The following is a 144,179-nucleotide window of genomic DNA, read 5'->3' on the forward strand; positions in this document are numbered from 1 at the left end:
ATTGTTTTTATTTGGTGTCTATTGATTAATGATACTTACACCTGGAAAAACTCCCCTATGCATGTTTACTAGGTCTGTGTTATCTGAGCCAGACCTGAGTTCTATTCAAAACAAGATGATCGGATTTTGATCCATAACTGAATATGATCTGGATTGAATTAATCTGATTCAAATTGATGCTGAACGGAAGTCTCATCACTTGAAATATAATGTGAATCGAGTTTACCTTTAAGACAACCATGTCTATTGAGAAATTTGATTTTCTTTATATTATGGCTTGGGTCTATGTGGAGGTGGTAATTGAGCTGAGTTGAGCACGAGTTGAGTTAAACTCGACTCTAATCGAAATGGGTTTGGCTTAAGAACTTGTTTATGCACAGTCCCTCATTCTCATTTGACTCGGTAATATGCAATGAAGCCAAGTCATCCTGACCTTGACTGTAACTTTAGCCTATTGTATCTCTTTCTATTGCTAATATATTCACCTTCTCACTCTAGTACGTCTAGTAAGTAGTATTTAGATCTTAGAGTTACTCATAAGTGTTATGCTGCTCAACATTTGCCTCTTCTGCAATATAGTTGTCTGTGCAACTTTCTCTTTATAAAGCATAACACCAATTTTTGTCCTGTGAAGGCAAGGTGTTGGTTCTTCTGACAAGTCCTCTTCAACTCACCTTAACAAAGAGGCAGGGAGTTCATCTATTCAAGATGATGGCGATGAGTTAGATGAGCAACCATTGGTTAGGAATAGGTCAAGGCGTAGGTCTTCTGCAACAGCTAGGGCTTACAGGGAAGTAGAAGAATCAGAAGATATTCCCACTGTTGATCCTCCTCAACCAACTGTTGCTAGTCAGACTCATCTCAATGGAAATGTTTTTCCTTCTGACGAGGTAATAATATATCTTCAAAACATATCAATTTTGATTTTCCTTAATTTTTTTTTCCTTGGAAATAAATGGAAGGAACTAAATTGGAATTTCCACTAGAGACTAGACGTAAAAATAAAATAATAAAGAGTGGAATTTAAAAAGCTTTCGATTTTGCCGTCATCAAATACTGAACCCTATTGTTGTAGTGGGGAGGTATCTCCTCTGAGGAGCATGATGAAGCAGTTATGCTGGAGGCTGCCATGTTTGGTGGAGTCCCTGAGAGTGGATATCGTGCTCCATATGCTCCTCATCCGATGATTCACCCTGGGCTTGATACAGCTTGGAGAATGCCTCGTCCTCCCTCACCTGGTCTTGTTGCTCAGCGTGCTATTAGGGAACAACAAGTAAGTCTTCGGTTTCTCAATATGTTTGTTGCTTTTGATTTTGTACTGATTCTTTCCGACTTGGTCCATACAGGATGATGAGTACTTTGCTGCATTGCAAGCTGACAGGGAAAGGGAATTGAAGACTATGGAAGAAGAAAAAGCTGCTAGGGAAGCAGCAATGGAAGAGCAGAGGAAAAAGGAGGAAGAATCGCAGAGGAAACTAGAGGAGGAACAGGTGACACTGCATTTCCTTGCACGTCTTAAGAAGTTAGAATAGTTATTTTAGCATGTATTGCATATAGAAGCTATATTCTCCCAGTGAATGGTGTTATTCTGTACAGAGCTTCTGTTTACTGGCTAGAGTTTGTTCTCTTCATGTCTGTACTTCATGATAACGGTCTGATTGACGTTAAGCTCTTATCAGTTTCCATCTTAAAGATTCTCTTCGTGGATCTTTAAGCTAACAACCAAATGTTTCTGAGATGCTTGTGCCAAGGTTGGGGTTAGCAGGCTGGGTTGAGACAGGAGAGTAATATTTTTGGGAATTTTTTGCAATCAGAGGATATAATCTTGTGTTGTGACCCTTTGTTTTTCTTATTTTCTGCTCTTATCTCACGAACAACCTTTTTAAGAATCTCTATCAAGGGTAAGGGAATTACTTCCCTTCCTGATCTTGGCAGCCGCAAGATATAACTAAGTACTTGTCGGTTCCTGTGTTCTTATTTCTGGCAATGGTTGCATTAGGGAGTAAAAAAGGCCATTATAAAATAAACTTGGAGCTTTCTGTGATTAATTCCTAATATCTCACCAGCCTTAATGGTTAAGGCTTGTTACATTGGTTGGCATTGATGTTAAACTATGTGAATTTTTTTTTGATGGAATTATTATGCCAATTAGTGTTTACTCTGGCTCTGTCTCTCTCTTGCTTCCTTTTTTTATACTCTAGTGTTTTTTTTTTTTTTTTTTTATAACTTGAAGTACGCAGTGTCATTCATTTGTCCAGTGCATACTAGTATAGTTATCATTTTTCATTTTCTCCCCATGCATGACCTTTCTTAGCAATTACTCCCTTTTTTAGTTGTATCATTTCAAAATAGCACAAGAGGAGGGTGACTGGTGAGATAGGCAGTGAAAAGACAATATTGCATTCTTGATCACTCACCCTCATCCTTCTTCCCTCCTTGCCAGACTCCACCTCTCTCTCTTCCCTACATGACTACATCCATATCTCCAATATGAAACTTAATGGTCTAACCACCACCATTTCAACCAGCCCTCACTTTCAACAGAAAAAACAGCATAACCACCACCGCCCTCACCCAACCCACCGAGAAAGCATATACCCAGCAGCTATCGTCAATCATACTTATCCAACCCCCACAACCACCTTAACTGACACCAACATCTTATAGTGATTATGATGACTTGCCGGTTATTTTTTGATCCAAGTGGTTGTGACGGTGGAGGTGATGAGATAGCCAAGTGGTGGAGAAAGAAAAAAGGGTAGAGAAGAGTTGGTGGTGTTGGGCATTGGGGGGGGGGGTTAATGTCTGTACTCATGAGAGAGGGAGGGAGGGAGGGGGAGGGGGAGGGAGAGGGAGAGGGAGAGGGAGAGGGTAATCAAATGTCTTAGGGATTGGATCATAGCACTTTTTCTTAGGGATTGGATCATAGCACTTTTTTGTAAGTAATCTGAAACATGTCAGAATGTAATATGTTGCAACTAAAACAAAAGTGGAGAAGTATTTGATGATGATGAAAAAATGACATTATTGCTGGAGATTATCGCATCAGGAATTTTTATGGTCAATTTCTGAGTTACAGTTGTGAACATGAATAATAAAGTTTTCCACTGCTAGGAGCTTGAGAGGCAACTGGCTGCAAAAGAGGCTTCTCTTCCCGAGGAACCATCATCGGATAGTGGGAATGCTATTACTCTTCTTGTTAAAATGCCTGACGGCAGTCGACGTGGTCGCCGGTTCCTTAAGTCTGATAAATTACAGGTAAATTTTGCTTCTGTTTCGATATGATCGACACTAATAATCTAGTAAAAAGCTAACTGACGTTGGTCGTGCAGTCTCTCTTCGACTTCATTGATATTGGGAAAGCAGTCAAACCTGGCACCTATAGAGTGGTAATTGTCACTTCTCAGTTTATATCATAAATCAATTGAAGTGCTCTTAAGAGGAGTTTTAGTATTATAGTGACAGACATACTGCTATTATTAATTCATTTGTTTATACTCTGTTATAATAGAGACTAGAGTTCAGTTCAATAACTCGAAAGCTAGGAGCTTTGAGAATAACATAACTTTTCCGGTAACATTAAAAATGTGGAACTCGAAACTATCATAGCAGCATCAACTTTTTCAAGGGATTTTTTCTATGATGTCTGCATGTCGATTATATTCGTCTTTGGTGAATCTCACTTCAACGAATTCTATGTGGCATTGACAGGTAAGGCCATATCCTCGTCAAGCGTTCAGCAGTGGGGAGAGCAATTTAAGCTTGAACGAGCTTGGGCTGACAAGCAAGCAGGAAGCTTTGTTTTTGGAATTGGTTTAGAGATGAAAAACCGAAGCTTGTAGAAATTATAATGTGCAATTCCATTTCGTAATTGTTATTATATATGATCTACATGCACATGGAAGTTTATATGCTGAATCTTTTGACTAGCTGTTTCTGGTACAAGTAACTCCCATGTGTTGGAGTAGGAAATGGAAAATCATGGTCATAGGCAATTTGGTTGTGCCATTTTTTATTTGCTTGGGTTTATGAAATTGTTACTTGGTTGTTGTTGTGTTTACTGTTTACTGCATTGTGCTGTTTCTGAAATTAGGAAGGTTATTTAGGTTGTCAGTACTCAGTAGGGTACAACTTTTTTGGCAGCAAAAGTTGTTTGTCTTCGTAACCCTTTATAAAACGATGGGATGCACCATGCAACACATGCCAATGCCATGAAATATCCGATTATTCTTGTGAGGAATCAAAATTGTCAGGACTGGCATGGATCCATTAAGCTTTAAAAGAAGTTGCAGTAGAAGTTAAGCCTAAACTTACCAAACTTGATTTTGAGTAACACAATCTTAAGTTACATGACATAAATCTCAGAAGTCTCACTTCAGATTTTATGCGCCTTTTTTCCTTGCCAAAGTCCACTTATGTGGGTAAATTGTGTTTATATTTGACTATGTTCGCACTGAGTTTCAAATTAGTTGATACATTTCTTTTTCATAGTTTTTAAGATACAATTTTTACTAATAATATCTTTGATCACACATTAATATATACAGTTGGTCTTGCAAGAGATTGTCTACTTTTAATTTAAAAGTAGGCGCGGCTCGAGCCCAATATTAAGAAGAGAATGGACCATCTTTCTTAATATAGTGACTACTTTAATCTATTTAGTGATTATTTTAAACTATTTTGTGACCAGCTTAATCTATTCATTAATAACATTTTTTAAATTCATTTAGTGACTAATTTAATCCATTTAGTGACTAGTTTAATTCATTTCGTACGACTGTCAAGACTATTTTTAAAAATTGTTTGTTCTAATTCGAGATTCAAATGGAAACAAAGGAACGAGAAGAGAATGGACGACTAGGATGGTGCAACTGTGCAAAATACCTAAAAATAGTATTAGGTTAGAGAGAAATTGAATGAGCTTCTTAGAAGAATGTAGGCTTGAATTGTCTAATTTTATGTTAAAATTAGACCGTCTATTATAATAATTTGTGTAATATATATCATAAGAAAATTGATACATATAAAGTAGATTTTGTTATGAATCATACAAGATGTTACATGATAATACTTTGGTCAAGGCTTGGCTTTGAAAGACAAAATTTACCCTAACAATTAAATTGGAATGGAGAGTCCAAATCAATGATTGTGTAATAAGAAAAATAAAAAGGGTATATGATATCAACATAAGTGAATTAAGTATTAGGTTTGTGCGTACAAATGAATACCAAGAGGTTTTTGGTATATTAAAAAGATGCATATATATACCTCTATAGTCCATATACATTACAAGCTAAGCTCTCAAAAATATCGGTACTAGTATTTTTTTTTATGGTAAGGACTAAGGAGAATAGTCTTATTAGATCGAAACGTTGTACAGGTTAATCTAGATTACGAGATATAAATTTTACCATTAGATCAAGTACTAAGTAAAATTGTTACTAAATTGAGAAACATGAAAAAAGAATAAGAACACATTAAAACTCACAAGAGACAACTTCAAGTTATGAGATGAACCCATAAAAAATATACGATATGAGACGAACAAAACAGCTGAAGTTAAGGCTCGAGAAACTGGAGCCACAGGCCCACAAACAAAAGTACGCTACAACTTAGTCCACATTCAACTGAGTTTCATTCTCCAGTCAAATTAACAAAAAACTAAACCATGGATGTCTTGACCTATTGGTTAAGATTGAGGTGTTGTGAACTATATATCATATGTTCAAATCCCCCCTCGCCTTCTTTGTAATGTCTTTGTGGCTCATATAGATAAAAAAAGAAAAAAAAATCGAGTTGGATGTTGTTAAAGGATAACTTGCAAGTTGCATCAATTTATGGGTACTGCTGTATTATGGATTCAGTAGATGTTCTGATATTGATATTGACATATTGTTAAATATGATTCTAATAATAGTGAATCTGACATTTATCTCTATTATATAAGGAAAGGGGGAGGAAGATGGTATCTCCATTTAAAAATACTAAATTATCCTTAATGATCTAATGGAATAAAAAAAATACAAAAGAAAACAATTTAAGAATACTTTTCCATTTCAACTTTGCATTTTAGGTGGATATAAAACACTATTTTAAAATTGATGCACGCAAATCGCATACATATAAGGCTAGTCAATAATCAGTATATATGTGAGTTCCCTTACTAACATTTATCAAATAATCAATTGTTTATCCTTCTCATGAGAGTCAATCATATAATTAATATACGCATTTGATCTATTGTGTTGGTGAAAAGTGAAATTGTACAACAAAATGTTTTACATGAGATTATGTAAAGTAATATGATTTATGACAAAAAAGGAGCTTATTTTAGGAACATCCTAGTAATAAAAGGAATAATTGGCTCATGAGACCAACTTTAATTTTGGTGTATCATACAATACCAACTAGAGAACGTGTGTAAAGAGAAATAAACTATAATGATAGGACTTGAGACTTGAGAGTGTATATAGGGTAGCACCAACTTAATTGATGCACTATATTAACATTATAATTAGTGATATCCTGTACACTCACTTTATCAATTAAGTTGCTATTCGTACTAAAATCATAATTAGTACTCTTTTTATATTTTTTTAGTTTGCCCATTTGAAATCTTGACATTATTCACAATTAGAGAAAATCTTCTAAATTTTTCTCAAATATATAAGAAAAAAAAAAATATAGTCATATGAGAACTTGTTTGATTCTTGTACTTTATTAAGGCTCTTTGAAAGGTAAATGAATGCTTATCCTGTGGATGCGGCATTGGCGGTCTTAGCATTTTCCTGTTACAGAATCGACTCTGAACACTGTTCATGGCGCGGTTAGCGGTGAAAAAGAATATCAACATTCAATTATTATAATTTTTACTTAATACTCCCCCTGTTTCAGAAAATATAAGGCACGCACGATTTTTGAGGTCGAACTTTGACCGTTAATTACTCTCAATTTACGTAGATAAATTTTTTTAAAAATTAATGTTTTTTTTATAAAGGTAAGGAGAAAGTAGGTTAGGAGACCATTTCTCGATTTGTGTGTGTCATCCTTGCGCAAAATTTTTATGTTATAATAGTATTTTTTATGATGAATCCAACGGTATAATTTTTATAATTTTTATTTACCATATTATGAGAGATATTTGTAGTCAAAACAAATTTTCGTAAAGCGAGAATGCCTTATATTTTGAAACATTTTATAATAAAAGACATTTAAAATCTAAAAAGTACATTGATAAACGCGTACAATCAAAATTCTAGCAAAACATAAGATGGTGCATATTATAAGAAAATTAATTCTAGGTAAGCGCACTAAACACCAAATCTATTTCTCCAAACAGAAAATTCCCCACCACACATAAAAATACAACTTCTAGCAAAAAAAAAACACATTTCTAGCAAAAACAAATTACCTACTACATGAAGAAAAAAACAAAGGAAAATCCAACGGTCACATACACGGGTGTGCAATCATAAGAAGACAACCACGTGCACTCCTCGTGACTAGTGTGAAACTCCTAGAAAAAGCATCCTTAACCTCCACAATCTTCAACTCCCAAGTGTACGTACACTACTTCCATGTTTTCTCAACGGTCATATTTCACCGACATTATCCCAACGGCTATATTTTCATTTCCCACCTAAATCTCAACCGTTTGATCTTAATCTAACGTCCATAATCACTCTTTTCTTCCACTATTAACCATCATTTTCCATCCTTCACCACATAAAAAGCATTGGTCAACAAAGTAGCTTTGATAGGGACAGCTATGGAACTAGAAGTTGCAGAGTAGAAGAAGAACAACAACAACATAATATAGAAAGATAGAAAGAAAAAAGAAAGAAAGTTAGCATCTTTTTCTTCCTTTTTCTTTCATTATATAAAAACTAGAATTGTGTAGATTTTATGGCTTTTTTGGGAAGAATGTTGTGTTTTGTTCTTCAATTTTACTCATTTTTTATGAATTAATAATAGGTGGGTGGTTTTTATTTTGTGGGATTTTCTGCTGCTATGGAATTCATGGTGTATGATTCAACAACATCTGAATTGGGTTCTTTTCTTCATCTGAGTTTCTGCTGCCAATTTGATGAACAAGTATGTTTCTTCACTTCACTTATTTCAATTTTGTTTGCAAATCAAAGACTTTTCAAAATTAATTTATACTGATAATCTTGGAATCCGATGATTTCTTCATTCTTTGGGTTTTAGATTTTGATTAATATTGTTTATATTTCTGATCAATTCTTTCATATGTTGTAGTTCTGATTTATTTGTAGGTAGAAATTCATTCATTCATTTATTGCACATATATATTATTTGATTGTAGAAACACACAATTGAATTTTCACTCAATTTTTTTTAACTTCTTTCAAATTCATCGGATTCCCCTTTGATTTTTTTTTTTGGAATTCTCACACACCCACAAATAGATATCTTTGAATTTGAGAAATTTGTTCATATATAATCATATAGAGCAAAGTATATTATTGCTACAATTGCATATTGCATGCTTTGAGATTTACAACAGAGATATCAGAAGAAAAAAAAAACAGAGTGTGAGAGAAAACAGAGAGAAAAACAGGGGAAAAAAAAGAGGGAAGAAGAAAAGATTAGAAGAAGAAAAAGGTTGGTTAGTGGAGAAGAATGTTGGCTGGGTGTTCTTCCACATTGTTGTCACCAAGGCATAGATTGAGGAGTGAAGCATCAGCACAGTTTCAAGCTTGTCATTATCCATTACCTTCAATGAGCACACAGAGATTGGATTTACCCTGCAACTTTCCAAGAAAAGAAGTTAATCGGCCGCAATCGATCCGATCACCGGTGGGTCTGTCCGTAGAGAAACCGATCGAAACGAAGACATTGAAGCAAAGTATCAAGGTGCCGCCATCGCCGGAGGGGAGGAGAGAGGTGAAGGGAGAGTTTTGGAGGGAGAAAGGGAAGAAGAGTTTAAAGAGGAGGTTTAGAGAACAAGGGTCTTTTGATGATGATGATGAGGAGGAAAATGATGATTCTTGTGTTGGGAGAGCTAAAAGGAAGAAGGGTAGTTTTGAGTTTGGAGAATCTGAGTGTTTTTCTCCAGAAGGTAAAGATCACTTGAGTTTAAGTCATTTGGGTAGTGGTGAGAATTTCTGGATTCAGCAACCTGGTTTTGGGGTTGTTAATTTCCCTCAAGTTCCATTTTCTATCACTTGTTCAAGTGAAGAAGAAAGGGTGTGTTTTGCTCCTACTGATGTGGTTTCACCACCACCTTTGCCACCATTGTCACACACTCCTTGGGTTGAATCTGATGTTACTGAGATCCCTGAATATGGTGGTGATAAAGAGGGCGAGCCTAGTCATGGGCCTGTTACGACAACATCGGGTTCTAGCTCTTCTTCTGAGAGCCATAGCTTCGGGCTTAGGCTTAGTGAGAATGTTTCTGAGCGTGAATTTGGGAATGGGGCTATGAATCCTAACCCTGGTGATGGTTCTAGGGCTGTTCGGAACCACAACAATGATGATCAGACTGAGCAACAAGGGTTTGAGCTCATCAGTTTTCTTATGGGCTGTGTTGAAGCTATTACATCGAGGAATATTCCAGCTGTCAATCATTTTATTGCAAAGTTGGGAGAACAAGCTTCTCCAAGGGGCCGGTCCACTATTAGTCGTCTCACAGCTTACTTCACTGAAGCTTTAGCCTTGAGGGTGACCAGGTTATGGCCTCGTATGTTTCACATAAGTGTTCCTAGGGAGCTTGATCGTTTTGATGATGAGTCTGGTGCAGCTGCATTTAGGCTTTTGAATCAGATTAGTCCTATCCCAAAGTTCATTCACTTCACCGCTAATGAGATGTTGCTGAGAGCCTTTGAAGGCAAAGATAAGGTGCACATCATAGACTTTGATATCAAGCAAGGGCTTCAATGGCCTGGCTTTTTTCAAAGCTTAGCCTCGAGGCATAACCCTCCTAGTCATGTAAGGATCACTGGAATAGGGGAGTCGAAGCAAGAATTAATTGAGACAGGAGAGAGGTTGGCTAGCTTTGCTGAGGCATTTAATCTGCCTTTTGAGTTCCATCCGGTTGTTGATCGTTTGGAGGATGTTAGGCTATGGATGCTCCACGTGAAGGAAGGAGAAAGTGTGGCAGTGAACTGCATATTACAGCTTCACAAGACTCTATATGATACTACGAATGCTTCATTTAGGGACTTCATGGGTTTAATCCGAAGCACTAACCCTATAGCTTTTGTTATGGCTGAGCAAGAAGCTGATCACAACGAACCCAACATGGAAATGCGGGTTTGTAGTTCACTTAGATACTACTCAGCCATATTTGATTCAATTGATTCTAGCCTTCCTTATGATATCCCAGCGAGGGTGAAGATTGAGGAGATGTTTGGCCGTGAAATTAGAAACATAGTTGCTTGTGAAGGGAGTGATAGGATTGAAAGGCATGAGAAGTTTGGGAATTGGAAAAGGCGAATGGAGCAAGTAGGATTTTGGTGTGTGAAAAGGAACGAGAGAGAGGTATTTCAAAGCCAGATGCTGCTGAAGATGTACTCTAATGAAAGCTATAATGTGGAACAACAAGGGGATGACGCCATTACATTGAGGTGGATGGATCAACCACTCTATACTGTCTCTCTGTGGGCTTCTGTTGATGCCACTGCAGGGAGTTCTTCCAGCTTTTCTCAGCCAATGTGATTCAGCGCTGATGGATTTTGCTCAGAGTGTAGAAAATACTACAGACAGGAGATCAAATTCTTTGTAGGTGTAGAGGAATTCTTTGATTCTTTCATGCAGATATAATTATTTTTTCTTACTTTTTGGTGATCAGCCAGGATTCAATTCTACAGGATACAGTTAGCTTTTCTTTTCTCAATACAGATTTGGGTTTGTTTTCTTTCTTTATAGGCCATACATATTGGTTCTAGCTAGATGTGAAGGATAGTTTATTCATGTTTATTCTTCAAATTCTTTTCTGTAATGAATTCTTTGTAGGTTATTTTCAAGACTATATGTCTATTCATTTGTTATTCAAGATCACGTGGAATAAGATTTATTCATTTTGAGGTTGTTTTAGCATAATGTTTCCTGGTTTATGAAATTCTGGTACACATAGGCTCTTATCTCATTATCGACTATATTTCTGAATGCTAGAACGGTGTTACATCACCTGCTCTAGAATCTGAAATGCTCTTCATTTACTTTGGAGAAAACCGTTCTAAGCAATGTAGTTCTCCTCTTTGGGGGTTTTCAAGCAATATGAGCAAGAAACAAACTGAAGCGCATGAGGAGTTTGGTGGTCAGATAAGGAGGAACATGAACGAAGTTGTCCTGAAGATTTTGCATACCATTTTAGCTTATATGATGGCATTTGAATCTCCCAATGGTTTGCGATTGACCAACTAGCAATCTAGTTTCATAAATATGAAAGGTACGGTTCTTGAACTTCTTCATGCCGCTCCTTGTTTTGTATTATATACGTTTTTTGCAAGGTCCAGCTTGAATTGGGACTTTTACATTTAACTTCATTGGTGAAACTGAAACAACACTAATCATAAGTAATGTAACAGATCTATAAAAGTTACATCGACGAGTAATAACCACTAACCAGAACATGACACTTCTTTTTTTTTGGGATTGATTAAGGGAGAGCTGTGAGAACCTATAAAATATAAGGAGGCAAGGAGCTACATGGGTGTGGCACAATCAGAACTGGAAAAAATAACAGAGAGAGAGAGCAATAAACGCAGTTCTTCCAAGATGAGCTTCCTATTGCTTTCTCTACTCATGCTTCCTGCACAACAGATAGAGGCATACTCGTACTGGACTACAGGAGCAGTGGCAGCCTGGCAGGATTCTCTGTGTGTTATGTCATCGTTCTCAATATTTACAAAAAGCAGAATGGCAAAAATCAGCCACCTATACCAGTTAAGATCACCAATCATATCGGAAAACCTGTGATCATGTGCTGCTCTTCTAAGAAGAGCAATCAAAGTACTCAGAATTACCACTTTTACAATCTTCTTGTTTCTTCTGTTTTTAAATTACTAGAAAATTACTTAGGGTGCCTCTTACCTCTTCTAGGACCATTAACTTTCAAGGTTTACTGCGTGTGGGTTATTTCTTATAGAGTAGGAGATCAATTCTGTAACAGACATATATATTGGTCCGTTATCTTACATATATAGGTCATACAATTGGATAAGTGGTCCTAGCTAGACTGCAGGAAGCACAGTTTATCATGTTTGATTTTGTTACGATGAAAGCAACAACTAACAGAATGAACAAATAATCAACAAACAAATCCACTTGGTAGGTGATCACATTAGTGCACTTTGCTCTCGCTTTGGCTGTAGAATTGATTTACCTTGCCCCCTTTCAGTTTCCAGTGTGTTGCTGCTTGTAGAACTTTTATTCATCCTAAGTTTATAGTTCTATAACTGTGTTGTATAAGGAGGTTGTATAACTTAATAGGTCTCTTGTTTATGCTTTTCACAGTAGCATGTATTTTAGAGATCTACCTATGTAAGTGTGAAGTTTAGCCGCTTCAAGAGCTATTGGGCAAGCTTTGATACACTTATGAATAGATATGGACACAAGGCTTTATGTGTCGGTTTATAATGAGTTTAAGTAAACGTTATCTTGTGTGTATTGTATCTTCGGGTTTCCATTATGTATTGAAATTGGTTCAATCGTTATCGACACCAATTGGATACGGATACTTGGAATGTGTACTTTACTATATGAAAGTTCAAGTTTTATACACTTTCATTTACGCATGAGATGTTTGTTTTGATGGTGTTCAGTGCTTATTATCTTTTAGAATACTCTAAATGGGAGGATTGTTGTATAATTTAGAGTATTTGGTTGATTGAGTTCATGTAACGTATAACTTGAATAACTTGTTAAGGTGTCGTTGTTCAGTTACGTTAAATATACACGTAGATTGTTTATGGTGTAGTAAACAATAAGATTTGAAGGAATAAAGAAACCGCAAACAAGTACAAAATGTTACTAGAATCAATATGTATAATACATATTATGCTTGGTGGTTATAGCTAAGCATGGTGCAGCAAATTCGTACGAGCAGTAGCATAGTATACTCGCACAAGCAGCAGGCAGTAGGCTGAAGGCTGAATGCGTCACGATGCTCGTCGCAAGCAGCAGGCATGGGCTGAAAGCTTCGCGACTCGCGAAGGCTGAGTCGCGACTCGCGACAGGCTCGCTCGCGACTCGCGAGCTCTGTCGCGGCTCGCGACGAGAGCCTGTCTTTTGCGTGGCTCTTTGTGCAACGAATGGTTTTGACGGTTATCTTTGTGTACGTGCATAAAGTGGTTTTACCACAGATGAAAGGAGATAGATTCATATTATATTTTTCTCTAAAAAGCACTCTTTCTCAAGTCTAAGAGAAGATTAATGATCAAACACTAAAACATAAATCTTATTCTCATTTTTGACAAGATTCATACGAGCGTGACTCTTGTTGTTCTTCTTTGTATCTCGAAATTGAATTCCGTGCAACCCGTGCTTCGTATAGGGTCGGAATATCACTTTTGGGAAAGTGTCTACACACGCCTAGAAGATTCGTCATTCATAGTATTCATCTTCTTCACCCTTTATCTAGTTCTAACACTGCTTCTGTTGATGCTGGCTGAATTGGTAATAATGAAATCTAACTTATCGAAAACAATTCCTGAATGATAAGAATTTGGTTCCATGTACTGTTTAATAGCCAGATATGCTGTAAGAAATGAATTCAAGGTGTTAAAACATATTTGGCATCAAATATCTTTGTTGACGATTCCTCCTTTATTCTTTTCAATAATTGAACTTTCCACGTGCGTGCAGGAAACTATCGAGTATACAAATATAAAGGGAGAGAGTAGACAATGTCCAAGTATCATAAAATTTATTGTATGATAGTATTTAGCAACATCGCAGTATTGATTAAGAAATAAAAATAAGCAATTGTCTCATACATGACTTCTTCTGACTTCTATTGTGATCCAGAGAGGCAGATGCTAGGTATCTGATGTAAGTAGAAAGACAAAGATGGCCAAATTATGCACGGTCAAGTGTGGCTTAATACAAGGAAAGAATGCCTAAATAATTACTGTCATGTTGATTGTCTGAACATGTGTGAAACTGAATGTCCAGAATTTTATCCATATAAAGGGAAGTTGATGTAGTATGTGTTAAGAAAGAAGCCAACAAGCTAGCTCTTGAATCCCACTTCAGTTGTTGTCAGTTTGTGTAAAGCCAACGCCTAGGCTCCTGAGTGTAAGATACGTGAAGTACATTTAAAGCTTAAATGAACTGTGCAACTTGAAGATGAAAGTGCATTCAATGTCACATTAAGAAAGAATAACTGGGAAAGAATAACTTGAAGATACATTGATGAAAAATGAACCATAATTGGTGAACACCCTCCCCCTTCTTTTATGGGCTAAAAAAATATAACGTATTCCTTACAGATGACGAAGGGGAAATGGGGAATTCATATAATATTGGTTTCTTATAAATTGTATTGGTTGTAGCTAATCGCATGAAGTCATGAACCACAACTTAGTCAAGTTTTATTCTTCAATCATTCAGTACTAAATGTCACATAGGGGTAGATGAGGGTGTGCAACGAGCCTAACAGCACATGGCCCCAAAAATTATAAAGGCCTCAAAATATATTATTTTGAAAATTTTACTTTATAATTGAAGAAATCACCCTTGTTTCCCACCCTTAATAAATTTGTCAATGATTTATCTTTAGATTTTTCAACTTTCCATCTTTAGAACTCTAACCTTCCATCTTTATTTTCTATAAATTTAGGGGCCCAATTTCCATGTTAGAACCGGGGCTCCAAAATTTTCAAGACGGCCCTGCTAAATGAACTATATTTAGTTGATAGTACTTTGATGATCAAAGCTCCAAATCAGAAAGGAAAAACAGGGGGATTTAAATGGCCAGGTTCAGAAAGGGAAAAATTAGCAAATTCATAACGGTGAGAATTTCACATATACATATCTCTATTATATAAGGCAACACATGGGGGACACCAAAAAATAAAAAAAAGGAATAAAAGAAGAAGAAAAGAAGATAACTAACTGTTTCATTTGAATGGAAAAGGGGAAGTAAAACATTTAAATTGAACATTAGTTTTTTGAGAAAGAAAAATATAAAAACAGTTTTTTACGCAATTAATTTTATTTTTACTTCATTTGTTATCACACATGATCCATGTAAGACTAGTATTATATAATGGTATTGCTTGATGTAATAGTTCGAATAAGTGACTCTGGCTCCAACTCTTTTCACAGAGTTGCTCCACAAATAAAAATGAGTTGGACGCGTGAATCTCTAAAATGGAGCTATCTGCTTCTTTCTCTGCTCATGATCACTGCACAACTTACAGAGGCAATGACGTACTGGACCATAGGTGCGTTTGCGCTTATGTCGTCAACATATATTACTATTTTCACGGTTATGAAAGTACAGTATTACAAAAGAATGAAAAGAATGAAAAGGAAACTTCAGATTACCACCCTTGATGTGGAAGATACTACTCTTCAATCACCTACATGGTGCAGCAATTCAAGTGGGAACAGAAGCTTGGAAGCATAGTTTTGGAAGGGTGGATAGATCAATAATAACTATCGCATCATAGTTGGGCCTTTTTTTGGTTTTTACACCTATGACGGTATGACCTATAATAGTATATAGGAGGACCTTCTTCATATACTATTACGGGTGCTTTACATCCATCATTTAACTTATAAGCTAATCAATGAAGTGTTTATCAATATTTATACATCCAAAATGTGACGAATCAGCGAGTGTCTTCAACAAGGAAGTTCCGACTTCAATTTATGGTGTAACAAAAGAACTGAATATACAATTGTCAAGCTATATTCCCAATAGCGCTAATGACAGGGGTTACAACCCCAGGCATCAAATTTAAAGTCTGTAAATTCAATAACGGAAACCGTACAATACTCCAACAAAGACAACAGACAAGTACTTAAGGAGTAGGACTTTGTGTATAGAAGTCTGGTAATAACAAAAGGTTAGCTATTTCTTGTAATCTTTGCACTGTTGTTGGTACTAGAGGATTAATTAACCTGTAGGCTCTAGCTGTCTAGCAGATGAAAATTTTTCAATTTCAATGTATTGTCTTTCCCAAGTCCTTTCTCTTTCTCACTGAATCACAGAGTCAGTTACTAGGTTGCAAATATCAATTTAAAGAAACGTCGATCTTCTTCATAAATGTATATAGCTGTTTTCACTTTATTCATTATATATGTAGGCTTGTTTTATTTTTGCCAGATAACAAAATGCTAGACCTGGTGGAAATCTAGATGATATTGTTGGGGTTGGGGTTGGGGTTGGGGTTAGGGGGTGCAAGCGGAAGCAAATAGTTATAATGAGAAAAATAAGGTAAAAGATGGACAAGAAAAGTAGAAATGAACCCACACAATTTAACGTGGGAAAAACTCTCAAAAAAGGTAAAAAAAAAACCCACCACAACAAGCACTAATTATCCAATATATAAAAAAGGGTATGAAAGTACAACCCCGAAGGATAACAAGAGTATGGTATGACTCTCTAACTAATATTGGATCTAAGAGTTAAGCATAAAAGAGAGTACTAAACTTTGCAAAAAATTGTAGTTTACTCATCCAAGTTGTAAAAGTTGCACTTTGCTCACTCAAAGTACATCTCTTTAACTTTTCCGTTAATTTCAAATAAAAATCAATAAAAAAAAGGCTGATTTGGCATAGAAAACGAGAATAACAATCTTTCTCTCTCCTCCTCTCAAAACCAAATCACCTCTTTACATCCACCACTCCACCTTCTGTCATTATTTTTCTAGGATATTGTTTCTTTAACAACCACCCTGAATTTTCTTTGTAAATTTTCTCGCTCCTCTCTTCAATTAACCATGAATTCAGACGGAAAAAAAGTATGTAAACTCAACCCTTTATGCTACTAATTCAGACAACAAAGAAGGAGACTCGCATGGAAAATAACCTCACCAACCTCGTCGGTCAACGCCGCCATGAACTCCTCTTCCTCTGTCTATTCTACCTTTCTCTCCTTCGTCGCGGGATCGACTCCTCTCGCCGCCATCTTCTCCCTTAATCAAGCCCTCGCATCTCGACGAAACCGACTCCTTTCCCCTGCTCGAATTTCTAGTTTGCTCGATGTGTGCTACTTCTAATTTTCTTATTTTTGTCGTTGAAGATTATTTGTTGTTAAAGATGATTTCTGGGGTTGGAGTTTGATTTTTCTGGATTTTGGGATTTTGGTTCATTTTGGTGGTTGGAGGGGTTGGGATGTTCGAATTCTTTTGTGACTTTCTTAGATCTGATGTTGGGGTTTTGGGGTTGGAATGCTCGAATTCTAATGTTTTCGATTGGTCCTTAGATCTGATTTTGGAGTTTGGTTTGATTTTTTCTGGGTGGTTTTTTATTTCGTTTGTGGTGATTGGTGGTGGTAGGTGTGGTGGACGGTGGGGAAGATGGTGGTCGGCGATGAAGGTGGTGGTTGGTGGGTTGGTGACCTAGTCGGGGGGAAGGATAGAGGAAGACATAATATTTTTTTTTGGAAAAAGAAATGAAGATTTTATGCACAACTAATTTTTTATTAGTATTTTATTAAAGTTAATAATAAAAGTAACATAATTTGGGTTTGAGTATCCAAATTGAAACTTTTACAACTAGGATGGGTAAACTGCAACTTTGGGCTGGGTACCCTCTTTTATGCCTAACTCTTCGATTTAATTCTCGAAGAGAGTTGGTAATCTCTTGAAGGAGATGTATATGTGTATTCTAATTAATATGTGCATATGGTGCTTTTGGTACACTTGGTACAAATTGTAAGTTTATGCTAAGTGGAATTTATAGTACACGCAAGCTTGAAGGCCAAGCATATTAACCTTGGAGCCCAAGGACATCATACTTGGAGGTCAGTATATGGTATGTATGAATTTCCTCCGGCTTACAAAGCAAACTTGAATTAATTAATGTGGGACTTGTGATACAAACCCAACAGATATCTATACATCCAATTGTGATTAGGGAAGCAAAAATTTTAATGCATATTCTTAAAAGTTTTAGGCCTCGTTTGGTTCACATGAGAAAGAATTTCCCATGAGAATTTACATTTCATTGGAAATGATTTCCCTTGTTAATTTCCTAGGAATTAGACAAAATTGTTTGGTTGACACCATAGGAAATTGCATTTCCTAGGAAATTACTCACCAAGGGGGGGCTTGGTGAGTGATTTCCTATGTTTCATGGGAAATTCTATTTGCCTTGGAATTTGTATTTCCTATACTTCTCCCATTTCCCTCCAACCAAACACAACACCCATAATGTATTTCCTAGGAATTTGTATTTCCAAGGGAAATAGCTTCCAACCAAACAACACCTTACCATATTAGTATCATCAAAGAACAACAACATTCAATATGTTTGATGGTGTATAAGAATGAGCTATATATGGTAGGTTATATGTTTGACGGTGTATGTATATAGGCTATATGTATTATATGTATTAATGTATATGCTTTAGTAAAAAAAACCATTCACTAAAGGCCCGTTCTTTATCGTTTTTCATTTTCAGTTTTCAGTTTTTTTTGGAAACTAAAAACCAAAAACAGAAACTAGAAAAAGCGGTTTTCACTTTTTAGTTGTCAGTTTCAAAATCATCATGTTCCTAATAAATTTCACTAATTTTTGATTCATTATAAGACATACATCACATGACTTTGAAAATCAAAAAACCAAAAAAAAAAAACAGAAAACCACAGTAATACCGAACGGGCCCTAAAATATTGTAAAACACCAAGATGTTTTTATAGAGCTCAATAGCTCATAAACAAGTAGAGACGCCAGTATATATATTTTGTTCTTTCTCCGGCCTCTAGGACGTGGCAAGTGGTAGTATGCCATTTATCAAAGCCAAGGGTTGCAAATGCAGCTTGTTGCCTCAATTCTAATTGTACGCTTTTTGTCCATATCAATATATCATACCCTTAGCAGTCATTAGTTAACGGCTTAGCTTCTTCCAAAATCTTAATTTTATCCAACAATCTGTTTGGATATTGTGCTATTGAGAGTACATTGTGTTAGTAAAAACAGTAGTAGTGAGGGAGGGAGTTACAGCTTCTGCCATCAATGATTCTTCATACGCCGACGATAGATTTTAGAAGCATTATTTATTTATATCCAATCCTCAAAGGTAACAGCACAGGGAGGTAAAAAAAAAGTCATGTAGAAGAAAGTCTATTAGGTGCATTTTTAAGATGGCTAAACCAAATTATTCAAAACTGGGAATCTTGTTTCTTATTTTGATCCTAATGAACGCACAGCTTACAAAAGCAGCTAGCTGGTGGACAGTAGGTGCAGCCGCAGCTTTTTGCTTATTTGGAGCCACCCTTCTTTTTATAGAGAAGCGGAAAACCAAAAAATTAAGAGATCGCAGAATTCACCGCCCTCATTCGATCAATATGCCCTTCTTAGTGAGCTATAATTCTACTTTTGGTAAAGGGAGCTACTGTCTGTATGCTGGAGAAGAACAGACGTTTGTTTCTCCAAGTTCACCTACTTTGAGTGGAAGAATGGTTTTAATAAGACAGTAAGCTGTGGCTTGGTAGCTCATCGTCGTCGTCCCAAGGTGTTCTTGTTGCTGCATTTCATTATCATTAGATACTACTAATTCATATCCTTTGTCCCCAAAATACATTAAATGTCGGAAACCTCATGTTTATGTAGCGTTAATCTGATCTCATAAAACTCCTAGCTTATGAGATGAGGTGTTTTTGTTGCTTGCTTGTATTGATAGATAAATCGTAATTCAAACATTGTTCGAACTGATGAAACAAGGTAAAGCTTCCACATATTATACTACTTCCTCCGTTTTTTTTACATGTAACTACTTTTCTTCCCGAAATTGGTAAGTTTTGACCGACCTATTAAATTACTAACTTACCCTTACTTATAACAATTAACCAAAATTAAACCTACTTAATTTTTAACCTAAGTTCACAATTAACCACCACCCCTCTTCCACCCACCCTAATAACCCAACACCATACCCACCACCGCAGCAGCCCCCCTCCCCACCACTACATCAGCCCCCTTCCGCACCACCGCACCCCACCCAACTCGTTGAAACACCACCCCACTCGCCAAAAACCCACCCCATCCGCCGGAAACCCCATCCAGCCTCCAAAAACCCCACTCCACCCCCCGAAAACCCCAACCCACTCGCCCGAAAACCCCAACCCAACCAGCCGCGAAAACCCCACCTACCCCTAGAAAACCCTACCACAGTTTTGAAAACACCACCCCACCCGCCGAAAACTCAGTCGCGCGATAGCAAGAGAAGGAGAAGGGGAGGGGGTTGCGCGTTCAGCAGTGGAAGGGGAGGGTGTCAGTGGTCGATTTTAGTAGTGTCGGTGGTCGATTTGGTGGTGTCGGTGGTCGATTGGTGGTGTTAATTGGTTGTGGCGGTCGCAGCGGTGGCTCACTAGTGTTCCCCACTCCCTTTAATTCCTTTTCCTTTTATATATATAAAGGAATTAGAAATCATATGATAAAGAAAAAGATAGAAAATGGTTAATTCCAAAAGTAGTATTGCAGTAATTAGATATTACCGTAGAACATAAGTATTCAAGTAAAAGTAATCCGACAAAATATGAATGTATGATATATATTGTGTCCAAAAAGACAAATTGTATATTAATGTGACATACATCACTTATGTGGTCGGCCACATCTGTAGCTTTCGTGTGGTCGGCCCATATATAAGCCCAAACACAGAAACATAACCCCTTTCCCTATTATGTGTTCCTCTTTTCCTCCTCTCTTCTCCAATCTCATCCTTTCCCCCCTCTCTCCTCTACTGCACTTGTTTCAACTCACCAAATCACTAGGGGAAAAAAAAAGAAGGGCTGCGCAGGAAGGGCTGCGCGTTTCCTAAAAGCGCAGCCCTACTAGTGAAGGGCTGCGCTTTTTTAAAAAAGCGCAGCCCTACATAACAGAAGGGCTGCGTTTTTAAAAAAAAACGCAGCCCTTCACTTAGTAGGGCTGCGCTTGTAGAAAAAGCGCAGCCCTTCCTACATTCAGAAGGGCTGCGCTTTTTCTACAAGCGCAGCCCTTTACTAATAGGGCTGCGCTAGTAAAAAAAAGCGCAGCCCTTTATGGGCTTTTTATTAAAAAGAAACATCAGTCATTTAATTCGCGCGCTCAATATCACCAGTCCAAACCCTCAACCCTAAGTTCTCTCTCCTCCCTCTTCCTTCTCCAATTTTCAAAACCCTAAGTTCTCTCTCCTCCCTCTCCCTCTCCCTCAGCCGTCCTCATCCTCCCTCTCCCTCATTCTCTTCTTTATCTCCTCTCTTTTTTTCGAGAAAGCCTTCGAACTCTCCATCTGTGCATTCAAAGCACCCAATACCGACATTCAAAGCACCCAATACCGGCATTCAAAGCACCGTCGATATACCGGCATTCAAAGCACCCAATACTGGTATTTAAAGCACCGTCGATATACCGGCATTCAAAGCACCGTCGATATACTCTCTCAACCACCGTCGTTCGTCTCGCGAGTTCGTTCAACCACCGTCGTTCGTTCAACCACCGTCGCGAGTTCGTCTCCCTCAACCACCGTCGCGAGTTCGTCTCCCTCAACCACCGTCGCGAGTTCTTGTGTACAAATTCGTTCGTTTCTTCCTCTGTTCGTTGTTAAGTGAAGGGTTAATAGATTATAGATCTATGTTTTTTTTCTTTAATATTGTGAAATTAATTAAGCAATACATATATGTTGTATTCATTTTTGATTTTTTGTTTATACATATATGTTGTATTCATTTCTGTCATTTCGAGTTATAATCTATGTTTTTCTTTTTTTTAAATTCTGATGTAGTTGTTTTTATATATTAATTTCTTTGTTGTATTTTCTGTTTTTATTTGGATGTTTATAATTCTGATTTTTTTTTTTTGCATTATGCAAATCTATGCTTGCTACCATTTCGATGTTTTTTTTTTGTGGATTATGACATAGATTGAACTACCATTTAATATAAAACAATTTGTGTTGTTTAAACAATATCAACATGAGTAGATATATTTAGGAGTAAAAAAAATGCAAAAAAAAAAAAAAAAAAATTTTTTTTTTTTTGGTAGGAAGGGCTGCGCTTTTTAGGTAAAAGCGCAGCCCTTCTAGCTTAGAAGGGCTGCGCTTTTACCTAAAAAGCGCAGCCCTTCTAAGCTAGAAGGGCTGCGCTTTTACCTAAAAAGCGCAGCCCTTCCTACTGAAGGGCTGCGCTTTTCTAGCGCAGCCCTACTTAAAAAGTGAAGGGCTGCTATTGAAAGGGCTGCTGTCAAAAAGCGCAGCCCTACAGGCCTTTTTCAGCGCAGCCCTTCTTCATTTTTCCACTAGTGAAATCATCAAGCTAAAAAATTGGAGTAATTTTGCAAATGGAATCGAACTCCATGAAAATTCAAAGCTTAAAATCCTAACTTCTTTCTCTCCTCTGTAAAATCAATGGTGTCGTTGTTCTTGAAAAGTGTGGAAGATAAGGTGGTTGTAACTTGTTACTTGTACGCGATGATTACTAGAGAAGTGGTGTCTTTAAATACGAGAAGGAAGAAGAGGGAAGTGAAACAACACATCAAAGTTGAAAGGTGTGTTTGTCTTCAGCATAAGAAGAGTGTAAATATGAAAGAGAAAGAGAAATTGAGGGGAGAGAAAAAAAATTTCCCCCACTTTTTTGCTTTTATGCTTCCTGGAATTTTGACTAGAGAGTGAATTGATGTGTGAGTGTATGACCCATACTTTCCCTTCTTATGAGTAACCCCATTTTATTATATGAGTAACCCCATTTTTATCATATGAGTAATCCAATTAATTCATACTAGTAATGTCATTTAATTTATGATGAGTAACCTAATTTAATTGTACGAGTAACCCTAAAGGTTCACAAAAGTAACTGCATTTGCTTATAAGAGTAACCACATTTCTTTATAGGAATGACACCCATTTATTGTTAAAAGTAACTACATACTCATACAAGTAACTCCATTTGATCATAAGAGTAATTCCATATGTTAATAAGAGTAGCTCTATTTGTTTATAATTGTTTGTGCATAATGGTCAACTTCAAAAGGTCATATCTCATAGCACACTTAATATTTTGGGAAGATTCAAGTTGGAGATGAAAATTTGACTCAATAGCTTTCCAACCTCAGGTCAAATGCTCGATTCTAATGAGAAACGAGTGAAATATGACCATTTGAAAATGAGCTGAGGGTTGATAGCGTGTCGTGCGCGCGGCCACACCTGTAATTTCGTGTGTGGCCGGCCACACACAAGACGTGTTGTTATTATAATGGAACTCTGATATGTCTATCTAATATTTGTTACTTTCTACCGACAAAAAATCATAATTCAAGCAAATGTGCAAATAGAAATCAAACCATTAATATTTATAAATATATATATATGTATGTAAAATTTTATTTCTTATGTTTATTTAACGGGTGGATAGATGGGTCGAGTGATTGGGTTGGATGAACCTCCACCATAATTTGACCCGATCCATCCACCACCCGCTTAAGTTCGGGTTTTCGTTAATATATCTTAGAGGTGATCATTTGTTGGGACAGACCAAGGTTCGGGCCAAAAAATCAGCGCCAAAACCCGATATTTCAGGTCGGGTCGAAATTTAGCGTATTTTTCCAAATCTAAGTTGTTCGTGGTCCGAAATTTTAGTCCAATAAATCGAGTCGGGCCGGATCCGACGGCGGGCCAAAAATTCATGCCCAAAACCCACCCATTTTTTTTAGTCGGATCAAGCTCATCTTGGTCACTTCTACTTATATCTTGATGGGATGGATATTTATCCATGGGATTTGGATGAAATTGTCAACCCTAAACGGCTAAACCCATGTCTCTCTCACCAAACCCAAGTACATAATAAATAAAAGTCCCACACATACAAAAGGGGAAGGGGGAACCCAACTGAATTAAACGATGTTCATTATTCAATTCCTTGATGAAAGATGGACACCACACAAGAGGCACAATTCAGTTGACATCCTCCTGCCATTTCTCTCCACGTAAAACCAAGAGATGTCATTAATGATCAATGTTCTTGATCCGGAGAGCCGCTTTGTAATCAAATGGAGACGCTTAATGCTTATCATCGGGATCTTGAGCCTGATTCTTGACCCCTATCTACTGTACATTCCCAATGCTAAAGGCCCTATGTGTTCAGGCATGGATATCCAGGCGGGTATCTTATTAACATTCTTCCGAACATTGATAGATTTGTTTCACCTCCTTAATATTATTATAAAATTTCGTATAGCTCTTCAAGTCCCAGGTCCTAAAGTTTTTAAGAAGAAGAATTTGATCAAGGACCCTTACTTGATTGCGATCAATTACATGAAATCAATGTTCATGATCGATTTGCTAGCTATACAGCCATTTCCCCAGGTATGTATAAATCTGTTAGACCGCATTTAAATTTATGTATATGGAGATCACTGGAGTCATTGGTTACTCGCCATTAGGGATGGAAATGGATCGGGTTCGGGGCGGGTGGAGCATCACCCGCATCCATCACCCGCCTCCATCCACCCCACCCGATCCATCCACCACCCGCCAATTCATCCACCCGAATCCATCCATCCATCACCACAGGGTGAAACGGATGGTTCGGGTGGTAATCGGATGTAAATACTAGTGACAAATTAGCACAAATTCGTGACAGAAAATTGTGAAAAGGGCAGAAATTCGTGATAAAATTAGGGCAGAATATTGTGAAAAAAAGGGGAGAAAATTGGGAACACGGGGCTGCAGAGAATTAGAAGATCTTCCCTCGTCCATATCAACAGATTTCTTGAAAAGCATGAAGACAACAATGTATTAATTAGCGTTCATATACTTCCTTTAACATGATACTAGTAATAGTCTTCCCCCGTTCCCCGCATAGCACATACTTGAAGGTTGAGTTCAAAGGACCTCTGGAAGAAAGAATCTCAGAGGCATCACAATGGGCACTACTAACAACGTCCGACTTAATTTCAGTAGCAGGTCTGCATGGATAATACGTTAACAGTTAACAATGGACGCTTCCCTTGATGCTACCACCGTCAGAAGTGCCGACCACCAGGCGAGCAGTAGGGAGGCAGACTAGAGAGCGTTTTATTGAAATTTTAGGGTTTGAGAATCACTGCTGTGTAGTTAGGAGTGTTGTGTAATACTAGTAAGAGCGTATTCAATTATTCATTTGGACTTGGGCCTAGCCCAGCAATACACGAATTTCAGAAAAAAAAAATTGTTTTTTATATTTTCGGGTTAACGGGTCGGGTGGTGGGTGAAAATTTTCCACCCGAATCCGTTAATCCGTCACCCGCCAATCATCCATTTAAACCGGGTTTTTCATCCGTCCATTAAGTCGGGTGGAGCGGGTTAGCGGGTGATCCACTGGATATTTCCTCTTTCCCTTCTAATCCCAAACCACCAGTTCTCTATGAATATCAAATTCTTATGCTTTTCAAAATAACTCGTATTAGATATCATATATGTATCAGGGCCGTTTTGAAAATTTTGGAGCCCTGGAAACAAGGGTGATTTCTTCAAATATGAAAGTAAAATTTTCAAAATAATATATTTTTAGGCCTTTATAATTTTGGGGGACCTGTGTTGTTGGGCTCCTTGCACACCCTCATCTACCCCTCTATGTATACGGTATTACCTAAGTGCCACTGACTATATTATAAATATTTTCTGGTCGTATCAGATATCAGACATGTATACCCAAGAAACATAGTATCCTCTTTTTCACTTCTCCGTCTACCTAACTGGAAATTCTTTGTCACAACTCACAAGATATGTGTCCAAATCTGTAACCTCTTTTTAATTTAGAGCTGACTTCTTCTCTTTTGTATGTAACAGATGATAATTTGGTCAAAATCTCCTATGGAGGCTAGTTCATTGATACCACTTATTGTGCTAGTACAGTTAGCTCCACGGACAATAGCAATGGTTCCTCGGGATGCCAATTTTATAGAATCTTTCGGCATTGCCACAAAGAACATTTGGTCAGGGGCGGTTCTCAATCTTTCAGTTTTCATTTTGATGGGCCATGTGAGACCTATTATCTTGTCTGATAATTGGAGTATTTTATTTCATCAAAGCCATCAATCTTAACAATTTGTATTATTACCATCTAAACTTCTAAGTTAGTACTCCTACTGCTCGTTTGGTAGTCGTTAATAAATTGCGGTAATGGGAATGAATTTTAAGTGTAGTTTTATTAGGGAAGCATCCCTAAAATCTCCATGGGGAGGTATTTTTTCTTTATGGGCGAGCAATCTCACCTATAAACTTGTGTTTTTGTCTCCAAGGGGAAGCAATTTTCATTACCACTCATTAGTCATTACCACCTACAAGGTGGTATTGGATGAGAATGAAAATTCAAGAAGGAAAGTGGACACTTTAGTATAAATTAGCATTACCATGGGAATGGACAATGATATTCTTCACAAATTTACACACAAATTCATTCACCTTACCACCGTTTATAACCAACTACCAAACGGACCGCTAGTATATGTCTCTCAGCTATTTCCTTTGTTTTGTAAAAGTTTATAGGAGCAATGTACTATCAACTGTATCTGGAACAACTACATCAGTGCTTTGAAAAGGTTGATTTTGTCCACCCTGTTGGCGATGATTGCAGTCAACTACATAAAGACTGCATCAATAGACAAAAGGAACTTAACAATGGGATGCTTTCGGATGCCTTCGCAAATGAAATTGGTTTAAGGAATTTTATCCAAAAAGTGTTCTACTGCTTCGTCTGGGGTGTAAGAAGTTTAAGGTAACTATTTTACTCCCTCTAATTTACTTCCTCCGGTTTATATTAAGGCTCTGTTTGGTAAGGCGTACAACATTTTGCTCGAAAACTGTTTTTCTTATTTTCAATTTTACATTGTTTAGTTTGCAAAGGAGTGTAAAACCGTTTTCCCTACTAGTAGAATTGCTCTCCCAACCAAACGAAGTCTAAGGGTGCGTTCTGTTCAACTTAAAAAATTAAGTTTTAGGTCCAATAAGTTCAGATAAGTTCAGATAAGTTCAGATAAGTTGCAATAAGGTCTAATAAGTGCAATAAGTTCCAATAAGGTCTAATAAGGTCCAATAAGTTCCAATCAGGTGCAATAAGTTCCAATCAGGTGCAATAAGTTCCAATCAGGTCTAATAAAGTCCAATAAGTTCCAATCAGGTCTAATAAGGTCCAATAAGGTCCAAATAGTCAATGTTTAATAAACATTTGTATTATTGTCCACTATTTTGTTATTCATAATTTCATATCACTATTAGCGGATTATGTTATTATTAGAATTTTAATTAAAGTACCACAATGATTATATAGTATTATACTTGTATTAGTGTCTATTATTTTTTTATTTATTTGTATTATGTCTATTATTTTATTATTTATTTGTATTATGTCTATTATTTTATTATTCATATTACTATTAGCTGATTATGTTATTATTAGAATTTTTTATTAAAGTACCACAATGTATAGTATTATACTTTTGCTCATCTTAGATTAGTAACTACTAGTATTTTATAAAATTAATTTTTTGATTTTCTACTAGTGTTTTATAAAATTAGAACAACACTATTAGATATATTAGTGATGAAAGTTATGTATAGGCAAATATATAAATAGTAATTTTTTTGTTAAATTAATTATCATAAGAGATAATTAATAATCATTATTTTTTAAAGGACGAATTATAATAATTATTATTCCGTAAAAAATTTTGAGGGGTAGTATTTACGTTAGTGGTAATATTTGTGTTATTCATGGTCAATGTTTTTGTCTAATAAGGTCAAATAAGTTTCAATCAGGTTCAATAAGGTCTAATAAGTTTCAATCAGGTCCAATAAGGTCTAATAAGTTTCAATCAGGGTCAATAAGTTCCAATAAGGTCCAATAAGGTCAATCAGGTTCAATCAGGTCCAATAAGTTCCAATCAGGTCCAATAAGTTGAATCAGGTCCAATCAGGTTTAATAAGTTCCAATAAGTTCAGTTCAGGTTCAATAAGTTCAGTTCAGATAAGTTCCAATAAGTTCAGGTCCAATAAGTTGAATAGAACGCACCCTAAGAGTGTGTTTAGTTGTTATAACTTAAAATATATTTTCTGCAAACGTGATTTTCCTATTTCTTTTGTTTGGTTTGTAAAGAGTGGAAGACATTTTCTTCCTTCGAGGAATGGAAAATACATTTTTCTCTCTATTATTCACCTCTCTTCCACCCATCCTCCCCTCTTCCTATATATCCTGTTAGGGTATATACTATATACTCTATCACCCCCTCCTTTCAAGTGATGTCGAGCTTTGTGCAAGTGCACGTTAGAAGTTATTCATCTTACCAATTTTTAAAAAATTGAAGGAAGTTAAGGGTACTATGAACCTCAATTTTACATTTATAAACATCTCATTTTTCTGCCTCTCAAATTCTTATTTTTCGTTGCTTCTTTTCTTCCATGTTTATTTTTTATTTGAGATCTACTCCTTTTATTTCATAAAGTTCTTAGTATTTGTGATTTCAAAACTTATGCTTAGTGACTAAGAATTTTATTGTTGCAGCTCCTTGGGCCAAACATTCGAAGCAAGTTTTAATGCGATGGAGACAATGTTCAGTTGTGCGGTAATCATATTCGGGCTCATCTTATTGGCTGACTTAATTGCGCGCATGCAGGTATACTACATTCAATAATCTCCACCCATACTCTCTAGAAATATTTGTCTAGTAACCTGTTTATAGACAAATATTTTCTGTTTACAACTATCTTCTGGCCTCTTTTCGAAGACCAGTGTACAATCTGCAGGGGCTAGAAGAGAAAAGCAGAGGATAAAACAGAGAAGGCTTGAGGAATGGACACATTACCACGACCTCCCTCACGACCTAAAGGGGCTTGTTCGGCAGAGCGTTCAATCAGAATGGCAATGTACTAAAGGAATAGACGATGAAGCCATCTTGAACTCGCTTCCTTTGGACTTACGACGTGATATTCGAACCCACTTGTACAAGGAACGTGTTTGCACTGTGAGTTCTCCCATTTCATCGTCTTCTCTTGCCTTCCTAAATCCTAACTCATTCATTGTATCACTAATGCTTCGTTTGGTTGGATGTAAAATATTTTCAATGTAAAATGATTTTTCATATAAAACATTTTACGATGGAAAATTCAAATGCAAAGCTAATTTTTCTTTGTTTGGTTCAATGTAAAAAAAAGTTATGAAAAAAAGAAAAATAGAAGGGGAAAGGAGAGGATAGATAAGAGGATAGTAAAAGGTTGCTAAGGAAGAGGGACGAAAATGTGTTTTCCCTTCATTTTGAAAGGAAAATGATTTTCACCTAAAGCTCCCTTGATGGAAATCTTGTTTTACACCCCTTATTAAACCAAACAACGAAAAATGAAAGGAAAAGGAAAACTCATTTTCATGGAAAATATTTTAAACCCTACCAAAAGGAGCCTAACTGTTACTCTGTGTCCAGGCAATCCTTACAAGTGAGGCCACTTTGATGAGGGGCCAATTTCAATTCAAGAATTTGAGTTGATATGTTGTTTACCCTTTTCAGATACCTCCCTTCACTAGGATGGATGAACAGCTTCTTAACTTCATCTGCGGACACTTACGAACTTTCACAGGAGCAGAAGGAACATACATAGTGCTACAAGGGGATCCACTTGAACAAGTGGTGTTTGTCTTCAGTGGGTTATTACAGCTTACACATCGTACTGCAGGCCGCTCCAACTCTCGAAAGCTCGAAGCAGGTGACTTCTTTGGGGATGATCTGCTAACATGGGCTTCACAACCAAATTCGTCAACCCAAAATCTTCCACCCTCAAATTTCACAGTCAAGTGTATTAGCAATGTTGAAGCCTTTTGTCTCCCTGCTCAAGATGTTAGACACTTGGTTATTTTTAATTATAGCCAGAAATTTCAGCTTGCTCTTAGAGACCATCATGCTTGAGTTTACCAATACACTTTAAGCTCGTTATAATTTACCATGATAATAATGGATGTAAACTTGTAACTAATAGCTTTATACATTGATAAAGGGACAACTTAATCTTGTCTATGTAACGAGCAATTGAGCATGATTTAATCTTAGAAGGAAATGTTTGTTGCTGAATGTAATTTGGGCCTTTTTGTTTTATGGGTCCAAGTCCAATTACGGAGATGCATGCTGAACGATTTGACCTTTCTACCTCAAAAGTCAAAAGCACTTGTATTCAGAGAAAGAAAAAGTTGATTAAATAAAAAAGAAGTTTTGTCTATGTAGTTAGGGGAAAAAACTCAAAATGGATGGTGAGTCTTTTCACCTGAAATCTAGTGAAACTTAAGTGAACTTTATTGAATTTGATTGAAACTTATTTTAAGAAGTATGAATGTATATGACTTGATGCGGCTTAATCCTAATTTAAGCCAGTATAAACTAGATTATGAAATCCAAAAAATAAACTTTGACCAGAAACACAAGACTCGATATGGGCCCCACTAAAATAGGCTTGACTTGATATGGAGCCTAACTACAACTACAAACAAATCACCCTAGAAACAAAGCACATCGATTTTAATTTAAATGGACCACATCTGAATGGCCCAAATACCACTTATAGACTTACATGTAATTTGTATTTGATATACAAAAAGCCCTTTGTTGTTAAAGCTGTGAAAATTTGATTACTAAGCACACTGCAACTCACTTTACTCTGCCACTAAAAGATGAAATACTTGATAAAGAGCTAACAAAATTTTTGAAGACAATTTTTTGAAGGGAAGGTATAGGTTGCAATTTTTACTAATTCACTACATGTAAACTTCAATTTCCCATTGCACCATTTTTATTTTTGCCCCCTTTGTCTTACATATAGAGCTTCCTGATTTAGAGCTAGAGTAGTAAATAGTTACAAACTAAAAATTTAATTGATAGGTTAAAAGCCAACAGAAAAGAAAAAAAGTTTAATATGGCTAAATGTTGCATGTATTACATTATATACTCTTTTGTTAGTAATTGTTACATGTGTTGTTACTATATTGAAAATACATGTGCGACTCATGATTGTTCAAATGTGAACTCATTTTCCATGCTCTCATAAAAAGTTCAATTTTTTTAATAAGAAATATAAAAGTTGAGATAATCAGAAGTCTACAAAAGTTCGAAACCTAAAAATGAAAATAATTAGTAAAACTCAATTAATTGAGTTGGCTAAATCATAGGGATACCCAAAATATAAATCGTATATAGTTTAGATCATTGCCTTCTATAATTATTTGTAGACAAGAATAGTGAACTTTATTTTCAATGATCAAACGAATCAATGCTAAATCAAGAAGTGAAGACAAAGCAACTAAAAAAGGGAGAGAAAATGGCCTGATATGGGGACAAGAAAGATTTACCTCTAGAAGTCTTGAACTAATATTCCAAAGACCAAGATACGTTCGCACCAAATAACAAGTAGTGCATATACCAAATTACGTGTATATGACCATATGAACACATGACTTCCACACTGTTCAAAGGCCATAAGACCAACCACTTATCAAATATCACGACCTTTGAATTTTGGTCAAATAATACAAACAACTCCACAACACCAATATTTCATCTCTACAATTTTTCATGCTCCAGAAGTTTCTTTGCGCATTCATTGCACCATATAAAGATACGAATATTTTACCATGGCTACAATAAAATTATAGTCATATCGCTTGTCTAATTTAAATCATTTATTTTTAATTTCAAATCTATACCATTTATTAAGTTGACTCTAATAACCAAACTAGAATTAAAACTAACACTTATACATTAACAAATTCAGAATTACTTTCTTTGTCTCAAAATACAGTTCTCATACGTCCCAAAATATAGTTCTCATATCTATATTTAGTTCCACAATTTTTCGTGATTTTTCTTGAAAAATCATGTCCTCATCAATTTGCTTCTTGAATTTTGATTTTTTTTGCTTTGTTTATTCAACCCAAATGTTACAATTAATGCTCTTTCAGCCATTATTCTCAATGTTCTATCCTAAAATCATCTTTTTTCCATACAACATTTATTTAAATAAACAAAAAAATCTTTATTATACCTTTTAGATTCTACTTACCTTAATTCCCGTGAAAAAATAGAATCAGAAACTATATTTTGGGACAAAAGGAGTAATCATTAACATGATTTTGACGATTTTTTTTAATGTTTTAAAAGTCAATGAAATTAATAATACATGTTGAGTCACTAAAAGTAGAGGACTAATACAATAATATTAAGTAATTATAATTGTAGCCACTTAAAAAGCTTCCGAAACATCCAATATATTTCCATCAATTTCTATTTTCCACATAATACAAGTCTTAATCATTATACTTAATTTTCAATTTTATAATTTTTACATAGGGACCCAAGATGTCACTCTTGATGTAAAATTCCACGTCAGCTCTTATCTAATTTATGCTGACTAGTAGCCACATTGATAATTAAGGTTGGACAGATTTCAAGTGTGGGGTTATGGTTTTGAGCAAGTGGTCGTCATGTTATTGCTGACTCACATCCACGTTTATGTCTGAGGTGTACCCTTTTATGTTTATGCAAATTGCATCACCTACACCTACACCTACTTGTAAAAAAATTCAGAAAAGTGCGTATGATTTCAGATAACCTAGTACTACCAACAGCAATGAAAAATACTAACCAACCTTTAAACTTTTATAAAGGCCATAATTCATTGATCTAAATGGGATGAGCATGAGCCCATAGAAAAGGGTCAAAGGGCATAATTTTAAAGGGAGGTTTAGTTATAGCCGTATAGGTCAATGGAGAGAAGAGAGTATATATTAGTAGTATAGTATAGAGGATTGTAAAACAGTAACGATAAAAGGTGGGTAGCTCATTGCTTCAGTCCCAAAGGACTCCATGCTTACCTTTTCTTGGACATCTCGTGCGTAAAGAGTTCAAAACTTCTCCTAGAAAATTACAAAATACTTCCTTTTTTAAATTGCTATATTGTGTATTTCATCAGATTTCAGACAATGTAACTTTTAAGGTTTTTAGAGAATATATAGGGTAAGAATAGGAGTTAGCTCGAGTGGATAAAGCGCTCCCCCTTAGTTCCTGAGATCAGAGGTTCGATCCTTACTCCTAGCATTAGAAAGGATAGTAGTTAGCTCAAGTGGGTAAAAGCGCTCCCCCTTGGTCTATGAGGTCAGGGGTTCGATCCTTACTCCTAGCTAGCATTATGCTGGGGTATTTACTTAGCATCTTGGGCTGACTTAATTTCCTAATAATAAAAAAAGAGTATATAGGGTGTTTCATATGTTTGATAATGAATATTAGTTGTTGCTAATTTAATCAGTTGTTTGTATTGTCTATTTATATATACTCCATTTTTTTTACTTGCTACATTTGATAATGCACAACAATAAAGACAATGTCACTTTCAAACTTTTGGGAGGATACTTTTTGAGCCATTTAATGTAAAATAATGGAGAAAGGTAAAAAAAATAGTATTTTTGGATTGAAAAAGATAAAAACAAATATAATAGTAATACTTTATGGTGGGTCAAGTACCACAAATAAGGAAATGTAGCCCAAATAAGGGAGTATTGATTAGTTGACTACTATAAATTTATTATAAATGCGTTTCGTAGATTTACGGCATGTTCTATTCAACTTATTTTTACTAATCTGAACTTATTAGACCTTATTCTGTAAAAGTGTCAGACCTTATTTCTGTTGAATTAGACTTATTAGATCTTATTTCCTTATTAAACTTTATCTAAACTTATTTGAACTTATTTTTTCGCATTATGTAAAATGAAAGTAATAGTCAAAAGTCAATATCATAAAAGTAGGTAAAATCATATTTTATACTTATGGTTGAAGTTGTTCATGAACCGGTTATATATGCAAGTAAATTCATATTATAATGGCTATTTTTGACATAGACAGAGATATATTTTGCCATGGTTTTCCACACTTAGCTTCTACATTCTTTCTTCTCTCTTGCAAATAGTAATTATGCACACAACTAAATATCAATTAAGATTAGGGTTGGCAAAAACTGACCTAATCTGATAACAAGGCCTGAAACTGACTTGAAATTTTCGGGTTTGGGTTGAGATTTTCAACCTGAAAAAGAAAATGGGTCGATCCAACCCGACCTGAAAATATAATGGGTTAGGTTTAGGTTGACCTTTTGAACCTGAAAATAACCCGAAATGACCTGATTTAAAAATAACTTATATTATATTGGGTTAGCCCTTAGTCGGTTAGGTTATAATATTGGGGGTAAGTCCAATTTTTGGATCTTAGGGCCTGTTCTCCCCAGCTTATTTTCAGTTCAGTTCAGTTCAGCTCTTGACAATACTTTTACACTCACATATCACTATTCATTTCAGTTCAGTTCAATTCAGTTCATTTTAGTTCAGTTCAGTTCAGTTCAATTCAGTTCAATTCAGTTCAGTTCAGTTGTTTTATGCCGAAGAGAACATGCCCTTAAAATATAAAACCCTAGAGTAATTGAGTAAATCACTCCATTGCACGACGTTTTCCTTTTCCACTCCTCCTCTGCTACAGACTACAGAGTATCACTAAATCATCAAATCACTTCAATCAAAACCCTATAGTAATTGAGTAAATCACTCCACGGAGTTTTGATCATTGGATATTTAGATTTTTATTTCAGGTCATTTTGGGTTGGTTTCGGGTCAACCCGAAAAATATATGGTCGGTTTGGGTTGAGGTTTTCGACCTGCAATATAAATCAGGTCGGGTTTGGGTCTGGGGTAAGTGACCTGAAATATAAATCAGGTCAACCTGAAACTGACCCAACCCGACCTGATTGTCGGCCCTAACTAAGATAAATAGATAATCATTTATATTGGTATTTTCGATAGTTTTATTTAATTTGTATATGCTTACTATATAATCATTAATATTAGTTCTTTTATAATTATTAAATGTGGTGACACATGATCGTGTTTGGCAAATAGAATTTTGAGTTTAGTTGTTATAATTTAGAGTTTTACCTTTATGTTTAGCAAATTGACTGGAAATTTTAATTTTTCACATAAATGTGTGTGGTAAAACTTAGTTGATTGCTAAAAGCTGATTACCTTTGTTTATATAAAATGACATTTATGGACATATTAACTGATATGTTAGTATTATAATTATGGCAAAATAGTCATTCATACACTCTCTCGCCTAATCCTATAAAAAAAGCTCCAAAGAAGAGCTTTTTCATTTTGAGAGTTTTCATCCCAAAAATCTCTATTGAAACTCTCTTTATCAAACACCCCCATAGAGTTTCTGACTGGTCAAAAACTCTAAAAGTGGTCCAAAACTTTCTTTTTACCCCAAAATTCTAATTGCCAACCACCCATGACAAACTAGAAGAGTGATGTTCTCAAGGTTTAGATTATACACCCGAACTACAATGCTTTTGTAACAGGAACTTACCTCACTATTGGATGTTAGTTCAACTTATGAATTACAGAGAAAGAAAAACATAATATAGGGAAATGGAGATAGTTTTGAGAGAGAGAGAGAGAGAATTAGAATCAAGTGAGAGGATTAGAGGAAACAAGATTATTGTAACTAATTTGTTTGATGCCTATAACAAATTACAAGAAGTATTTATAAATGAATTTAACAAAACTTAGAATAACAAACTAATAACAACCTTAACTAACTATTTTAACAAACTCCTTAACCTTCTAAACCTCCTATAACAGATTTTAATATGGTAAGATGATTATCCCTTAATTATCAAAAAAAAAAAAAAGATGATTATCCCTTGCATAAATAGCTTTTTATTTTGAACTGTAATTTTTTTTTTACTTTGAACTGTATATTCTTAAGATCAATATATTGTACTCATTCTTCCATGTAAAAAAAACTTGATTTGTGGTGATGATGTTAGGTCCTTTACCCTAAGGCCCCAAGATAATATTACCCACAAAATTGTTTTAACACTACCAATTACGACAAGCCTATTGAAACAGGAGGTATTCGATTATGAACAAGCCAAATTGGAACTTGAGAGGTTAAAAATCAAGAGGTAAACAAAATTTGGAAGGATGTTTATGCCAAAGGAAGCATGTGGTTGAATCACCTTTGACAAATCACAACCATTTGTTCAAGTTCTAAAACAGCTATCTTATAAGACAGTGTGGGGTGTGGCGATCAAAATTATACAGGGAATGATCTTGTGATCTTCCAGGCTCCAGCATAGAGCATATGACATATATATGATATAACACCAAGCCAATAAGTGTAGAAGTACTAGACCTGGGCACGGGCCGGGCCTGTTCACGGGCTCGGTTTGTGGGTTGGGGAAATGACGGGTCGGGCCCGAGCCCGTGAGTGGCGGGCTTGGCCTAAAATTTTCAGATTTTGTCCACGGGGCCGCGGGCCATGCTCGTGCCTCCTGCGGGCTGGTTCGTGTTTTATGTTGTTTTTTTGGAATTTTGACAATTTTAGGCTAAAAACCAAAGGAAAAGAGCGTTCGGCCCACGGGCAATTTAGGCGGGGTTCGTGCCGATGCAGCTCTGAAATAAATTTGTTGATCGTGCCAGCCCCGCGGCCCACGTAGCAAACAACGGGCCGGGTCAGGCCAAAATCGTGACGGTCCGGCCCAACCCATGCCCACCTCTATGTAGAAGCAAGGTAAAATTATTTTTATAAGCCATTATTTGCGTTTATGAGCTCAAATAGGTGTTAAAAATAGTTCGAGTGTTCCTCGTTAATATATACCTCGTGTTTTATGTTGTTTTTTTGGATTTTTGACAATTTTAGGCTAAAAAACTGAACTGAACTGTGAGATCCTGAATCGCATAGAGAAAGTGAAAACTGAACTGAGAGAAACTAAATTGCACAGAAAATTAAACTGAAATTAACTGAATTGAACTAAATTAAATTAAACTGAAAATAAGTCCAAAAAAATAGGATCTTAACTTATGAACGATGATGGTTCTGCTGGACTACAATTACAATAACAATAATAAAGGTTGGATTCAATCTGATAAACACACTACCGACATGATGAATTTATAGTTTTTGGCTTTTCCTTCATCAATAAGGTTAAGTTGCCAGATTGGACCTATGCGAGCGCTAATGAGCATAATTTAAGGTGATCACACTTCAAGTTTCCTCATATACTTCATAATAATGTAATTAATCTGAGTCACAGTCACAGTACAATCTTAAGCTGGCCGATACAGACATACATATGCACGGTTCATATATCATTAGTAATACTATTGTATTTTTGGCATTTATTCATTTAGTACTTCTTCTTTCAGAGTTTGATTGGCTCATATCAGTAGATGATATGTGCAAGGCAAGCCTATGTGTTTGCTGTTAGGTACTCAAAATAGATACTATCACTGATAGATATCGAAGCAAATTTGAGTACATTTGTTATGAAATTGATGGCAGTCATGATTTCATGTGGAGAAAATTGAGGGTGATGAAAAGATTATAAAATGAATTGATGGGATTGGGTTTAAGTGAATTTCACATCAGATCGAATCGATTATTAAACAAAAATGGAAAATGATATACATAGCCCTTAAGCTAATAATTAGATTGGTTTGAAATTACATAAATAATTAGATTACAAAAATTTGAATTAAAAAAAAAAGATATTCACATTGGGAACTCCGATTTTTGGGTGTTTCCATTGATAACCCTCAATTTTTTTAAAAAATTTCATTGGTAACCCTCAATTATTGCATAAATTTCAACAGTGATACTATGAAGCAAAAAAATTTTAATTGTTGTTAAATGTTGAAATTTTTCATTAAAAATTAACGTCACACAAACTAAGATGTTCTCGATTAGTCTTATAGCATGCAAAACGAGATACTTATGGTCATTTTTTCCAATTCCGACGTCAAATTTGATCCTTAAGGACTAAAAGGACTTTCTGAACCTTAACAGAGCTATTTCTGTGACATGCAAACTAAGGCACATCAATCGATGTTTCCTAACGTGCAAAGTGGAGTATATTTGATCGTTTTTTGTAAATTTCGGCCTCAAATTTGAACCTAAATGACCAATGTGACCTCCAAAATCTTAACCGAGTAATTTTTCTGGCACACAAAACAAGGTGACAATTGGGCAAGCAAATTGAGACATTAACTCTAACGAAAAATTAAGTTAACGGTTTTTAGTTTAGAATGTCACATATGATATTAAGACAATAGCTTTGGGTTACCAATGGGATTAAAACTAATCGAGGGTTACTAATGAGAAAACCCTAAAACTAGGAGTTATCAATGGGAAGTTTCATTAAAAAAATAAGCAAATAATAAGATTGTATCTAAAATGTGATAAAATAAATTAATGTGTTCATAATTATATATAAAAATAAAAAAATATGTTAAAAATTTACAAAAATAGAATATTAGATTAATGAAATGAAATTTTGTGCTCTGCCAGTAAAGTTCACTCAGGTAAAGGTCAACTTCAAGTTAAGTTAGGTTCCACTCAAATCAATTTTGTGTTGGTTTCGAAAAAGTATATCGAGCGTAGTTGACTAACTTCGATTTTCCCTTTCTAAATCAGGTATCAAATTGGGTCATTATTATTATGTCAATGGGGTCATGTTAGATTTATTATTTTTTAAAAAAAAATCAATTGCAACGTTAAATATGGGTATACAAATTAAACAAACTATGAAAGAAAAGATAAATACAAAAAAGTTTAACTCATGTAATAAGATAACAATAGAAAGAACTTTTAGTTAAATTTTATCATGTTGAACTTTCATAAATAAGAAACGTCTTCTAAGAAAAAAAATGAGAGTATTTAATTAGTTTTAATCAAGCAAATAGAGTGTGGGAATTCCCATAAATAACCCGAGTTTTCGAGCTTTTTTATTGGTAACCTCAATTTTTTTAAAAATTCCATTAGTAACCTAAGTTATTGTCTTAATGTCAATAACATTCCATTAGAGTTAATGTTTTGATTTGTATGCCCAATTATCTCCTCAAATTTTGTGCCACAAAATTGTTCATCAGTTTATGTTTTGGGATGATTTTGGCGACTATGGATCAAACTTGAGGTGGAAATTTGCACAAAAAGATCAGGTATACGTCGATTTTTATTTAGAAAACATCTTGATTGGCGTGCCTTAGTTTGCATGTCCAAAACATTGCTCGGTTAAGGTTTAGGAGGTCATTTTCGTCTTTTAAGGATCAAATTTTAAGTCGAAATTGACAAAAATGACTACAAAAGCTTTATTTTGCGTATCGCAAAACTTATCGAAAATATGTTGGTTTGCATATCATTAATTTTTTTCGTAATTTTTCAATATTTAGTAGCAACTAACTATTTATTGCTTCATAAATCATTATATCACAAACGACAATAACGCGATAATTAAGAGTTATTAATAAGATTAAATATTACCAATAGAAAAAGACAAAAATTGAAAGTTACCATAGGAATTTTCCAGTTCTTTCAAGTTAAAATCGAATGTATGATAAACACTCGAAGTTCGTAACGAACAGCAGATTCACATATACTTGTTGGTCCTTATCACGTGCAGCTGGAATAAGTTTGTCAAAATCTGCGAACGGCCACCTTAAATTTCTTGTCACTTCATTTTCCGAGGCTTCGAGCAGACATTATCATGTGTGGACTGTGGTATGACAAATCCTAGCTAAAATATATATGTACTTGATAAGTACGAGCCTTTTCTTTTACTCCGAACAATTTTAATTTGCATTGGGACTTTAAAACTTAAATAGTTGTTGAATGTTGCTCAAGCAATATTTCAAATTATTATTAATGTAAATTTAAAATTTTAAATCAAACGTTTGAAAAAAATTGATAGGACTACGATACTACATTTAAGTAACTACATAGTAAATTTTATCAATTTGATCTCTTTCTAAATTTTATACATAGTAATGGTCTGTTATCTTCGGCATAAAACAGCTGAACTGAACTGAATTGAATTAAACCGAACTTAACTCAGCTGAATTGAACTGAACTGAAATGAATAGTGATATGTGAGAGTAAAACAGTTGTATATATACTCTCGCTAATGTATATATATAGTTCTTATTTTTATTTTGGGAGTCAAACTTTGAAAACTTTGACCAAATACTCTCGCTAATGTATATAAAAAAACATACTTATGTGGAGTATTTTTAGATTAGAGACAGTGTATCCATTCATAATATCAACTTTTTATATTCTTTACTAATTCGAAATAAAAGATATCGTAGGTCAAATGTATGTCTTGGAGACTGTGCAAAAAGAAACATAAACTATACTTGGGACAGAGGGAGTATTTACTTGGGGTGAGTTTATCCCTCATACCCAACTCCAAACTGCGCCACATCAGCTTTCCACTACTTTTTAATTTTACAGACTCACTCCAAATTCATTCTGATTCTATACTTTATCCCTCATACTCTCCACAAACTATGTATTAAATTGATTTTTTTTTTTAAAAGATAAAAAAAAAAAGACAAATGTTAACTTTTAAGTGGCTAGAAATTTAACTCCTTACATAGTTATATATCATAGTCTTGGATGGAGTCTTTGATTATCAAACTCACTCCAAGACTCCCATCTTTTTCTTTCAACATTATTACTAAGGCCCTGTTTGGCACTAACGTTTGAGGTAGCGGTTAGCAGTTAGACAAGATTGAAACGCTACTTAAGAAAATTATGAGTGTTTGGTAAGGTAGTGGTTGTAGTAGCGGGTAGCAGTTGGAGTAGATTATGAGTAGCGGTTGTGGAACGTTACTACAAGTAACGTTTCAGATTTAAGGTAGTGGTCTAGCAAATAAACCCTATATATTAGCATAAGGTAGAATTATTAACTAATTTTTTGTATCTTTTACAATTCCAACAGCTACTTTTGTCAAACACTTCTAATTAAACAACTAATTTAATTGCTGACCGCTGACAGCTACTAGTAGACAGCTAGCAGCTACACTCAACAGCTACCGCTACTACAACCGCTAACAGCTACTAGAACCGCTAATTTTGCCAAACATGCTCATAGTCTTTGCTCAAGCCTCTCAAAGTTTTTGCTCAAGACTTCCCTTAAGACTACCAATATTCATACCCTTACAAAGTAATCCTTGTAATGTTCCTTAATTTGTCAACGCACTTCTTCAAACTTCTGAAATGAGTGAGATGTTGGGTGCGCCATATACAGGGGAAGAAATATATGAGGCTTTGTTTCAAATGCATCCGACAAAAGCTCCGGGCCCAGATGGCATGTGTGCGTTATTTTATCAAAAATCGTGGAGTATTGTTGGGGAAGATGTGATAAAAAAGGTGAAGGACCTTTTAAATGATGAGGGTGAAATGAGCTCACTTAATCATACTTACATTGCGCTAATTCCGAAAAAGAAGCAATGTGAGACCCCGGGGGCCGGGATTATAGACCCATTAGCTTATGTAATGTGATCTATAAACTTGCTTCAAAAGTTCTTGCAAATAGATTGAAGAAAGTTCTCCCTCACATCATTCATGAGTCCCAGAGTGGTTTTGTTCCGGGACGGTTAATTACAGACAATATATTGGTGGCCTACGAGTGCTTTCACTATTTGAGAAAGAAGAAAACTGGAAAAGATGGGTTTTTGGGGCTTAAGCTTGATATGAGTAAAGCTTATGATAGGGTGGAATGGTGTTTTCTGGAGGCAATGATGGACAAACTGGGGTTTCCGAGGAATTACATTGATGCGACAATGAGATGTGTTCGTACGGCCTCTTTCTCGATTCTGCTAAATGGGCAACCGTCGAGAAAATTTCTACCCTCTCGTGGTCTCAGACAAGGTGACCCTCTATCTCCGTTTTTGTTTATTATGTGTGCAGAAGGTCTATCGGTTTTACTTAGGGATGCAGAAGTTAAAAAAGAGATTCATGGTGTTAAAATTGGTAAGAAAGTGGAGCCTATATCACATTTGTTTTTTGCTGATGATAGTCTGTTATTTATAAAAGCAAATGATGTAGAAGTGGAGAAAGTGTTGGATATCTTCTCTATCTATGAAGCTGCTTCGGGTCAAAAATTGAATATGGAAAAATCGGAAGTCTCGTTTAGCCGAAATATTGAGCCACAAAAGAAAGAATTGCTTCAGATGAAGTTAAATTTTAAGGCTGTTGACGAACATGATAAGTATCTCGGACTCCCAACTTACATTGGTAGTTCTAAGAAACAAATTTTTCAAAGTATTCAAGAGAGGATCATGAAGAAGCTGAAAGGGTGGAAAGAGGGTTTTCTTTCTCAGGCTGGAAGGGAAGTACTTATAAAAGCGGTCGCACAAGCCATTCCTACTTACTCTATGCAATGCTTCACAATTCATGTGAGTCTACTTAATGAGATGGAACGATTGTGTCGTAACTTTTATTGGGGACAACGTGGGAATGAAAGGAAAACTGCGTGGATTGCTTGGGAAAAACTATATGCTTCGAAAAAAGAGGGTGGCCTTGGAATGAGAAATCTCCAATTTTTTAACCGAGCTCTTTTAGCCAAACAAGCCTGGAGGGTCATGACAAATGCTAATTCGCTGATGGCAAGAACGTTGAAGAATAAATATTTCCCAAATGTGTCTTTTATGGAAGCAAAATTAAGTTCAATGGCTAGTTACACATGGCGTTCTATTCTTTCTGTAAGAGAAATCATTGAGCAGGGGGCGATTAAAGTTGTCGGAGGGGGCCAATCAATTGATGTCTGGAAGGATCCCTGGATTCTGAGACTGCCTAAGTTTAAATTATTTTCGAGCAGGATTTCTCAGGAGGAGCTGCCAAAAACTGTTGCTGAGCTTATTGAGGAAGGGAGATGGAATTCTACGCTGTTGAATTCCATTGTTTCAAGCTGGGAACGAGATGAAATTCAACGTATCCCATTGTCTATGTATCCGGAGGAGGACTCGTGGGCTTGGGCCATAACGAAAGATGGTTCTTTCTCGGTTAAGAGTGCCTACTACACTCAGTTAAAAATCAGTAGAGCTGGGAAATCATCAAGTTCAATTAACCAGGGGATGGAAATCTGGGAGAACGTATGGAAAGCAAAAGTAGCGCCGAAAATCCAAACCTTTGGGTGGAAAGCTTTGCATGACAGTATCCCAGTTCGTGCAAATCTCATGAAGCGGAAGATGTGTGCTGACTGTGTGTGTCCTATGTGTGGTGTAGAAGACGAATCGGTGATGCATGCTCTGGTTACGTGTGAGGAGGGTGCAATGATATGGCGGGTCTCACCTTTACGGATTGATAGCAGTGGTGTGAGAATAGGGAATTTTATGGAGTGGTGCCTGAGTCTGTCGAAGATCTTTAAGGACTCACTATGGTGGAGCTTGTTCTGGAGTTTGCTATGGGGGATTTGGTTGCGAAGAAATGCGTGGACGTTTAACCAACAAAAGATCAACAGCATGACCACTGTTAACAAAGCTGTAAATTTTGTGGGTGAATGGGAGAAAGCGAATGAAGTTGTGACTCAGGAAAACAATGAGACGAGGAGCCTTGTGAAGATTTGGAAGCCTCCTGCTTCTGGCTGGGTAAAAATTAATACAGATGCGGCTCTTTTTGGCGAGCATTTGGTGGGGCTGGGAGGTATTGTGCGTGATAATGTGGGGGATGTGCTGCTCTCAACGTGCGAGAAATGGGAAGGAGACTATAGGGTGGATGAGGTCGAGGCAATGGCAGCGCGCCATGCTCTTCAGATAGCAATGGAGGCGGGTTTTAGCAAGGTGGTCCTGGAAACTGATAACCTTAAGCTCTCTTCTCATTTAAGGAAGGCCTATTGTGAGAATACTAGCTTTGGGAGAATTGTGTCTGACATTCTTAAACTAGCACGCGCTTGTAGATCTTGTCTCTTCTCTCATGTATGTAGAGGAGGGAATGGGGTCGCTCATATTTTGGCTAAGATTAGTAAGAATTATAATGAGATGATGGTGTGGATGGAAGAGGTGCCTAGTGAAGCACACCATGCTGTAATTGCTGATGCTATGATATAATATAAGCTATGTTTCCCTGTCAAAAAAAAAAAAAAACTTTTTATATTCTTTACTAATTCGAAATAAAAGATATCGTAGGTCAAATGTATGTCTTGGAGACTGTGCAAAAAGAAACATAAACTATACTTGGGACAGAGGGAGTATTTACTTGGGGTGAGTTTATCCCTCATACCCAACTCCAAACTGCGCCACATCAGCTTTCCACTACTTTTTAATTTTACAGACTCACTCCAAATTCATTCTGATTCTATACTTTATCCCTCATACTCTCCACAAACTATGTATTAAATTGATTTTTTTTTTTAAAAAGATAAAAAAAAAAAGACAAATGTTAACTTTTAAGTGGCTAGAAATTTAACTCCTTACATAGTTATATATCATAGTCTTGGATGGAGTCTTTGATTATCAAACTCACTCCAAGACTCCCATCTTTTTCTTTCAACATTATTACTAAGGCCCTGTTTGGCACTAACGTTTGAGGTAGCGGTTAGCAGTTAGACAAGATTGAAACGCTACTTAAGAAAATTATGAGTGTTTGGTAAGGTAGTGGTTGTAGTAGCGGGTAGCAGTTGGAGTAGATTATGAGTAGCGGTTGTGGAACGTTACTACAAGTAACGTTTGAGATTTAGAGGTAGTGGTCTAGCAAATAAACCCTATATATTAGCATAAGGTAGAATTATTAACTAATTTTTTGTATCTTTTACAATTCCAACAGCTACTTTTGTCAAACACTTCTAATTAAACAACTAATTTAATTGCTGACCGCTGACAGCTACTAGTAGACAGCTAGCAGCTACACTCAACAGCTACCGCTACTACAACCGCTAACAGCTACTAGAACCGCTAATTTTGCCAAACATGCTCATAGTCTTTGCTCAAGCCTCTCAAATTTTTTGCTCAAGACTTCCCTTAAGACTACCAATATTCATACCCTTACAAAGTAATCCTTGTAATGTTCCTTAATTTGTCAACGCACTTCTTCAAACTTTAATATATTTCATTAAATATCAGTAAAAGTTGTAACGAATGATTTTAATAAAGATATTGGAATTTAGAAGATTGACTCTAATTTTGTACAGTGTCAAATTACAAGTGAACAGACTAAAAATACACTAATTTTTTTATTGAGGGCATACAACCATACACGCTACTATCAACATTAATTTAATGAGTATTAATATATTACGTCTATGTTTAATTGTTTGAAAAAAAAAGATTATTTTTTCTTTACGTAATTTTTTTTTCATGCAAAGACCAATATGATCAGCTTGTAGACTATTTGTTGGTGCATTTTTCAAATGAGAGGTTATGGGTTTGAGTCATAAAATATTTTTTTTATTATTTAATATGTCTCATTTGATTGTGTGGAAAAGTGGAGTAATGTGACAACATGACATGTTTTGTCTTCGGGTATATAGATATAGAGAAAGAGAGAGACTATTTCTTTAATTTGTGTCAAAATATATTTTTTTAAAATGAAATTAGAAGAAATAACAAGGAAGTATATATAGGTAAGGTCAATATAGAGCCATTATACTAGAGTTGTGTTCTCTTCACTTGAATTTTATACAATTGAAATTTTTATTATTGATTATAATAAATATATATTTATTGAACACCCTTATCTTTTTTTGAGCACATAGCACACGCTTATCTAAATATTTCTTCTATTTTTCAAAAAAAAATTACACTATTTTATATTTGACACTATTCATCAACCAACCTTGTCAAGTTATCTCACATTATTATATAAGAAAAAAAAATACAAAAATTGAATTTTATTAGATTCGTCATTTCAAATATCAAATGTTTATAATTATTATTTATACATAATAAAAGATATAAATATTTAAAGAAGTATGTTTACAAAGTGAAAAATAAATGTTAATGGAAAATACCAAATGTTTTTACACGGGTTATATATAACCCATTATTCATATCAAGCCTTATTAAAAGGTCGCGGAAAACCAACAAAAGAATGAAAGAGGTGAAAGAAATACACAGCAAATATCTAGTCATGTTGTACTCATGAGTCATGTCCATTGTTCACAGTAGGCACAAACAGAAAAATAATAGATCCAAAACTTTACAGTTGTCACCTAAAGGTTTTAAAATAAATAATTTTTCTTGTTACATTTCAGTGTCCTCTACCATAATCCATCCTTATCGTACCCCATCATTTTCCAAAAGAATAAAACTAAATTTGTTTCCCATCTCATCTTCAATTTCATCATTTAAGCATTGAAAGGGGGATTTTTTTCTCTTTTCCCTAAATTCAAGAGAGATAGAGATAATATAACATGGGATAAAAAAATGTTGTGTTTGTTTACAAAGGAGCTAGAGATTAAAAAACCCTTATCCTAGTAATTTTATACCTAAAAAGCTAAGAGGAGGGTGGATAATGGCCAATGGGGATGGATAAAAAAAGATACAACTCTATGTTTAATGTAAAGAAAAATGGGAAAATTATTCTAATTTTATGTCCGAATTATATCAAATAAGGAAAAACTAATTTTCAATTTATCTCACTGATAAATTTCGTATCTTTATCCAATGTCCCGTCTTATCTTCATAATCACTATCTTCCATATAAAGGCCTGATACGACTCATATCCATTGAGATAAGAATGACACCTAAATAGCTAAACTTCTTCAGCGAACCCCTTTCCAAACAACAAATCTCACATTAGTAAGCTAATGCTACTTCTTACTTGGATATGTGCACACATCCCTTTTTACTCACACATGTCTCAGTGTTGTCCACACTTCTTTGCTTCGCAAATTAGCTCTATTGAGCAAATAGGCTTGCGAAAACAAACTCACCACAAGCACTATAGGTTTCGCCAGTTGCTTGGGATTTTAGATAATAACTAAAATAAACGTGCTTTTGAAAACCATTAAAATCACGCTTAGCTTCCTCCATATTTAATAAATATATATTATAATAGACAACTCTAAGGATAACATCTAAGAAAATCAAAGTAAAATATTAAGCAAGAATTAAACATTAATATGAAGGGTTACATATATATATATATATATATATATATATATATATATATATATATATATATATATATATATATATATATATATATATAGAAGTGAGTTCATATGAGAATGCATACTTATATGAGAAATGAGAATGAATTTTACACGCTATAAATCTTATGAATAAGGGATGTAACTCTAATGAAGAAGTGATGTAACTCCAAAAACAAAAAATTTGAAAAAAAAAATTAAAAAAAACAAATTTTTTTTTTGAATTCAAAATTTTTTAGAGGGATATAACTCTAATGAATAATTTTTTTTTTTGAATTCAAATTTTTTAGAGGGATATAACTCTAATGAATAAGTGTTGTAACTCTAAACCAATCGTATGGTTGAGATTCATTCTCATTTCTCATGTAAGGAACATTCTCATGTGATCTTGCCCCTATATATATATATATATATATATATATATATATATATATATATATATATATATATATATATATATATATATATACACACTCAATGCTTTTTCTTGGTTGTACTTGTACTTGTACCGTTTCAAAACCGAATATTTTTTAGGTAGGTAATATGATTACATGAATAACCCTATCGAACTGGCACCTAGCTCAGGTTTAATCAGTTAGGTTTACAGGTCAAACTCTTTGGTAAGGTATGAGGGATGGTAAGGGAAACCTCATCTCAAAAAGCCCCTAATGGGATTTTATCCTATGACTTTAAAGTCATGAGGCCAAACCTTTATCATTACTTCCTTTTTCGTTTTCTTTTTCAACTATCAAGAGACTTGATGACCCACTCTCCTTTGTTCTTTATTCTTCTTACAATCATGAGGATGGGTTGGCTGGGTTGGGAAATAAAGCTTGGACCCAAATTATGACATCTATACCGTATATTTGAATATACAACCAATTGCTCATTTTTTGCTCATTTGGTATGGATGAGTAATGACTAATGAGCAAATATATAATTGCCTTCGTTGTAGTATAATTTGCCCGTTCTACATTAATTGCAAAGTTTAAACTTTTTATGCTATTCACGCTCCACTTGGACCATTTATATACTTATTCATTCAACTTCTTTCTTCACTTACTTTGCAGGATCAAAATTGAGCAGAAAGCAGTTGACGATTGACCTTTTTTGGCGGTCCAAAGGCCCAATCACTTGGTTGGTTGAAATAGAACCGGGGAACTGATAGGTTAAGCCTTTTTGAGCTAGTGATTTGAGTTGAGCTAAACCTTTGAGCGATATGCCGAGTACTTTTCCCGAGTTAGCCTTCTCTCTGAGAACCTATACCTCTTTCTAGGAGCGTTGTAACTTGAGTATCGCAATAGAAATACCGATTTCTTCCCTTGCTATGGATTAAGGCGAAGGAACATCCAAACCAAAAACATGACCCAAAAAGCATTGATTTTTGTCAAGGGGTATGTATTTCCATTGCTTTCCCAAGAAGGGCTCTCGTGTTCATACCCCTTTTAGAAGGGGTCTCGGCTTAGAAGAGTCTGTGGCTCGTTTGATTGATTCGACCCGGTTGTTTCAGCCGTGGCTTAGTGGCTAGTCTCTCTTAACAAGCAATCACCATATTGTAGCCCAGCTACTTACTACCTCAGCAGTTTCTCGCTTCTTGCTTTAGAAAGATTGCAGGGGATCGTCGATCTATTCTTTCAAGTGGCTCCGTTCGACTTACACATATAGATAACATTGTTTCATAAAATTTTATTAGATTCAACTTGATATACATTTTAAAATAATTTTTCGTTTATAAAGATGTGAAACTCAATATATAAGACATATTCTCTTCGCCTTATTTTCAATTTAGATAAGGTATGATAAAAAATATACACCCATTGGCCATTACATCATTTCCCCTTTCTATCTCCAAAGCTATACCGTATACGCGTCTACTTACAAAAGCCTCAACGGTGCCACTCCTCTACCTCCCCTAAGAGCACCTCCAATGGCAAATTTTACCCTTCCCATATGGACTCTCTCTCCTCAAATGGGGCTCCCCATGAGTGGGGTTGGTTCCCCATTTAATGAGGATGCTCAAGTTTTAGGGAGGTGCCCAAATGAAGAATAGGTGGTGGGGTATATAATAAATAGATAAAATATTGGTGGGTATGGGAAAGTAGAGAGAAGAAAAGGTGTGTGGAGTATAGGAAATAAGAGAGAGAAGATAAATGGGAGGTAGATGAGTGGAGGTATGTGTTTCAAATTTGAGTAAGGTAAAATGGGGAGGTAGTGGAAAATGAGGTGGACAAATAAGGTGAGGAGAGAGAAAAAATGGGGTGCCCCATGAATGGAGGTGCTCTAATTTGTATTCATCCTCTTTTCTCTCTCTTTAAATATCCCCCCCTCTTTCTTGCACGACCCACTATTTTGTAAATTCACCATTACCAAAGCTTTGATTCAATCTCAAGATTCATTTCACTGAAAAACAACATTAACCCCAGAAACTTTTGAAACTTGTCTTCTCTCTTCTTTCAAGAACTCCTCTGAACTCGGATCTCAACCCACAAGTCAAAATCAAAACTAGATCGAACATTCTCCACAACCCAGAAACTAATTCGGGTTAAAAATCGACCCAGAAAGCGATTTTATTGGATGGGTTCGGCGCTTGCGAAGGAATCTGTAAATGGGTCAAGCCCACAACAGAAGAAAACGGGTTTAGGAGATTTACCCGAGAGTTGTGTGGCATCGGTGTTAATGAATTTGGACCCTAAAGATATTTGTAACTTTGCCAAATTAAATAAAGCTTTTCATGGAGCTTCTTCTGCTGATTTTGTTTGGGAATCAAAATTACCCTCTAATTATCAGCAAATTATTCAGAAAATGGTTGATGAAGATGATAAAAATATCAATAATCCGGTTTATTCGTGTAAAAAGGATATTTATGCCAGTTTATCTCGGTTTAATTCCATTGATGATGGTACAAAGGTGGGTTCATTCTTTCATTTTGCAATCTTTTGTTCTCTAATTTAATTTTCTTTGTAAATTTTGGGGAAAAGATACTTTTTTTTTGGGTTAGGTGGGAAATGAAGAAAATGACTTTTTTTTTTTTTTTTTTTTTTTTTGCCTTTGATATTGAAATGGGGTTTCTTGGATTATTAATATTTTCACATTAAATTGGTGCAGAAGGTATGGCTGGATAAGACCACAGGAGGGATTTGTATGGCAATTTCTGCCAAGGGTTTGTCAATAACAGGGATTGATGATCGAAGATATTGGAACCACATACCTACTGATGAATCTAGGTGAGTAATAATTTGCTATTCTTGATATTTTTAAGGGGATCGAACTTAATTTGTATGTCTGCAATTGTTTTTGCTGTGTTTGTTACCTGAGATTCATGTCTTGTGTTAATCTAAATCTTTAAATTTCAATAGATTGTGAGTATATGTAAAATGTTGAGGTTGGTATTGGATTGTTTCTTTGAATAGCAGGAGCTTGGAGTTGTTCTTAGATGGATTTTTTGACTATTATTTATAATATCTAGTTGAATTGAATGTTTGTTGGTTTTTGCTGTCATGATGTAGAAATATAGGATTTTGGGTGTAACTAGGTTTGTAGAAGTAGCGGAGATTGGAATTTGGAACTAATGTGTGTCCTGTTGGGTTTGGACTCTGTTATGGCTGAAGTTTTATGAGGCACTCGGCCGGTTTCAGTTGATTGTCTTGATGATGATGGGTATATTTGTTCTCTAAATGGAGTTTTATACCACAATATAATGAGGAAACACAGTCCGATTGGTGTGTCTCTTTACCTTCAAAAATAAGTTTCAGGTCTAATCAGGTTCAATTGTAAGGCGAAAACAAGGTTGATGAGGTCTAGTAAGTTGATGTGATGAGAATAAGACGATTAATATCAAGTAGAGTTTGTTTTGATAGAAGAATTAGGAGATATCGGAAGAGAGGGTTAAAAGATTGGATTCATTTTCAGTTGTTTGAATCTAACATGGGGAAGAAAAGAAAATTAGAAGCAATCATTTTCCTTTCTCTCTTAATAAAGTAAATTCTTTCAATGTTGGGAAGAATTTGCAAGCTCAATCTCCCTCCCCTTACGTTTCTTCCTTTCCGCTCTTCCCCCTTTCCTCTCCTTCATCCACTAGCTTTCCTCTATGGTTGCTCTTCAAAGCAACAGTGTTATGCTCTAACCTTGGATTTCTGAGCTTAGAATTTAAGATCATGTTTTCATTTACTGATTTACTGATATACAGTGCCGTTAATCCTAGCTTCTTTCATGTGATATAGACCTCGAGATCTGCATTTGGTTTTTTTACATTGTATCCTAGCGAAACTTATTTATTTTTCATGATTTCTAGCTGCTTATTGTGTATTTATAGTGCTTGTTGGGTTGTCTAGATGTTGCAACATGCACATAACACATGGATGCAGCTCTCCATGGCCTCTTGCTGTCTAGAGGTTGGTTTCCTTGGTTTTCTGTATAGGATTAATACCCTGTATGAATTCCACCTGGATATGAGCTTTTCTTCCCCCCCAATTGTTGTCCACTAGGTTTACATATCAAGCTTACATTTCTGGCAAATCTTGTGGGTTTTCAGATGCTAAACCTTAGTTTTTTTTAGCACCCCCTCCTCGCAGAAAATAGAATTATCAGATTAGTGTTTTTGGTCATTTGTTAACATTTAGTCTAGCTACTCGTGGATTGATTGGGTTTTTATTTTTAATGGCACACAGATTCTCCACAGTGGCTTATCTTCAACAGATCTGGTGGTTTGAGATCAATGGTGAAGTGGATTTCCCATTCCCTGAAGGAACATACAGTGTATTCTTCAGGGTGCAATTGGGTCGGACTATGAAAAAGTTTGGGCGCCGACTTTGCAACACTGAGCAGATTCATGGATGGAACATGAAGCCTGTCCACTTTCAGCTCTCGACTTCAGAAGGACAACGCACCGTCTCCCAATGCTTCCTCGAAGGACCGGGGCAGTGGCTTCACTACCATGTCGGAGACTTTGTGGTGAAAAATTCAGAAGGGCCAACCCAATTGAAGTTCTCGATGATGCAGATAGATTGTACCCACACCAAAGGTGGTCTTTGTGTAGACTCTGTAGTGATATACCCTAGCTGTTTCAAGGAGAGGCTGAAGCGTTTTTGACGGCCTTAGTTCTCTATTTAGCTTTAGGAAGCTCTATTAGATAAGATGTAGATAGATAGTGTAATAGATAGAGAGAGAGAAGCAGAGTGGATGAGTTTTTTTGGTCTTGAGGCTCTGTTATGTGTGTCGGGTCGACGGCGGTAGCCAGTAGGTTGTATATTTTTGTGGTGGAAATGGACAATTGCAGTCATTTGCACCTCTTTTATCATCTATTGTGTCACTCTGCACTTGAGTTTGTGCAGCAGCTTTGTTGATCTAATGATCTTAAGAGGATTTATGAATGTTTTGAACATTTTTTTATTGAATGGATGATGAGATATGTTACTACATATCCATAGTTTGTTCTTCAGGCAATACATCTTGATCTTATCACCTTATCAGTTATAATGTGTAACTAGTTTGTGTAGCCTGTTTCATACATTAGATTGAATCGTGGTACTAACCATTCTTGTCATTAGTTTTATATGTGAAAGAGAATGTGAGAGTGTCATATGACAGGTGTATGCTATATTATTCATTAATGCTTTAAGTTAATAATTTGGATAGGTTATGAAATTGTGGCTGGATATATTTAAATGTTACTCTCTCCGTCCCATAATATAATATTTGCATTTTATTTTGGGTGTTGTGAAATGTTATTCTTGTTTCTGTTTTTTAATTCCACAATTTTTCTTGATTCGTCAAAAAAACCATGCAATTATCATTTAATGCTCTTTCATTCATTATCACCATTCTCTCTCCTAAAATCAACTTTTTTTCTCACAACATTATTTATTTCTCATTTATTTTTCATTTACCTTAATTCTCGTAAAAAAAAAGAAATAAACACTATATTATAAGACGGAGGTTGTATTATATAATAATATCTTGTTGATTTAGGTCATCAAATGGATGATGAGACATTATTTTACCTTTTAATTCATGATTGATTTTATAATAAAGAAATGATTGTTAACTTTGGTTGGATTATTTTTATGATCGAGTGATATAATAATGTTAAGTATAAGCGAACACACTCTTAGTACTTCTAAATCTCTTGTAGCTTTTCAAACAAAAGATATCACTTGATAATACGATTTCATATTAATTAAGCTAAATCCTTATTGGATGGGTATCATTAGTGAGCTAACAACTTATTGTAATTATTAAATCCAAGTCTTCCCAACATAGGGTAAAAGTTACAATCCAAAAAAGTTTCAAACAACTTTATATTTTAAATGTTAAAATGGAATGTGACCTAATTAATTAAGTTACCAAACAAACAGAGAATGAAGTAGCCATGTAAAATTTGTGGTCACTAATCTATACACGAATCAATTTTGGCACTTTATGTACATGGAATTTTGTTGGATATATTCGAATTGAAAATTAAATTTAATATTAAAAAGGACTACCTTTTTGATTGTGATCTCTTACGAAAAACTTTGGTTTGGTAGGACGGTTATGGCGGTGCCTTTTTAGTTTTTACGACCCAATATTCTCATAAAGGGTGTATCCAAATAATCCAATAAAAGAGCATTTTCTTGTTGAAATAATGATATTGTGTCACTGCCTTTTTGCAAAAAGGAACCATGTAATGTTGTAAATACTAAATATTTGTGGGGATGGCAAAGATGAGTTGATCAATTATGCAATTTGAAATTTAGTCAATCTGGATTAGTGTTGAGTATATTGCTAATTAGCTTATAACAATAGATTAATCCACATTTGTATTATCGGAAATAAAAGGTCGATCCAATTTCAATTCAGATCAATAATGAGTCTTGTAATTAAGGATATAATTTGGATTTGGATTGTCAAACTCTACCTATAACAAAACACAAATCATACAGATTTTATAAAACATTAAGGTTCTGTTTTTTTTTAGACTGAATTAATAAAAATTCAGTTAAATTTAGTGTAGTTCGGACAAGTTCAGTTCAGTTCATTTCAGTTAGTTTTTTTTTTTAAGAAGTTGTTCATTTCAGTTAGCCTAACACTACAAACTAATAATAAGAATACATAATCTATTAATAATTTAATTTTTATTTGTATACATGTAAAAATAACGACTTGGGAAAGTAATGGGAACAATTAATTTAGCATCTTATCAAAAGTCGACATTAAATAACAAGTTTGGTTGAACTTGTATAAGGTTTGCTTGGATCAATCAAGTGTTCATCCAATTTTTTTGGTAATCTTGGAGTTTATTCTTGGAGTCTTCAAGTTGGACAATAATAGGTCAATTCAGCGTCTTTAAGGCTAAGTTATAACAATGAGTCAATAATGAGTCTTGTAATAATTAGAATAGTTGGATATTAATCAGTTTTGCCAAGTCTAAATATCGCCTGTTAAAATCTAATTTTATTGCTTGTATCACTCTTCAAAACTAAATGTAAATGCTTTACAAATTACAAGCAGTAAACTAACAAATACAAAAAAAACATGGAGTATTTGTCTATCATGAAAGACACACACATCAAAAGACTAACACAAAACAACTCCAAGGAGTCTCAATATCTGTAATATTTGCTATGAAGTTCCTATAGACTAGACAGGCATAGATTCTAACATTACTCATTACACAATTGTATTAATCCATATATACTGTGTATCAAATGATAATTACTATAGCTCAGCACGTCGGCCGTTGGTAACAAGTAGGCGAGGTGGAGTCATCATCATCAGAAACTGCCTCTTTTTTCACCACACAATTATCAGCAAAGATCTTAGCAGATGAGTTGCTGCTAGATGAGTAGTTATACCCTTTACCCTTGTCCGATATACCACCCAATATATGCGATGTATTAGCTTCCTTCTCGACTGTACCAACCTTTGTCTGTTCAGCAGAATCCACCATTTCAGTCTCTTCAATCAGGTCATACATAAGTCTGCGTTTTCCTCGTCTATTATTGCGGCAATTTCCTTTGATTCTTTGAGTATGCATGATCATCAGAAGATCATTTATCTGATGCTTAATAGTGGGTTGGTTCCGAGAAGAGGATGGACCTAGCGAAATATTTGCTGATGAGTTTAAGTGCTGATAGGGCATTGAGGAAGATGATGGTTTGTTATGGAAGCTTTGATTCAAGTCTGAGGTTATCCTGTGTTCCTCCATCATTGAGTTTTGGTGATAGTTTGGGGAATCAAACATGGCCTGTTGTTGTTCACTAGCATCTGGTGTTTGAGTCATAGATCTGGCCACCTGAAAGTTACTTCTGTCAGCATTTGGTATTTGCTGCATCTGTGCTTGGCACTGCATTTGTTTCTTAACTTTTGCATTAGCAGCTTGTTGATGATACCTTTTCAGGGTTTCTGTGTAGTGATAACACAATTTCTAATAAGTGAGTGGCTGAAAATTTTAAAAAATTGAGATCATAGATCAACTGGAATAACATCTTAAAACATGTAACCTACCAATTGGACTTGAATTGTTGGCTTGGTTGTAAGCCATCAAATCTTTCATGCTATTCAGGACATCAAACATCTGCAAATTTAAGCCAAATATCATCAGAGTGTCACTGAATTCCAGATGAGAGATCATAGAAATAGTAGATAGGAGAATTGGAAAGTTGTAAAGTGAGAAGCTAATAAACATACCTGCACGCATCGAACAAATTGTTTGGGAAAGCCCAAGTCATTGATAAGAGGCAATTCCAAGTTTCTTCTTAGGTTTTTCCCAGCAGCCACTACCCTACAAAGAAAAGAGACCATGAATGAGGACATTAGTAAGTCACCTGTACATTAAAAGTCCTTTAGAAGTATCCGGATTTGAAAGTAAAAAAATTTCCAGCATACTCAGCATTCCACAATCATGCAATAGCAACAATCATGCATTCCACAATCATGCAATAGCAACAGCATGCTCACAGGTTGCTTCATAATTCTCACTCATGGAACTTGGGAATGCACATGAATTCCTTGAAAATAAAGTATGTTAAAAACACATCTTAAAACATGAAAGGGAGAACACAATCATGCTCATCATCAATGACATGATGGAAAGCTGCACGAGTAGTTCAAATTAAGAATAGTAGTATCAAATAGGTAAGCTAATAGCAGCAATATACTCCCATGTAAACAAGGATCATCGAGTTCCAGGGCCTAAGATACAAGGAAACAAAGTGAAAAACACCCAAGGTTCAAGTATTAACCTATTGCAATCTGATAGAAGATCCTGTGCTGGAACTCCCTCGGTTTCTTTAAGTTCATTGTTGCTTCGGCATTTTGCAGCAACCTGGACCAATTCATTGACCTGCAATTTCTTCTCATAATTATACATATTATCTTTGTCAATGAAGAGCAACTGATTCTCCAATGAGAAACAACAAACCATAGTTGCTTCTTTGTATGCAATTTTTTTTAATGAAAAAAGAAGTCCAAAGAAGAAGTTTGTGGAGTATTTCTCCCATGTAGCATATAAGTAGGTGCCACAATATTAGAATCCCATACTAGAAGCCATTACATGCTAGATGAATATAGGAAAAGGCATTGGTAATGCGTAAACTTTAATTTTGAATCTCCAAGCAAGCTAACTAGTTCACTGATGATTCTCAATTGGAACACAGGATCTGAAATCAAAGAAGATGCAAGAGAGTCCATTGCCAAAAATGCTGATGAAAGACACTTTCACACAATCAAAAGTCAAAACATGAGGAATAATTCGAATCTAATGTGCTCCACATGAAGCAAAACAGTAATACCTGAGTCGCAACCAATCTACGTGAAACAAGCTCCTCATGAGATCTTATACAGAACTCCCAAGATATTATCTATCATAAAAGCAGAAAAATAAGTGTAGTTCATTCGACAAAAAAATCCCTTGGGCTCATGCAAAGATGAAAATAATCATAAGCGGAATAACTCAAAAATAAATTTACCTTTAACTCTCGAGTAAAAATGATGCGAAGTTGTCCTTCATGGACAACATGAGAATGCTTGTAGACACTCTCTAGTACTGCTTTTTCATAATACAATATCATAAATCCTGATGGCAGCCTTCTTTCGACTGGAATATCCAAACATATAAGTTCATCGACAACACCACTCATGAAGTAGATCTGCTTCATTCTTGGCAGAGCTTCAAAACAGATCTCTGCCAAAGTAGTAATAACAAAGGTAAAAGATATGCACGAAAATCAGCAAGTAGTTAGGATGACAAAAAATACAAGTACATTTTAACACACTAGTAGCATGGTTTCTATGAACTTTCCACTGCTGATTATACAGAAGATAACAGTGTACAGCGTCTCTTAATTCAGATTACAGAAGGCTTACCGAATCCTTTCCCTGAATTTGATCCGCAAAGATCACACTTCCAAGAATCAATCCCATAATCTTGACAACCCCCATTACGAGTCTTAGAAAAGCACCACCTTCTCTTAGCCGAAGGAGAGTAATACTCCTCCACAAATTTTCTCCAGTAGTCAATGTTATTATCCTACAACGTATAAATGAAAAAAAAGGCAATGAATATTTTAAAGCAGATGACTCAAGTAATGATATATTGATATGTGAATATTGAAATACAATTGTAAAAGTCAAGGTACAAAATCATACACAAATGCGAGTTTAAAAACTTATGATAAATGGTAGAGAACTCACAGGTGGTCTATGCCTTTGATAATTCATATAACTCATCAGCCTCTGAGAACATACGTTTGCATCCGTGACAATAATAGCAGCCGACTGTTTCTGGGTATCTCTGGGTAACTGCTGTGGAGTCAAACACTGCATCAGATGCCTATGTGAGGAGGGAACCAACAGAGGACTCTGATTCTGCTGCTGATTTTGAATTAAATGCTGCTGAAACAACCTAGAAGCTACCACAGGATCATAATTTTGCAACTGCATAGGGACTTGACCAGGTGATAGCTGCTGATGCAACTGCATCGGGACCTGACTAGGTGATAGCTGCTGATTCAACTGCATTGGGACCTGACTAGGTGATAGCTGCTGATGCAACTGCATCGGGACCTCACTAGGTGATATCTGCTGATGCAACTGCACTGGGACCTGACTAGAGGATAGCTGCTGATGCAACTGCATAGGGACCTGACTAGAGGATAGCTGCTGGAGAGTATAGGCACGCAGCACATCGTCCGGCTTCATCTCTAATCTGGGTTTCTTATTCATCAAAAGAGGAACAGATGCCTGATATTCTGGTATCATCAACTGCGAATTGAAAAGTTGGTCTCCTTGTCTTGCGTACCATCCTGGGTAAGTTTGTCCTGCTTGGACTATCTGCTGTTGAGCCGGTAAATAGTTTCCAGTTGAAGTACCTGCAATTCTTCTACAGTTTGATGCAAGTGACTCTATGCTGCTATCGCCATTGCTTGGCAGATACGAAACCCCAGAGAATGAAGAATTGGCATCCGTGATCAAAGAGCTTTCTTCAATGCTTGTTCTTGTGTTTGTTGGGTTACTCTGCTGACTAACATTTATATTTCCAGAAATAAATAGTCCATTTTGATGTAGCATCTGAATGACGGAATTGGACAAGTTATTCGAAGAACCCCACATAGAGGAGCCTCCATTTTGGGAGAGGTAGTAACTGTCTTGGTATGACATGGTAGAGCTCTGCAACGGCACAAATTCCTCAGGAATCTGGTTCTGATGTTGGTGATTAGAACCCATCCTCCTATTATGCCTGAGACTGCCGATCAAAAGCCACATTATGAAAACAATAGACAAAAAAAAAACATTGCTACAGGTGCATTATATGATCAAACCAGCCACATATATAATGTAGTACCAGTAGAAACAAAGCATGCCACAATAATATGCTTGAGTCCTGACTTAAGTACAAAATATAAGCGACACTATTAGTAACTTTAACATATGACAAGCAAATTTACCAGGTAAATTACTCATTTATCAAATTGGTACTTCATGAAGATGTGGAAAACTGTAATCGTCTGACAGTGGGCATGGGCCCATAATAAGGCTATGTTAGAGTCACAAAGGAAGAAAGAAATAAGAAAAAGGCACAAATACACCTATACGTTTTTTCAGTTGAATCAATTTTCCTTCTTGGGAAATTTATTATTAGTTGACCCATTTCCTTTTTAGTCAATTTTGAAGGAAAAAGGACACATCTGAAAGGTGGGTCCATAGGTTTTCTTATACTTTATTACCCACTTGATTTATATTTCTCTCTCCTCTCCTTAATATGTGTGCAAAAAACAAATGAGTCAACTAAAAAACGGAGGAAGTATATCGCAACAGTTTTTTTCCCCCAAACTTACATAGTATCATACAATAAGATTAAAAACTTAATTTGAGACAAAGTATATCATAGTATGATGGTAGTAATAACAAATCTCAGGACTAGAATCTCATAAGAAATAAAGAAAAATTGCATATATCTTTTGTTCCTAACACACCCTTATACTAATTAAAAACGTAATTTAAGACAAAATAATATCATAGTCTGATAGCAGTAAACTAGTAATAGCATATCTCAGGACTAGCATGTCATAAGGAATAAAGAAAGTTGCATATATCTTCTGTTTCTAACACACCTTTATACTCATACATAAGGGGTCAAATGGAGTGTCCAATTTCATCATAAGAAAAACTCATTGGACACATTTGTTTGTCTATTTTTTTTTGGATCCTTAGAATCATCATATATAGACTTCCCCCATTCATTATAATATTTATCTATATAACTGAACTTTTATATTCAATATTAATACCACTAAAAATACTAAAACTTACCTTTGTTTTAAGTTCTTCCTACCTTCCATAAAGTTTGTTTCATAAAGTTCATCCTACTTTTCTTTATTCTCAATCGATAAATGTTAATTCTTTCTCTAACCTACCTTACCGTACTTGTTGATCCACTTAATTTTACACTATCTCACAACTACATTCTCTTTCTTATTTACACATAAAGAAAACCCACTTTCACACACTATCAACTCCGTAATAATATGGTTCATGTTGCTATAATACAAAAGAAAATCCTTATGAAACAAAGGCGTTAATCCAGTATTACGTGTCATTTTAAACTTCCACGCAAAATTGAATCACCAGGTCCAAATAACACTCAAAAATAAGTTTCAGTAAGGGTCAATCAGGTCTAATAAGTTCAGTTCAGGTTTTTTCAGGTGAAGAAAACGCACCCTAAATGATATCACTAACACGAATTGATCATTTAAGGGAGAGGTAAGTTTTAGAGTTCTACCATCACTTCCTTTCTTAGAGGGTCCAAAACTCAAAATGTCATATCAATTCCGCTCATTTGAAGGTCATTGGTAATGTTGACTAGAGATGAAGAGTCTTGAGTAAACATACAAAGTCAATACTCACTTACTCACTACTAATACCAATTACATAAACTACTAATACCAATTACATAAACTAAGCCAAAATATTGATAATCATAAACTACTAGTAACACAGAATTCAAACAAAAATCAGTTTTAATGACCCCGAATTTCAATTACTTTATGTCATTAGCACAATCTAATTCCAAGTGAATTGACAAAAAAGCACACCCAATCTCACCCCCAAAACCCAACACCTAAATAAAAGGTAAATTGTTGCTTAACCTATAAGAAAAAATATTATACAAAGATCATGTTAAACTCAAAACAGACTGAATATGCCATTAAAAAAATTATTATTTCTTTTATCAAAAAACAAAAAATTATTTTCCGTCTCCCTCACTTATCTCCTTGACTTCATGAAAAACTTAAACCCTCAACCAGTGTAAAACCCAGAAATTATCAAACATCATGTTAAACATTCCCAAAAAAAAATTCAAAAAAATAATGTATAGACCACCAAAATTCCAAAACCCATTATTTACGACGACACCAAAATAGTCCAAAATTTGCAACAAACCCAAATTATATAGAAGTATTTAAAAAAAATCACAAGAACCCGAAATTATAAGCATGAGCTAATAATTTTTTGAAAAAAAAAAAAGCGATTTTGGATTTGGGTTTCTTTCAACGTAGATATATTTAAATAAAACAACATAATCGATGTCAAACAAGTCAGCAAAAATAAGGGTATAAAGTAAAATCAGCAGAAATAGAGCAAGAAAAAATTCGCACCAAAAAACATAGAGAAAAAGAGTGGAAAAAGGTAAAGTGAAGCAGAATTCTCACCCACTATTAAAGCAAAAAGAGCGACGAAAATGGCGGCCTTCAACGCTTCTCTGTATTTGCAGAGAAGTGGAGAGAGAGAAGAGAGAGAAAGAGTGAAGTATTGAAGAGTGGGAGAAGGGGGTTTTCATTTATACTTCCCGGGCACGCTCAAAAGTTTTGGACTTTCTTAGGGTGCTCATGTATATGGGACACGTGGTCAAATAGGATTTACTATTGTGATTCATTTCTTGGTTTGTTTTTTTTAATTATTTTTTGAAAAAAAAAAATGATTTATGTTTTTTTAACATCAAAGTTAATTGGACATGGAGTATGAATGTATGAATCAGCAGAGGGGTAGATGAAGGCGTGTAAGGAGCCCAACAACACAGAGCTCCCAAAATTATAAAGGCCTCAAAATATATTATTTTGAAAATTTTACTTCATATTTCAAGAAATCACCCTTATTTCTCACCCACTTAATAAATTTGTCAATGATTTATCTTTAGATTTTCAACTTTTTATCTTTAGAGCTCTAACCTTCCATCTTTATTTTCTATAAATTAGGGCCCAATTTTTACGTTAGAACCGGGACCCCAAAATCTTCAAGACAGCCCTGTATGAATGTATTAGGCAATGTAAATTCTTGTGTAAGATCGTCTTATAATGATTTAACTAAAATTTGGGTTCGGATATTGCTCTAGGTTAGTATTGTTTTCCAAAGTTGATATGCATTTTTTTTCATTCTCATTCAAATATATTAAGGAAAACTCAACATTTAAAATGTACAAATATAATGTGGAAACTTAAAGTTGCAAGCTAATTTTACTTTCGTTAATTGACATGACTTATGTACACATTGGACAATTCTAGTGGAGTAACAGAGGTGCCATATGACGTGTATACATTGTTATGCACGCCTTTTAATATATTTCTTTTGTATATAGGTAATATTTCTTTTGGTTTTATATACTTATTAATTAGGCCAAAGTACTTGTTGTGGTAGCTTTTGGGCGTGTTCGGCACAAGCTTTTTAAGTAGCTTTTAGTGTCTTGACTAGGTCAAACACTAATTAGAAAAAATAAGAGTGTTTGGCAAGGTAGTGGTGTAAGTAGCTTTTAATAAAGGTGATCATTTTGGCCCGGCCCTCTTTTGGACCGAGTTTTGGGCAGAATTTTTGGGCCCGCGGGCCGAGCCGGGCCTGACCCGGCCCGCTCGTATATTTTTGGCTTTGGGCGGGCATTGGGCAAGCCAAAAACGACTTTTTAGTCTATTTTTTGGCCCGCCCCGTTTTGGCCCGCAAAAGCCCGCTAATATAGGCCCGACCCGATCAATGGGAAAATTTTTCTTTTGTCGCGGTCCGGCCCGAACCTGGCCCGGCCCGGCCCGGCCCATGATCACCTCTAGCTTTTAGTGGTGTATAAATGATATGTTAAAGTTTTATTTGAATTTTTAACTAGTTATTCTTAAACAGCTACTTTGACAACTTCTTTTACCGAACATCAATAATTTACACCGCCACTTGGACAGCTAACAGCTACACACCAACCACTAACAGCTACCAGCAGAGTTAACAGCTACTCTCACAGTTAAAAGCTATCACTACAGCTACCGTTGTCGAACACGGCCTTTATCTGTTACAGTAATTGTTAATAGTTGTACTAGTTGTTACTTGTTGGATGTTGGCCGTTAGAGATCAAATGTTAAGATAACTTCCAAAACATAAAGGGTTTAATTAGCTCTTCCCGATCCCCAAAAGCGTCGGAAAGAGCCAAGACCGGAGACGAGAGCATCGACAATAGAAAGAGCGGCAATGTATTATATTCTACCTTCAAAAGCGTCGTACATATTTAATTATACCTATCTTATTCAGGATATTTGGTTGGATGTAAAATAATTTCTTAAGGCCCCGTTCGTCATTACGGTTAGTTTTCAGTTAAGGATTTATAAATTAATACCATCAAACCTTGTCTTAGGGTTTAATCGAGAATTTCTAATAATCTAGAGTCATTTTTCGAATGATTTTACATATAAGGTTATTATATATTTCGTCCGTTTCAGTACTCACTACTAAATTAAACTCCTTGGCATATACTTGTGGTATGACAAGGTAAATGAACAAATTAATTGAAATAATTCAATAATCATTAAGAGTAATGATTGGGTTATAAATTAAAGAGTCTAGTTTTTTTTGTTGTAATTTATTGTCTATTTACCTTGCCTATCCTCTTTCTTAAAATTACATGCCGAAAAGTCTGGCAACAAGTATTGTAAAACAATCCCGCTAACAAACGTCCGGGTGCGAGATAAAAAATATATTGTTCTATTTAATTAGTCATATCTATATAAATAATAATATAATAATATATGATTCCAATACAATGCATTTAAATGTTTTGCATTGGAATTAAACATAGGAAATATATAGGTATCAGAAAAACTGTTACAAACTTTATGCGCTTTTGCAGAGAATCACAATTGATTTTATTCCATAAATTACACGGCCCAAATTTGTGTCGGCAGTTGTAACCGATCAATAGCCAATTATGGATTTCATACTTAGAGATGTAGAGGGAAAGAAATAATTTAAAACATACCAAACTCGAGTTTTCAAATATTATTTTCAAATTATTAAACTATTTTACACATTGCAGCATCATAGTTCATTGGTAAACCTATATGTTGCACATTCCTTATAATACGACTTATAATAACAACATCGATGTGACTATTGAAACCGTCCTCTCACATATAATTCTTTGTTATTTCATATATATTGAGACCGTATCACATATGATTACGCTTGATATATATGTCTTAAGGTTATAATATGAGCTTAGTAAATGAATCCTATAGTACCCCATTTCTGAAAGAATTTGATGTACAAACTCTCTAGGTACCAGAAAAACCATCACATATCTTATACACTTTTGCAAACAATCACAATTGATCTTATTCCATAAATTACACGCCAGAATTTATCTCGACAGTTATAACTGATCAATAGCCAATTGGTCAAATATGAAGTTTTAGTGTATAAGCTTGAGCTTATGGGATTAAATTTTATAAGATGTATTTTCTTTTTTTTTTATTATATGCTTACATATATAAAGTAAAACGCTAAGAGATAGCGCCACGTGGCATAAATCCTTGCTTAGGAACACTTTTTAATATATTAGTATAGATATGTTGTCAAAAGATGCCAACAATGCAAACTAATTCCTTAAGCACTCAAAGAAATATAACTTTACACCTACTTACTATAACAATTAATACATATAAACTTAATTTGGAGGGCTCTCATTTTCCTGAGGCCCTACATGCTCATGGTCGGGCTTGGTTTCCCACCACCTTCGGCGAGTGGATTAATCTCCTACGGGAGTTTGCATGGGTACCTAAAAGGGTAGCATGACCAACATCTCTCTCATTTGGAATTTTTTCCATACCCAAGGTTCGAACCCGAAACCTTGGCCGAGGAGCGAGAGACCCTTAACCATAATTTAGGTATATATGAGACAGATTCTATAGTCATATAAAAATCATTATAAGTCGATAAAAATGGTCTCATCATATAGATTTTTCAGAGGTTTATGATGCCCAAATATATATATATATACAGTTAATTTTTAAACAATTATAAATCAACACAAACTTTTGAAAGAGGCGGGCCACACCTTCAACTAATGGTGTGGCCGCGCGTGCCCTTTATCTCATTCTTTTTTTGTTTGATTAAGAAAATAAACTCTTTCTTTCTTTTTTTTCTTTTTTTTTTTCCTTTTTTTTTCTTTGATGTCTCTCTCATTTTTCATATTTTTTTACTTCATTTTCTCTCTCCTCTTCTTTCCCTATTTTCTCTCTCCTCTTATTTCCTCTAGAATTTTACCATTAGATAAATAAGGACGTGGCCAGCTAATAAAAAGCTCAAGCTATGCCTTATAATGATGCTTGCGTCCCCTTTAAAAAAAGCCCAAGCGTGAATCCGTTTTTAGATAACCCTGTCTGAATGTACGTGTAAACCTTATTATTTGTAACCTTATTTTATGATATGAGGAACCCATTACTTCATAGTAAGTAAAGATTATTATTTGTAACCTAATTTTATCGTGCGAGTAACCCATTTATTCTACAAGTAACCCTCATGTATTTTTCAAATTACCCATTATATTATAAAAGAGACCTAATTAGTTAGTAAAAGTAACCCTAATTAAATGTTTGAGTAACCTTATTTATTTGTTCGAGTAACCTCATATGTTCACAAAAGTAACTCTAATTATTATATAATAGCTTGAAATGTTTATAGAAAGTAATCATAAGAAAGGTACAGGTAACCCATTAATTAGTTCATAAAAAGTATCCCCATTATATATTTAAAGTAATCTCATTTATTCATAAAAAGTAAAACGCGTTGCTTTTCAATGCTAAGGTGTTACTTTAAGTGAATTAGAGATTACTTTATCGAATGCTAAGGGGTTATTTTACTGACACTAGGGATTACTTTTTATAATGCTAATGGGTTACTTTTACTGAAAGTATAGGTTACTTTTTGTAACTGTAAGGGGGTTACTTTTACTATAAATAGGGGTTACTTTTACAATAATTAGGGGTTAAGAGGATTACTTTTACTATAACTAGGGGTTACTTTTTGTAATGTTAAGGAGTTACTTCTACTAAAAGTAGGTGTCACTTTTGTAATTATAAGGGGTTACTTTTACTGAAATTGGGGCTTACTTTTAATTATAAGGGATTACTTTTGTAATTATAAGGGGTTACTTTTACTGAAACTACGCCATAACCACCACCACCTTCATTATCATCCTTTTCTCTCCCCTCAGCTCCACCGTCGATTCCACCTCCATCATCCTCGATCATCGTTGTTCACCTCTTCTACTCCCCCTCATTGTACCCCCACCCCACCCCACTCCTCTCTGTCTCGCTCCGCCTCCTCCACCTCCTCCCCCTTCCTCATCCTCTCTCTCTCCTCGCCTCCTCCACCTACTCACCAATCGACACCAACTAACTTCACATGACGACGATAGTGTGATGTTAAGTAGGGTATGCTGGGGCCAAGGCCATCACAACTTTAATGGCGGAAGAAGCTGAGGAGAGAGAAAATGGAAAATGGAGAGAGATAACTCGCTAGATCTCATTGCATTAACTTCCGCTAAAAACTCATCCTTCGGCAAGTTTCCGACACCAATTGCCGGCGAATTTCCAGAATTAGTGGAGAGCGACTGTGATTCCGAGTGCGTCACCGCCATGGATGACGTGGCTGTTGACGCTGATGATGATAATGAAGAAGAAGTCGAAGATTTGAGGAAGGAGGAGGGAGGAAAGAGGAACGAAGGAGATGGGGATAGCTAGTGATGCGCGCAGCCGTACAGTTTCCTAATGGTGTGGCTTGCGTTACAGAAAACGGACTGATAAATCAGATCTACTTTGTTTCTAATTCCTTCTTCCCTAATAATAATCTTATGCAATAAGATTCATTTTACTACTACCTCTTTTACATCGTTTTGCTAACAATATATGACTTTTTTTTCTTTGAAACGCGACCAATAAATGACTATTGATTCGAAAAGGCTGCAATTGCAATTGAATGAATGTACTTTATGGAAGATCAATCTAGATTCTATGTAATAGTATATAATTTGAGGCAATGTTTTTATGGTATATATCTTTACCACAACAGATAAAAATTAATAGATTATTACAACATGGGATAACTAATCTTAACTCACATATGAAGCTCTTCTTTTAATTATATGAGCTTATTACAATCAACTAATCCAATTTGTGTCCACAACTTTTTTGGATCCCAAGGCAATTTGTTAGAGATATGAGATATCGAAAAATATATGTATGATATATTTTCCATATTGATATTATTAAGAGAATATATACTTATGTTAAGATATTATTTAGTGAATAATCTATGATTATGGTCCTATATCTTTTAGGAAGATTGTTTCTTATCTTATGTTACCTTAGGTTTTGTATAAATACTCTACCTATTGATGAATAACATGAAGGCACACAATTAACCATTTACCCTAAATTTGTCATGATATTGGGTTTCTCCAAAAAAAAATTCTCTCCTGTCGGTGGGGTGGATGTCTGGTTTATTACCCCCACCGACCAGATATTCCGCTGCTTTCTTCTGTTTGAATCTCTTGGCCACTTTGTTTTTTTTTTTCCTTTCACCAAAAGAAAATCCTTTGAAAGTTTGATTATGTGATGATGCCAGCACAAAATTTAAAAAGTTTATTTATGTGATGATGTTCATTCCATCACAAAAATTTGAAAAGTTTGTTTATGTGATGATGTTCATTCCATCACAAAATTTGAAATCAAATCTGTTACTTTGTTCGTCTCAATTTCATATCTGTTTCAAACAGATTGTGAGACATGTTTCGGCTTTCCCTATGTCGTGATATAGGGTTTATTGGTTCTCCTTGTACCGTGTGAGACAAGGCATATTGGTTCTCCTTGTACTGCGAGCAATGTTATCAGGATCGGGATCCTACTTTGGATCGTAGGGGTTGGTATAATCGAATCGGTGGGATCGGATCGTAGGATCGTAAGATCTTATAATTCGGTGAAATAGAGATAATTATACTAGAATATGGTGAGAACATCATGTTAAAAATTTACACATGTTAATAATGACTTTTTTAATTAGCAAATGGTGATAGTTTTTCAATTATATAAGATTGAAGTAACATGCGACCAAAATTTAATAGTAGAAATATAATATGTGAAATTACTTTATGATTTTTATATGGTAGAATCGGATCGTAGAGTCGTAGGATCGTAAAATCGTGTTAAGATCCTACCATGTGTTTTTTAATGGCTGGGTAGGATCGAAAGATCCTACAAAATTAAGATCCTACGTAGGATCGGGATCGGTGAGGTCCTCCAAGATCGTAAAATCGTAGGATCGTAAGATCCGGATTGGGATTTCAACAACAATGACTGTGAGACAAGGCATATTGGTTCTCTTTGTGCCCTGAGACAAGGTTTTTAATTGATTTGAGTGTGGTTTGCTCTGAAAAACCAATATTTGATTGGAGCACGGTTTTTGCTCACGAAGAATCAAAATACGACGAGTTCGAGAAAAAGAGACGTTCTCGTTGTAATGTTATATTGCAGGTTCGAAAAGAATGACATTCCTGTTTGATTGATGATTGATGATTTATGGGTTCGAAAAAGATGAACGTTATCATCATTTAAAAAAAAAGAGAATTTTTTTTGAAGGCGACATCACCAGATTTGTGCATCTCGACTTCAACAAAGATAAGAATTTCCAATCGCAACGTTCGTGTTAATGCCGTTACGATTGCGGGAGGGTGTTAGAGATATGAGATATAATTAGTATCGGAAAATATATGTATGATATATTTTCCATATTGATATTATTAAGAGAATAATACTTATGTTAAGATATTATTTAGTGAATAATCTATGATTATGGTCCTATATCTTTTAGGAAGATTGTTCTTATCTTATGTTACCTTAGGTTTTGTATAAATACTCTACCTATTGATGAATAACATGAAGGCACACAATTAACCATTTACCCTAAATTTGTCACAATTTCAGTTTTTATCAATAGTGGGTGATATAATTTCGGATACAGTTTTAATTAATTGGATATTGTTCTCTTGCCATGTCTAAATGTAAAGTAATAGCAAATACCCTAAAAAAATGCATACTTGTCCAGGTAATTAAAAAAACCACGCATATTGAACTACCAACAGAACACAGCTCCAAGGGGTTTGAATGTCTGATAATGTTTGCTGAGAAGTTCCTATAGAAACAAGCATATAATTAGTTGGTAAATCTATAGGATGCACATTTCTTAAGATATGACTTTTACAGTAACAACATCGATGTGACTATTGAGACCGTCTCGCAGATAATTCTTCGTTTCACATGTATATATAAGTATACCTTATATGATTACACGTGATTTATATGTCTTAAGGTCATATACGAGTGTACTTAGCCAGTAAATGAATCCTATAATACCCCATTTTTTCTTGAAAAATTTGATCTACAAAATAGAAAAACGGTTATAGATTTTATGCACTTTTGTAGAGAATCACAATTGATCTTATTCTTTAAATTACACGCCATAAATTATGTCGGCAGTTATAACCGATCAATAGCCAATTGGTCGAATTATACAGAAAAAAATACATATTAGGGCGAAAAAAGAGGCAAAAGAGGTAACACTAATATGGATTTCATTACTTGAAATGTAGAATAAAAAAAATAATTTAAGACAAACCATATTCGAGTTTTCAAATATTAATTTCAAAATTTTAAACTAGCTCACATATTTTAGCATCATAGTTAGTTGATAAACATATAGGATGCACATCTATTATAATATGACTTACACTAACAACATTGATGTAATTATGGAGACCGCCTCACATATAATTCTTCGTTTCACATGTATATATATATAAGCATACTTTACATGATTACGCTTGATGTATATGTCTTAAGGTTGTACTTAGCCAAGTAAATGCATCCTATAATACCTCATTTCTTGAAAGAATTTGATTTACAAAACTATATATGTACCAGAAAAACCGTTACAAATTTTATGCACTTTTGCAGAGAATCGCAATTGATCTTATTCCATAAATTACACGCCCATAATTTATGTCGGCAGTTTTAACCGATCAATAACCAATTTGGTCAAATTATAAAGAAACTGTTGCGGAAAAGGAGGCAAAAAAGGTAACACTAATATGAATTTCATTACGTGAGATGTAGATGAGGAAAGAAATAATTTAAGACAAACTCGATTCGAGTTTTCAAATATTATTTTCAAATTATTAAATTAGCTTACATATTTCAGCATCATAGTTAATTGATAAATCTATAAGATACAAATTTCTTATAATATGAGTTACAGTAACAAACATTGATGTTACTATGAGATGGTCTCACATGTAATTCTTCGTTATTTCACACATATCTATATAAGCATACCTTACCTGATTACACTTGATGTACATCTAGGGCCGTCTTGAAGATTTTGGGGCCCCGGTTCTAACATGAAAATTGATCCCCTAAATCTATAGAAAATAAAGATGAAAGGTTAGATTTCTAAAGATGGAAAGTTGAAAATCTAAAGATAAATCATTGACAAATTTATTAGGGCTGGAAAACAAGGGTGATTTCTTCAAATATAAAGTAAAATTTTCAAAATAATATATTTTGGGACCTTTATAATTTTGGGGGCCCTGTGCTGTTGGGTTCCTTGCACACCCTCATCTACCCCTCTGTGTACATCTGTATATGTCATAAGGTCAGACATGAACGTACTTAGCCAAGTAAATAAATCCTATAATACCCATTTCTTGAAAGAATTTGATATACAAACTAATAATAAGCTTCACACGTACGTATTTTATGACAACTCACAAGTCACAACTCACGAGTCATGAGGGTGGATGCCACAAGTCCAACCTTTAGATTTTGTATATTCGAAGTGAAGCCATTTCAATGGACTTTGTTGCTGACTTGCCTATTAGAACATGAACAAAAATCATTGGTATATGTAGTAATGTAGTTTGCCTGGAATTTGAAGAATTGAAGTGATATCGTGTCTAACAGAGATTCCAAATTCATCAACTAAATGTAAAATATGATTTATAATGGTTTTTTTATTTAGGTATTTATGATACTTAAAATCATTATAAGTCATATATGCAAGTCATAAAACAAAGGTTAATTTACTGTTAAACTTTTTATACTTATAAATCAAACCTGCTTTGTTTTTAATTTTCTTCTTCCCTATTAATCTTAAGCAATAAGATTCGTTTTAGTGTTACCTCTTTTGCCTCTTTTCGCCACCATTGTATGACTTTTTTACTTTGAAATGCGACCAATAAATGACCTATTGATCCCAAACGGTTGCTGTTGCAATTTAATGAATGAAATTATGGAAGATCAATCCAGATTCTCTGCAATAGTATATAATTATATGGTATACACAAACATATTAATAGGCGTTTTTAAATAAAGAACGGTGTCATGTGACATTTTTTCTTAGGTTGCTTTATAACATTTAATCCACATACAACAAAAAAAGAAAAAGAAAATGCATCGTATAAATTTTGATTTTTTGACTTTAAAATCTATATACTACAATCTTAACGAACAAATCAAGTTATATTTGATGTTATAATGCATAGTGAAATATTAATAAATGAAAACCATAATTACTCGGGGAATAAGCCCTAGCCCAAAAAGTGGTTAATAGATTATACAATGTAGGACAACTAGTCTTAACTCATATAAGCTCTTCTCTAAATTAGATGAGCTTATTACAAACAATTAATTGAATTTGTGTCTGCAACTTTTCGGGTCGGGTCAAGGCAATTTCAGTTTGGATCAATAGTGGGTGATATAATGTCGAATACAGTTCAAATTAGTTGGAAATTGGTTTCTCTTGCCATGTCTAAGGGTGCGTTCTATTCACCTTAATACATTAAGTTTCAGGTCCAATAAATCCAGTTCAGTTCAGATAAGTTCATATCAGTTCAGATAAGTTTCAATTAGGTCCAATCAGGGCAATAAGTTCCAATCAGGTCTAATAAGGTCCAATAAGTTTTAATAAGTTCAAATAAGTTCCAATCAGGTACAATAAGTTCCGATCAGGTCTAATCAGGTCCAATAAGTTTCAGTTTGGATCAATAGTGGGTGATATAATGTCGAATACAGTTCAAATTAGTTGGAAATTGGTTTCTCTTGCCATGTCTAAGGGTGCGTTCTATTCACCTTAATACATTAAGTTTCAGGTCCAATAAATCCAGTTCAGTTCAGATAAGTTCATATCAGTTCAGATAAGTTTCAATCAGGTCCAATCAGGGGAATAAGTTCCAATCAGGTCTAATAAGGTCCAATAAGTTTCAATAAGTTCAAATAAATTCCAATCAGGTACAATAAGTTCCAATCAGGTCTAATCAGGTTCAATAAGTTTCAATAAGGTCAAAATAGTCAATGATCAATAAATATTTGTATTATTGTCCTTTATTTTATTATTTATATCACTATTAGCTGGTTATGTTATTATTAGAATTTTAATTAATATACCACAATGATTATATCGTATTATACTTGTATCATTGTCTATTATTTTATTATTCATATTACTATTAACTGATTATTTTGTTATTAATTTTTTTAATTAAAGTACCATAATGTATAGTATTATACTTGTATTATTGTCTATTATTCATATTACTATTAACAAGACTATTAGATATATTAGTGGTGAAAGTTGTGTATAGGCAAGTATATAAATAGTAATTTTTTTTTTGTTAAATTGTTTATCGTAAGAGATAATTAATAATAATAATTTTTTAAAAGGGAAAATTTAAATAATTATTATTTCATAATAAATTTTGAGGGATAATATTTACATTAGAGGTAATATTTATGTTACAACTCATCAATTTTTTTTTCTAATAAGGTCAAATAAGTTCCAATAAGGTCTAAGAAGTTTCAATCAGGTCCAATAAGGTCTAAGAAGTTTCAATCAGATCCAATAAGGTCTAATAAGTTTTAATCAGGTCAATAAGGTTTAATAAGTTTCAATCAGGTCAATAAGTTTAAATCAGGTCCAATAAGTTGAATCAGTTCCAATTAGGTATAATAAGTACGTTCAGTTCACGTCTAATAAGTTTGGTTCAGGTCCAATAAGTTAAGGGTTATTTATGTGAACAGAACGCACCCTTATGTTTGGCAGTTGAAATTCTTATTTTGTTGCTGATATCACTTCTCAAAACAAAAGAGAAATGGTTTGAAACCAGTAAACTAATAGCAAATACTTCAAAAAAAAAAAACATACTTGTCCATGTAAAAAAAGCATGCATATTGAACTACCAACAGAACAAGGATCCAAGAACTCTGAATGTCTGACAATGTTGGCTGAGAAGTTCCTAAAAAAACAAGAACATTACTTCTTAGTCCTTGCACAATTGTATCATTCCATATTGACTACAAGCTATGTCATCAAATGATGATTACTGTTCCTCAACCTGTTGGTGACTAGGAGCTGAGGTGGTGCCGTCATCGGAATTCGTATCTTTCTTCAACATACAGTTATCAGTGAAGATTATCCTAGGAGTTGAGTTGCTGCTAGATGAGTGGTTACACCTTTTACCCTTGTCTGACATATATATACCCCCAATCTGTTCAATGTGCTTGTCCAATCTATTCAATGTGCTTGCTTCTTCCCCGAAAATAGTATTAAGCTCTTCATCTTCAATAGGGTCAAGCACAACTCCCCCATCATCGCTGCAATTTCCTTGGATTCTTTTAGCATGCATTGACATCAGAATATCATTTATCTGACGCTTAAGATTGAGGTCTTTCAGCGCAGGGGATGGACCTAAAAAGCTATTTTCTGATGAGTTTAAGTGCTGATATGGCATTGAGGAAAATGGTTTGTCATGAGAGATTTGATTTGAGTCTAAGGTTATCCTTTGCTCCTCCATTATCGAGTTTTGGTGATAATTCAAGGGGTTAAACATCACCTGTTGTTCTCTAGCATTTGGTGTTTGAGCCATACATCTATCCACCTGAAAGTTACTTCTATCAGCATTTGGTATTTGCTGTATCTGTGCTCCGCACTTTTGTCTCTTAACTTTTTCATTGGCATCTTGTTGATGATATCTTTTCAGGGTCTCTTCATGGTTAAAACAAACTTCTTATGTTAGTGGAAGAATTTGTTTCATAAAAAAAGATCATCAATAGATTAGAATAACATCTCAAAACATGCAAGGTACCAATTGGACTTGAATTGTTGGTCTGGTTGTCAATCATCAGATTTTTCATGCTATTCAGGACCTCAACCATCTGCAAATTAAAGCATATATATCATGAGTATTGTTGAATAAGAATTTCATACAAAAGATAATAATTAGTATAGTAGTATTAGGAAAATGGAATAGACGTAATCTGTGAAAGCTAAGAAGCATACCTGCACGCATCGGACAAATTGTTTGGGAAAGCCGAAGCCATCAATCAGAGGTGATTTCAAGTTTTCTGTTAGGTTTTTCCCCTCGGCTACTATCCTGTAAAGAATAAAGAATTAAAGACCATCATCAATGAGGGCATTACTGATTACTAAGTCACTTGAACGATGAAAGTCTTTCAGAAGTAATGGGACTTGAAATTCAGAAGTTGCAACTTTAAAAGACACAACTCACAACCATGAGCCTACTCTGTGACCTCTTTATAACTCAAAAGTAGCTCTCAAACTCAAAGTGTGTTAATAGTACATCTGTAGTACATATTAGGAAATCAATAATGATCACGCTCATCAAGTCATCATTATTTACATTATGGATAACTGCACGAGTAGTTGTAATCAACAACAATAGTATTAGTGCTAACAAGGCCGCGGATGCACTAGCAAAATATGCGCAAGGGAGGTTCACAGGCCACAATGTTTTGCAAGAACTAAGTACCCCTCCCCCGTTTTGTATTAATTTTTTAGAAGAAGACATTCGTAATTGTAATATGGAAGTCAATGATGATGATCATGGCTAAACTATGTACTTGACAGGTTATATTATTATCTAATGTTCTACTTTCCCAAAAAAAAAAAAAAAAAAAAAATAAGCAAACTAATAGCAGCAATATTTACCCCATATAAGCAAAGGAACCATCCGGTTCCAGGACCCAAGAGACAAAGAAACAAGCCGAAAAACCAGGCAGGTGTCTAGTATATTTTTACCTATGGCAATCTGATAGCAGATCCTGTTCTGGAAATCCCTCACTTTCTTTCAGTTTGGTTTTGCTCAGGCATTTTGCAGCACTCTTCACCGATTCATTAACCTGCAAAATTTTCTCAAATTTATACGTACTATCAATGGAATTTGTGAACGAGAGCCAATAATTTTTCAATGAGAAACAACAAACCAAGTTGCTTCTTTATATGCAATGTTTCAGTAAAACAAGAAGTTTGTGGTGAATTTGTGCCGTGTAGCATATAAGTAGGTAGGTACTGTCATATTAGAATCCGTAATAGAAGTCATTACATGTCACATGAACATAGATAGGAAAGGGCAGGGTTAATGTGTAAACTCTAATCAATCTCCAAGCAAGGTAACTAGTTAACTAATACGATTCTAATTCAAGACACAAAATCTGAAATTAAAGAACATACAAGAGATTCCATTGCCAAAATTGCTGATGAATGCCCCATTATACAGATGTAAAAACCTGATGAGGAATATTTTTTTTGGAGTTAATGTGTTCTGCATGAAGCATAAAAGTGTTCATACCTGATCTGCAACGAATCTTCGTGACACAAGATCCTCATGAGATCGTATACAGAACTCCCAAGATATTATCTATCATGAAAAAAAAAGTGCATGTAGTTCGCTGGATAGAAAATCCCTTTGGCTAATACAAAGATGAAGCTATCAGCAGGATAACTAAAAATTGATTTACCTTTAACTCTGGAGTAAACAAAATGCAAAGTTTTCCTTCATGGACAACGCGAAAATGCTTGTAGACGCTATCTACTACTGCTTTTTCAAAAGTTAACATCATAAATCCTGATGGCAGCTCTACTTCATAAGGTGCTTCTAAATATAAAAGTTCATTGATGACGGCACTATTGAAGTAAATCTGGTACATTCTTGGGAGAGCTTCACAATAGATCTCTGCCAAAGTTAAAAATGATAAATAGTAAAAGAGATGCATGAAATCACCATGTATCTAAGGATCACTGAATACAAATACACTTTTAGCATACTAGTAAAATTTATGAATTTTCTGCTACTGATTATACAGAGTATGAAAGTGTACCGGTCTCTAAAATTGGTTGACAATCGAAAGTTACAAACTACAAAATGCTTACCAAATCCTTTCCCTGAATTTGATCCGCAGAGTTCACACTTCCAAGAATTAATCCCAACGTCTTGATAACCCTCATTAGGAGTCATGGACATGGACAGGCACCACCTTTTCTTAGCAAAAGGAGAGTAATACAACCGAACAAATTTCCTCCAATAGTTAATGTTATTGTCCTGAATCAAATGCAAAAGCAGGGAACTAAATTTCTGATACGTTAAAATTGAAATAAAATTGTGTAAGTCAGGGTAAAATTTGATACAGAAATGCGAGTTTTTAGTACTTCAAATAACATGGAAAAAAAATATTATGCTCAATGGTAGACAACTTACAGGTGGTCTACGCCTTTGATGTTTCATATATTGCATCAGCCGGAATACACAGATGCTTGCTTTCTTCCTTTGATTACTTATATCAACCACCTGGTTCTGGACATCTCTGGGCATTTGCTGCTGACGCAACCGCTGCACCAGATGCAGGGGTGTTTGATTATGCGGCTGATTTTGTATTAAAGGTTGCTGAAACATCCTAGAATCTACCACAGCATTATAATCTTGCAACTGCATAGGGACCTCACTACTAGGTGATATCTGCTGGACTTGCCTAGGTGATATTTGCTGATGCAACTGCATAGGGACTTGACTAGTTGATTGTTGCTGCCTAGTTGATTGTTGCTGCAGAGAATGAGCTTTCAGGGTATTGTCCGGCTTCATCGAAGGAGGAACAGATCAACCGATGTCTGAGATGCTGGTATAGTCAATTGAGGATTGACATTATTGGAAAACTCGTCACCTTTAATTGAAGCATCCCCATAGAGTTTATAAAGCGAAATATAATGTTTTGTGATAAAATTTCATTCAATGCTCATTGACATGAGCACTTTTTTACAAATTTACACTATATTACACATTACCACTCATTTGTCTCTTTAACTCGATGAACATAATGAACATAATGTTGAATATTTGCCAGAAAAAAAGAAACGAAAAAGAAAAACCATTAACAGCAGCATAATTAGAGACAACCCTAAGTCCAAAAACCATGCTTTACGATGACACAAAAACAGAACCAAAATTTCGAAAAACATAACAAGAAAACCCAAAATTCATCAGCAATGCCCTAAAACGAAGTAAAAAAGATATTGTGGATTTGGGTTTTTCAGTGCAGAAATAAGAACTATGACAACGAAATATATGTCAAAGAAAAGTCAGCAAAATTAGCAGATTTTTAGAGCAAAAATAATCAGAGTTACCCAAAAAAACAAAAGAGGAAAAAAAAAAGGAAAAGGGCAAAGTGAAGCAGAATTCTCACCCCACTATTGAGCAAATAGAGCGACGAAAATGGCAGCCTTTAGCCCTTTAACCTTTCTCAGCCATTGGAGCAGAGGGAGAGAGTGAGAGTGAGAGGAGAGAGAGTGAGAGGAGAGAGAAGTGAGGGAGATTGAAGAGTCGATTTATATATAGTTTCCGACTTTCCCGGGAACGCTCAAAATTTTGGTATGATTCGGGGTCAAATAGGTTTTTTTTTTTCCTTTTTGTTGGGTTTTTAGAGTTGATGTCACAGAGATTTTAGGTTGGTTGTCAGAACCATTATTTGAAATAATAAATTAGTTTTTAGGTTTTGTTGAGAAACAGTGAATTAGAAAATTTCACTGTTCAAGCATAGTGAATGTCATTACTGCATGTTAGGAAAGTTTCGTCTGCGCAGAAATCGTTGAAAATGTAATGTTAAAAACAGTATACTTCTGCCTATAAATACCGATGTAAGAAATCAGTTCTTCACATCAATGCAATACAATACTCTCTGATATATTTGCATAACTTCTCTCTCTATTTCTCACAACACGTTATCAGCACGAGTGTTCTACCGGAAATTTTTTTTAAGGTACCTTAAATTTTTACATCCATTTTTTTTAAGTTTAAATTTTTTTTCTCCAAGCCCAACCCTTTTACTACCCGAACATGGACCAACAAAGTAACGGGATTAACATTGTTTTACACAATGTCTCTGTCTCGGGTATTTATTTTTGGATAGAGCGAAACAATGTGCCATTCACTACCAACCCAGCGAGGGGAACTGTAATACAGCCCCGACCCAGTAACCGTAACAACGGTACAAATACTCATACCAGAGAAAACCCACAAACCCCTGTTCCCAACACCAATAATAACCCTCCTATACAACCAGCTGAAAATCAACCTCCGCCCAGTAATAAAAGAGATAGAGATGAACAGGAAGAAACTAGTAGAACGTCACCATACTACTAACGCAGAAAACAAATAATTTTAACGCCACCTTCATGGAGGGCAAGGACATTTTATTTACGTTATTTTATTTTATCTGCTCTTAAACCGCCTATATGGACAGGTTAATTTTTTTATTGCCCCTATATGGACGGCCTAGTGAAATGATAGCATTATTATGTCTTATATGTGCAATAATGTCGTATGTATGCAGGGAACAAGCATTCAGAACATTATTATATATTATTGTCTCTAATCTTCTACTTTTTTGCATTTATAGTTACATATATTATATTACCAATTTACTAGCATGCTCTAATATATATTTGTCAATATTAGAATTTTATTGCGTTGTATATTTTTTAACTGTATATGAACTGCACAGTTAGGGATAACCCTCTATAAAAGCGGATTACCATCCCCATTTTCACCACATATCCCTTATCTTCTTCCGATTTTTCTTTCTCTAAACCCACAATTTTTTTCCTTCTTCCTCAACCTTCCGGCCACCATGTTTAACGCCGACGACAACCGTCCTCCACCCTCATCTTCCTCTTTTGAAGAGGATTTTAGGAAAATAAAACTCTACTTATTTCTTATAGCCGGTTTCTTTTTCCTCCTCATGGCATTAATGATATATCTCCTAATACATAAATAGGAGACAAAAAAAAAATTTCCCCCGGAAGAATGGCGAAAAATGCACATGAATATCAATTTTTTTTGTCTTTAAGTGCATTTTAGGAAGTTTTTTTTGTTTATTCACTTGTTGTATTTTGTTTCTATTTTTGGTATTTTCTTGCTTTTTTTTGCTTAGCTTCATTATTGTTGTACGCTATTTTTAGTTTTTTTTGTTTGTATTATTTATCTATAATAATAATGATATAAATCAGGGGGAGATAATATATATATGTGATTTATCATCATTACTAATTTCAAATATTTACCTATTTGTAGTCAAAAGAATGGGAGATCTAGTGAAAAGACAATTTAACATACTAGATCTATCTGGGCAAAAGTTTTTAGAATGGACGGTGGACGCCCAAATGAATTTAAAGGCCCAAGGACTGGAACATACAATTAAAGATGTGACAACCCAACAAGGGGATGCAACTACAACAGCCGCATCAGTTAAAATTGCGACTGTACAAGAAAAGGCAAAAGCCTTAGTCCTCCTAAGACATCATTTACATGAAAGTTTAAAAAGTGAATATCTACTTGTGGATGATCCAAAAGAACTATGGGATAGCCTAAATGAAAGATATGGGCATCACAAAAATGTGCTTCTCCCAAAGGCACATTATGACTGGACCAATCTGAGGTTCCAGGATTTTAAAACGGTCAGTGATTACAATTCAACATTGTTTAGAATTGTATCATTGTTAAGATATTGTGATCATCCCATCACAGAAGAGCAAATGATAAACAAAACGCTCTCCACTTTCCACGCCTCTAATATCATATTGGCAGAACAATACAGGTTCAGAGCTTTCAAAAAGTACTCTGAGCTAATCTCAGTACTACTTGTGGCTGAACAAAATAATGATCTTTTGCTGAAAAATCATAATCTTAGACCTACGGGGTCTTCAGCCACTCATGAGATAAATGCATAGAAAGCTCTAATCCACCAGAAGCAAATGCTATACATAGTGGTGGACGCGGTAATTACAACGGTCGTGGGAGAGGACGTGGTAATTACCGTGGCCGAGGGCGTGGACGTGGAAGAGGCCGATTTTCCCCAAGAAATAATAATTTTAAACATTCTGATAAAAATTGGGGACAATCATCTGGAAATCAAGGCAGACGTCCTATAAAGGAAATGATACTTGCCATAGATGTGGCATGACCGGGCACTGGGGCCGCACATGTCGTACTGCCAAACATTTGGTAGATCTATATCAAGCTTCAATAAAAAACAAAGGAAAAAATGCTGAAGCAAACTTTGTTAATGAAGCCACTACATCCATGCCCAGCCTTGATGTTTCAGATTTTTTTATGGATGATGCTGAAGTTGAAAATAAGTTTGTTTAGATCACAATCGATTAATGTGCTTAGTTTATTTCAACTGCTTCAATATCCACTTTCATGTATTTGTTCCTTTATTATTAATAAAAATACGTATTTTTCTTATACTAATCATCGTATTTATTATTTATGAAGATATGAATTCATCAGAAGTTGGAATTAAAGAACAATGTCTCCTGGACAGTGGGACAACACACACCATATTGAAAAATAAAGAGTATTTTTCAAAACTTACAATATTCCAAGCAAATGTTAGTACAATTTCTGGGACAGCCAAGCTAATTGAAGGCTCTGGAAAAGCTTGCATTATATTTCCAAATGGGACAAAATTGATAATTAATGACGCATTATATTCGAGTAAATCTCGAAGGAACCTCATAAGTTTCAAAGATGTACGTCAGAATGGTTACCATTTGGAAACAATGACGGTGAACAAAGAGGAATTCATATGCCTAACGGCAGAGAAAAACGGCAAGAAATACATCTATGAAAAATTGCCAGCAATTTCCTCGGGACTATATCGCATAGATATACGTCCGATTGAAATTAATATGATATCTAACCAGAAGTTAGATAATAGAAAATCATTTACTCTATGGCATGACCGATTAGGCCATCCTGGCACAGGAATGATGCATAGAATCATTGAAAACTCAAATGGACACTCTATAAAGAATGTCAAAATTCCTCGGTCAAATGAATTAACATGCTCTGCATGCTCACTTGGCAAATTGATAATCAGCCATCTATAAATAAGATTGCCACTGAATCTCCAATGTTTTTAGAAAGAATTCAAGGAGATATTTGTGGGCCTATTCATCCTGCATGTGGACCATTTCGTTATTTCATGGTATTAATTGATGCCTCTACTCGATGGTCACATGTGAGCCTTCTGTCAAGCAGAAATGTTGCATTTGCAAAACTTTTGGCTCAAATAATTCGATTAAGAACTCAATTCCCAGATCATACAATAAAGAAAATAAGATTAGACAATGCTGGGGAATTTACATCCCAAACATTTAATGACTATTGCATGTCTATTGGGATTATTGTTGAGCACCCTGTACCTCATGTACATACACAAAATGGTCTTGCTGAATCATTAATCAAAAGACTACAATTAATTGCAAGACCATTAATAATGAGGTCAAAATTGCCATCTACTACTTGGGGTCATGCTATATTACATGCGGCAACATTGATAAGATTAAGGCCGACAGCCTATCACAAATTCTCACCATTACAATTAGTATCTGGTCGAGAACCGAATATCTCACATTTGAGAATTTTTGGGTGCGCTGTACATGTACCTATTGCTCCGCCCCAACGTACTAAAATGGGTCCACAAAGAAGGATGGGAATATATGTTGGATTTGAATCTCCATCAATTATCAAATATTTAGAGCCAACAACTGGTGATCTATTTACGGCTCGATTTGCCGACTGTCATTTTAATGAGTCGGTATTCCCATCCTTAGGGGGAGAGAAAGTGGACCCACAAAATATAAAATCGGAAATTACATGGAACGCATCGCAAATGTCGTTTCTGGACCCGAGAACAAATTCATGTGAACAAGAAGTCAAGAAAATTGTTCATCTGCAAAGTATTGCAAACCAATTGCCAGATGCATTCACAGATTCTAAGAAAGTGACAAAGTCACATGTACCTGCTGCGAATGCTCCGGAACGGATTGAAATTCCTAATGACAATAAGGCAATTGAAAATGAGTCAATAGCACGTCGAAAACGTGGCAGACCACCCGGTTCTAAAGATTTAAAACCGAGAAAAATGAAAAGGCAAGGGGAGACAACGAACGAAATTAATATAAATCTCCCAACAGAGCATGATGAAAACAAAAATGAAGAGAAACGTGTTCCAGAAGAAAAGGAACATGAAAGCGTAGACAACAATGAAACTTCAATTAATTATGTTTCTACAAAGAGACAATGGAATCGAAAAGATGTTGTCTTGAATGAAATTTTTGCTTACTCGATAGCGGTTGAAATGACATACGATGAAAATGATGTAGAGCCAAATACAGTTGATGAATGTCGCCGTAGAAAAGATTGGCCAAAATGGAAAGAGGCAATTCAAGCAGAATTGAGATCACTTGAAAAACGTGAAGTATTCGGTCAAATAACCCAAATACCAAAAGGTGTAAAACCAGTTGGGTACAAATGGGTATTCGTGAGAAAACGAAATGAGAAAAATGAGGTTACTAGATATAAGGCAAGATTAGTAGCCCAAGGCTTTCGCAAATGCCAGGGATTGATTATGATGAGACATATTCTCCAGTAGTCGATGCAACTACACTAAGATTTCTGGTAAGTTTATCAGTTTCGAAAGGATTGCAAATGAGATTGATGGATGTAGTGACCGCATATTTGTATGGCTCACTTGACACAGATATTTATATGAAAGTTCCTGAAGGACTAAAACTACCAGAAAATTGCATGCCCAAAGAGATGTTCTCAATAAAATTGAGAAAATCACTCTATGGGTTAAAACAATCTGGAAGAATGTGGTATAATCGTCTTAGTGAATACCTATTGAAAGAAGGATTCAAAAATAATCAAATCAGTCCCTGTGTTTTCATTAAGCGATCTAAATCAGGATTCGCCATCATTCCTGTATATGTCGATGATTTGAACATTATCGGAACTCCTAGAGAACTTGAAGCACTGCAAAGTACTTGATGAAAGAATTTGAGATGAAAGATCTCGGGAAGACAAAATTTTGCCTTGGCCTACAAATGGAACATCTAAGAAATGAGGTTTTTGTCCATCAATCAAACTATATAGAAAAAATCCTAAAACGTTTTTTCATGGACAAAGCCCACCCAATAAGTTCTCCAATGGTAGTGCGTTCCCTGAATGAGAAAGATGATCCATTCAGACCACGAGAAGAAAACGAGGAGATTCTTGGTCCTGAAGTACCATATCTAAGTGCAATTGGGGCTTTAATGTACTTGGCTAACAATACTCGACCTGACATAGCTTTTTCAGTAAACTTGTTAGCTAGATACAGCAATGCACCAACCAAGAGACATTGGAATGGAGTCAGACACTTATTACGTTATCTTCGAGGAACACAAGATCTCGGATTATTCTATCAGTCAAGACCCAATGCGTCACTCATTGGATATGCAGATGCTGGCTACCTCTCAGACCCACAAAAGGCTAAGTCTCAATCCGGATATGTATTCACTTATGGAGGTACTGCAATATCTTGGAAATCTACAAAGCAGACTTTGACGGCCACATCATCAAATCATGCAGAATTAATTGCTCTTTATGAAGCTGGAAGGGAATGTGTATGGCTAAGGTCAATGATCAAGAATATCCAAGAAGAATGCGGGATGGAAACAATAACAACAAATCCAACTATCATCTACGAAGACAATACTGCATGCATCACCCAAGTAAGCGAAGGGTACATCAAAGGAGACAGAACTAAACATTTATCACCAAAGCTCTTCTTCACTCATGACCTCCAAAAGGAAGGGACGATCAACATCGACAAATCCAATCATGTGAGAATCTTGCAGATTTATTCACCAAATCCCTTCCGGCGAAGAAATTTGAAGAATTAGTCCGAAAAATTGGAATGCGTCATCTTCATGATATATGCTAGATTCAGGGGGAGTATTATATGCGCTGCACTCTTTTTCCCTTCGATCAGGTTTTTATCCCACTGGGTTTTTCCTGACAAGGTTTTTAATGAGGCAGTTGATTTTAAGCATATAAGATACATAATAGTTATACTCTTTCCCTAGTTATGGATTATCCCCACAGGATTTTTCCTAACCAAGATTCTTAATAAGATAACGTCTATTATGAATTATAAATAGACATTCAAGGGGGAGTGTTGAGAAACAGTGAATTAGAAAATTTCACTGTTCAAGCATAGTGAATGTCATTACTGCATGTTAGGAAAGTTTCGTCTGCGCAGAAATCGTTGAAAATGTAATGTTAAAAACAGTATACTTCTGCCTATAAATACCGATGTAAGAAATCAGTTCTTCACATCAATGCAATACAATACTCTCTGATATATTTGCATAACTTCTCTCTCTATTTCTCACAACAGGTTTGAGTTATGTCTCAAGTAATTATAATTTTCATTTATTAGTATTTTACTTTTAAATTATAGCATCAAATATTAATTGGTTAGGTTGTTATGACTTCAGTATACAAATTTTTTTTTTTTGACTTAAAGTCATAAGATCATATCTTATTATACCATGTACTTCCTCCGTTTTCTAAAGATCTTCCCTCTTTCCGTTTAAGGGTGTTTCCAAAAGATCTTCCCTTTTTTGCTTTATTCCTTATTTGGCAAAACAAATTTCCCTATTTACCCTCTCATTTCACTATCATATGGTCCACCATTACATTATTAATTCAATTTTACTCCCTTCCTTGGTATCTGTAGGAACAGTATGTGAGAAGATCTTTAGGAAACGGAGGGAGTAGTTTCTAATTTTTTTTTTTTTGTTGTTGTTGTTTGCACCCGGTTCACCCTTTGGGCTACATCCGGATCGAGGCCAAGTTCGGGGTGGTTAGGTTTCATTCCTCTCCCAAGGGTGTTGCGGGGATTCGAACACAGGTCCGTCCTACCAAAGCCAGTCTCCATCAGCACTGGGCCAACACTTACTTGGTCTAATTTTTTTTAATTGTATGTGAAATACATTGAACACTAAGGGATAGCGCCACATGTCACAATTCCTTAGGTAAAAACAACTTTTAATATATTAGTATAAAAGTATAGATGTTTTATTTTGATTAGGTACAAATATGTTCAATGATTTTTTTGCCTCTGATAATACTACTGCTCATTGTATTAAAATGTCTAAAAATGTCATTTTACTCAAACAAATGGTAATAAACTTTTGGCAATCAGTTAATTGTTACCCAACACATTTACAAAAAAAAGTTGTCAAATCAACAGTCAAATCTGCTGAACAAAAAGTTAAAACTCTAAACAAGGTCAATAACTCTTTTGACATGAGATAATAGAGCTCAAAAATTGGTCGAGCTCTTCAGTTCACATCTGGTTCTGATCTTGTTGATTAGAACCCAATATCCAATTACACCTCTTAAGACTGAAAAAAATGACCAACGCTATATTATGAAAACTAGTTATTAGGCCCGGGCTATGCCCCGGGTAAGAAAAAAATTATTAGTATAATACTTTATGATAATAACACTAAATACAACTTAGCCTAGTGGTTAAAACTTTAGGATATGTAATTGAGGTCTCGGGATCAAACCCTATACTATGCAATTTCTTAATTTTTTTTATTGTACAAAATAAATCATAGTAACACCACCAATCTCATGACTAGAATGTCATAAGGAATAAAGAAAAGTTTATATAGTTTCCGACTTTTTCGGGAACGCTGGTAAACACCATGTAATTTCTATATGACTCCGATATATAGAGTACATGAAGAAAACACTTTGGAATAGCTAATTCCTTATTTAGAATTATCTTTTAATATATTAGTATTTTTTACAAAGAATAGATCAACTTTAGAATTTATTTTTCCTTATCTTCTTCAAAACATTGTCTCATTAAAAAAAAAAAAAAAACTACATTACCAATACTACTTTTCACTATTAACTAGCAAGGCTTTAACTTAGTTAATCATCTAACATCAAAAAAATTATTGCCAAACATGCCCATAGAAAATTAGGAAAAAAACATCTATGTTACTTAATTAGCTGAGGAAACTTGCTACTTGTTCTTGTTGTATTCAAATCAAGCTCTACAAAATAGTTGTATACCCGATCAAAAGATGTTAAAAGCAAAATAGATGTCTTATTTATTTTGTAGATAACACTAAGTTTAAATCAGACTCGTTATCTTGTGATTATTTAGTCAAGAATTTTACCAGATCAGATCACATAAAATCATATAAAATTAAATTCATACCATGACACCTTATTTCAAGTAGTGAAGCTAACAAAAGTATAGTATATTTGGTTTGATGAAAAATGTTTCCCAAGGATATTGTTTTTTATGGAAAATGTAAATGAATATTAGTTTTTCCAAGCTTCATCTTCTATCTCTATTAAGGATGATGCGTCTCTTTGAACTCTCGCAACCTACTTTAAGGCAATATCATCAATTCATCATGTCTATGAATAAGAACTCTCTTTCTTAGTTTTAACCTAGCGTGCAGATGTTGATTATCCACCCGTTACCTATGTCCAATAAGGTAGTTTACTTGCTTACTCAAGAGAGTAAGGCACCCTCGGGGCTTTGGCCACTCAACTTAAAGGAGAGGGGCGATAGCGCTTGTACGTTATTATTAAGTTAAGATCAGAACGATAAAATAAAATTTGGAGAAAATTGTTTACAAAGAGCTCGGAATTTGTTTCATGGTTGCTAAACGCAACCTTACTCTCTCTTCCGACACATTTTGTCCACCTAGTCAAACACAATTAACTTTGGAGTAACTTACGAAATAAGTTCTATAAAAGAAATATGCATCTTGTTGGTACAAGTCGCTCCTAAATCCCTTTTAAATCAATCAAGGGGGGTGTTACATACTCCCCCACTTGAAGTCCTCAATAACAACCCAAAATCTTCCAACACATTTAACTTTGTAAATAACTTAGCAAAAGAACTACCTAAAATAAAGATGCATCTTATTGATATAAGTAGCATACTAAATTCCTTCTAAAACAATAATGAGAAGTATACATAATCTTTATACCCAATTTCCTCCATATTCTATTCAATCTTTATGAAATTGTGGGACTTTATATACATTTTAAACTTCTTACAGTATGCTAATTGCATTGCAGTTTTTTAACTATTTCGTGCAATTTTCATGAAACAATATATATTGTTTCGTAGAAATTACACGAAATCGGTTATGCTATTTCGTTCAGTTTGTACGAATAGGGTGCATTGTTTCTTGTGTACTGCACGAAAAATAGTGGCAACAATTTCATTAACATCGCACAAATTGGTATATTTTTGAGAGAGAAAATGATCAAGTAACTTACATCCCATTCAAGTTCATGTGGTCAAAATCATCGTCCATCGAAAATCAATTCAATTTTGGTCAATTAGTCTCTTCCAATTTATGCATCATTATTATATTCGTGCAATTTTCATGAAACAATATATATTGTTTCGTACAAATTGTACGAAATCGGTTATCCTATTTCGTTCAGCTTGCACGAATAGGATGCATTGTTTCTTGTGTATTGCATGAAAAATAGTGCCAACAATTTCATTAACATCGCACAAATTGGTATATTTTCGAGAGAGAAAATCAAGTAACTTAGATCCCATTCAAGTTCATGTGGTCAAAATCATCTTCCGAAGATCAATTTAATTTTGTTCAATTAGTTTGATCTTCCAATTAATGTATCATTATTATATAAGTCAAGGGGAGCAAAAGTGTCCCCTTGAAATTACTTAATTGCCCATCCATAACATAAATGTTACAACTATGAATAGCACTTAGAAGTTAGAAATGTTAGTGAAAGTTATCCTGAATAAAACTTTTATTTGATAGCCATGAAAAAACTTTTTAGTTGTGCAATAAAATATACCAATCGAAATACAAACTGCCAATAAAGGTCAGTAATTCCAGTAATATTATTTTCTTAGTTGTAAAATTAAATTTGAAAAAAAGAGTATAAACAACAAATTTTGTAAAAAAAATGTAGAACTCGTTGATACCAATTGAATTATTTTTTAAAATAAAAATACATAAATATTAGAATTGTAAAAAATAAACTAAAAAAGTCGTAAAAAGTCCTAGATAAATACAATCGAGTTTGTAAACTACAATAAAAAAAATGAATCTACGTACAAGGAATAAAATCTAAGAATTTCTTTCCATCACATGAAAATTATAATTGTAAAATTTAAATTTTAAAAAAAAAAATTCTTATAACATTACTAGAGGGAAAAGACTCATAATGATGAATGAAAAATTCGTAACAAACACAATTGTAAAATTGAAGATGGATGCATTATAAAATTAGGAAAGAAACAAAAAATTGTTGCAAAGATTACCTAACAAAAAATAAACACATGTTAGTCATAGACCAAGAGTTCTACAATTACTTTCCACCTTATCAAGTTTTCTTGATTACACAAGCATTTTAAAAATCAAGCTTCCATGAAGTTTCAACCATGATGTTTCTTCTTTCGTAGTGGAAAATTGTCATTATAGAAAGGGTGAATGTATGAAAAATACAGTCACTAAGTTAGATAATGGTAGATTAGTTTAACATTAGATTGAAAAAGGTGACTATATGAAGAAAAAAAAATGATCACTATATCACATTGATGGTTTTGGTCCACATTATACTAATATTAGTGTGGACAAGGTCCATACAAGACTAACTCCTAATTAAATACGTATATGAATCAAAATTGCCATTTGTGATTATGAAATTAAGACTGCAATAAGAAATCATTTCGTCTTTCTTCACTTTATGTCACTTTAATATTATTTTTTGGAATTGCTGATAAATTGGAATTATTTTTGCAAACGGCTTTATATATAAGGGTATCATATACTTCCTTTTTTGTAATATTTGAGACTAATTTTATATGCACGGGCTTTAGGAGAACGATTGACAAGGTAAATGAGTAATTAATTGAAATAATTCAAACATCGTTAAAAGTAGCGCGTGGGTTAAAAGTGTCTTAACTTCTATTTTTGCTTGCCTCACCTATAACCTTTGCAAAATTGCATGCCAAAGTGTTTGGTGGCAAGTATTGTAAAACATAAAAAAAAAAAAAAAAAAAAACATAATTTTACAATTTATTATAGATACCAGAAAAACTGCTACAAATTCTATATACTTTTGCAGAGAATCACAATTGTTCTATTCCATAAATTACAAGGTTTAAATTTTAAAGGCTAATGGATTAATAGTCAATCGGCCGAATTTTAAAGAAAATAAGATCATATATTGGTTGAGCAAACGAGACAAAAGAGGTAATACTTTAAATTGAATTTCATTACTTAAGGTTAAGAGGATATAAGTAATTTAACAAGATGAAATTTGGTGTTTAAATGATATTATATTGAAACTTAATTAAGGGCCTGTTCTCCCCAGCTTATTTTCAGTTTAGTTCAGTTCAATTCAATTCAGTTCAGTTCAGATCAGTTCAGTTCAGATCGGTTCAGTTCAGACCAGTTCAGTTCAGCTCTTGGCAATACTTTTACTCTCACGTATCACTATTCATTTCAGTTCAGTTCAATTCAGTTCAAATCAGTTCAGTTCAATTCAACTGTTTTATGCCGAAAAGAACAGGCCCTAAATTTAAATTAGCAAACTATTACATATTTCAATATCACAATATGTTCAGACCCCCCCCTATATGACTTTTGATGATAATTTTATATGATTGCATAGACCATATCATATAAACTTCTTTGTTCAAGAAGCTATTAGCTATAAGATGGGTATCTTTCACATAATTATTGCTTGATGTATGACATGTCATAAGGTCAACTATGAGCATACTCAGCCAAGTGCATTAATCCTATAATACTCCATTACTAAAAAAAAACTAGAATTTTTTGCACGCGATGCGTGCTTGAATTTTTTTCAAAACAAAAACTCGATTTTTTTCGGCATAAGAGTCAAAATTTGAACATTAGACATACGAAGTATAATTGTTTTTAGTTGCAAAATTTGATTGGTTTAGTTTATGTCACTTAACTCTCACACCATTCTCTTTTTTTTTCAAAGTTAAATTCTATGAACTGAATATTAATTTTATTGAATTTATTTATGTTTCTAATATTATAATTTTTTAGTTGATTTTTCAATTAAGTATAATACTTCATAAATTGTAAAGAAAGTGGACACTTTGATTTCAAGTCAATTTTTTTATATGTTGTAGTTTGTAAGTGAATTTTTAAGTTTTTGTAAAGTTTTCTCATTTTAATGATTTGCATAATGTAAATAATACAATTTTATGATTTTAGTTGACTTGTGAGTGATTGTTATAATTATATTTTTGGTATTTTTGTTTCAAGCCCCTTTGATTTGTAAGTGAATTTGTAATTTAGAATGGGAAGGGGTTAGCATAGTCTCTTCATTCGGGGACACCTTAGCTCCCCTCCCTTCCCTTATATAATAGAGATATGTTTTACTTTAATTCTTGAATGATATTTTACATAAACCTTTATACCTTGATAATTAATCGCTATTATATAATAGAAAAAGATAGGTCCAAATATATGTAAACGTTTCATTATATATAGGAAACACTATAAAAAAAGTAAATAATTTTTTTCCTTGTCCAACTTCTAAATTCTGATTTCACTACAAATACACCTTTATTTTTTTATCATGACCCACCATTGATTGTGAATGGTTCTTGAGAATAGTGATTTGTAAGTAAATTTTTGTAAATGATTTTGTATGTAACTATGTATTGACGTTCTAGGTTATTAGTTTTAGTTTGTATGTTAATTTTAAGTTTTAATACAGTTTCCTGATTATTTGAGTGATTTGCGTGATTTTTATAACGTAATTTTCTATATTAGTGATTTGTAAAGGTTCTTTTTTTAAGTGATTTGTGAATGAGTGATGTAAATTAATTTTCGTTAGTTTTCTTTGAGTGCGGATTTTGATTTTGGCATTCCTTTTGTAATTTAGAAAAGGAAGGGGCTAAATAGGCATTTCAAAAGAGGACACTATTGCTCTCCCCTTCCCTTATATAATACAGATTGATAGCATTAACAGAAGTAATAAGATCTACCTTTATACTAGGACCTTATATGCTAAGATACTCCATATAAAATATCTTAGGAATTAAGAAAATTTCCAAATTACACATGAGTGAAGTAAAAATGTGCCACAAAATATGTTCTGAATTGCAAAGTTCATTATTAATTCATGTTCACCTTAATTAGTGATAACTAATAATTCATGAGGTCCGAGACTTTTATGATATTAAGTCTTCATAAGTTGATGTATTGACGTAGATTATATTACAATTGACTTTATAAGTCGAAGTTGTTGACGCTTATCTTTCAGCACATTGACTTATTAACTCCATGAACTGATCTAATAAGTTGGGCTACTCTTCTATTGAGCTAACTTCATAAGATCATAAACTAGTGTTGTGTCGTGTCGTGACGTTACCTATCAATATCCAAAATTGCGACGAATTATTTAGTTGAAAACTTCATCAACGTTATTGGTGGCTGACGGATCATATTCGTGATTCCATAAAGTAATGCATCGATAAATTGAAATCCATCCAAACTGAAAACAAGTTGTATGAATAGGTTACCGTGAAGTCGAATTTCCGGCCACCTATTTCATCATCAATATTGTTCTCTACGATTGTTCAGGCTAGCCATTAAAATTGCTTAGATAGCCTACGGTGACTGTAGATGAAGAATCAATACAGTTGCTTCTGCCTGTTAAATAAGTTTAAGCCGCGGTTACTGTTAAATAAGTTTAAGCCGCGGTTATGGCAGATTCTTTTAGTAATGACCTCAAATCTTGATATCTGGATCTTTGGTATTCTATGAAAAAACTCGCATTTCCTAGAGGTGGGATGAGAAGCATTACATATCATTTATGTGAACCACTAAACTCGGACCTCTGGCAGGAAATTTGGGTCCTTTCCATGGAGGATGAAGTCACAAGCGAAGTTCCCACTCCAAGTGATCGCAGCTACGATCAAACTTGTAACCTCAAACCCTGATCAACTACACCAAGAACTACTTCTTTATCAACTCGACAAAGGCGTAGTTGAAGACTTACAAAGAAGTTGCTGCTGGGATGCGTCTTTAAGCACCAATACACTGGTACAAGAAAGGTGATGTAATTTCAAGATTATCACGCTGAAAAGAGACTGCACATCACAAGTCGATTTCTCCAGATCAAAAATTTTTTATGACAAATTATATTCTACAGAATAAAGTTCATATCAACTGCTGACAAGTATCCAGACAACGTAATCGGACTGAATATGATGCTCGAGATACAGATAAAATAGGAAAAAAAATCCCCTATGGCCCTATCCATGTCAGATACTTCTAACAAGTCTGACACTTCGAAGAGTATAATTTAACAAAGAACTAGGATCTATGCGACACAAAATTTGGATCTCATTCTAATATTCTTTATAATGGACGAAGCTATGTGAAGCTTTCAAGCATGCAGAGACAATTGTGTAGCTACTCGTCATTGTTAGGCTTCTTGTAAGGCATGAACCTGTGATCCTTTGCAGCATCCCTTCTCCTCCTCTTTTCGATATAAGAATCGAGCTTACCAGAAGCCTGATTTGAAACAATTAATTAGTTGAAGAGGGATGATCTTAATTTCCTAATTATCTGCCATAGACTTAATGTAAGCAAAACGTGAGCACATACCTTGAGATTATTGTACTTCTCAATGTGCATCTGTTCTCGGATTTCAGCTGCAAAAAGAAAATAAAGAATGAGCATGTGTATATATATATTGCTCAAAACTAATTTGGGACAGAAGCAGTTTGATTTGTCTACTGCTCATCTCACACGTTCAACTGAGCTCCGGGATATTTCCGGTTTAAGAAAAAGGCTGTGGTAGAAGTTCACAGAAATTATGTTGTTCCCACCATAGAAGTAAAAATAAGTTCTGATGAAGTATCAATTAGTATGCCTGAAAACACCACACCTTTCTTCACACTTCACAGCTATGGCTGTGCGCCTGTGCCTACTTTCCCCAGGTACTCAAGCTCAACTCATAATTCACAAGAGTGACCATCTATCAAGCTAAGCCATATACAGGCCATTTAGCGTATTAACAATCTGAAAGTACACCTATGTCCATCTCCAAATGCCAGTAGCAAACGGCAAAACCCTCAAGAATCCTCTATTGCTGAATGCTACCTCAATAAATCTTATATATTCGTCATCCATAATTTTGGGAATATTGGCCCATATGACACCAGCATGGTTCAGGGTGCCGGGAGCAGCACCAACTCACATAGGCCAGTTTGTCCTAAATTATTAGAGCATATGTCTATCTAGGCTATCCCATCAGCTTTACCCCCTCCCAAAATTTTCCCTCTAATCCATACCAAAATGACACAATCACAATTCTCAGTCCTGTTTCATATGTCTATCTTCCTTTAAGGATGAATCATAATAATAACATCTATGAGTTCTAATAAGATATGAAAGGATGTCAAAATAAAAGCAAATGCATATAAATCTATGAACCAGGGGTGGCCAGGAGAGGGGGGTGACGCCAGTCGCCAACCCACCCTGCTCTGCAAGGCTACCAGGCTAGCCTGGTTGACATTGAGAACAGACCCATTCCAATCTGGAATGTGGTATGCTGTAGATTGTGTTTTGCCCAAAACAACCCACCTTCACCCATCCTGATAACTCAACCAAACCAACTGTAAAATGACCTGGCCTACCTGACTCAATTTGGCTAACTGACCCAGTTAAACCCAGGCCACACATGGCACACCTAAACCAACCCACAAATCCACCTTGAAACAGCCCAGCTAACCCACCTGGCTCACCCATCTTGTGCTCCTGCACCCTATATCTTATATCCTAAACCCTTGACCCTATACCTTAAACGTGACCCTAAACTCCATACTTAACCTTATACCCTTTAGAAAAAGTTAATCAGAGTTATGACTCTATGTAATATATATAAATAAACCTTTGACAGTGGGTTATGAATTTATGATTGATTTATTTTTGATAAAATACAACGAATCATCAAACGTTAATAAAGATAATATGCTAGTTAATCATTACTTGCTTAAAAAATCTATATGTTCTATGAAAACAAGTTTTTTTATTAAGCTTATTACAAATTAATTATTAAGTAAATGATGATACATCATCTATAATTGACTTTTATATCCCTTGCATGAAGTTTCATCTCACTATAAGGATAAACAGAATATTGAAATTCACTTTCAACTGCTAAAGATTGATAATAATCAAATAACATAACGTTAAGTTTCTTTATACTAAATTAATAAATCATAAGAGCATAAGTTACAAGATAAACTTATCAAAGCTATAAGCCTTAAATACAACATCATAACACTGAAGAAGAGATCATAAAGGCAGTCCAAATAGACTAAAAGCAATCACATACAAAGCCAACATATCACTTACGTAGAAAATTGATAGAAGGTAATAGTAACATCAAAATAACATTAACCTGATTAGCTTAGGCATACATCCACCATCAACTCTTGCAACTATACAAGATTCTACTAGTTACTACTAACTGTAGTACAGACGTACAATATTCCAAACTTTCCTTTTCTTAGCATATACAAAAACCTATTTCCTTACAAGATAAGATTCAGTGGACTTTTTTTGGTATGAAGGTATAAATTGAGACAATCCGAAACATGAAAGTTTACAATTTTACTTTAGATTGAAATATTCTGTTTGCACTTTTTTTTTTTTCCAAACCTCCACTCATTATCCTTCTTGTTTGATTTCTCAATTGAGTCCAAACTTATGCTTCTAACTTCACTTATCTACTCCTTCAAAGCGTTCTTTAAGGAACCTCTCCACAGTTTTCTCTAGTCTACTCATGACATTTATTACAAATTATCTCTAACACGTTTACTTTACTACTCCTTATTAGGTTCCTTATTAGTTATCAATTGCAAAAATATGAAAATCTGTATTGTCATATCTAAAAGCTAGCATACAACCTATCCTGCATCCTCATGAGATCTTCAACAGATAGCTGAATCAATAACTCAGCCATGAAGTCCATACCATTCTATCAAAGCAATCCCAAAGCCCAATTGGTGGACATTTCTTCCAATATCATAGACAAGTCACAAATCCACAAACATCCTACACATGCCCACTGCTCAATGGAGTATTTTAGAACTCAAATAGCCCTGGAGTATAAAAGACATTAAGAATCGATCTTTCTTTTGGTTGTTGAATCGATCTTTTCTTAATTAATGTGTGATATTCCGAATCCGCGTTACTAATGGAGTGCTTGTTATAATTCAATGCAAAAAGTTACCTAGATATGAGTAAAAGTGCCCAAGATGGTACAAATCATAAGTGTCAGACATGCCAAAGCTCCTATTGGGTACTCGTCCTATCTTGGACATAGGTATGTGGACACAGCATTCATGTAGCATATTTCAGATTCCAAGACTTTGACATGTACCTTTTACATAACAAGTATATGCATACATTTCAGGTTGACTTGTTTGCATTATCTCAAGCTCATTTGTGAAATGATAACTCCGTCGATTCTACCTATCTTTCCTTCTCTTTGTACATATATCTATCCTCTCTTTGCAATAGCTGGTTCAAGATATGCCTAAGTAAACTTCAAAGTAGTGCACAAAATTTGATTCATATTCTCGTGTCGAATGTCTAACATGAGTATTAGGGGAAAAAGGCAATCGTGTGCTATATGAGACACTTTGTTGCTAGCCCTTACACAGAGGTTAGACACTGTGAGCCACCATAACCTGTGCATAAAGGAAGTAGACAGTTGCCTATGATGACAAGTGGTCTATCATCAAAAGGGTGAGAACAAGATCCTGTCTTAAACTTTAAAGGTTCATGGCTGACCATCCAAATTAAATAATCTAAGTTCATAATTCATATATTATCTTGTCAATTTTTATGAGATATTATGTTTACATATATTGTTGAAACATATTTACATCTAATCTAAGCATTGCAATTGAGATGACCATTCTAGCACTGAAGTTAGAGTAAAGCTACAATTACAACTAGTTCTTTCTAAATGCACCTCCCACAGCAAATAGTGATGGAAGTCTGTTTTCCCTCCCCATTGAATTTGTGATAGAAACCATCCTGCTGAGGGGATTTATTATGCAGGGAAGCTTTGGTGAGTAGGATACCATCACCTATTGCTTGGTGGAGAAAGAAGGCTTCCATTGCTCCTAGTAAAACAATGATCACCACGTAATTACAATGATTGGCTTTTGACGTGTTCTATTTTGTTTCCTATTTGGGGTTACGGAAGATTTTGAGAATTTTCTTGGAGTCTAATAAGGGGGTACAATGATGATCACAATTGGTCCTTGGTAATAAAATTGTGATGATAGTGGTGGCAGCCCTTAAATATTTTAGTAGAGATTGTCTACATAACTAATTCGATGTAGCACATAAAAGTCTAGATTAGTACTAAACTACTAATTGCTCAATTGGTATGTGCCTATCTAGATATCATTTTGTAGTTGGGATGCCTTGAATCTAAATAAATTTTCTGTTTAGGTTCCATTTTGGGCTTAGTTTGTTAATGTAATATGGGAGTAACCCTTACCGCCTTACTCTTAACCTGGCCACCTCTCTGTATTCTTGAATCCCAAAAATCAACAGAAGTTCATCTCTTACTGAACTGTGTGAAAAAAAATTGTATTTTTTCTTTTACCTGTTTTGCATCCGTTAATAACAAAATGGAAGGAGAAATTGAGAATGAACTTGGTCGCCTCCATTAAAATCTTTAGTAAGCATGTCTTAGAAGTGGAATTAGACTAAAATAACTAAGACATGTGAAATTATAGTATTTGATCATTTACATGGAAAATATTTCCTCATTTCCTCTCCTATTTACTTCAAAGCATCCCCTTACTCCTCAAGAAAAAAAGATGTAGGATTCAAAAGCTATTGGGGGTGTTTGGTTGAGAGAGTTTTGGGGTACAGAGCTTTGAATAGTCCAAACCTCTAAAGTCTGATGGGAGTGTTTGTTCGAGATAGATTTGAGCCCAAAAACCAATTTGAAAAAGCTACTAGTAGGAGCTTGTTGGAAGAAAGGTTTGTGAATTTAGTTGTGTAACGACTGATAAACCCTACTCCCTTCGTCCAATAATATAGTACTTGTTTCTCTCTCTTGAGGTCAAACTTTAAAATATTTGACCAAATATTCTCATTTGTACATATAAAAAAATATTCATGTGAGATCTTGTTAGATTCGCCTCAATGTGTAGTTTCAAATGTTTATCTTGAAAACCATGTAAAAAAAACAAGCACTATATTATGGAATGGATGGAGTACCTTTTACCAAAAAAAACGCCACCAATAAATTCTTCCAATTCCTTATTGGTCATTTCATCTAATAAGGTACCAATTCGATAACAACTATCTACCAAACACTTTCACACAAATAACTAATAGAAACAACTAGTCAAACCACACAACCACTAAATGCTAAACTCTAACCGCCAAAATAGGGCCATTGTCTCCCATTGCCGCTCTCTATCCCTTGTACCAAACATAAGATTTACAAGAATCAACTCCTCCTTCTCCCTCTCATCTCCTCATCCATGTAGTATGTAGTATTAAACAAACCATAAAATATATTTCCTCCATCCAAAACTATGTGTCTTCTATTCTATATTTATGCTCAAAATTTGGCCCCTAGTTTCTTTTACAACATTTGCTAAACTATAATTTTAGGAAAAAAAAGGAATGTATACCATGATACACATAGAATTGCGATCACTTTGTTCCTAGATTTTCTCAAAACTTACTTTTGACAGTCTCCCAAGAGCAATCATTTATTTCTTATTCTACTAATATTAAGAATGAAACAATTTCATACGATATATGCTTTCGTATATTGAAGTAACAACACGGTAAAAGTTGATAACTTCGAATGTGAAGTCAAAGTGTGAGGAAAATTTAAGGACAAATGAAGTATACTTTTATTTTTACAGAATTAAATAGACTATAAGTTTAAGCATGACTATCAACAAACATTATGCATAAGAAGGGTTAGTACTTTAGAAGTTTTGGAGGTATGAAGAAAAATGGCAAATGTAAAAATTTAAAAATAATACTCCCACTTCGTTTTCAAATAGATGCTTCATTTTGACTAGCACACTACCCAACACACAACTTTGACAATTAATATCTTTAAATATTTATTACTCAAAATTTTAAATTCTTTTTGATATTTTACAAATATACATGTCGAGACCAATCATTTAATCAACACCATCTTGCTTGCAAACATTGGATTTTATACATACGCGAAAAATATGGTTAAAGACTTAAAGTAGAGTTTGTAAATAGTGCAAAAGTCAAAATGGAACGTCTATGTAAAAACAAAGGGAGTAATAAATAAATATTGTACGAGGATAAGCAAAATTAACTTAATGAATATGATTGTCTCATCAATTGGGACCTTGTGTATCACAGAAGCACCACCAAATGGCTGCCACCAGTGAGAAGTTATCTTCTCCTTCAATGTTAAAGTTCGATAAAGATAAACTCCGCAATATCTCAAATTTAACAACTAATTTATGCTTACATATCTGCATGTTTTCAACCAATAAAGCAAACTGAACCTAATTAATAGTTGACAATAGCAAAGGTCTTTGCATGTGATTTAAAAAAATATATCCTATGTGTACTTGGACTCAGCTATTCATGTCGGAGACGGATGCATATTCAAGTGACCCACTCACCTCATTACCTCATGATATCTAAAATTTTGGCCCAAAATTAAAGGTCAGTATATCCATATCCATCTTAATGTTTCGAAAGTTTGACATAGGTACTTCAGGTAACATGAAGAGCTAGTGACAAATAAAATCCATAAGCGTCAAATATGCTTTTGCATCTACATAATATTGTTAAAGTTGTTGCGCTGTACAGGTTGATTTAACTAATCTCAATTAAAAGATACCATAAACTCACTATTATTTGTAAGTCTCTACTTGTTTACTATATAAGGGTATATGGTTGCATACATCTAAACATCTACAAAATCTTGTCAAATGCCATAAATGCTTATTGTTGCTTCTCTAATAAACTATGTCAAATACTAAAATCCTTACTCTCCTTTGTTGTAAAGTAGCAAAACCTTAATATTCTATTTACAATTGGATTTGCTAGGCAAAGCCTCTCTTTGATTGCACCCTCTTCCCCCCGCACCACTATTCCCCCCCCCCCAAATCATAGAAAGGCCACATTAGGAGCATTATAAGAGGCTCTAGGGTAATATGAGGTAAAATGAACTCAAAGAGCTCTAGAAGCTTGCTACTTAAATTTTGCCAAGTGTATTTGAATTCATAAAATGGTGAAAGATAACAGAACACTAAAAAGTAAAAAGTATCTCTCATGGTGTATCTAATTGCATGTGTGTGTGCATTCTTGCAGTGTGGATGGCCATATCCAGCATCATCGGTGGGCCTGTTTCTCTAAAGGGAAGGGAGGAGTAGAGACTAGAGAAGGAGAAGACAGAGAGTAAGAGATGGAAAGAATTACATTTCTTGATATAAAATGGACGCTTTCCTTGCTTTACTGCTTCCCTCACTTTCTTTTTCTGAGCAGCAAGAATTTGGGCTTGCCTGAGCTTGGTATTAGAATCAGATCTCATTTGCTTGTCCTAAGGAAAACGACAAAAACAGCACTCTTGTAAAATGACAATCATAAGGATGAAAGAGATATGATCCAAGCAAAAAGTACAACAAATTCGACACGTCAATATAGCTGCTTTATAAAACAAAATCTTTGCGACAGAAAAACTCACGATCCAGGAGATGCGATTCTTTAAATCATCAATGACTTCAGGATCTTTTGATGATCTCAGCAACTTCTTCAATTCCTGTTGAAACCAATAGCATTATTGCAATGGCTCAGAAAGCAAAAGAGGGACTGAAACAAGGCATGACACCAAAAGCACAACACACGTACTTCTTTTTCGGTTGGAAGATTCTCTTCATAGATAAAGTTGTATCTCTTCTTGAACCTGCATTGTGAAGAAATTCATGATTGATCCAGAATTATACAAAATAGTGCAACTAGCGTCAAATGTGCCTCAGCTCAACGGTCATTGAATTATTTCATAATGTCATACTATTTTGACCGTCTATAAACTGTACACAGATTTCACTACATTAGTGCATCTCTTTAAGATCTAACCTTCCCTTATCCACATATATAATCAGATGCAGTAGCTCCAGGTTAAATCAATGAGATGACAGAATAAGGTATCAGGTTCCAGGGATTAACCTGCATACACTTCTGACACATGCTACAATAGTAATAGCTTTTAACACAGAACAAAAGATAATACGTTCGCAGATAATAAATTATATATAACAATGACGAAGGGCTGTTAGAATATTATATGAATGTGATGCAAGACCATAACCACACATCAGTGTCCAAAATCAAACAGAAACCTCACCCCTCTTCATCAAAATTGCCACAAAGAGATTCAAAACGTGGATCACGTGCTACCTGTTTCAATCACATTACAAGAGTGACTCAAACTCATGATGATAAGTAATAAAGCTTACATAATAAAGTGTGAATGCCTAAAGGTATAAAAAAGTAATACCACAAGCGCAACAATGATAGAAGAAAGCTATCAAATTCTATAAGTTCGGTGATCAATCAACACAGTTGCAACTAAAACTAAAAGAGGGGTAAACACAATGTTAACCAGAAACTTCCTTATACGTATTACAAGTCAGAACTTACTAGATTCTCAGAAACTCATAGAGGCTTAGAGACACTATCAAATTCCATTCAACAACTGAAATTTCAACTTAACACACAAGAGACATGGTAAATTACCAAATTAACAGTATTTATCTTTATGCCCTAGAGATAGCACATAAAAAGGTGCAAACATAGAGTTTACTTGAGCTGATTCTTCTGTTTACAAAACTAAATGCATCTAATCACAGAACAAAAAAACAAGATGATAAATTGGCAAATTCATGGGTTGATCCTAATGTTCCAATATAAACAAACAGTATAATTCCGAAATCCCTTACGAAACGATGAGCTAAACAATTGCTGCTTAAGGATAATCATAAAGCAGAAACTAACCTTCTTAGGTACTTGAATGACTTCTCTGAATCTAGCAACAGGTTTTTTGCTACTAACCTCCATTGGCCTTCATTCAAATAAAAAAATGACACCAATACTCAATTCTATTCTATATCATAATCAATTTGAATTTGATTGATAACAAAACTAACTAGTGCATGGTAACAGCAATTCAATTGAAGTGATCCAAACCTGTTTTTATTTGCTCGCTTAGACTTGGTTTCGGAACCGTGCCGCTTACCATGTAAGGCAAGGGTGCCATCGGAAAGTGCTTTATGCAACTCCCCAAAGGTTACATCAGCAAGCTCATTCTTTATATAAGCCTCCTCCTGAAATTGAATACACACATAAATTCAATCTTATAACAAAAATTCATCAATGTAACAAAAGAACATATATAAAAAAAAGGAAGTGATGAAAATACTAACATCTTCACTTGAGGAATTATTCTCTTCACTCTCCTCCTCCTCAAATTTAATTTTGGTGGAAGTAGGCAATTCAGAAATATGTAGATGCTTCTTCATGTTTTCAATCCAATCTCAGAATTAGGAATTAGGGCGTTTTTTAGGTGGGTCGTTTGGGTCGGGTGACGGGTTGGGACCAGAACTCTTAGTCCTCCTTATCAATCAATTCGGCTGAACGTCTATGTAGACCGAAGTGCTTTAGATTGTCGACGGAAAGGCACGAGGGATGAGGGCTTCTTACCGAGTGCTAAGGCAGTGGCGGACCCGGGAATTTGAATCTGGGGATACGAACGTACAACAAACACACAAAAATTCAATACGTAAGTCTTACAACCAAAATATCCAAATTATGAAAACATTGATTATGTTCAACAGCAATACTACAACACCAGTCACCTAGTATAGAACTCGCGATAAGAAGAGTTATGAAAAGATATAAATTTATACGATATATAGATAATTATTGAAGTAGTTTTATTCATCAAATAATCAAATAGGAGTAGATAGAGTAAATAATTCTAAGGTTATGTAAGTTATGTTAAACTAAGTTTAGTATTTGCTAGCGAAAAAAGTGTTTTTGTATCAATTTACTTTCGTGATAAACTATGATAGTATGATCAAACATGTCAAATATTAATTGTATACATGTAATCATATAGTTTGAAGTTTTTATCATCAGAAGGCTACAAACTTACAATATGTAGATTGTGTGAAGATATCTATCATGGCATGATTTTTTTGTGTGTTCTTTCTAAAGGTTACTAAATACTAACAGATAGCATGAGACTAGTAATATCTAGTTTAGTTAGTAAAGTGTTGGAGAATCATAAGTAGATTTAGAGAAGGAATCTGCATATACTTCTTATCATTTACTGCTTTACAAGTAACAACTACTTATAAGATAAGAAAAAAGGAAGTGAAAATACTATCAAAATTGTGGACACAAAGTTGCAAATTAGTCATGCAATATCCTGTATTTCTGTCTAATGTAAACCTTGAAAGTAACCTCAAGGTTTACTGAAGTGGGTGTCTTTAATACCGGCTAGCAATTAGCAAATAACCACAGATAAGTAGTCAAAATTTTAACTTTGTTCTACATTTGAATTATAACCAGCAGGGGAAATTTTCATTTAAATATCAATTTGGAATTTCAATAAACAAACCCTAACTAATTAATCAACAATGTACACATTCAACAATTCACATCAAAATATTCAATTAATCTAAGAATCTAACATATATAAACTTATAGAAGTTGTAAAATATGAAAATAAAACAAAAAAATAAAAACTTAACAACTTACTGGTTCGAATTAATGGAGGAGCACTCAAAACTGGGTCGGCGAAGTGCCGAAGTCGAACTTCGAAGCTCGAATTGAAGGCGTCGGCGGTCGGCGGTCGGCGGTCGACGGTCGGCGGTCGGCGGTCGGCGGTCGGCGGTCGACGGTCGGCGTTCGGTGGTCGGCGGTCGGCGGCGGTTTGAAACTGCTCGGTAGTCGACTTTGACTCTTCGAGTGACTCTATTTCGATAGCAGAGAGGATAGAGAATTAGAGGGTTGCACCCCGAGCTTATAGTTCATGTGGTGGGTTGTACCCGTTTAAGGTCGTGCTGTTGGCTGCACCCTGAGCTTATAATTTATGTTGTTGGTTGCACCCGTTTAAGGTCGTGCTGTTGGCTGCACCCCCGAGCTTATAGTTTATGCTGTGGGTTGTACTCGTTTAAGGTCGTGTTGTCGGCTGCATTCACATTAACGTTGGTGGTGGACTGGTGGTGTTCATGTTAATATTGTCAAAAGAAAATAGTTTAAGGTTTTAACTTGTAAAAACACTTTTATAGAAAAAGGTTATTTCTAAGAAAAACATTACTATAGAAGATTGCTTCTCATGATTTTTATCTTTTAAAAAAATAACATGATGATTATGAACATCTACTTCAGTGTTCCTTAGCTTTGCTTGTTTCCTAGGTCTCTCAAAATTTTGTTGTTGTTTCTTATTCTGATTTCCCATTTTTCAATGATTTGCCTAAAAAGATTGTGCGACCATTATTTCTTTAATTGCCTTTTACAATTAGCTTTTTTTTTTCTTTCAGTCCAAGGGTTGAATTAATCACTTATTCAAATATTTAATACTCTTTCACCTATTATTTTCCTTTTTCTATTCAGTCTATTCTAAAATAAATCTTTCCTCCACAACATTATTTATTTTTCCTCCTTTTAAAAATAATTGCACCATTTCATGTTTTCACGTTTGTCGATACATGTTTTTGAACATTAATATATTTAATTATCAATAAGTAAAATTATAAAAAGTTGTTATTAAAAAAATATACATTAAAACGCATCTTACAATATCTCATATGACATATTTTTACAAAAATATAAATCACCAAAGACAATCAAAGTGTAAGATGTGACTAGTAAACACTATGCAAATGGTACAACTATTTCTAAACAGAGAAGTATTATCATATCATGTTCACTTACCTTAATTCACGTGAAAAATGAGAAATATGCATTACGCATGTTTTTATTCGCCATACGTGTGTGTGCGTGTGCGTGCGTGTGTAACTGCACGCCTCTACTTAATACATGTCCAATTTCACCTTTAATAGGTAATTAGGACATGTTGTGATGTTGGTTTAGATCAGATAAACAAATTCAGGATGTAGTGTAACAACCATCCTTGTTCTAATACATGTCTAATATGACTGAAATGGATTACTAGCTATTCCATTGTTCTCATATAAAGAACATTTGATCTCATAAAAACGTATTATACTAAATATGTGTAGATATATGATTAATAGTTCTTGTGTTTATCCAAAATTTCTTCACATACTTCCACATAATGCAAAATGATAGAAAGCAAAAATATTTAAACATATTTAATACTTGAAAGGGCTCATGATTACAAAATATGTTTGTCAAAAATACTTCTCCTATCTAAAATTATTTTCATTATAGATACATAGAAAAAAATAATCTTTCATTGGTTTTTTTTTTGGGTAATTTGCTTAATTCCAAGCTATAGGCCCACCTCTCCTATTAATGCTATTTGTTTTCTGAGTTAAAATAATACAATAACAAGTTTTCTTACAATTCATTGAAGTACATATTTTTAGGTGTTCCTCGCTATACATAAGAAGTGTTTGGCTCATGACTTTCAAAAATTATATATGAGTTTTATAATGATTAAACCCATACAAAATGTTTGGTACAAAATTATGATTTTTAAACCTACACTTCAAACCCATAAAATATGAGAATCTTTAGTGTGAGGTGGTTGAGCTGAGGTTAAATAGTCTGATATGTGTTCGTATAAGTTAACCCATGGGGTGAAGATTCTATCCGTCAAGCTCAAGGCTCATCATCAAGTGTACTAGTACTCTTACCATTCATCTCATACATTATTGTAATTACTATATGCTTATTATATTTATTTTTTTACATGATATTAGGAAACACTTATTTTCAAAATGTCTATTTTTTTCAATTGCCTTCATATATACATAATGATTAATAATATAAAAAAAAAACAAAGAAAGTTTGTTGTATTAAATTTTTGTATGTACAATTATTGGGGATGGAGGGTGTAATCAGAAAGGGGATAAGATGAGCCGCCAGTAATAGAAGCAACAGAGATAATGAATGTTGGGTAGGAAGTGGCCAAGAAAAGATGCGGGCTAAATGGTCCAGCGTGGCCCGATAAATAACAAAGTTTCACAACCTATAAAACCCCGTCATTGCGTTATTGCTTGCCATGTCGCATTTTTCCCATTACCCAGCATGTGATCTCTTATCTGTAATCCAACAAAATGGCTGCTCTTTGTCACGTTTTGCATTGAGGAGTCGATTGGTTCGTTTGGTCATGTTATGCAAATTTATGGCATCTTATAAGACTTTGTGTAGTATATATAGAGATGGCAATGGGTAGGATCTGGACAGGGTCCTCTAGGATCCAGATCCAGATTCGTTTTTTAGGCAAAGATTCATATCCTACCCGGATCCGCTGGGTAATAAGAATGAGGATCCAGATCCATATGGATCCTACGGATCCGGGTCCTAAATGGATCCAAAACGGATCCTTGCTTATTGTCTTCAAACTATCCTAATTTTCACAATAATTAAAGATTTTAAACAATAATTAAAGATTTCGAACTTAACTATCCAGTGCACAAAAATCGCACAGTAATTGGAACAAATCCAAAATTCAAGCGAAAATCCGTTTTACATGTAATAACTAATTTTATCAAAATATAATATTAACTAATAATAATATTATAAAAACGGGTAAACGAATCTGGATCTGGGTAATTATTTAGGACCCGGTCCAGATCCATATTTTTCAAGGAGGATCAAGATCCTACCCGGATCCATATGGTCCAAAATTTGAGGATCCAGATCCGTCAAAAATGGATCTGGATCCACGGATCCGGATAGGGTCCATTACCCACTGCCATATCTAATTATATACTCCCTTTCAAATAAATTTTTTCTTCCTACCTTTTACTATGATAATACATGAGCACGAATCCAAAAATGTCATACTTGTATTTACATCTTAACCGCATAGTAGGGAAAGATGTGGTAGCTCAATGAAGTACCACCTCAAATTTCAAGACATTATTCAGGGTTCGAATCCTCATCCTAACAATATGTTAAGGCATTTATTTTGGACTGTTTAACCTTGTATCCAACCTATAAACTGGTGTGCCCTGCAGGCTAGTAGCTTAGCATGGGTTGGTCAGCGGACCAATTATCTTTCATAATAAAAAAATCTAGTGTATATTAGTAAACAAAGGAGAGATATAGATTAGAATGAATCCAAAATATCACAATTGATTTTGTTTTATCTTATATATCATCTTCCAAAAACTGTCAAAATTTGCGATTTTTCACCATAAGATTCTAAGTAGACTCAAAGATGTTCATAGATGGGATGATCCACTAAACTCGACCAATTTAAATAGCAAGAAAAGTAGGTTGGGACAACAAACTTTTTAAAAGAATTGTAGAGAAAATTTCTCATCAAATTTTGATATTAGATAAAATGTTTAAATTAATTGATCCTTGTTTCTTTGAATCATTGAGGTAATTTCCGATCCACTAGAAAAACTTTCTAGTAGAGAGGGCAAAAACATTAATTCGGAACGTTATATTAAAATTACTAGCAAAAGAAATAAGTGAGGCTTACTATCGATACAAATATATTTAAAAAAAGTGTTCTTATACAAGTCTACACACCACACGACACTTTCCCTTTAGTTGTTTCGTTCCATATCATCAATATATAGCCAAAAATTAGAAACATGTTATGCTCCTTGGCAGATTTGATCACGTGACCTCAAGTTAATACACTAAAGTTCAAACTAATGAACTATACAACATTAACTGCTACATTTTAAACATGAAAATATTAATAATATAGGGAATCGCTCGAACCTAATAACTAGTTGTCAATAAATTGATGATAACCTCTAAACTAGGGGAGGAAGAAGAAAGGAGGAGATGAATTGAACTATCATCCATCTACTTTTGCATCGTGTTTAGTAAAAAATTATTCAACATTAGAAAGAAAGGTGACATATATGAGTTAGAAAGTATAAGGTTTTTACATTTAGCTAAACAAATTACGTCCGATCATAAACTTAGGAGGGAGTTTTCAAATATCAACATAACTTAATAAGTTATGCTTATTAATAAATAATTAATATAAACGAAATACATATGTTTGTATGTATGGGATTAAATTGCTAAAAGGAATAAGGGTTCAAGTGGTAGGAGCTCACTCTTCTCAACCACAAGGTTGAAATTCTGATTCTTGTGAGCAATTTTGTAATTATTGTGTTTGAATGGGTAGAGTTTTTTTGTATGAGTTGAGATCGTTTTATCTCCCTTCACCTTTTAAGGATTGTGCTTACTCTGAATTAGTAAATTTTCTATTAGAAAATATAATAAAATTAATGGTAACTTGAGAAAAAAAAGGTTGTCTCGTGTGAAAAGCTTTTCAAGATTTACGAGGATCAAATAACAAGAGGTCATATTATATTTGGAAAAACTATGTTTCTTATGTGAACTTATTACTTATTGAATATTGAATCAATCATCTTTCAAAAAAAAATATTGATTTTTTCTATCTTATATGCTGCAAAAAGTACAATGGAGTTTCTACCTACTACGAACATATTCCATCCAAAAATTCGTCAGCTATGATCCATTTTTGTACTCTTTTTCATTTTCCCCTCAAGTCTTCCTTCCACCCTTTTTGATTTTTCTGTAAAACTTGGAACAAAGTACAAAATCTCATATTTGACAAAAATCATTATTCAATCTCTCCATTGGGTAATTAGGATCCATTTGAAAGACAAATGCAATTAGTCCTTGTTCAATATTTGTCACTTACATAGGGAAAAAAACCCTTTCAAGTTAACATATTGAATTGAAAAGTAGTGAGATATGAATAATATGATTGTTATGAGAGTGTGACCACACGAGCTCCACAATTGCATTTGATAATCGTTAATTGGTTTCTTTGAATTTGTAAAATGTTATTCTAAAAGAAGTTCTACGCTTTTATCATATATAATTTAAGGACGCTCATCCTATATTGTTATGTGACTTTTGGAAGACATTGAAGATTTATTGGACTATTAAATTATTAGCATTTTGGAAAAGACGACAGGACTCACGAGTTCACCTACAGCTCCACCATTAGTACGATATTATACGCTTTAGGACCAAGCTTGTACGTATTTGTTTTCCAAACTCCTTTTCAAAAGACCTCCTACTAACTAATCGATGAAGTCTTATAAACTAGGTAATTATCTCTTCTATGTGAAATTTGGGATGTATATTCAACAAAGACTAATTCCCTTTTTAAGGATAGATAGGTAGTCGAGTAAAGTTTTTTTTTGATCCATATAAGCCAGGAAGACAGTACAACGTACAAGACAGAAAGAGAGATTTGAATCTGTAACCTATTGTTTATAACACTTCAATAATAGCTAGTAAGTTAAGACATCCTTAGCAGTCATCAGTCGAGCAAAGTTCGTTGGTAGGTATTGCCGTATGCCTCTATAATAAGTAGAGTGAGACGTGAAGGCTGCTTCTTAAGAGCAACTCGCCAACCCCATATCATCCACATAGAATCAATACAGCTGTCGGCCAAAAACTAAGCAAAATAAAGGAAGAGAGAGAGAGAAGAGGGAGGACCATGAATCAATTTTGAAGCTAAAATTTCGTGATGGCCTACTATCTTTTTTTTTACCAAATATTGGTTATTGGTTTCCCCTTTGAAGAAGAAAATAATCCAGATAGCATATTCCTATTTCTTGCTGGCTTTAATATAGCCAAACCAATGTTTATGTGTCACCATTTCCTTTTCTTTCTTCTTCCTCTCTCTCCTCTAGTTTTTGTTTTATTCCCCAATTTTCAAAAAGAAAATGCTAGGGAACATATACAGGATATTTTTTTAAAGAGTAGATTATATATACCCTTGTAAAAGCTGCGTTTTAACATTCTTCTTACTCCTTTTTCTTTTGTCCCATTGTCTATTTTTTTTCTTTAATAGATGAATTATATCGAGTTGGAGGATATTTATTAGCAAATACCACCCAATTTGTTATAATTTTTGTGGAATAAACATCTAATTTTTTTTATAACACCACATTGTATTCGAAAATCTATTAAAAAAAGATATATACTTATCTCGTTATTGACCTTCCTCCTTTCCTTTTTTTATGCATTGGACTCTGATGAAAATATAATTTGTAAATATACGTGATATCCAAACCCAAAGAGGGAGTAACATATGTCAATGATCAGAAATTTGACTTTTAGGTTATAATCAAATGATAAGGTAAATAATTTAAATTGATAAAAAAAAGTGTCATATAAGGTATTGTATCTCCATTGAAAATTCTGAAAGGTGTTATTTAACTAATTTGTAATAAAAAATGTTTTCTAGAAGACAAATTGTAGGAGAATAATGCTAGGTTGATTTAAGATTTGACCTAAGCTAAATTGAAGAATCTAACAAGTGTTAATCAATTATCAACAACCAATTTGAAGAACAAACAACCGATTAGAGAAATCAGCAATAAAAGAATACCAAAGTTAAAATGGAACCTAAGTACGTAAACTCACCAATTATGCATTATATGAAATAATAAAGAAGATTCATTTTGAAAAAACGAAACTAACGAATAAGATAAAGTATGATTACAAGCTATATAACTGCAATGTAAGTAGGGAACCTGCAACTCCACTTTTGGTTCTTTAGTCGTTGCTGGTGTTGCCATTCGCAACTTCGCTGGCCTTCTTGTGGCCGCACAACCTTATCAATTTGGCCAAACCTTAGCTCTCGTTGCTGAAGCATGAGAATTAAGAAATAGACTTATACTTGTCTTTCATCAGCATATTCAAGATATATTGAAGGAGATAATCAAGTAGTTGTAAGAGTGTTGCAAGGGCATTATACTTGTCCTTGGACTATCCAACACACTCATTGATGACATTCGGTAGCTGATTCACCAGTTTTAAATTCTACACTATTAAGCATATTTTTCAAAAGCTAATTGGGTAGCAGATCTACTATATATAACAAAAGTTCAAAATATTTCTACCTGGCTCTGTTGACGTAGATGTTTTCGATAAAACCTTCGTTAAATATAATTGTTCTTCTAGATCTGTTAGTAGTCTCACTTGAGAGAAACGTGTCCTAACATTCCTTAGTACCAAAAAAAAAAAAGTTACAAGATATCAAGAGACCCCTAACCCTATAGTGTGTTTCAACTTTCAACTGTATATATGAATGACATACAAAAGTGTGGGCTTGGGTTATGTATAGTGTAAAGATCGGGTGTTCCTTCATTTAAGTTATAATTATATTGGTTGAAACGATCAACACAATTTATCAAAAGCATTTAATTAACGTTGTTTTGTTTTTGGTTTGAGAAAGAAAAGAGGAAAAACCATTTAGTTTCGAATATAAGTATACATTAAACACAAATCATGATATGTTCCGTATTTTTTAACTTTCGTGAAAAGTGCAAAAATTCAAACCTGTGACATATCATTCATAACACCTCAATCTTAACTGCTAGGCGAAGACATATTATAGTTGCTCCCTATATATTCAATTTAAAGATTTTATGGCAAAGCAACAAAGTTTACTGGACAAATAACGACAACTTTTATTTACTATAATCTTTCATAACTTTTTCTCATTTAATTTTATTAGCTAATCATAATGGTTGGTAATATACCATGTAATTGATTATTCCAGATACATTATTATGCAAATTCTAGCATCCTAATTTTTCAAAATGGTGTAAAAAGAGCTTTTGATATTATTGAACAATAATTTTACAAGATTATTCACACTTTTGGATGACAGACTTGTATGGGGGCTGACTAAGTTCCATAACGATGTACTTAGACCGATAAGTATCGCCATGATGCACATGCTTACCACAGAACCGTTGACTTCGTCATACCGGTTCCATCAAGATACCCAAACGGTATCCCTCACCGGGCCATTACTCATGGGCCTGGGATTGACCCTGTTTCTATCTACCTGTGCCTACGGGCCTAAGGATAAAACTTCAATAGAGGATAAAAGTATATCCTAAAGGAATATTCAAGCGTCCAACCAATAGGAGCAGAGTCCTACCTTAACAAGGACTCCTGCGAGCTCCTATAAATACCCCGTTGATCTGAGTCATAAGGTACGTTCACAATCACAATCATACTCCACTTGAGAGCTACCGGTTTACCCATTACTGACTTAGGCATCAGAGGGGCGTTCCTCGGATCAACCCCCGAGCTAGTTTACATGTTCTCTCTTGCAGGAAATCAAATCGGCTTACTTACCAGGACATACTGGTTCACACCCTCATACTTATTCCATACCGGAACAAGACTGATACCTTAAACTATATTAGACAATATGTATTGTGTTGTTGAAAATCAAGCTCCAATAAGATGACATGAATTAAAAACCATATGTAAATCAATTTTGAACAAGATTAGGTTAATCTTTTTAAGGTGAAGATTATCATAAAATTTAGAATGTAGGATAAACATTGAAAAGAAATCATATTAATTTAATGATATCAAAGAATTGCTTCTATGAAACTTCCCCGTGACAAATCTACACGGGTATAGAATAATGTAGACTAGGAAGTAGGAAATACTGATATTCAAGACCGACCAATTGCCTATTTTTGTTTGCTTTCAATTCCTTGAGATAAGCAAGAAGAATGTAGTTGATGGAACCAAACAATAAATCATCTATATATTCAAATAATACGATGAAAGAATTGAAATTCACGCAAAATATTAGACTAATGTTTTGTTTGGTCAACTCGTAACACCTCCCCTTAAATAAAAGTACAAAATGCTTTCCGACATTTGCTTACTTCACCTGCCCTCGTGAAAATCTTTCTTTTTTGTTTTTAGGGTTTGCTCCTTCTTACTCGTATTAAACTGTACATTTTCTCTGAAACTTCGTTCTTAAAACATCGAAAATGTTGCTTTAGTTCAATGTTTTGGAGAATCTTGTTTGAAATCTCAAGACTGAAAAATAACATTTGGTTGGGACGACAATTTATATTGCATGATATGGGATCTTTGTCTACAGACTAACCCATGAATAACCCCACACGGTCTTATTCGTCTTACCAACTAGTTTTTCCCACTAAAATTCTCAAATATGTCTACTTTTTTTTTTGGAGGGTCAAATGTGCCTACTTCAATCCCTCCCACAGTCCCACTCCACCTCTATTTATCATTTATATTTTTAAAAATATAGAATATTAATTTAATGAGTGAATTTTCTTTATTTTTACTTAAATTATAATTAATTTTTGTTAATGTTAATTGTTTCAAATCCATTGGCTGACTGTTTACTTGATCGACTTACTACTATAAATTAAATCCTATCAACTTCCGTTAATCAAATTTCTATGTACGTTTACTAGTATATTAAAAACCAAGGATATCTTGACCTAGTGGTTAAGATTGAGGTGATGTGAACGATTGGTCACATGTTCGAATCTTCTCTCCCCTTCTTTGTATATGATATAATTATTCCGGCGTAGCCCAAGATTAAATACATTATAAGTTGAAATGACTAGATTCAATCATAAAATACGTAGCTATTTATGACAAATGACAATACTAAATCGATGAACTCAAATTATGTAGGAGAAGTCAACTCAATTAGTATTAATTTTAATTACTAAAAATTTGTTTAATTAGTAACCCAATAGTTATAGCGATACCTAAAAAAGTGGTATCAATTATTAAACACATTTCGTCATACAGTTGCTAATAGGGTTATTTTCAAATTAAACTAAGTAAATTTTTAGTGTCTAGATAGATATGAATTTCCTTTAAAATACTTATTTTCATTCGTTTCTTACTAAAAAGGGGAATGAAATAGCTTTCTAACTAGGAAAAACTAATTTTTCAAGAAAATTTATGTCAATCTAGCTAAAACTTTAACTAGTTTATAAACAAACCTTATACCAATTGTTTATAATGAAAAATGGTTATTACGCCACATTCTCAAGCATGACAAAAAACACACGGTTATTATTGATAGCTAAAATTAAGTGTGGTTACCAAATTGCAAAATCCAAAACTTAAGATTACCATTAATAATTTCCCAAAACTTATAAATAAGGTAGAAAAATCTCCATTTGATCAATTATTATAATTTAACAGACCCCTAGTATATTTTTTAGAATTATTTAAGATGGATAGAAAAAAAATATAATAAAAAAACATTTCAAGAATTTTCCGAGGGGAGCAGTGCATTAATTTTTTTTATTTTTTGGTACTACTACGAGGAGTTTCCCATCGTCTTCGCCGAGTGGACTAATCTCCTGCGGTAGTTTGCATGGGTATCTCAAAGGGCAACATCCTTCTCAGTTGAGACCTTGGTTAAGAAACAAAAGACTCTCAACTACTCACGCCAACCCCAATTGGTGCATTAATTTCTTTATGGATTGGCTAAGTCACTCTTAAGCTTCTACTATGTTCTATCATTGCAAATTTGCAATGAAAGGAGGGGAAATACGAGCACGATTTAATAATTCTCAACAGTATTTTACTAATATAACATTCACGGGCCCTACTACTCTATTTCTTTCATTTATATCCATTAAAATATAAATATCAAAGTTTTGCTTTTAGCCAATCATGTGAATTATATTCCCATTTTATATCAATAATATACAAGTAATTAAACTTATTAATTGATGAGATTATATATAAGTACCACTTTGCTGCCTTTATATGATCATTCCGTGCCTTCTTCTTTTCCCTCTCTAAACTCATTTTTTCTCTCTTTTTCTCTCTTCCCTTCCAAATTAATGCTAGCCAAAATAATTTGATACTTCTCTATCATTATTTTTCTTCCAAATTTTGCATAAAACCCTATATTTTCCTCATTTTCTTTCTAATTTTCCTATATAATTCAATTTTACAATCAAATCTTTTCAAGAATATATTTTTCTGGGAAACACAAATACATACCTTTACTAAAAAAAAAAATAGTAGCTCTTGTTGTTAGTGATATGATGAAGAAAACAAACAACAATATAAATGTTGGCAAAATGGAAGGTTTGGAATGGGAAATGAGGCCAGGTGGAATGTTAGTTCAAAAAAGAAACTTGGATTCCCATAGAAATTCTTTTATTAATCCCATTCCCAAAATTAAAGTCTTGGTGAAATATGGATCTTGTTACCATGAAATTCACATCAATTCTCATGCAAGTTTTGGTAAGTACTCCATATTATTATTATTAGTACTACTGAAAAAGCAACAGATTCTATAATACCCTTTATACAATGGAATGAAAGGAATGAAACTGATTGTTTTGAGTAATAATGAATTGTTATAACAGGAGAGTTGAAGAAAATGTTAGCAGGATTAACAGGGTTACATCCACAAGATCAGAAACTTATCTTTAAAGACAAGGAAAGGGAATCAAAATCATTCCTTGATGTTTCTGGTGTTAAAGAAGGATCAAGAATTGTTCTTGTTCAAGATATAATTAGCCAAGAAAAAAGATTTCTCCAAACTCGTCGTAATTCTATCTTGGAAATGGCTTTGAAATCAGTAGCAGAGGTCACCATCGAAGTTGATAAGCTTGTTTGTCAGGTAAATTTTTCTCTAGCCGTCTCATAAAATTAGAAGCCCTGTGTTGAAATAGATTATAAAGATTAAAGTTTTTGGTGCGCAGTTGCTCACCATGCACATGGCCTCAGCCGCTTCTGCTAGTTCTTGAATTTTTTTTTGTGGGTGTTTTTGTATCTTTTTTGTTCTTACTGAAATTGTTTGTATATTTATTCAGGTAACATCAATGGAATCAGTAGTTTGCAAAGGTGGAAGAATTCCTGAGAAGGAATTGTTAACTTTGATTGAGTTGTTGATGTCTCAAATGATTAAATTGGATGGAATTGTAGCTGATGGAGATGTAAAATTGAAAAGGAAAACACAGGTACTACTAATAGTAGTTTAAAGAACTTTTTTCCTTTGCGATAACATGATTATTGTTAGTAATTATTTGGTAATTTAGTCATTGATAATGATGATTTTTGTGTTTGAAGGTTATTAGGATTCAAAAAACTATCGAAAATCTCGATCGATTGAAAGCTCAAAATGCCATGCCAATAAGACATTTTGGTAATCAAGTTGGGCTAATAGTGTCACAGCAGCAGCAACAAAGGCCATTGTTAGTACAACAGCAAAGAGAGCAGAGGAATTTCTCTAATGGACAACTTATGTTGACATCAAAATGGGAGAAATATTGATATTTTTGGGACTTGAGATTATATATGTGTATACAGATTTATTGATGGATTATGGTATTGTTGAGCATGTTGAAAATGCTGAGCTTCTTGGAAGACTGCCAATGTATATAGCATAAAGCTAGTATAGTACTTACTCCGTAAGACCGTAACAGAAAGAATGCAACAATTGAATATTTTATACCTCACAAATAATACCCAATCGTTGTATTCTTTCTGATACGGAGGAAGTAGTTAAGGTCTTTTGATTGTTAGGTATGAAATTTCCATCTTGGTTGTTTCTGTCCATAGGTATTTTTTACTTTTAGTAGTATATAGTAATCCACCAATCCCTTTCTTTTTTTATTTTCACAATTTCACCTGTGGAAAATAAACATTTTTTTTTGGATTGCTGATGTTCTCTCTTTTGGTTTTGTTTCTTTGGTTTAGATTGTTTATAATTAATGAGGCCAAAAGAAGAGGGAAAAGGAAAAAAAAAATCTTATATAGTCTCGTTCCTTTCATTTGAAAATGAAATTTTAGAAACGATGAATTTGTATTTAAAATCAACAGTTTTTGCCAGGTTCAAGTAAATTTATATATGTATTTATGTTTAGACAAATTCAGACAAGGACATCAAAGTCGATTCACAAATAAATTAAATTTAAAATAATTTGATAAGAGATAATAAGTTCATTTAAGATAAGTTGATGGATTTTCCCATAAAAGGAATAAAATTTGTTGATACTAATATGAAAGGGGCCTACACAATATCAACATTTAAAATAATCATTAGTAAATTAAACAATACGGAATGACATTATAGCATATAACCTATATATTATTAAAGCGCATGAGAAAGTATTGCACGTCGCCATGTCACCTCGCTGTTTCCAGTATGATATTCATATGCTAACATGTCATTCTTTTGGAAAATGATTAATAAAATTTGCACAAGAAATTTCAATCTCATGACCTCTTACTTTGTAATGTCATGATTTTATGATCGAACTATGACTTATGCTTAAATGTTAACCATAAACTATACATCCTTTTAATCCTACTAAATTACTCGAGCCATTGCGCGGGTTCAACAATTAGTTTTCATTTCAAAATATGAAAGACTTTTTAACGCGTAGAAAATAGAGACTACTTTAATTTCTTCACATAAAAGTCAAACTTTTGTAAAACATTCAATATGGATATCGATTATTCTCGAGTCAACCTGTACTTAAATTTGGAGAAATTGATTTTGGTACATTAATTAGGTTGACATGCTTGTATTGTCTTATTTATAATGATCATCGCATTTAATTCAGACTAAACAAATCGGTATTATTGCTTACCTAGTTCACATTTGGTATAAATTGTATCATAATAACCACCTCATCAGTTTACCCAAGAGATTATGTATCAAAATTGCACGTAATCATAACTGTTATATTATTGTTTCTCCACTTATTAATTATATCCTCCACAATTACTATGGTAATACTACGAGATATTGTAACTCAACAAGATGAGAAGAGTAAATAACCAAGGATGTCTTGGCCTAGTGGTCAAGATTGAGGTGCTGTGAACGATAGGTCACAGGTTCGAATCCCCCCTCCCTTTCTTTGTACTTTGTACCGCCTTCGTGGCTCATATGGATAAAAAAAAAAAAAAAAGATGAGAAGAGTAAATATCAAGCTAGCATTTATTTTATGCAAGGAAGAATAACATGTGGACCATGTTTGTGGTTGGAAACTAGGATTGATTGTGTTGGATTGGTTCGAACAAGCATCTGAAAGGAAAACTATATAATGTGTTTAGAGTTTAATCTTTGGAAACCCAATTCGCTATTACTAACGTTTTATAATGCAATTCACCTCTAATAGGCCTCAAAGAACATAAGTTGCAATTTACTTCCAATATGACTATGAAGTTTTCAATAATCTAAAGTCTTTATTGTAGTTTTTATCTTCTCGCAGTTTCATTTATATGTTATTTCGTTCTATTTAAAAAATTATAACTTTCTCTAAATCACGTAAAATTAAAATTACCATCTTACTCCCTCAAAAAAAATCCACCATCTTATAGTTATACATTTCAATACAATAATTTTTTACAGAAGCTCCAACGATTGACAAGGTTGTGCTCATCAATTAATTTTACTCCTCTTCGTTTCATGTCTCTAGCTTTCTACGCTTACGGCTCACAAATCGGTTCATTCTATGCTCTTATTTGATATTACCATAGACTTCCTTCGTTATTTTTAATGTGTATCATAATAACTTTTGATACTAATTTATACTTCATTTCGACCATTTTATATTATTTTTGATTGCTTTTACTAATATTTTGCAACTCTTATTTTAGCTTATGAAATAATAACTTTGTTTAGGCATTTATAAATATAGTATCTCCCCTCAAAAAAAAAAAATATAGTATCTAATGAGGAAGACATATTGTAATATGTCTTGGTTAAATTGTCATGAAGAAGACAAAAGAACATTATTAAAACATAAAATCATATGTTTCTTGCAAGGTTGCAAGTATAGCTGTGTAATAATCAATGATAAAAGCTAGATTAGCTTTTTATAGGTAATAGTACTTAAAAGTATTACTCCCACCAATAATGATAATGATATGGCTGACTTTGAAGCCCATAATGGTAGGTGTTATAGTATTGAATAAACTGATTAGTAGCTTAATCAATTAATTGCGCCCGCATATTATAGGTTTATTCGGCTAGGGCAAACAGAAAAATATTCTCCACTATATATTAGTGTTACTGAAAGAATATTTTGTGCACAGTGCTAATAACTTTGTTTAGTTTAGGATTGGCCAACATAATATACTTTTCCCTTTGCTAGAATGTCTGATCTTATTATAAATATGAGTGCATGATGGAGAATAATTTAATGCCATAGGAATCCAATGATTAACTGAGGATGTGTTAGTTTTTGTGTAATTTGAGTTAGTAGCCAATTAAACTCTATATCCACACTATTGGTTAGGGCATATTTGGCAAAATTAGCGATTCTAGTAGCTATTAGTGGTTGTAGTAGTTGTAGTTGTCAGGGGCAGCTGTCAGCGGTCAGCGATTAAGTTAGTTATTTAATTAGAAGTGTTTGGGAAAAGTAGCTATTGGAATTGTAAAGACAATAAATGACATTTATTCTAATATGAAATGAACTAAAATAATTTTATATTTTCGTTCAATAGTTAAATTCAATATTTATTTTTTCAAAAAAGTTACACAAAAAAGAAGAGTATACGACTTTTTAGCTGCTAAAAAAAAATGTATAAATCTAAGAAAATATTCCACCCTCAAAAAATTTATATTACCAGTTTTAACTAAAATACTTTTAAAATATATTATCTTTAAAATAAATATTTAAATTACATCTCTGCTATTGTGAAACGAACATTGAATTGCCATAAAATAAAACAATTAATAAACAGTAAATCAAAAGGAAAAAAATAAAAAATAAAAAATATTGGTTAATAATTCTACCTTATGCTATTATATAGTGTTTATTTGCTAGACCGCTACCTCTAAATCTCAAACGTTACTTGTAGTAACGTGCCACAACCGCTACTCATAATCTACTCCAATTGCTACCCGCTACTCAACCACTACCTTACCAAACACTCATAATTTTCTTAAGTAGCATTTCAATCTTGTTCAACCGCTAACCGCTACCTCAAATGCTAGTGCCAAATAATACCTTAATGATTTGTCACATTCACAATGTTTTTGAAGAGAACTAGACAAACCTACTTAATCGTTCCAAGTTCGCGCTCTATTTTCGTCAACCGGTACAACTAAAAAACCAACACACTAGCCTCACATAGCTACATGCGGCCTACCTGTAAGACCCGTTCTTTTTTAGTCTTACATTAACAAACATCATGACAAATAATGGTTAATGAAGTATAGTAATATTTCAACATCATAAAGAATTAAAGATACAAATTCAAGAAACACAACCTTTTACCAAAATTTCATAAGATAAATCATTGATCTATACAATTTTGTAATTAAGGTGATTTTTCTCATATAACCACTGATCATATATTGCTCCCTTTCATTAATAGCCCCGTACCAACTTAAACGATATCTAGACCTCACTTTTAGTATGTCATAAATCATAGATAGTAATCATATAATATAAAGAACATTTAGTTTAATAAGGATATGATATGAATGGATAATTTTGAAAGATGGATACCATGTGAACAAGCATAGAATCTAGGCAGGTACGCCAAGAAATACAGATAAAATGAGTGTGAAAATTAGAGAAAGGTGAAAGCAAAAGCATATATAGTTGTATTAATTTGATGGGGGTTATGATCATCATAAATACCTTGAGTGCCATGTGCATAACGAATGCCAGATTGGACTTGGGGACCATAATAGCAAAGCCACGAGCCAAGAGAGAGTGAAAATGAGAGAGTGTGTTTTGTCAGAAAACAAATACTATGATAGGTTTTACCGCAACATTTCCTCCGTCCGGGCTATGCCGCGGGTAAAATAAAATTTCATTTATTAATATAATACTTTATGATAATAACACTAAATACAACTTAGTCTAGTGGTTAAAACTTTAGCATATCTACTTGAGGTCTCGGGATCAAACCTTATACTATGCAATTTCTTAATTTTTTTATTGTACATGGAGGATTACATAACTAAAAATCCCTAGGGAGAGCGCCACGTGGCAGAGTTTCTTATTTTCGCACGCCTTTTAATATATTTGTATAGATGCTTATTTATTTCTATTAATAATAAATTTTGAAATCTTTAATCAAATAATTTCATTAATATATATAAAAAAAACATATTTATCGTATTTTGTTAAGTTCGTCTTGATGTATACTTTTATAGTATCAATTTTTTATATTTTTTATTAATACGAAATTAAAGATGTCGAAGATCAAATATTATTTTAAAGACCGTTTAAAAAGGAAACAAATACTGTTTATGAGATAGAGGGAGTAGTATTTTTGTATAGAATTTTCCTGTAATCAGTTAAATATCATTATCTGAAAACAGAAAGTCATTTAAATTTGTGTAGTTTTCTTTCATTTCTCGTTAAGATAGTAGTCTCCACCTTTTATGTCCAGCTCATACTCACAAGCTAAAAAAATTGCATTATTATTGTTGTTGGATGAGAATTAAAAGACATATTAAGAATTGCATCCAGAACTTTATCCTAAAAGGTGGCAGTTCTTAGACATGTGATTATCCACGCTATAGATATTTTTTCTACATTACATTATTATATGAAATTTCACTTTTATCAATGCAAACTTTAATTATTAATGTTCATAATTATTATATTAAAATGTTAATAGTTAGAAGTATATATATTGAGATTATTCCAGCAACATGTAATTAATAACTAATATTCAATTTGATATATTAGTAAAAAAAATTTAGGCAAAACTGATACATGAATTGTGTAAATGATAAATGATGCAATAAGTATGTAGTACCACTATATGAAGTATTACCGACTACTTTCTAGAAATTCTAGGGAAAGATTGAGTAAATAGCTTAAAGTCACAGATTGAAACTCCTACCAGCAGGATTCTCCCTCCAATTCTGAAAACTGTTGGTCAACTGTGCTAGGTTAGATTGTGTACATTAGTATATCTCCACTACCTTAGCTTCTTAAAGACTTTCAGTCATGGGATATACGACATGTCTTTCGAAAAGCAAACAAGGCAGTGGATTGGATAGCTAATGTTGGTCATTTAGTAGATACCTCGTTCTCCATAGTAGACTGTACTTCTTCTACTCTCCATAATATCCTTGTAACTGATAAGGTAGGAGCTCCTCTCGTGGAGAGGGTCTCCTAACCTTCTTTTTTCTTACCTTATAAAAAAAAAATCTATGACAATTACAAATTATCAGTCCTAACTATGTTAGCAAACCGCCTGACATAATAAGATAATAGTTACACTACTAAAATATATCTTAAGAGCAAAAAATGTTTTACTTATATTCTCTATCGTTTTAGTAGAATTATAATGGTTGTTTTCTAATGTTACTACTTCATCATATGTAAATTAATAATATCAATGTAATTCCTATAGGAAAACAAATTAATAACATTATTACTATATTAAACTATCACTTATCATAACGGTGAATTATAGTTTGATTTATCAATTTTTTTTATGGGAGAAACTTTAACTAAGGCTTATAGTATCTAGGATAGGACAAAGTATAAAGCTTGATTAAGATTGTATTTTTCATGAAATATGATTTAGTTCTTCTTCTTTTCTTTTTCAGTTGTAATGGCTTGACTTTTACACGTTCACTTATTCTATTTAACCATCTTTAGTGATTTATACATAATTTTTTTTTGACATGTTTAATTGATCCCATATATTTATATATTATTTAATATAAAATATTATAATATTTATTTTAAAGATAATTAAAGATATTAATAAGAAAATCATTACATTTACAAGTATGAAAGTCAAAACGATAAATCTAGAGGAAGTATATCATTGCATTTTAGTTGAAGTTAGATTCTAGGAATTAGTTGTTAGACCATTATAGATGTAATAATAATTATTGGTCATGGAAAACAACTTGATGGACAAAGTTTAGCCATAAAATTAAGCTAAGGTCACGAGGGCTTGAATTATCTAGCAATTGGTGGAATATGGGCTGGCTTTCAATAATTATATATATATGGATGATGGATACAATTTCTTGTGGCAAAGGAGAGAGAGCATATGCATGTGATGAAACTAACTAATTAATTTCTAGCACCAAAGTCCAATAGGAATAGTTACTTGACTAGGAAAGCAAAGAAAGAGTCACCTTCATATGATGCAGATCTCTCATGATGATGAGGAAACAATATTTGGAATGTGTATTCCCTTTTAATCTCAAATGGTTTCTTAGTCTCTTTGATGTCCAATGAACAAAATTTGATTGACCCTAGAAAAAGGGGGCGCCTTTGTATTTGGGACTATGTGCTATGCTATGAAAATAATGATGAAATGTCATGTTGGTTTCAATAATTAGGACAATCACCTTCATATGCCAACTAGTTTTGCTTGTAAGTTGGGGGGAGAAGCACAAGCCATGTAGGAACTTTTATTCTATTACTCACTCCATTTTTTTTATATATAATTGATCACTTTATTTGGGGGAGAATTAAGGAAAAAGTATGAACGTATGAGAGAATAACTAGAAAGGTGCGTGGAGAGAGAACGAATATGAAAAGTTCGAGAGAGAAATTGAAAAAGTGGATTAAAATACTAAAAAGTGGATGTCATGCATTGGTAAAAATAGAGGAGAAAGCAGATGAGATATGTTACTGAAAATTGCAAAAGCAACAATGTTTAGATTAAAAAGAAATATACCAAAAAGAAACGTGTGTAGATAAAATAGAAACGAACACAATACTTTATTCTATTATTTAATTAAAAAAATATAGTATTAAATATATTTTGTGGTCATAAATTCTACGTTTTCTAGACCTTATGACCTTATTCTCCTGTTTGACATGCATAGGAAGAAAGTAGAGTAGTTATTACTTCTCTTTGGCTTCACTTTGGTGTGACTTTGATTGATATGGGAAGACCCACACACACATCTAGGAGTCTTAGGTAAGCTTATAAGGAACAACTCTCGTGGTATGGGACCAATATGTGAAGTGTCAAAAATAGAATTATTAGAAACTGAAAATTTCAAAGAATATACACAAGGCAAACAATAAATTTGCATATGTAGGACAATTTTATGCTAGCTCCAATCGTTTTGCTTCATCAACGTGTCAATAAAACTTTAAACATAAAGAAAATGGCTCGTTATATGGATGATCCACTTGTTTTCTTGTGTTGGATGATTTAATATTCGTGGCTTGTAGAGTTGTAGGAGTGGGGGCTTTGGAGGATGGGGTTAGAAAATTTGGTTAACTTTGTTGGTGGTTGATTATGGAAAATTATTATTTGGACTTGAAAGTACATACATGCTCTTGAATGGTTTGTAAACAAGTCAAGGAAGAAATAAGGAGCATATATCCTCTAGCTCCCCAACATTTCCTATATTATATATAGGTCCATTTATTTAACTACTAGTATAAATCAGACATAAAATCGCTAAGTCTATTGATTTATGGCCAACATTGACAAAAAAAAAAATGCGACCTTTCAGCATCATGTTTATGGCCAACATTAATCTATTTCTCTCTGCTCCGTTTGGTTTGATAAAAAATATTTTTCAATGGAAAACACAAATGAACATTAGTATTCCTTTGTTTGGTTTGATGGAAAATTATTAAGCTAATAAAGGATTGTTAAACATTGTCCAAAAATTACTTAAAATCGCCCAACGTTCATTTTTATAGACCATTTTTCCCTTCCTCTTTTCCACCCCACCCCCACCACATACCTCCCCATTGCCACCCGCGACCTCCACCGCCATCACCTACCTTTCCACTGCCACTCACGACCTCCTCCTCCACCCACCTGCAAAGCTGGCGAATTTTTTTAGGGCCGTGGGCGAACGTAGGGCCTGCCGTTCCACCCATATCGAATGTCTGGCCATGGGTGGAACGTCCAGGCCAGACGTTCCACCCATGGCCCAAACGTCCAGGCCAGACGTTCGGGCCATGGGTGGAACGTCCAGGTCGGACGTTCACCCACGACCCTAAAAAGTTTTCGCCGGCTTTACGCAACCACATAAAAGAAAAGGAAGAAGCTAAAGGCCCGATCTTCCAGCTTTTGTCTATGAAACGAGGCCTACGATTTCCAGGTCTAATGGCGGAGGAAGAACAAATGGAGTGTTGGGGTTTGATATTGAGGCATGAGGATGAAAGAGAAAAAATAAGGTAAGAAGGGGGCAGTGATCAAGGGGAAGAAGGAGGTGAGGGGTGGCTGGTGGGAAGCTATGACAATGAGGTGGTGGTGCAGGAGGTGGATGGTGGTGGAGTGAGGTGGTTGGTGATTGGGCTGGTGGTTTAGGGAAAAAGAAAAAAAAAAGTTTTTAGAAATGTAATTCAACTTTTTTTGAGATAATTTTAAGTAATTTTAGAACGACGAATATAAATTTAGTACATGTATATATAATCAAAGTGTTCTTGTTTTTTTCAATAATAATATTAAAGCCTTTTGCGTGGGATAAGATTGAAATGGGTGTCCTTTGCATGGGCTATTCCCTACATTTGAGAAAACACTCTATGTTTTAACAAAAATCTGCTTTGATCACATATGTCTTTTTAATATGGCAAGAACTATACCATTATATTCGTCTTACAAAATATAACAATAATATTATTTGCTTATTTATTTTATCAATGTAATTTAAAAGTAACTAAAATCAAAGTTCAACCTCAAATGTTGTGCATGCTTTATATTTTGAAATAGAGGGATTATGTATCAGGTATTTTGGGTCAATCAATCATTTAGGTCACTCCTACTTCCTCTGTTTCAAAATAATTGACACACTTCTCCGGACACGCTTGCCAACACATAATGTTAACAAATAATTTCTTAATTCTCTACATGTAAAAATTATAAAAAGTTGTTATCTTGAAAGTATATATTTTGGAGTGCATTCACCATAAACCCGGGTGTACCATCAACCATGTGCATGGTACACCAAAAGCTATTTTTTTGCTCATTTGAAACTATACCTATTATGTGATTATGCATGAGCAAAAAATAGCATTTAGTGTATCATGAGCATGGTACACCTGGGTGCATGATAAAAATTCTCGTATATATTGAGACGAATCTAACCGGATCCTAGATGATTATATTTTTCGGCACGTAGAAATCATAAAACACAATAAAAGGAAAATGTGTGAACTGTGAATAATGCAAAAGTCAAAACGTTTGATCTATTTTGAGCATGGGCGGATCTAGAGGGGGTACAAGGGGTACAACTGTACCCCCATTATTTATGAAAAATAATGAAAACAAATCAATAAGTTGAGGTTTGTCTTGTTGGTAGCAAAAGGGAAAAGAAAGATCCATGAATTTATGAGGAGGTCTCAAGTTCAAAACCCCACAAAGTTCTTTTTATGCTTTTAATTACTTACCCTTTGACTCATGTTTAATTTATCTTCAACATTTTACTTATACACTACTCTCTATGGGCCTATGGCTATTAGTGTGAAACTAAAAATTTATAAGTAAGCTTACTCTGCAACTACAAATTCATAAGCCCACAAAAATAAAAGCTCCGAAATAATAATTTGTCTCTATTCTTTTTCCTTCAAAATTTCCTCATTTATATTGAACAACTTATTTTAAAGATCTGGTTATTTAAATTGAAACATTGAACACTTAAATAGTTAGCAATTATATCTAAGTTCTTACTTAAACTTAGGGAGAAAAAAATGTTAATAAAGCTTTATTTTGAAAAAAAAAATTAACGAGTCTAACTACTTACGTATTCGTACCCCCATGAGTAAATTCCTAGATACGCCACTGATTTTGAGATGGAGAAAGCATTAGACTTTGACATAATAGTACGATCCAACTTCAACACGAAAGACCTGAAAAGAGCATCAAAGAGCTCCTTCAATGAGAATTGACCCAAAAATCAATCACACATGAGCGCAGAGTCTTTAGAAAAAGGCCCAACAAGGTTTTATAAGGCTTTAACACACAGTTCACAAATGTCTCGCAACGAATTTTGTTTATTCGTTTCTTTGGTGAGGGTTGTCAATTGTCATAGAGACGAAATTATTGTGTTGGTTTCTACTTTTATGTTTTAAGTAAAGTTATCATAGTCTATACTCTATATGACATGAACACACTGTCAACAAAAAAAGTTCTCAAGGTATAATAATCTACTTAAATGGCTAGATTTTTTTTATGAGTTGAAATTTCTTTCATCTTCTCTCATTTTCTTAAAGGTTGTCTTTGAGTTTCTATTATATATAAAAACAAAAATTTAGAAGCTGTGACATTATGTATTTACGTTACCAGCTTTTCTGTTGGACTGGCAATATTGATGATTCAACCTCTGGATTCAAGGCTCAAGCATAAGTTTTGGTTATTCATGTTTTATTAGGAGAGAACTATTAGGTTAGACTCGAAAAATGATATATTATGGTGTAATGATGAAGTTTTGACATATCATTTTAAGTCACCAAATTAGAAATCCTAATGACAAAATAACACATAAATCCTGCCAAATAGTCATACTATGTAACTAATATTGCTGTGAAAATTTGTATCACCTATGGTGACTTATTATCTTTCGAGATCACAAATGATATGCGTTGGTAGTACATTATTATAATTTTTTTGAAAATTTGTCAAAAAAAACCTTTTAAAGGTAAATTTGCGAAAAAAAACCTTATAAAGCATTCTTTGCGAGAACAAGCCAAAATGTAAATTACTTTTACAAGATGAAACCTAATGTCATTTTCCGGTGTTGACCAAAGATTTTCCGACGTTGACCACTTTTATTTCCCTTCTTCCTCCATAATCCCCACCTAGCCACCACTACCAACACCTTCCACCAGCCCCCCCACCCCTGCAGCCCCCACTTCACCCCAACCCAGCCCCCCATCACCTGCAGCCCACCCCCATCAGCACCCGCAACCCCTCCCTCCACCACCTCAGACGGCAGCCCCCCAGTCCCCCACCCCCTTCCCCCTACCCTATCTCCTTTCCCTTCTTCCCTCCCTCACCGGTCCCCCTTCTCCTCTCGCTTCGTTCATCCCTTTAGATAACGAAAATGTAGAGAGGGGGTTGCGGAGGGGGGGGGGGGCGGGTGGGAGGGGGTGGACGAAGGGAGATGAGGGGGGAGGGAAGAAGGGAGAGGCGATAGGGTAAGGGGGGAAGGGGGTGGAGGGTACGGTGTGGGGCTGCCGCGTACGGGGGTGGGGGTTGCCGTCTAAGGGGGTGGAAAGAGGGTTGGGGACTGCTGGTGGGGGTGGGGGCTGCAGGGGTGACTGGGTAGGTAAAGTGCTGGTGGCAGGTTTTGGTAGTAGTGGCTAGGTGGTGATTATGGAGGAAAAAGGAAAATGGAAGTGGTTAACGCCGGAAAGTTTATGGTCAACACCGTTAAATGATTTTAGGTTTCATCTTGCAAAAATAATTTTTTAGTTTGTTTTCGCAAAGAATGCTTTATAAGGTTTTTTTCGCAAAACTGAACCTTTTAAAGGTTTTTTTTGGCAAATTTTCCTAGTTTTTTTTCCATTGAGGGTAGACTGATTATTATATCATAGACAAAATGAATTCATCAATTAAAATATATGCCAGTACTCACAACACAATATGTCACAATCCATAACAGCCGTAAGTTCCGATACAATAGAATTCAAAGTCGTGAGATCAACAAATTCTTAAGATCCATGAAATAAACAAAATTCTTAAAATTCCATTTCTAGATTGTTCCCTTTCCATATAACACAAATAGCCAAATACAATAGGGGTTGAAATTCGTTACTTCAATATAAATTCTTATCCTAAATCTACATGCAATCTAGCCTTGATAGTATGCTAAGTGCTACAGTTCTAATTCTTCATATTCTACTCTTCTTTTCTTTTTTCTTTTTTCTTTTTAGGAAAATTTTATTCTACTCCTATCTAAAATATTTCTATAAGTTTAGAAATTGTTTTCATAAAAAAAAAAAAGAAATTTGATGGAAACTTTTCCCATGCAACATATTATTGGTTGATTATGTTCTTACGTCATGCCATCGAATGCATTACTTTAGAAGAACCTCACAATTCTCTCCCTCAAAACAACCAACATCTAGGGTTAACTCCTGAGCCCGTTGGGCTTGAATCTTCCAATTGGTCCGAACCAACACAATCAACATGGCAACCACACAAGAACCTTGGGCCGCCAGCAACCCAAGCCACAAACCTTTGAACCCAAAGCCCAACTTAAAGCCCAACCATAAAGCCACTGGCATACCCACCAAATAAAAGCTTCCTAGATTAACAGTTGCACCTGATTTGGGCCTGGCAAGCCCCCTCAAAACCCCACATCCTGTAGTTTGTGGACAATTTCCAATCTCACAAAGCCCAATTATAGGCAAAACTGTTGAAGTTAATGCTATAATCTCCACATCTTTGGTAAAAAAACCAGCCCATATATTTCTGACCATCATGGTGAAAAAAAGAGCACAAAATCCAAGAATTATACTAAATAAGAGACCAACAATTGTGGAAAGTTTTGCAATTTTTGGTTGATTTGCACCCATTTGATTTCCCACTCTTGTTGAAACACTCAAACTTAAAGATGATGGGAAAATATAGATTAATGCAGTAGTTTGAATCAAAATTCCCATTGATGCAACTGTAGCTTGAGGATTTGATAACAACCCACATAATAAAATCATGATTTCATACCACCACCATTCTAAACAAACTGAAATACAACTTGGGATTGCTAAATTGATCAAGGTTTTCCATCCTTTTATGCATTCTTTGGAGATTGCACACCAAGTGTTTGTGTAAATGCCTGAGAGAATAATGTAAATAATGAGTGATGCAACTAGGTTGAAGTTGGTTAAAACCCCACTTATGGCAACCCCTTTGACACCAAGGTTAAGGTGTACGACGAGGAAGTAGTTTATGGGGATGTGGAGGAAGATGGCTATCGCGGCACATAAGGTTAATGGGAGTGTAATGGATTGAGATCTTAGGTAGATTCTTATAGGGTGGAGAAGTGATTGAGTGATAAGGTCAGGTAGGGAGAAAAGGATGTAGGAATGAGCCTCATTAGCAATGTTTACATCTTGGTTGCAAAATAGCAAGATTTTCTTCATGTTAAACCAAAGGATTGAAATAGGTATTGATGCTAAAAGGAGTAAAATGATTGTTTTTTGCATGACCAAGCCTAGGAGTTTGTATCTTTTAGCTCCAAAGGCTTGGCCACAAATAGGCTCCATCCCCATTGCTAGGCCGGATAGAATTGAGTAGCCGGTTATGTTGGCAAAGCCAATGGCTAGAGATCCACCGGCTAAGGCGAGATCGCCTATTCGACCTAGGAAGAGCATGGAGATCATCGAGCGAGAGTAAAGAAGAAGACCGGTTAATACTAAGGGAAGTGCTAATTTTGTGATTGATTTTGCTTCATTTATAGCAAGTATGAGGTGGGTTGTTTTTTGTGGGATTATTTCATGATCTTCAAGTTGCATTATTTGTTTGTAAGTTGTTGATAGCAAAGGTTCATGGAATGTTTTGATGGATTTGTTTTCTTGAGTTTTAGATGTGTAGGAAGACATGGCTATGCTATGAGGCTTTAAGTTGGGATCGCAATAACAAAGAATGGTCTTGTTAATGGGAAGAACTAAGAAGTCATGTGGCTTTAAATGAGAAAATCTTGTATGTACTTTTCCATTCGTTTGTCTGTTACTTTTATCTAATAGTATCTTTAGTGTTTACACGGATAATAGTAAAAAATAATAACGTCTATAGTGCATCACATGATCACATCACGTAAGCAAAACTCACATTCTCCTATTATCACACGGCCTCTAGAACTCGGACAATTTTCAAACCTTAATTATTTCATTTTTCAAAAATGTTGATAATCAAATATCCTACAAATAATGGAAGTTCATAGCAATGCACTTATATTTACTACTCTCTTTGTCATGTAATAATCTATATAGTTTGACTAACGTCTTATATATATGATAAATTTACAAAAAGTTAAAAATATACATTAATACATATTTATCATCATCTTATATGTTGATGTGATCTTTATATATTAGTAGAAAAATATAATCAAAGATTATTATGTGAATAGTATATATGATTATATTGTATTGATTAATATATGACGGAGGAATTAATTAAGAGCATAATGAAATTGGTGATAATATTTAGTACTACTTGTTTGAACTGAGTGGTAGCTTAATCATATTATGTTGTTGGATGATAGACAATGAGATATGTTGACCCTTGTTGTCAATTCGGGTCAACCTCGCCTGTCAGCGGCCCGATTTAATCCTGTTTCAGGACGACTTTGGCCATGAGTCAAATAATTCAGTCTCGAGCTATCGAAACTGCAATCAACAAACATCATTTATCTCAACTTAATTATTTGGCCTGCTCGATTCAACTTATTTCTACTATTTTTTAAAATTAAGGAAACAAAATTTTTAACTTGAGCTTGGTCAACCTGCCTACACCATAATTTCCCATCTCGACCCTGCATAACCTATTGAAAACCCGCATTTACCCGACCTATCTCATTCTACTTGTGACATGGGCTGGTCTAGGATTGACTTTTTTTTTTGTTCGGAATGACTTCCTAGCAGGGCTGTCTTGGATATTTATAGGGTCCTGTTTTATAATGGAAATTGGATCCGTTCTTTTCCCTTAATGAGAGAAAGGACCACAATTTTTCATAAATTGTAGAGTGAATCAATACTAATTGATGGATTGATTTATTATTGATAATTATGAAAAAGTCTTGATGACAATACTAAAGTTAAAGATATGGAAGGTTGAATTTTTGTTGAAAGAGATTGAGGAAGATGATAGGGATAACGTGAATTATGGAGTTCGGAGATGAAGATGTGAAGTGTTTGTTGTTTATACAAAGCATGATATTTTTCAAATTGGGCCCTTTCAAATAAAACCAAAAATTTTTGGACTGGGCCCTGTGCGGAGGGGCTCTCTGTACCCGCAACTATGGTTCTGCTTCCTAGTCCCCCGCATTGGCCATATGCATGACAAAATATGTCATCTTATCTTGTATTTGTAAAAACGTGGTTATCATTAACTTATACTTTATCCGTCTCTAAATAAGTGTTGTACTTTATTTTTTTTTCATGTAATTCAATGCACTTGTTTGACCAATAATATCTTTAATTGTGCACAAGTGAAAATTATAAAAAGTTGATATTTTAAAAGTATACATACATTGAGACGAATTTAATAAGATTTCACTTGAATATGTTATTCTTTATATAATAGCGAAGAAATAAAGTCAAAATTAGTTAATGAATAGTGTCATTTACTCAATTATTCAGGATCGGATCGGAGAAAGTATGTGTTTTTAGCATTGACAGTGTTCAATATAGTGCAAAGAAAGGCTCAAATAGTTTAGGGCCCGTTCGGTATCACTGTCAGTTTTTCAGTTTTTGGTTTTTATGATTTTAGAATCATATGATATAAGTAATATTATAAACTTAAACTTGGTCATAATGATAATAATCATGCTAATTTTGAAAACTGACAACTAAAAACTATATTTTCTGATTTTCATATTGTAGTTTTTGATTTTAAAAAAAACTGAAAATTAAAAACTGAAAACGATAACGAACGAATCCTTAAACTTTTTTTTTTTTTTTTACCACCATCAACGAGAGGTAACTCAACAACTTGGTCGCTCAAAGCCAAGTAAGGTAATAGGACTAATAGCACTTGGGGACTTCAATAGTGTGCCTACAAGGAGGTCGTTATCTGATCTGTTTGACTTCAATTGTATGGAAATTCACATGTCACAACTCACAAACGACGAAATTTCTAAAGTTTTCCATCTCAGGCTAATTCGAGCTAGAACCACGTGTGGTGAAATCATTTAGCATTCTTGTGACCTTTTTTTCTTGTTATTATTGCATGGGAGTTGGGATATCGTTGGTACCATGACATGTTTCATGCTGATACGTAGGTTGCTGAGAACAATTACTCTTCCAGTTGAATACTGGGTCAACTTATTGGATCGAAAACCTAAGAGAGGATGAATCTATGATTCTTGATATTTGATTTATGGATAGAATTCAAGAATATACATAGTTTATTTGTATAAGAGAAAGTTGAGACATGAAATGCATGAGAAATGAGACATTAAATATGACGTGATTGCACAGCTTTGCTTGTGCATGTTGCATAAGTTTTTATTGTAATTGTAACGATAACCGTACAATGGACGGCACTACTAACAAGTGTTATAGTAGTCATCATGTCTTAGATTATATTTTAGTTAATTTTTTGGGAGTTTAAAGGTTTTTAACATTATTTTGATACCACACAATAACTAGAACTTTTATATTATGCATGCAATAATCTTTAGGATAATACCTTAAATTTTTCTCAAGCTATTTAGTCGGAAACATATATAATGAAAATTATAAATTGTTCTATATATATTAGCAATTTGCATTTAAACTAATTATCCATATCTTTGGAATCATGTGTTAGATTGTGTGAAACTCCATAAGTATGGAGTGATTTTATCTATCAAAATATATAGGTTCATAATCTTTCGAGCCCTAATATAATTAGGAAACTATACAAAGTTTATCCTAGAACAATGAGAAAATATTATCCTAATCGCATTCTCTATCAAACCCCGCAGTCATAGCGCGAGGAGGACGTACACTAAGACAAAATTTAATATCCAAAGTACTTTCTAGGAAGTCCTTTGTGAAAATATCTACAAATTGATACCTAGTAGACACATGTAAAACACGAACTTGTCCTTAAAGCAACCTTTTCCCAAACAAAGTGAATATCGCCAACTTAACATATTTGGTGTGTTGATGATGAACATGATTTCTGGACAAATAAATAGCACTGATATTATCACAAGACGATTAGGTTCAATTTAGTTTGGGGATTTAACATTTAACGAAATATTCTATTAAGGATTTATCATCACAGAATTAAGAGGGTGATTGATATGTTGATAATAATCAACAAGGCACAAAGAAGCTCACGTACTTGTATAGTATATAACACTATTAAAAAAAAAGAAGAGAGAAGCTCAAGTACGTACTTGATTAATCCTACGACTAAAAATACACGAGGTCTTTATATTTTTCAACCTGTTTTTAATTTTTATTGGCAATGACATTTGGATAACAGAAGAAAGGTGGACAGGTGGTGGCTGAAGAACTCATGATCCATGACTCATAAGGCTGCTGGCTGCAGTTGAGAATCAACAGTAACTAACGGTAAGGACTTTGTATACTGAAGACTTAAAAAAAAGACTTCATGAAAATTGTCCTAGCTACATAGTGGCAGGGTCGGCCGGTCGGGGTAGCATATTCAAGACCCTGTGCGGTATTTTTGAAAACAAGTCCTTAATCCTTTTTTTGGAACAAGATGATTTTATTAACTCCGTGCCACGTGATGCTCTTTTTAAGGGCACTTTATGTAATTCACATATTTTCTTCATTTTTTTTTACATGTTACACTTTTGAAAAGTTCGATTACCTAGGCAAAATTTTAAGGAGGGATTAAGATATAGTAAGGGTGGGGATTAAATTGAGTGGGGAACACTAGTGAGCCACCACCCCAGTGGGCCACACCAGTTTGCCACCGCTGCGAGCACCACAAGACCAAATCGACCACCGACACCACCAAATCGATCATAAACACCACCAAATCGACCAACGACACCCTCCCCTTCCCCTTCCCCTTCCCCTGCTAAACGTGCAACCCCCTCCCCTTATCCTTCCCCTGCAGTCGCACGAAAAGGTTTTCAGCGGGTGGGGTGGGGTGTTGAGGGGTGGGCGGGGTTTTCGACGAGTGGGGTGGTGTTTTCGAGGCTGGGGTGGGGTTTTCGGAGCGTGTGGTAAGGTTTTCGAGGGGTGGGTGCGGTTTTCAGCGGGGTGGGATTTTCGGTGGCTGGGTGGGGTTTTCGGCGGGTATAGTGGGGTTTTTGGCGGATGGGGTGGGGTTTTTGGCGGGTGGGGTACGGTGGTGGGGAGGGGGATGTTGCAATGCTGTGGAGGGGGTTGGATTGCTAGGGTGGGTGAAAGAGGGACGGTGGTTAATTGTTAATTTAGGTTGAATTTGGTTAAAATTAAATAGGTTTAATTTTGGTTAATTGTTATAAGTAAGGGTAAGTTGGTAATTTAATAGGTTAAAGCTTACTAATTTAGAAAAGGAAAAAAAGTGTAACATGTATTTTGCACTATTCCATTTAAGATAAATGTAACATGTAAAAAAAAGGGAGGAAGTACAACAAATTAAAAAGAATTAGAAATTGCATAGTATAGGGTTCAATCCTGTGGCTTTGAAGTTTATATACTAAAGTCTTAACCACTAGATTAAGTGATATTTAGTGTTATTATCTCAAAGTATAATATTAATAAATGAATTTTTTTCTTACCTGGGGCGTAGCCGGGATTCATGTTATCCATGTACTCCCTCCGTTTCCTAAAGATCTTCCCTCTTTCCGTTTAAGGGTGTTTCCAAAAGATCTTCCCTCTTTTGCTTTATTCCTTATTTGGCAAAACAAATTTCCCTATTTACCCTCTCATATCACTATCATATGGTCCACATTACATTATTAATTCAATTTTACTTCCTTTCTCTCTCCTACTTTAACCCATTTTTATTTGTTTATTTATCTTAACCCCTTTCTCTCTCCTACTTTACTCACACCATGCCCCACACAACTTGATTTTCCTTGGTATCTGTAGGAACAGTAAGTGGGAAGATCTTTAGGAAACGGAGGTGATGAGTGATATATATATCACTCTAAACCCCTTATTTATCCCTATTTTTAACCTTCCTTTTCTATTTTACCCTCTTTTATTTGTTTGTTTTGCTTAAAATGCACTTCTTTTGTTTTACTAGTTCTTTTTAGATATGTCTTTGTTTTACTTTTCAAGTTACTTTTTACATTATTTTCTTGGTTCTTTATAGGTCCAATTGAAATATACTTTTAATTTCATCTATAAAAGCCAAAGGAATGCACAAATGTGGAGTAAACCATGAATGATAAAGCGAAGGAGGCAAATGAAAGTTGAAGAAGCAAGATTCACAAGATGGTCCACTTTGAACGACCATATCTTCCATACTACAAATTATTTTTTAGTGATTCAAATTGGAGAGTAAAATTTGGCTCGTTATCTTTCCAACGATAGGTCACATGCTTGATTCACATTAAAAACGAGAAAGTTATGGTCATTTGAAGTTGAGCTGTTTGTGCAGTTTTCTTAGGAGCGCCCGCTCCCTTTTTCAAGGAGCGCCCGCTCCTTGTTTTTTGGAGCTCCCGCTCCCAGGCCGCTCTCTGGTCGCTCCAACTTTCTGTTTTGCCCAGTTACCATAGGAGCGCCCGCTCCTATTTATAAAGGAGCGCCCGCTCCTTTCAAATTTTTCGGGCAGCTCTGTTTTTTTCGCGACTCTTTAATGATGTAATAATTGGACCTATAAATAGGAATCATCCCTATTTATGAAGGGGACCGAATTTTTGAAGGGGGATTAGCCTCCATTAGTCTTAGATTAGGATTTTAAGTGAGAGAAATCTCAAAACCTAGAGAGAGAAAAGGGAGAAAACTCAAAGAGAGGTTGAAGATTGTAGATTCAAGGGTGACACTTGTATTGGAACTTTCAACCATTCATCAATGAGCATTTCTTACTCTATCTCCTCTTTTATTATTTTATTTTAATTGTTTTTCTTAGATTAGTTGTTCATGATTAGTTTAATTATTTATTTTATTTAGTTTAATGTTAGATTAATGATTATTATCATGTTATTAAAGTTTTATTTCTCTAAAGTCCTCATCTTTGTATTTATGGAGTAGTTTGTTGGTTAGGGTTTGGGTGAAAGCCCAACCATTATTGAATTGGGCATTTGAGTTTGGATTTAGAGATTTGCGTGATTAAATTATTGCTTGTTTAGCTCTTCTAATCTATGTTGCATTCTCTTTGATCACTTGAATGTCGTATTAGATGGAGTTGATTGATTTAGGTTGGCATGAGAGTGTGACCTATTGATTTCTATTATTGACTTGGGTTACCTTGAACCTCGGGATATGTTAGTAATGGATGAGAGTCCTTATTTATGTCTTTGAGGATTTCTCCGCCTATGAGAGTAGGATGGGAGTTGTGTGTTGGGTCAATAGCTAATTCAAGTAGTGTTCATGTATTATCTCTATGTTTGATATTCTTATGCCTATTTCATGATTAGTTGGTGTTTAATCCCATCTCCTAACTTTAGTTATCTTTGATATTTAGCTTTTTCGTAGTTCTTAGTTGGTTATTGACAATTTTCGACTTGATTCCGGCCTAGCTTATTGTTTTATATACATTTTGGTGTTCCTTAGTCCCTGTGGATTTCGACCCTTACTTATCACTTTGCCTAGTTTAGTGATTTAGTTAGGTTTTGTTTGATTTTAGGAGGCTAGTAACGACCTAGTTTTTCCTTTATCAGGAGGGAGTACAATAATTGCATAGTATCGATTTTGATCCCGTGACCTCGAGTTCATGTACTAAAGTTTTAACCACTAGATGAAGTTGTATTTAGTTTTATCATTTTAAAGTACAATATTAATAAATGAAAATTTTCTTACCCAGGGCATAATTCGTACCTAATAACTAGTTAACTAACTAATTAATGGATTTCAGAGAAATTTGTATGGAAATGGACTTGATGCGAGGCTCGTTTCGTGAAGTGGGATGTGGAAAGTTGTGAAAATTACCCTTTTAAAAGATCAAAAACCACATTACTATTTGCTAATCGATTTGAATCCTTAACCTTACCAATATTGGGGGCCTTTCATTTAATAGTTACTAATTACCACCGAACCAACCCACTTTTTATGTTATCATATGATAAAAAATAATACATATGGAATAATTTTGGGGCCCTATTTTAGGGGGGCCTTGTGCTGTCGCGCGCGCATCGCAGGCTAAGCCCCGTCCCTGCATAGTGGTGGATATATAATGCAAATTACATTTCTATACTTATGGTATTATGTACTATTAGTAGCAAATGTTAGAAAAGAACCAAATTTCAATTAGTTTCAAAAATATCTCAAGAATTGGATGGTCGGGTTCTACATGTCCAAATTTGTTTCGCCGCTCAGAATAATGGATTAATATAAGCATTTTTGTTGTAAAAAAATTACTAATTGTTTATATTCAAAATGAAAGTGTTCACACCCTCGTAGTTAAATATTTATTATAACTTAATTATAATTAGTTTATATAATTCTTTTAATTTTCCTTCATCCTTTCTTTTGAGTGATGCATAAGTTATAAAATCCAATGATGATTTACTTCTGGAATTGTGATATTTTTTTTCATATTTCAAAATTATAGAAGTCACTTTTATTTTTAGTTGAAAGGTACTTATGAACATTGTCATCATTAAGGATGTTTGCTAACAATTTGTCTGTTTATTGGACGAACTATAATTTGTCTGTTTAATTTATTGAACGGACTATGTGAGGTCGATGTTTAATCCAACAATACCTTGTGCTCAAGTGATCACACCTATATTATTGGCATCAAAAAGAAGAGGAAATTGTACTGACAAAAATTAAATGAGATATCAATGGAGGTAGGGGGTGGGGGTTTAAGTTAAGGAAACCTAGTGGAGTAGTAGTCGTACACTTATACCAAGTGCACATAGCCCATATAAGATCCAAGAATCCAACAATGCAGCCAGAAAGAAACCACAAAAGAGTATGGATTTAATTGGTTGGTTGCGAAAAACTACAAATAAAATGTTGCTCTTGTATAGTTGTATGAACCGCCAATCATTTGTCATTGTCTTCTCAACCTTCGGCTATGTTCAGTTCACCTGAAATTTTCTGATCTGAACTTATCTGATCTGATCTGATCTGATCTGAACTTATTTTTTCTGATCTGATCTGATCTGAACTTATTTTTGATCTGATCTGATCTGATTTGATCTGATCTGATCTGATCTGATCTGATCTGATCTGATCTGATCTGATCTGATTGAACTTATTTTTTCAACAAGATCTTATCTTTTATAAAATATATTATTACTATTATATTATTACTTTGTAAATCATTATTATGCAATACATTATAAGATCTTCTTTATAGTGTTACTATTATTATCATTTTATTTCTATTACAACTTTTATACACTTTTATTATTAATAATAATTATTATTATTATCATTATTATAAGAACAACAATAATAATTATAATCATAATTATTATTATTACTAAAAATAATTATATAACTCAAGTCATTATTTTATAAAAGCACTTATACAATGTTTCACACTTTCCCTTAAAAAAAAGTTTCACACTTGAGAAGTCGGCAAACTGAACTCTTTTTTTTCCATATAAAATAGAACAAGATATACAAACAACTATGACTTGAGCAAAAAATAAATAAATATCGTGCAACTTCAAATAGCTAGAGAGATTTGGAATTCGGTAGAAGAGGTATACCGAATCTAAATTTATAATTTGTATGTCACACTTAGCTTATTTTGAAATGTAATCCGAAATTAGTAGTTTCGTTGTCATGAATTTGAGATATCATATTTTATATATTTCTTATTTTTGCGTCAATCTTATGTTCTTAACATGTGGCTTTTAATTTTCTATTATTTAATAACAACAAAATAACTTAATATAATAATAGCAATGACATTTATAATGGTAACAACAAGATTAATAATAATTACCAATATTAATAATTAATAAGTACAACAACAACAATAATAATTCTTTTAAACAAATGTACTAGTAAATAATAATACCCCTTTGTATTTTTTTATCTTTGTCACTTAGAATCTTGACACTATTCACAATTAGAGATAATCTTTTAGATTCTTTTTAATATATAAGAAAAAATATAGTCATGTGGGGTCTTGTTTGATTCGTCTCAATGAGTACTTTATTAATATTCAATTATTATAATTTTTATTAATATGTAGTGAAAGATATTTAATAATAATAAGTTTTTAAATATAAGCATGATATGATCTGAACTGATCTGATCTGATCTGGTCTGATCTGATCTGATCTGATCTGATCTGATCTGATCTGAACTTATTTTTTCTGATCTGATCTGATCTGAACTTATTTTTTCTGATCTGATCTGATCTGATCTGATCTGATCTGATTAGATCTGAAATAAGCAAAAATAAGGTGAACTGAACATAGCCTTCATGTTCAACATCTTTCACAACATGGGAATGAGACAGTTTATAGACAACCTAGGAATTAGGTGGATAAGGTAAGAGATATTGTTAAATTCTCTCTCTTTTTGTTTCCATATGACCGGTTAAGGGAATTACCATATGTATGCTATTCACGTTCATATGAGTCTTAGATAAGTTATAAAACTATGAAACCCTAAGATAAATTCGGGGACCATATAGGGAGGATAGTAATATTTTATTAAGAAGTAATTTTCTAAGAAACACTTTTTTAATATTTGTAGTAGTTAATTACTTGTAGTTTAAAGTAATGTTAACCTCTCCCCCAACCCACCAATTCTTCTCCAAGTCAAAAAAAAAAAAGTCTCAAGATTCTAGAATCTAAAGTTAGTTTTACTCTTTTCATTTAAAACTTAGAATTGCCAAAAAAAAGTTAACTTTACATAAAAAAAATAAAAATTTAGACATCTTAAATAACATGTTCATTATTATAATGTTTTAATTTTCATGTTTGTTAATGTACAACTTTATATATTGAAAAATTTGATTACGTAGTACAAGTAGAAATTATAAAGAACCAATATATTTTTTTCTAATTTATATAGAGACAAAGTTAATTACATAAAACAGATGCACACTTTTTAAGGAACTCATGTAATTAGGGAAGAGATAGAGAGACGATAAAAAGACAGGCCTATGTGATGAAGTGAAAGATATATAGAGAACCATTTTCCTATAAATAAAACGTTGCATGTACATCCTTTTAATTTTTGGTAAAATAAATATAAAGCTCTTCTAATTAAAACAACAAATAAAGTTAATGAGCCCAAATTTATATTAGGGTTAAATGGTTAATAGATAACAAATAAATAAGAGTTAATGAGCCCAAATAAATAAGTACAACTTTATTTATTGTCTATCAATATCCCTGTTATTACTTATTAGAGTATAAATATATGTAAATATTTATTTAGGTAAGGATAACTTACTTAGGTTGTACTCCCTCCATTCCAAATTAAAATATTATTTCTGATTCTATTTTTTCACGACAATTAAGGTTAGTAGAATCTAAGAAGTATAGTAAATAGTTTTTCTTATTCAAATAAATGGTGTATAAAAAAAGATGACTTTAGGAGAGAGAATGGAGAACAATTGGTGAAAGAGCATTAATTGTAACACTTGAGTTGAATTAACAAAGCAAAAAAAACTAATTTCAACAAACGAATAAATGAAAAGAACATGTTTTTTTTAGGCAAATTACGAAAAAATGTGAAACTAAATATAGAAATAAGAACTATATTTTACGACACCCAAAATGAAAATAGGAACTATATTTTGGGACGGAGGAAGTAATCCCTATAGATTACGCAAAGGTGGGGCCCGATAGCATTTATTTTTTTAGCAAGGGATTAGGAGACTAAATACTCCCTCTGCTTTTTTTTATTTGCTACATTTTTCAAAAAGGATTGTTTTTTTTTTTATTTGCTATATTTCCTTATTAGGAGGCTTGACCCACCAAAAAGTAATAGTATTATATTTTTTCTTCCTTTTTTCCACCAAAAAGTACAACTTTTTCCCCTTTTCCCACCTTATTTAATGCTAAAAGGGCAAAAAGTACACTAAAAAAGAATGAAAATAACATCTCCTAAATTCTTGTGTAAACACAAATGTAGCAAATAAAAAAAAGCGGAGGGAGTACATAAGAACCTATAAAATACAATAACAAAATTACCATAAAGAGTCAAATGGATTATATATAAGTGTCAAATTGTAATATACAAGTATACAACTAAAAAGACAAAGTAAGAAATGATGATGGCTAATGTTGAAAATTTTATATAACTTTACTTTTTGTATTTTGTCAATCTTTTCACATTGAGTGATTGATAAATGATAAAACCTAAATCAAGAGATGAAGTACAAGATAAAAGTGAATTGACGAGCAATAGTACTAGGCTTTGAGGAGCTTTATATTAGCTCAAATACAAAGGGTTATAGAATGAGGACAAATAAAGCCCTATAATAGCCAAGGGGACCTCACTCAATCAGCTCGGAGCGTACTATAGACCTCACATGGCTCAGTGTATGTTGAAGTTGAACAATAATCAAGCTAAATTAGTCACTGTCTAACCCCAACAATAGGTCAAATTATTACGCCGTACATCACTATATAGTGCGTGGTAAGTGCCGTTATTCACTCAAATTTATCACCATGCGAAAGCTATAGTGGTGTTGTAGTACAAACTACAAAGGATCTTTCATTGGATAGTACTGCCATTGCACGAGTAGAAAACCTCCTCAGTAAATTAAACTTTGAGCATTATCCATGGCTTTACCTACTGTCTTGCTCCCACATTAAATCCAGTGCACAATGGCTATACTTTTGCATGTGTATTATTCTAACTACAACTTGCAAATTAAGTATAGCTATATTGACATTATAGTAGGGGAACGTAGGTTATTTTTGTAGATAGAATTGAAGTAAGAATACAAAATTGATCAAGAAAGAGAGCGATTTATAAGAAAGCTCCACATCACATGAGTATCATGCTATCTCTTCATACAAATACAATGGGCTAAACAGAATGGCTACAACCCATTCTATTTTACTCTAGCCCAACATTATCCTATTCATCCCTTCTCTTCTCCTTTCGTGTTTTCTTGATTCTCGAATGATAACAGAAAAATTTCAAAAATAACTCGGTAGTCTTACCGAAAGGATTAAACTAATCACTAAATGAATTAAACTAGTCACTGAGTGAGTTAGAAAATGCCATAACTGAATATGTAACAACCCATAATTGAAGGACGGGGTGTTACAGAATAGATTAAACAGATCACGAAATAGATTAAATTGGTCCCTCTATGTAAAAAAAGTGGCATGTTCTTTTTTAATATTGGACTTGGATCATGTCTAATCTATCTCTATTATATAAGCCAAGAGGGGAGGAAGATGGTGTCCTCATTTGGAAGTACTAAATTACCCTTAATGATCTAATGGAATAAAAAATTACAAAAGAAAAGAATTTAAGAATCAATTCTCATTTGAACTTGCCATTCAAAACAAGTTAAAAATGGTAATGTCAAATATTTCAATCAGAATATTAAATGGACAAAATATCTTGACCTTTTTATTATAAAAGAATATGGTATATATGACGTCCACTTGAAAAGTCTGAAACACTCACTACATTTGATACTATTTAATTCAGTCACAAAAAATAATATTAAAAATCACTCACAACCTTTATTAGTTTTTTTTATGTTGGCAAATTAATATATCTGAATTCATCTAAATATTAATCTTTGACCTTGTAAGTGTAATCACAATTATAGTACGAATGAATTATATATAATAATTTTGCCAAATGCATCTGTTTAAAGTGGTCACTTTGTTAATTGCAACTCTTTTATTTCAATATCTTCAATTGTAACCTCAAATAAAGCAAACACTTTTAAGTTGCAGTCCAAAAGGCGTGAAGATAAGTTGGGTTTAGGCTGCAACTTAAAAGTGTTTGGTTTATTTGAGGTTGTAATTTGAAGAGATTGCAATCAAAAGGTTGCAATTAACAAATTGGTCACCTTGAAGATCTTAGAGCTGCATTTGGCAAAAAAAAAACTCTAATAAAATAACAAGTTTTGAAATTAACGCACGCATCGCGTGCATACAAGCCTCACTAGAATTGTCCAATGTGTACATAAGTCATGTTAATTAACAAAAGTAAAATTAGCTTGCAACAAGACTTTAACTCATGACCTCTTGCTATTATACATGACACAATTACCATTTCAACCAACTTTTAATCATGCTTTAAGCGTCCACATTATTATATTTGTACCTTTTAAATATTGAGTTTTCTTTAGTATATTTTAGTGGGAGTGGGAAAAAATGTATATCAAGTCGAAAATACAATACCAACCCGGGGTAACGCCCGGGTCCAAATACTAGTTTTAAACTAAAAGTAAGCGATTTCCTACAAGACCAACTGAACGCAGTAATATTCAATTCTGAACCTCTGCAAGGAAGAAAGAAACAACGAGCAAGTTGAGAGGGGCAACCACAAATCATCCCGGTAAAACAAAGGTCGAAATTTTCCGTCTTATTGCGATTTGAAGCATCAAAATATGCCATTGAATTGTAAAAGAAGGTATATCTTTGGACCAACGATTTCGTTTTCATTTTATTTTTTTCTTTTGACAAAGTCGTACTTTAGACTTTAAAGGATCTAATTTTCAACATCTAGATGACCAAATACATAAATGCTATGCAATTTCTAGATACATTTGTTGTCAATCTATATAATCAAAACTTTGACCTCTTCTTTCCTTGATTTCAAAGCTAAATCTATTAGTTATAGCCTGACAGTGGAAGATTAGCTCTCAATTATAATATCAAGGTAAGTTTTATTCACCATATTTTTAGTCTCTATAAGAAAAGATAAGTTTAGATAGATTGAGATAAGGTCTTATAAGATATAGTAAAGTATAATAGGTAAGATAAGTTCATTTGAGCAAAAATAAGGTTCAAACTTACAAAATAAGGTCTAATAAAATCAAATTAGTAAAAGTTTAATAAATTCGAATAAATTAGGATAATTTCAAGTTAACAAACATAAGTTGATAAGAACAGACCTCAACTATATATTCAGTTTGTGTCAACTAATACCTACTTACTTTTTGATCTCAGCGTCACCAACAATCGAATATTTTGTGCTAAATAATACCCCAACGACAAGATCAATATCAATAAATATAAAAATAGTTAATAGTTGGTGATACCGAAAACAAAAGGCCGAGTTCATATTTTTATTTGGTCGCCTTTGATTAATTTATATATTCAGA

At 34.1% G+C, this 144,179-nt stretch overlaps 9 protein-coding genes across 13 annotated transcripts in view; 5 read left to right on the forward strand and 4 right to left on the reverse strand.

Moving 5' to 3' along the window:
* The window catches only part of LOC104892337 (hypothetical protein), a 7,491-nt gene extending 3,431 nt beyond the window's left edge, over positions 1-4,060 (forward strand). The window contains exons 6-11 of one of the 2 annotated variants that reach the window (XM_010678241.4): positions 635-890; positions 1,076-1,273; positions 1,347-1,490; positions 3,115-3,258; positions 3,333-3,389; positions 3,712-4,060. In XM_010678241.4, the coding sequence (XP_010676543.2) occupies positions 635-890; positions 1,076-1,273; positions 1,347-1,490; positions 3,115-3,258; positions 3,333-3,389; positions 3,712-3,819 (907 nt within the window). In that variant the 3' untranslated portion in view covers positions 3,820-4,060. The remainder of the gene's footprint in view (positions 1-634; positions 891-1,075; positions 1,274-1,346; positions 1,491-3,114; positions 3,259-3,332; positions 3,390-3,711) is intronic. The other variant, XM_057394901.1, reaches the window with a different exon arrangement.
* A 3,043-nt stretch (positions 4,061-7,103) lies between these two features.
* LOC104892338 (scarecrow-like protein 28) lies at positions 7,104-11,058 on the forward strand. The gene is made up of 2 exons (XM_048645132.2): positions 7,104-7,845; positions 7,975-11,058. Exon 2 carries the CDS (start codon positions 8,644-8,646, stop codon positions 10,678-10,680), a length of 2,037 nt encoding a protein of 678 aa, XP_048501089.1. The 5' UTR covers positions 7,104-7,845; positions 7,975-8,643; the 3' UTR covers positions 10,681-11,058.
* Positions 11,059-23,981: 12,923 nt separating this feature from the next.
* Positions 23,982-30,212, forward strand: LOC104892684 (cyclic nucleotide-gated ion channel 18). Its single transcript, XM_048645131.2, has 6 exons — positions 23,982-24,478; positions 25,943-26,134; positions 26,635-26,870; positions 28,653-28,764; positions 28,876-29,112; positions 29,650-30,212. The coding sequence occupies exons 1-6, from the start codon at positions 24,113-24,115 to the stop codon at positions 30,043-30,045; spliced, it is 1,539 nt and encodes a 512-aa protein (XP_048501088.1). The 5' UTR covers positions 23,982-24,112; the 3' UTR covers positions 30,046-30,212.
* A 19,164-nt stretch (positions 30,213-49,376) lies between these two features.
* Positions 49,377-52,519, forward strand: LOC104892339 (F-box protein PP2-A12). 2 transcript variants are annotated; one of them, XM_048645130.2, is made up of 3 exons: positions 49,377-50,009; positions 50,211-50,326; positions 51,770-52,519. In XM_048645130.2, exons 1-3 carry the CDS (start codon positions 49,677-49,679, stop codon positions 52,188-52,190), a joined length of 870 nt encoding a protein of 289 aa, XP_048501087.1. In that variant the 5' UTR covers positions 49,377-49,676; the 3' UTR covers positions 52,191-52,519. The 2 variants fall into 2 exon arrangements, with proteins under 2 accessions (XP_048501087.1, XP_010676545.2); XM_010678243.4 differs by having other exon boundaries at positions 49,380-50,009; positions 50,208-50,326.
* Positions 52,520-54,513: 1,994 nt separating this feature from the next.
* LOC104892340 (probable transcriptional regulator SLK3) lies at positions 54,514-61,453 on the reverse strand. The gene is made up of 9 exons (XM_010678244.4): positions 61,292-61,453; positions 57,774-58,824; positions 57,447-57,609; positions 57,050-57,264; positions 56,873-56,941; positions 56,324-56,424; positions 55,770-55,863; positions 55,587-55,656; positions 54,514-55,484 (listed from the first exon to the last, which is right to left on the reverse strand). Exons 1-9 carry the CDS (start codon positions 61,417-61,419, stop codon positions 54,805-54,807), a joined length of 2,571 nt encoding a protein of 856 aa, XP_010676546.2. The 5' UTR covers positions 61,420-61,453; the 3' UTR covers positions 54,514-54,804.
* An 11,256-nt stretch (positions 61,454-72,709) lies between these two features.
* LOC104892342 (probable transcriptional regulator SLK2) lies at positions 72,710-77,711 on the reverse strand. 3 transcript variants are annotated; one of them, XM_057394903.1, is made up of 9 exons: positions 77,468-77,711; positions 76,489-76,895; positions 76,164-76,332; positions 75,752-75,966; positions 75,583-75,651; positions 75,033-75,133; positions 74,274-74,367; positions 74,080-74,149; positions 72,710-73,979 (listed from the first exon to the last, which is right to left on the reverse strand). In XM_057394903.1, the coding sequence occupies exons 2-9, from the start codon at positions 76,867-76,869 to the stop codon at positions 73,315-73,317; spliced, it is 1,764 nt and encodes a 587-aa protein (XP_057250886.1). In that variant the 5' UTR covers positions 76,870-76,895; positions 77,468-77,711; the 3' UTR covers positions 72,710-73,314. The 3 variants fall into 3 exon arrangements, with proteins under 3 accessions (XP_057250886.1, XP_057250885.1, XP_010676547.1); XM_057394902.1 differs by having other exon boundaries at positions 72,711-73,979; positions 76,489-76,903; XM_010678245.4 differs by having other exon boundaries at positions 72,711-73,979; positions 76,489-76,948.
* A 14,588-nt stretch (positions 77,712-92,299) lies between these two features.
* LOC104892343 (uncharacterized) lies at positions 92,300-103,296 on the reverse strand. The gene is made up of 10 exons (XM_010678248.4): positions 103,011-103,296; positions 101,672-101,985; positions 101,436-101,572; positions 101,244-101,310; positions 100,594-100,646; positions 100,098-100,152; positions 99,934-100,008; positions 99,669-99,789; positions 92,802-92,848; positions 92,300-92,708 (listed from the first exon to the last, which is right to left on the reverse strand). The coding sequence occupies exons 2-10, from the start codon at positions 101,765-101,767 to the stop codon at positions 92,607-92,609; spliced, it is 753 nt and encodes a 250-aa protein (XP_010676550.1). The 5' UTR covers positions 101,768-101,985; positions 103,011-103,296; the 3' UTR covers positions 92,300-92,606.
* A 10,714-nt stretch (positions 103,297-114,010) lies between these two features.
* On the forward strand, positions 114,011-115,919 carry LOC104892344 (BAG family molecular chaperone regulator 1). The gene is made up of 4 exons (XM_010678250.4): positions 114,011-114,494; positions 114,620-114,876; positions 115,070-115,216; positions 115,326-115,919. Exons 1-4 carry the CDS (start codon positions 114,290-114,292, stop codon positions 115,527-115,529), a joined length of 813 nt encoding a protein of 270 aa, XP_010676552.1. The 5' UTR covers positions 114,011-114,289; the 3' UTR covers positions 115,530-115,919.
* An 11,731-nt stretch (positions 115,920-127,650) lies between these two features.
* LOC104892346 (protein DETOXIFICATION 49) lies at positions 127,651-129,773 on the reverse strand. The gene has a single exon (XM_010678251.4). It carries the CDS (start codon positions 129,716-129,718, stop codon positions 128,192-128,194), a length of 1,527 nt encoding a protein of 508 aa, XP_010676553.2. The 5' UTR covers positions 129,719-129,773; the 3' UTR covers positions 127,651-128,191.
* Between the last annotated feature and the right edge of the window lie 14,406 nt (positions 129,774-144,179).

The sequence above is a fragment of the Beta vulgaris genome, chromosome 5 (genome assembly GCF_026745355.1).
Source record: "Beta vulgaris subsp. vulgaris cultivar EL10 chromosome 5, EL10.2, whole genome shotgun sequence".
Lineage (NCBI taxonomy): Eukaryota > Viridiplantae > Streptophyta > Magnoliopsida > Caryophyllales > Amaranthaceae > Beta > Beta vulgaris.

Bases quoted from the DNA above. Each gene is read 5' to 3' on its own strand.
- LOC104892338 (XM_048645132.2), top strand. From the start codon at position 8,644: ATGTTGGCTGGGTGTTCTTCCACATTGTTGTCACCAAGGCATAGATTG.
- LOC104892340 (XM_010678244.4), bottom strand. From the start codon at position 61,419: ATGAAAACCCCCTTCTCCCACTCTTCAATACTTCACTCTTTCTCTCTC. The intron at 57,610-57,773 runs GTGAGTTCTCTA...TATACGTTGTAG, and splicing joins ATCAAAGGCATAGACCACCT to GATAATAACATTGACTACTG. The intron at 56,942-57,049 runs GTAAATTTATTT...CTTTTATGATAG, and splicing joins TTTTTACTCGAGAGTTAAAG to ATAATATCTTGGGAGTTCTG.
- LOC104892344 (XM_010678250.4), top strand. From the start codon at position 114,290: ATGATGAAGAAAACAAACAACAATATAAATGTTGGCAAAATGGAAGGT. The intron at 114,877-115,069 runs GTAAATTTTTCT...ATATTTATTCAG, and splicing joins TTGATAAGCTTGTTTGTCAG to GTAACATCAATGGAATCAGT. The intron at 115,217-115,325 runs GTACTACTAATA...TTGTGTTTGAAG, and splicing joins AATTGAAAAGGAAAACACAG to GTTATTAGGATTCAAAAAAC.
- LOC104892346 (XM_010678251.4), bottom strand. From the start codon at position 129,718: ATGTCTTCCTACACATCTAAAACTCAAGAAAACAAATCCATCAAAACA.
- LOC104892342 (XM_057394903.1), bottom strand. From the start codon at position 76,869: ATGAAGCCGGACAATACCCTGAAAGCTCATTCTCTGCAGCAACAATCA. The intron at 75,967-76,163 runs GTAAGCATTTTG...TAACTTTGGCAG, and splicing joins AAATTCAGGGAAAGGATTTG to AGATCTATTGTGAAGCTCTC. The intron at 73,980-74,079 runs GTACCTTGCATG...TTAACCATGAAG, and splicing joins CAACAATTCAAGTCCAATTG to AGACCCTGAAAAGATATCAT.
- LOC104892684 (XM_048645131.2), top strand. From the start codon at position 24,113: ATGTCATTAATGATCAATGTTCTTGATCCGGAGAGCCGCTTTGTAATC. The intron at 26,871-28,652 runs GTAACTATTTTA...TTATTGTTGCAG, and splicing joins TGGGGTGTAAGAAGTTTAAG to CTCCTTGGGCCAAACATTCG. The intron at 29,113-29,649 runs GTGAGTTCTCCC...TACCCTTTTCAG, and splicing joins ACAAGGAACGTGTTTGCACT to ATACCTCCCTTCACTAGGAT.
- LOC104892343 (XM_010678248.4), bottom strand. From the start codon at position 101,767: ATGAAGAAGCATCTACATATTTCTGAATTGCCTACTTCCACCAAAATT. The intron at 101,311-101,435 runs GTTTGGATCACT...ATTTGAATGAAG, and splicing joins AAGCGAGCAAATAAAAACAG to GCCAATGGAGGTTAGTAGCA. The intron at 100,153-100,593 runs GTGAGGTTTCTG...TTCACAATGCAG, and splicing joins GGCAATTTTGATGAAGAGGG to GTTCAAGAAGAGATACAACT.
- LOC104892339 (XM_010678243.4), top strand. From the start codon at position 49,677: ATGGGTTCGGCGCTTGCGAAGGAATCTGTAAATGGGTCAAGCCCACAA. The intron at 50,010-50,207 runs GTGGGTTCATTC...AAATTGGTGCAG, and splicing joins CCATTGATGATGGTACAAAG to AAGGTATGGCTGGATAAGAC. The intron at 50,327-51,769 runs GTGAGTAATAAT...AATGGCACACAG, and splicing joins ATACCTACTGATGAATCTAG to ATTCTCCACAGTGGCTTATC.